At 41.6% G+C, this 115,364-nt stretch overlaps 1 protein-coding gene across 1 annotated transcript; it reads right to left on the bottom strand.

The window, feature by feature from the left end:
• Nucleotides 1-343: 343 nt before the first annotated feature.
• On the bottom strand, nucleotides 344-75,263 carry KDM7A (lysine demethylase 7A). The gene is made up of 20 exons (XM_059074883.2): nucleotides 74,923-75,263; nucleotides 40,609-40,694; nucleotides 35,096-35,213; nucleotides 31,757-31,917; nucleotides 29,770-29,911; nucleotides 29,298-29,484; nucleotides 27,959-28,121; nucleotides 24,419-24,506; nucleotides 23,034-23,140; nucleotides 19,708-19,799; nucleotides 17,115-17,204; nucleotides 10,246-10,455; nucleotides 8,606-8,730; nucleotides 8,238-8,392; nucleotides 6,885-6,982; nucleotides 6,246-6,394; nucleotides 5,888-6,096; nucleotides 4,480-4,565; nucleotides 2,225-2,498; nucleotides 344-1,565 (listed from the first exon to the last, which is right to left on the bottom strand). The coding sequence occupies exons 1-20, from the start codon at nucleotides 75,114-75,116 to the stop codon at nucleotides 1,471-1,473; spliced, it is 2,829 nt and encodes a 942-aa protein (XP_058930866.1). The 5' UTR covers nucleotides 75,117-75,263; the 3' UTR covers nucleotides 344-1,470.
• Nucleotides 75,264-115,364: the final 40,101 nt, after the last annotated feature.

The raw sequence follows: 115,364 nt of genomic DNA, 5'->3' as shown, positions 1-115,364 counted from the left end.
GAGCGGAAAAGGAAAATATAAGCTATTGCAAGCAACTGAAAACTGGCACTTAGTAAAAGTTGTGCACAAAGGAGAGAAATGATTCCTTAAAGCTCAACCAGATACTTAACCTCACTATGCACTGGTTAAGTTAGGACAGATGGAAGAAACTGCAAAAAGCACCCATTTTACTCCAAATCCATATCTTAAATAATTCTTTAGAAGGTTAAGAAATAAAAAACTAAACACACACACACACACACACACACACACACACACATCATCTACTCCAACATGCTTGCTTCTATACAACTTAATATAGTATAGTCTTATTATATTACGGCTTATTATGCAGATTTGAATATTCTAAGTCAAACCATATTTTATATTTTCCAACAAATTAGTTATACAGAATAAAAGCGTCATAAAATATAACCTCTGTGGCAGGTGTTGGTCCTGCCCTCCAACACCAGTAGTATGAAGAAGGCCCTCTGTAGTTACAAATGTATTTGAAAAACTACAAACATGACAGTTTAACCAAACTTATAATACTTTTCCCACAAGTAGGAAAAAGATATTAAAGCTGTACTCTTTGGGACCCAGATATCATCAGCAAAAAAATGAAAATGCAAGAAGCCTACTTTTCTATTTAGAAGAAAACTGCAATGTCAAATGAAATGAGGCATGTGGGGTCTTCTATGTAGTTCTTACACATTGGCTATGAAAGTATTTCCCTGCAAAGAGAAGAGTCTTGGGTCGTTATGAAATGATGGGGAGTGCAGAGGGAAGGTGGGATATAGGTAATCGACCTGGATAACAGTATGCACCTTGGATGTTAGCAAAAGCGAAGCTAATAGCTTATAAAAAACACATGAATTATATAAAATAAAATGATTTTCATATACATCTTAATTTAAAATAATTAATGCATCAAATCCCTGTTTAAGACTTTAACCTGAATAGCAAATTTAAGAGTCCAGACTAGTTACTGCTACCGTGGCTCTTCCCCACATGTAACACACACACTATCAAAAATAATTTAAAAACCTTCACATTCTTAAATCTAAATTAGTGAGATATTTCTCCAGAAATCTTCCAAATAAATAGCTTTAAAAAAGAAAGAATTTAAAAGCTGTTAACTTTAAAAAAAATCTGTTAAATAAATTATTGATAATTCTTTACCCTACCACTGAAAATAAATCAAAACACTACCGACAACAAAATGAAATTCAAGCCCTGACAAGAGACCCTTTCCAGTTCAAGGTCTCCTTTTAAGGTTCTAGCCTCCTTCTTCCTCTCCCCACCAGGTCCGAAACGGTTATTGCTGAGTGGGTGTGGCACAGTGAAAACGCAGCATCAGGTTCATTTCGTCCTTCAGGCAGTGCTCCCTACGGGACATGCAAACTGCTTCCGCGGGGCACGCGCCAGCTCCAGGCCCCCGTACCCCGAGACCGGTCTCCGAAAAGAAGAGTGACCACAGCCGCAGCTCTGTCACACAAAGAAACGTGCGTGGCCATTTCTGTTCAATTTAAGGATCTTCCCAAGACGTTGTTTGGCTGTTGCCATTCCTTTTTTTGGACGCTTACCTATGATATACAGAACACCAACAACAGCATAAATAACAATGAAAACCATAGGTGACAGCACCTGGAAGATTTAAGCAAGGGCGACACGGTAGGCAAAGGCTTTTCGGTGTTTTGAATGGGCAGGGTCACACTTCTGGAATTCCACTGCTCAAAACTCTTCCGCCTCATCATGTGAGAGGTAAGGGCCAAACTCCTTCGTTAAGACTTACGAGACCCTCCCACACTCTGATCCCTGCCGGTCTCTTCAGCACGAGCTCTTCCCCGATCCTGCCTCAAACTGTCCTTCAGCAACGAAACTGATGGCAGTTTCATACATAACCCCGTGCCGTTTCTCCCCTTTGTCCTGTGGGTCACACTGTCTCCTCTGCCTTCGGTGCCCTCTACCCTGTCCCTTCCCCCACCTCAGCATGGCTAGCCCATTATCAGCCTCTCCAGGATCTACCTCCCCCTCCAGGAAGCCCCTCCTGCTCCTCAGGGTTGACTGAGGTATCCTTCTTCTCTGTCCCCATAGTAACCTGCGCACACTGCTATCGCTGCGCCGTCTGTGACGCAGCAGGCTGTGAGCAACGTGAGGGTACAGACGATGTCTATCTAAACTGCTACTGTCACCAACATATACAGTCAGAAATGTACTTAACCTACACACATGCAGCAGTTACCTTTTGTTGCCTGGTTGCTGATAGGTGGCGGATTTGATGCAGGTCTCTTGGTGGGGTGAAGGGGCACGGAAAAGGAAGTTTCACCAACAGGCCTTTCTGGGCTTATACTGCCATTACTTATCTGGCATGCCCCTGACATCAAGCTTGAACTCTGCATATACTTTCCATTCTGAGGGCTTGAGCCACTGCTGTCCGCAGAATTCCTACTTTGTACCTTCTGACTGATTTCTGATGAAACTTCCTTTCTGATGCATTTCTGGCCTCTACTTAGATCCTAAAAAAGAAGGAAGGAAATAAGGTCGAATTTTTAGGGTTCCTTTAAGACAAGTAAGGTATTTAACCTCTCTATGCATTAACAATCCAAGAGAGAGAAGAAATAGATTACTGAACTTGGGTTTTCTTAACGTGTAGTAGCCACAGAAAACCACCCCTCTTGATGGTCATCTCATTCCAAAACCTAGAAGTGCTGAAGGATTCAAGTCTTGAAGATGCCTCGTAATTTAAGTCGAGAAGAAGACATAGACAGATAGATAGACAGATAGACAGACAGATAGCTGGATGACTGGTGGGTCTTGAAATCAAAACAGAGAGGGTCCTGACCAGAATTAAAAAGAGAAGGAAAGATAAACTAGAAAAGAGCATGCTGCAGATGTGATGTCTCACGAAACTAGTTTTAAGTGTGTGAGTGTGTCTGTGTGTGTGTATTAAAGTGAATTTCTGGTTCTGTAACGGTCAAGTAAGTTTTAAAAACAGCACTCAACACAGACTTGCTTTAAAATAGTCTCACAAATACTGTTGAGCATGAAGAAACAGCTGTTCAATTTGGCATACCTTTCTAATACCTCGCTAGATTACAGTCAATAGAAATTCAATCTTCTCTAAGGTGATCTTGCTAATCATCTGTCCCCTACTTCTTTATTTTCAGACAATTATAAAAACAACCATTAGATTTAAATAATAGCTTACTTTTAATACTAAATCCTATAATGCTAATGAGTTATAAATTTTATAACCAGTGAGGCACTATAAAATCATACACTGAATAAGTGAATTCTTAATAGTTCAGGGATTTCTTAGCTGACCTTTGACCCTGGAGCATATCCTTCCATTAAAAGAACTTGTACTTGCCTTGAAAAAATAACTTGGTTCTTTTTCTTACTATAACTGTAATTGGTAAGTATTTAGAAAATATAGATAAGCCTAATGAAGAACATAAAAACTACCCATATTTCTGCTACTCAGAGAATGCCTGGGGTTGGGGAGGCTTGAGGACTCCACTCTGCCACATGAGAATTTTGATTCTTTCTTCGGCTGTCATTTTCCAAGGTCTGCAGCAAAAGGTCATACTGCTTTCCTTGTATGGTGCTACTGGTAAAGTTTTGGTTTTTTTAAAAGGTATTTTGGGTTTGTTTTGTTTGGTATAAGCCTTCATACACCAGGATCCTAAAACATCAAGTGCCTTCTCTTAGAGCAGGGGCTCTTAAAAAAATCTGGAGTCAACGAATGGTCTGGAGTGAGGGTGGGCACAGACCACGAGAAAATGTAAGCACAAGTCATATTTATGATGAACATTTTTCTGGAAAGAGAATCCGTAACTGTCATCTAATTCTCAAAGAAATTTAGTATCTAAAAATATCTGACAGGGGCTTCCCTGGTGGTCCAGTGGGAAAGAACCCGCCTTACAATGCAGGGGACGTGGGTTCGATCCCTGGTCAGGGCACTGAGATCCCACGTGCCACAGGGCAACTAAGCCTGCGTTCCACAACTACAGAGCCCACGCGCCCCGGAGCCTGCACGCCACAACTAGAGAGAGAAAACCCACACGCTACAGCTAGAGAGAAGCTGCGCACCTCAACAAAGATCCTGTGTGCCACAACTAAGACCCGACACCGCCAAAAATAAATAACATTAAAAAAAAAAAATCTGACAAACAACGTCAGAGGCTAAAAGGATCCTCGTGGTACTTTTTTTTCCATGTTTCATTCTAGGCAGACATAACCTAAAGGTGTTGGCAGCCAGGAGTTTTTAACTGTTTTCTTAAATAAACTGTTCTTTTCCAGATCACATTCTATCCATAAGCCTTTCATCAGTCATTATGTCAGAATCCCTAAAAATGGATAGCTGTTCAAATGTGTGTTTAATGGTAATTTTTAAGCTTTCCAGGTCTAGTGGTTGATTACTGGTTGCAGCTTAAAAAAAGAAAGCAAAAACGAGCCAATGACAATCTATTTTAACGTTTCAAACCTTGAATATACCTGACGATTAAATCTGGAAGTTGTATCAAATTGTTTAATCCAGGAAGAACTCCTCAAGTCTTGATCTTCAGTCTTGACATGATACCCTAAAGAGAAGTTTTAATTAAATGATCTTCACACAAACTGGATCATAAAGAACAAAGTTAGCCTGCTACTTAGAACTGAAAGTAAATTTATATTGACATTTTATTTTAAAATGAATATACTAACTCTTTATTCATATACTTTCACCACACTCTTTTCCCTCTCAAAAACAAAACAGTCACCAGCTCTCAATCTAACATGTTAATTCTTTCAATTCTCCCAATGACTGTCTTTCTATGGCAGGATTTTATGCCAGATGCTGGAGGACCTAGATCAAATTCTATGGACATCTGCTGTAGCTGTAAAACCAAGTGCAATAATACTTTCTCTAAAAGTAATGTATTTTCTCATATAGAATAAAGGCATATGTTTGCCTGAATTTGGCAGCATTTCCATAGAAGCTTTCTTTTCAAGGGACAAAGAGATTACAGGGAGACAGAATGGTATAGTGGAAAGACAGACAAACCCAGATTTGAATTTAAGTTCTTCCATTATCAATGCATCTTAAGGCAAGTTACTTAACCTCTTTAAACCTCAGTTTCCTCTTATACAATAAGCAAAGATTTTGAGATCAAATGGTCTAGCCCTGGGTTCAAATTCCAACCTCTGAACAGCTATCTAAGTATGGGCAAGTGAAGTCCACTAAGTCTTTTTTCCTTTACCTGTTAAAGCTACATTACGTACACCCAAAATGTTGTTTCGAGAATTAAGTGAAATCAATGTCAAGCTCCTGGTACTTAGTTAACACAGCTAGGTGGGAATGAACACAATGTCCACAACAGACCTCAGTTGTAATGTGGTACCATCTTCTCCACGATCCTCCTCAGATTTTTAGGGAAATACAATTTTTCACCAAAGGCAGACAGAAGAAAACACTGTGTGGCATCACTGATAATGCCACCGAGTCTTCTCTCTTTCCTAACGCTTCCTTTTCGAGTAGGAGAGAATATCCTCAAGCAGAAACAGTTCAAAACTTACTTCCACAAAAGGAAAAAGAGTTGATTGTTCAAACTTAGCACATCAATTAAGACACCAAAACATTCCCTCCACTCTGACCGACTCATAAGAGGGAAACAATACTGTCTTGTGTCAGCCAGTGAACACGACTCTTAATCCATTAATTTACATTTTGAGTTCTTATACTTGCATCTTACATTTGTCAACATTATGTATTCTTTTGCCAATAGGCTTAACACCATTTCCAACTAAAGATGTGCAGTAAACAATTCTTATTCATAATCCCTAACCTCAACTAGGAATGACAGGGCTATTAAGGTGGGGCTTATATGTTATTTTTCAGAGACTTACGGTTTATGTTTCTTACCACTTTCCACTGGCTTATCACAGCGATACAGCTGCCTAACCTCATGGTTACTGCTGTGGCAGCTGCTGGGATCCTGGAGAGAGTGTCTTTCACCACCGCAGTCTGTGCTTTGTATCTGCCTTTGTAAACACATGGAATAGTGCAACCCTGCCATAGACAGCATGCCCTGAATAGCTTCTTCCTCTGTGCTCGTCGAGGTAGGACACTCCCTAAAGAGCGGATCAGCAAAAAACACAAGAACATTTTTAATTCTAATAAAATTTCTGGTAAAATTTAAAACAAAACAAAACAAAGCAACAAACATTTTCCTATCATTTATATCACAATATAATAAGACTACCATCACCAGCATGCCTACCTTTTAACTGGAATTTCGCTTCTAGATGGCTTCTGGCTCTTTTGAAGGAAGCTCCTCATCACATTAGATTCTTCCTTAAAGTTTGATGTAACTTCTTGTTTCTTTTCATCACCTGAACTTTCAGACTCTTCAGTGGTAAAATTATTTTTCTGAGATAATTAAATGGAGGCAAATCTATATAAGAAATCTGAACAGGTCTGTACAAACTAACCAGAAACACTTTATCCGTCTAGTGAAAGTGAGAATCTTAATTATCATGGAATTATTTCTGTATTTCATACGAAAAAGTGAAAATCTCTCATAACTACAGTAACGTAATTCCTTAGTAAAAAAAACCCACACATAATACAGGTTTTCTTTAAGGCAAAATGAAATATAACCTATGAGAGAAATACGAGAAACATGAGAAGAGCATCTCCCTCCACCCTTTCCAAAATCAGACAAAAGCTATGTCGATCAGATGTAAATAGTCACATGATGGGACGTGTGTGTATAATTACCACTGCAGAGAAGGCCCTGTGCCGCAAAGGTCAGAGAGACAGGCTTTGGGAAAGCTGTCATTCACTTTCCTCCTTGGTAAAGGAAAGTGGGTGTTCATCTTTTTGTCACATAACTTTAAGTTAAGGGTTCCAGGCGTACCAGTGCGGTGCAATCAGGTCCAGAGTCTTCTGAATCAGAAATATCAGAATATTCTGATGATCGATTCCTGAGTTCTGATTTCACACTTGTTAAAAACCCTGAGAAGGAAAATGATGAGAGAAAAACAGTCATTAGAATTTGAATAGAGTGCCAGCCAAAGCCTGTCCGACGTTGTGAGATGTCTCAACCGCACCTGCTCTGTCCTTTTCTCACTGCTTTCATTGTCTTCATTTCATTCTTCCCCCATGGACTATCTCCCTAATTGACCAAGATACAGATTAACGTGTATTCTTAAAACATCTGGAGTATTTGTTGAACATGGTGATATCATCATCCTTATATGGGTGGGCTATTTTATATTTCTGTCCAGAAAAAAACCTCTAACACTAAAATTAGCTGCAAGATGCTTTTCACTTCCCGTTGTGCGATATTTCTCTCAACAGAAAACAAAACAAAAAAAACTCTCCTAAGCCTAAGACACATTCAAGTAGACAGTGACTCCAACAAGCTTGAACGAGGCTCCAGCCCCGCCTCTCTCTCTTGCAGGTAGCACTCCTCAACAACTGTTGGACGAATTCCATTGATTAGCTGCCTCTCCCCAGACACGAGAACAAAGGCAGAGTCAGCAACTACAGCCAAACCAAACTTACCCAGAATTAGCAGGACTGAGGTATCCAACATGGATTAAATAATGTTAATCACATGGAACATTTACTTATCAAGTACTAAAATATTTAACTCCTTTTTAAGATAGAAGGGTATATGGAAGCCCTGAAGAACGTTGAGAAAATGAAGACTTCATTCAAAGAAGAAAGATCTCGAGGAGGAGGAGGTGTTACTATTCATCACACTGATGATAACCAAGTAGAGGCCTTCTTGTCAACAGGCAATCAAATAAAACAACACATGGATTGCTAATAGCTTCAGATCAGCCAGTTATATATGTCTCCTAATTCTGAAAACCATATGTATGTTAGCTAAAATTATCTCAGAAATAGGATTAAACTTGCAACTTTATTATTTTATTATTTGGAGTAGAGGCCCGTAAGATGCATGAGCTTCATGTGACTCTTGTAAAAACTGTCACTAGATGAGGGTGTCACTGGCCGGCGACATCCTTGTCACTAATACCACCTTCCCTGGACGCCACCCCTCACTTGGTGGTCACATCTGGCATTTCCCTGATGGAGAGACGACTCAGAAATGCTTCAGACTTCTCAAAAGAGTATCAGAGACACAGAAATTGTAATCCTACTACTGATTTAAGCACTTTAAAATTAGCAAGTTACTTTACATAGTATTAGCACATTGGTAACGAGCAGACCTTTAAAATGACCATTAAAACAAACATACTGTTAAGTGGTTTCTGCGACGCTTCATTCTCCACTCCCTCTATTCCTGAGCTCTCTTCCACCTTCACTTTTGCCTTTTTTGTCCTTCTCTTATCCTCTTCATTTTCACTGTCTGCTGTATAAAGACTCTGATCTGCAAAGGGTTGTCTCTCATCCCTGTATACAGTGGGAAAAACAACTGAGTCAGAAAACAGTGCAACCATGTAGCCAAATGGTATTAAACCCTCCTTTATTTACAGAGAAAATAGAGAACTAAGACACTTTCCCCATATTTCAGGCAGCTGTGTAATGGTCTGGACCAGGGATTAAATGAACAGAGGGAATCCACTGAAAATTAATCTGTTGGATACTTTGATCTACTTCACATACTTAATTATCCTTCCATTTGTCAGCAGTAATCGGAGATCATTATCTTTCGCTCTCCATTCAGGTACCGTGGAAGATGGCTGGAGATGTTTGTTGAATTTTCCATTCAGTTTAGAGCTCAAAATGTCCTTAAAGTACAAAAACAGAACTTACTTAACCTCCGCCCTCAAATATACCAGCCTGACAAGTAAAGAACTGTATACCACCCACCACCTCCCCACCCAGCCCGGCATGCTGAAGAGTGCTGGGCGGCCTCCGAGGCTAGGGCATTTGCAGTGGTGTGGCACGAAAACTAAATGGTTCCTAAAACCAAAGCATGAATCCGGTTCACCTTTCTGTAGGGCCAGTAACTATAAAGCACATTCTATAACACAGAATCTAAAATCTCTATCAAGTGAATTCAGACATTTCACTCTGCAGAAAGCTGAAAAACTGAAAAGCTGGAGAAGTACTGCCTTCATGTATCTGAATTCTCTTTGCCTTGTTTCTCCTCGCAAAAGCGCTGGCTGCTGGGTCCTTTCCAGTCACCCTATCTTTGACCTCATCTCTAGTGTTCCCACCAGGCACTCCCAGCTATTTACAGGTCATCACCCTGCTATCACCAGGAACAAAGGCTACCGGGTGACATAAAGGCACAACAGTAGCTGGTTTTCAACGCATAAAGAATATTTCCTTTTTGTGGTAGTATTTTTCTTTAATAATAAATAGAACCTTTTATAATAAGCGAAATCTTCTCCTAGATGGCTATGGGTTTAAGGCGGTTTAGAACAACAAAAGCTTAAGACAGTATAAATATAATTATATAAAATTTAAAATATTTAAGGAAGTTTTCATTTCTATATAGCTTCTTTAAATATGTTAATTAAGAGATACTATCTTATTCATTTTAAATTATCCTCTATTTAAGATGTAAAATCATGGATGATATGGATCTCACCACATGTCGTCAGCATGTTTTACAAAGGCCCTACACTGAGCTCATTACTGCCCCCCTGCTTCTCCCCTTTGTCTATGAGGCCATCACTCCTCCGTCTGCAGCCATGGGTTTAACAGACGCCCACACTGCTGCAGCTGGGCCGGGAAGGCCTTCCGTACTTGCTCTTCCCGCTGCGTGCAATACTCGTCCTCAAGTCTGTGCATCCATCTGACTTCTTCTGCTATGTAAGCGGCATTCAAATGCACCCACCTGAGAGGCTCTCTGACCACCTGAGCTAAAGCAGCCAGCCACCCGAGCCCTTTTATTCTCTGGCTCTACTGCTCTCTTTCTTCATAACATTTGTTATCTGAAATTACATTATTTTAATATCTGTCTGTGACTTCGATCCTTCCAACTTGAGCTAGGATGGAAGCTACACCAGGGCAGGGACTTAGGTTATGCTCACTCTGGTATCTTCTGCAGAGCCTAGAAGAGCACGCAGCACTTGGTAAGCACTCAGTAAACATGTCGGCAAACAGATGAGATCTGTTCGTCCTACTTCTACACTGAAGCATGTCCCTGTCACGAGCAGAAGCGCTGCTGACCCCTACAGCACTAAGCAAAGATCAGACAACAAGAACGGCCGGACTGTTCTCTTTCTACAGTCCTTCTGATGGCCTTTCAGAAACAACCAAGGCTCTCGTGTGACCATGGAACGGAAGCTTGCCTCTTCCCAGGGACACATCTCCAGTCTTCTGAGCACCTCCCTTGTGTGGAGCTCCAGGATGTCTAGGTTAGAAGGAGTTCGGACATTGTGATCTCGAAGTTTCCGCATCCTTCGTCGGGAATGGTATGGGGAAGCTGCTTCATTTGAGGATCGTGAAACTGGACATATAGTAGGAATTCCCTGAGATTTAACTGGTTTGCCGTTTTCCTCCTTTAAGAATGAAATTCAGGGTATTTTTATGACAAGGCCACAAACATACCTGACTAAATAATCAGCCATAAAAACATTTCAGAAAACAAAAAACATTCAGTTTAATCATATAAACAAAAAACACCAAATTATAAAACTTGAACGGCTTTGCTGAGATCTTTTCCCCTTCTCTCCCCCACATAATATACTGTGAACATATTTCCTTGATTTTCAATATCATTTTAAAGGCTGTGTCATATTCTACTGTAGAGATAAGGCATAATTTATTGATCTAATATTTAATGGCAATTATTTAGGCTGCTTCGAGTTCTTCCCTATGATGAAATTCTTTCACATACATAATTGCATAAATCAATAAATGCTTTTTAAACCAAAGTCACACATCTCTATGTAGCTTTAAAAATTAAAACTCTAGGGGCTTCCCTGGTGGCGCAGTGGTTGAGAGTCCGCCTGCCTACCGATGCAGGGGACATGGGTTCGTGCCCCGGTCCGGGAAGATCCCACATGCCGCGGAGCGGCTGGACCCGTTGAGCCACAGCTGCTGAGCCTGCGCGTCCGGAGCCTGTGCTCCGCAACGGGAGAGGCCGCAACAGTGAGAGGCCCGCGTACCACAAAAAAAAAAAAGAAAACTCTATAAGCATATCATGAAAAGTACAGTCTATTCGTCCCCCTCTGATTCGCTTTCTCCAGAGGTAACAACTTGCAAGTTTTTAAACATTGTAGTAACATACACAGAATTTTGTACCACATAATATACGTATACCTAATTTATACATAACGTATACGTAATTTTAACGTGTAAAATGCCACAGTTCAGTGGCATTAAGTACATTTCACATTGTTGTCTAACCATCACCACTATCCATCTCCAGAACTTTTTAATCCTCTCAAACTTTTAAATATGAACTCCCCATTCCTCCTCAGCCCCAGCCCCAGGCAACCACCATTCTACTTTCTCTATGAATCTGACTACTCTAGGACTACATGTAAATGGGATCTTACAGTATTTCTCCCTTTGTGACTGGCTTATTTCACTTCACACAGTAACTTCAAGGTTCATCCATGTTGTAGCACGTGTCAGAATTTCCTTCTTTTTTAATGTTCGATAATATTCCATTGTATGTATATACCACATTTTGTTCATCCATTCATCTGTGATGGACATCCGGGTTGCTTCCATGTTTTCGATGCTGTGAATAATGCTTCTATGAACACCTGTGTGCACCCTGCTTTCAATTCTTTGGGGTATATACCCAGCACTTCCAACTCTTGTAGCTGTTTTTGTTGTTGTTGTTTCAGTTATTTGCCTCCAAATGGCTAAAGAACATGTTTAAACTGTTATTTCTTGGTTTTTCAGCTTCAGACATTATTGAATCCCTACTATGCAAGATAAAGTCTTAATCTTTGCACACCTCTCCTAAAGGCACACACACTTTCCCTTCCTTCAGTATTCAGTATTTAAATTGGACTCAGTGAAAATTATTTACAACCCAGTGCCATGTAACATACTATTATTACCGTTACTTTCTTTTACATCCTTTGAGTTTCCCTTGAGTTTACAATTGCCTCATCTCTATCTGTTTTGTTTCCTATGTATTTATCACTAATTGATCCCCAAATTCCCACTAGAAGAATGCAAACATTCCAACACATTAAGTAATTTATCAATGTTTATATTTTTCTTTGGAGACAGACCTCCTAGACAGGAAGGCCAGATAAAGTACAAGATGCCCAGTTAAATGTGAATTTCAGATCAACAACTGATATGGAGCCTTTCACTCTCCTGATCCATCCTGGACTAGCTACACTCTGGGCCTGCACATGACACCAAAGGCCATTCCCGACCTGCGCCCATTCTACCACGTAAAGCTGCAATCCCCACCCCGCCACCTCTGGCTGTCACTCCCTACACCCTTTTCCCCTCCTTTATTTTCTTCAGAGCACTCCTTTATTCCTGAGACATTAAAATATTTACGGCCAGCCTCTTCCTACTAAGCTCCACGGGGGCAGGGCCTTTGTTTTGTTCACTGCTCTATGCCCATTCCTGATGGGACACAGCACATAGTAGGTACTCAGTATTTGTTGGAAGAATGAATTCCAGGGCTCCTTCTTTCTCGGTTTACTCCCTCCCAGCACATCCTCTAAGAGTTTCCTGAGAAAGGGAACATGGAGGTAAATTGTTTGAGACCTTGCCTCTCTGACATCTTTACCATCATATTTGACTTATAGCTTGGCTGAATGCAGACCTGTAGGTTGGCATCCCTCCTATCCCAGAATGTTAAAGCGACTGCTTTACTGCCTTCTAGTCTGTAATGTTATTGTTGAGAAATCTGATAGTATTCTCATTCCCAGTTCTCTGTATAGGACCCATACTTCCTTCTTTGATGCTTTTTAGGATATACTTCATTACATGTATTCTAAAATGTGACCAAATGTGCCTTTTTTCACTCACTGTACCAGGCATTCTGTAGAGTTCTCAATTTGGGAAGGTGTGTCCTTGAATTCTAAAACATTTTCTTTGATTATTCTTCTGATAATCTTGTTTTCTCTGTTATCTCTGTCTGGAACTCACATTATTTTGACAGTGATTGTGTAAAATGACCTAATTTTTCTGTCCTATTTCTTTCTTTTTTTTTTTTTTAAACTTTGGGAGAGATTTTTCCAACTTTATCTTCCAACCATTCTACTAAATTTTGTTTCTATTTTATTTCTAATTTCCAAGAGCTCCTTTTCTTTTTTCTTTGAATGTTCCTTTGTTAAAGCTTCCTGTTCTTTTTTCATGGAGGTACTATTTACTCTTTTCTCTCTTCAGGGTATCAGTTATGTTTGGGTTTTGGGCTAGAGACTTATTTGCTTATTGATTGTTTCCTCTGAATACTTTCTTTTTCCCCTTTTTATCCTTTACTTTTGGTCTTTGTCTTAAAAAATTTTCCTGGCTTTCTATGCATTTTCAAAGGGAAGCATTAAAAAGCTAACTGTTGGGCTTCCCTGGTGGTGCAGTGGTTGAGAGTCCGCCTGCCGATGCAGGGGACACGGGTTTGTACCCCGGTCCGGGAAGTTCCCACATGCCGCGGAGCGGCTGGGCCCGTGAGCCATGGCCGCTGGGCCTGCGCGTCTGGAGCCTGTGCTCCGCAACGGTAGAGGCCACAACAGTGAGAGGCCCGCATAACGCAAAAAAAAATAAAAATAAAAAAAAATAAAAAGCTAACTGTTTTCAAGAAATGATGCTAAGAAAACTAGATAAAAATATGGGGAAAAAAATAATGCCTTAATTTACCTTATGTTATGTATAAAATTTCAAGATTGGCCATTTACCTAAATGTAAAAGCTTCTAGGAAAAAAAGAAAGTATCTTCAAGACCTTGGGTGGGCAAAGATTTCTTAGACAGGACACACAAAAAGGTACTATTTATAAAACAAAAAGGTTTTATAAATTGGATTTCTTCAAAATTAAAAATTTCTGCTCATAAAAAGACACCATGTTTCATACGAACTATATCTCAAGGGAAAAAATGTTAAAAAAAAAAAAAAAAAAAGACACCATGAAGACAATGAAAAGATAAGCCACAGGCTGTGGGTAAATATTTACTATTATATATATGTATATATCTCATATATAATATATATCATCTGTACATACATGAATGAATGCATGCCAAAGGACAAAGAACTTGTGTCCAGGATATATAATAAACTCCTAAAAATCAATAATAAAAACAACATAACTTTTTAAATGGGCAAAAACTTCAGATACTTCATAAGGGAAGATATACAGACAGCCATGCACACAAAAAGGTGTTCAACGTCATCAGTCTTCAGGAAAATGTAAACTAACACCACAGTGAAACAACATTTCATATTCTCTGCAATAGCAAAAATTAAAAAGACTGAAAACACCAAATACTTACTGGCAAGGGTATGGAACAACTACAACTCCTACACATTACTGGTGAGAGTGTAAAATGGTACAACCACTTTGGAAAACTGTCTGGCAGATTCTCATAAAGTTAAAAATTCATTTACCCTATGACTTAACATCTCTACTCCCAGGTATTTATCGAAGAAAAATGAAAACATATATCTACCACAAGACACACAAGGTTGCTTATAACAGTTTTATTCATAATGGCCAAATCTGCATATAACCCAAATATTCATCAACGGAAGAATGGAAAACAAACTGTGGTATATTCATTTAACTGAATACTACTCAGCGATGAAAAAGAACGACTGACACATGCAACATGAATGAATCTCAAAAGCCTTATGTTTAAAGAAGCCAGACACAAAAACACTATATGCTGTATGACTGCCCTTATCTGAAATTGAAAAATAGACAAAATTAATCTATGACCCAGCAGGAGAGGTCAGAACAGTGGTAGCTATGATAGTCAAAGACTGAATAGAAGGGGGCAAGAAATGACCTTCTGGGGTGATGCAGATGATTTTTAGCTCAACTGGAGCAAGGGTTACACAGGTATATACTTTTGTCAAAACTTGAATTGTACTTTCATGATCTGTGCATTTCACTGTATGTAAAAAGGAAAAAGCTAATTGAGAGCTCTGTGTGAGTGGGGCTTTACCAACTGATAGGTTTCACTATAGAAATCTGGGTTGTTCCATTTGAAGGTTTCAAATTGTCAACATCAGTGGGTCTTCTTTTTGGCCTGGGAGGTACAGGCCAGACTGCCAGTGTTTGGGGGAGCCACGTGGAAGAAGAATCATTCACTACGTAGATTGTCACTTAATCCTCTTGTTTTCAGTACAGTACCCATCTCCCTCAGTTGGGTTCAGTGGCCAAAGTCCAGTCTCAAGTTCAACCTCTAAAAACTTAAATCTTTAGTTTTTTGCCTGTGTTAAGGCAGGGATCTGGAGGTCAATTTATTTCTTAAATAGACCTTTAATCAATCCTGCTTTCAACCCCACCTCCACTCTCATATTCAGAGGGTCCTAGTTTCCCTGATTGATGAACTTTTTGAAGGTTTTACTGTACAAATGAGATCTGCTCTGGTCTTCTCCCATTGCCCACACAGGTTGCAGCTCTCTCCGGTCTGCTAAGTCAGTTACCGCTTAAACACTTGCTTTCCAGCTTCCAAAATTTTGTTAGAGTCTTCATCTCTATTATTCTATTTGTCTTCAGGGGATATTGCTTTTTATTCTTTTACTATCCTTTTGGTTCCAAGAGGTGATAGTGGTAAACAGGTATGGTCATGTGCAAAGTTAAATTGGATTCCTCTTATTTACTTTATTAAAATAATGCTAAGTCAAGGGATACGCCAGTTAGAAAGCATGAACTATTTACACTTCCTGCCAGCAGCACAAAAATAAAGAATTTTATCTTTGCCAATTTGATAAATGATCATTTGAAATCATAAATTATGTGGCAAAATGTACTTGAATACTTTTTCACATATTGAGAATATTTTTCATATTTTTATTGGATTGGCCATTTCTATGTCTTCTTTGGTGAAATACCTGTTTATATTTTCTTTGTACATTTTTCTACTGCCATTTTGCTTCCTTCTGTACTCCCTACCCTCCAATTAAAAAAAAAAAAAAAACCCAAAAACAACACAAAGACACTTTGTTGACTATTTTTGTCCAATTATTCTTCCACGTATATTTTACCATTTTCAATTTGTAATACTAATTTGGAATTGACATATTTCAGAAATGACACTCCCATTTATTCAACTATAGTTTTATTTCTCTTAGTAAAGATTTATAGTTTTTTCATACAGACCTACACCTTTCTTATTGAGTTTATTCTTAGTTTTGGTTGTTATTATATATGATATTTATATATTTATCCATTTACATATATATTTAAGATTAAATATGTGACTTTTGATTTTAAAAATCCATTTATATGCAGCTCTTCAAAAATAGAAAATAATTCCCTACCATATCTGAACATATTGTGAATTACATGAAATACTCTATCCAAGGATATTAAACCCACCATTTTAATATTTCTCAGGCGTACACCTCTTTTCATTGCCCAAATACAGCCCTAATATGAGCTGTATCAGTTAGCCGCCATTCCTCCACTTAATTTCCTTTCAGTTCAAGCTGGACACTAACAGAACCATCTTCCTCAAGAATTACTTTAATTAAAACCCCCTTTCTTTAATACCTAGAAAAGCTCCTAATTAATCAATTAAAACACCTAATCTAAGACTTCATGGGCTTTTATCAAAGGGCATTTACCTAAATGAGTTGCTGTAATATTTTCACTCAAGTGGATCTCCTTGCCCCACCCTACTGTGTCATCCCTCTTCTCAATTCAGTTTCACCCAGCTCTTACTCATCTTACCTTTTCTCTTTCTTTCATTTCTTAACATGTATTCATCTCTGCATTGCAGAAATGAATGAGATCTGAAAGTTTTGTTTATGCTGTATTTTTTAATTTTTGGAGTAACCTGAAGAACCTGAAGTAACCTGGTAACTGCTTCCTTATTACTTCACTATGATACGATACTCCAGATTTCTCCGTAGAACTTTGGGAGCCTGAAAACCTGAGACTCCTTCCAAGACACAGTGCATTCTATTTCTTCTAAGAGTGTCAGGGCTTCCCAATGTTTGCAGTGCGGTGCTAGATCCAACCGCTTCTCAAAGCAGATAGTAACCAGGCATTTAGATGATAGTTTCTACTCTTACCTCTATTGCTCGAATTACTTTAGAAAGTTCTTTAATAAGATGTCCAGGTCTAACATTGTCTGGAATTTCAAAGGCATGTTCAGATACAAGCTGTATTTGGATTAACAAAGATAAGACAACCAAAGTTACTTACATTTTAAGATGTAAAAACTAATTTACTAAATCAATTTTCAGGCTCTCTAGATTTTACAGACAAGGCCAAACACCCACAAGTCAGGTCTCAGAGCTCATGTGGTTGGTTTCATATCTTCTAAGGAGATCCTTATTAACTCATAAAATCCTCTTACATCGAGTTAAAAATGGACTTGTCTTACTGTAAATTTTGTTCTATATGGACTCTACACCTCAAAGCCTACTGTAATTTTAACTACTACTGTATATAATTAGTAAAGAAACTAACTAAACTTAATTCATAATACGTAAGGATCTGTAAGGGGGAACACAGGCACTAAAATAATCCTAGTTTCTCATGGGAAATCTAATTTGCAAAGTTTTTTTTCTTTTCACGTCGAAAGAGAAATAGGAAAAAGATCACATCCACCGGAAAGAGGAATTAATTGGTGAGTTACCATATCTATTGAACTGCAAACTGCTGTCATTATTTATTATGTCTATTTCCAAATATTAATCTGTATATGAAAGTTTTGACCTTTTAGGCACACTTAACGTACTAATTGTTACTTTTGCTTTACATCCTCTCCTTGGTTTAGCATAACTGGTTAAAACAAACTAATGACATCAAGATACAGTTGAGTACTGTACCAGTGTTAACTCATAAATCCTTTCAACAACACTATGACAGAGATACTATTAGGACTCTCACTTTACAGTTGAGGGCCTGAAGCACAGGTTAGCGGTTTATTAGCAGCATTGCTGAGGCTTGAATCCAAGCCTCTGACTCCAGAGTTCACGCTCTTAGCCACTATGCTAAGCTACCTCTCATCTTAGAGCAAGGTTTACAGTTAACTGCAAACATCATGCTTTTAAAAGTGCACTTCAAATGCAATGAATTAACAGTATGTATTATTGATGAGTTTTACTGTGCATCAAAATCACCTACAAAGTCTGTTCAAAACAGAGGTTCAGATGCTACCCCAGATCAATTAAATCAGAATCTGTTGGGAAAGAAGCAGGGAGTTTATTTTAAAAAAGCTCTAAAGGCGGGCTTCCCCGGTGGCACAGTGGTTGAGAGTCCACCTGCCAATGCAGGGGACACAGGTTCGTGCCCCGGTCCAGGAGGATCCCACATGCCGTAGAGCGGCTGGGCCCGTGAGCCATGGCCGCTGAGCCTGCGCGTCTGGAGCCTGTGCTCCGCGACAGGAAAAGCCACAACAGTGAGAGGCCCGCGTACACCAACAACAACAACAAAAAAGAAAGCTCTGAAGCCAATTTTGATAAACAGACAAGTTTGAGAACAACTTGTCTACAGCCTTCAGAGGGAAAAGAATTACATGGTTTTTGCAACATACCCTTTGTTTTGTTTTTATCTTTTTATATACTATATACTTCTGTAACCTGTTTATGCCTTAACTTGTCCTTTAGACGATGACATCTTTGACACTGGAAGACATGATTTTTATTTTCCTGAATGCTTCCACAGTGCCCTTACTCTTAATGGATATGCAGCAATGATAATGAAGTGAAAGGGAGCATAAAATTATTGGGAGGGTAACCTATTAATTACTGTCTCCTAATATCTTTTAAGAGGGGGATTTTTATTTCAGGTGGACATTTGAGAAATTAGCATGAGAATGTATTTTCATCAGCTCAACTATTTATCATTTATTAAAACGTTGTGTGTAAAGTTCCAGGAAGGAAATGAAGATGAGAAAGTCCTTGTTTTTCAAGAGCTTATAAACTTAGACAAGAGGACATGGACACACTACTTTATGGACATTACTTTTAAGTCCACTGGCACAAGAGCTACGCTATGGACGCATAAGGAAAGGACATACTGCTTCCAAATGGAGACCTGGGATGACCTCTTAGAGGTGGTGCGATTCAGATGCACGCTAGACCACATTTCAGGGAAAAATGGAAATCTCCTGCTTGAGCCCTGGCCTCTCTTTTCCCTAGTTCTTACAGAAGACTGGCAGAGGGATAACAGCACAGGCCTTGCGGACACAGAGACCGAGCCGCAGGCCTGGCCCCACAGCTGTCTTGGGCAAGTTCTTAAACTCTGAACCTCAGCTTCCCCATGTGTAAAATGGGGTACCAAGAGTATCCCAACCTCATATAGTTGTTTTGAAGAGTAAATGAGCTTATGGATGTAACAACTAAGTACAGTGGTTAGCACACTACGTGAGCTCAAAGTTTATATTATTATTCTATACCTACATGTTCATTTCTTAGTCAATATCCTAGATATACTCACATTTACTTACTTTTTGAGGTCAAAGAAATACCTAGGTACTTCATTCTCATAAATATAAACATAAACCAGCACATTTGTATATACTGTCCAATAAAATGCAGGTTGTACTTAAAGCATGATTTCCATTCCTTCTACTACTCCAAAATAACATAAGGACTCTGTTTTCCTGACCTTGCCATATAAAAATTCACAATTATTTCACCAAAGACAACTACTTACTTCTTTTTTCATCCATAATTTTAAAGCAGTATGCAGCGCTTTCACTCCCTGTACTAGGTAAGTCTGAGGCTGGAAACCATCTTCTCTCAGTTCTGTGTCAATGAAGTTGAGGGGGAAAGGAGTTAGTGCTCTGTGACAAAGGGATTAACTTTAGGTTCTGAGTAACCACCAAATATCAAACAAGTTAATGAAGAAATAATAAACAATCAGTTGAAAAGGTGAGAAAGAAAAAGGAACAGTATTACATTAAATGTAGTTGTACTAAATGCTCCAGTTAAAAGAAAGCTCACAAACATAATGCTGAGTAAAAGGTCACAAAAGAGTATCAGTCGGAATCTACTCACGAGAAGTCTACAAATGGACAGAATTAAACTATTTTAGTTAGTGACACGGTGATAAAACTGAAGAAAAGGATTTCACAAAAGTCAGGATGGTGGTTCTCTCTAGAAGGCAAGGAGGAGGGTGCAACGGGAGAAATAACTGGGCCTCTCTAAGGTAGCAGCAAGGCTGTTTTTGCTTACTTTGGGTAGGGTGACCTGAGTGATAGCTGTGTAATTCGTTGAACTGTACGAGAGGGGATGTGTACGCAGTGTGTAACCTACACAACTGACTATGGGCATGACATACTACATTATTGTAAAGGCAAATACACACCTACACACATACAAATGTCTTTTCTGGGTTTTAAAGCCAAACTGATTATCTAAAACTCAGGCAAAATATATTAGATGTGGTCTAAAATTCAGGTAAGGTGAAACAAAAGCAAAAGATCTCACTTCTGCTCAGCGTTTAATTTACTTACATGAACACAAAACTGGTTCACTGTTTTATTATTACTAACACTAAACACAGTTAAGAGTTTCATATAATCCACACTTATTTAACCCATCATATAAACCTCATTAACAGCCTGAGCTGGAAGATAACAGGCCACAGTAGAAAGTTAAAGGGTCAGGAATAAAAAACCAACATAATATGGGGTAACAAGACCACCATTCCTGCTTCCAGGATGAATCTAAGACAATGGCAATTGGTACAGTGGTCAGCTGGCTCTAGCCTTGGTGGGACTGGACTGACTCACTAACATTGCCAGGTAGCCTGTACTGATACAGCTGACAAAATGAAAACATTTTAAAACCTCTCCTACAAATATCCTTTTACAGTAATCGGGGTTTTTTTTTAGGTTTTTAATGTATAGGTTCATGTTTTCAGTCAGACCTCAATATTTCTGAACTCTCAATGGCTAAAACAAAGGTTAAATTGTTATTTTAAGACTGAACAATTTGCTGCTTGTGGCTGCAAGGGGAACAGCAAGAGTTTGTCTTTTAGATAAATTTTTAATTTGTTCTAAAAAGTCGATTGATGAGCCCCTCTTAGACATTAAGGAAAAAGCATTACCCCAGGCGTGTACGTGTGTCAGTGTGTACACTGACATTGAGGGGGAAAGGAGTTAGTGCTCTGTGACAAAGGGATTAACTTTAGGTTCTGAGTAACCACCAAATATCAAACAAGTTAATGGAGAAATAATAAACAGTTTATGTACAGTGTGTACACACACACTGTGTGTACTGTATGTGTGTGTGTGTGTGTGTGTGTGTATGTGTTAGTGAGAAAAGAAAGATGGAAAAAGTGCTCTGAATTTTCTGAATATTGAATTGCCAATCTCTTATCCGGAGAGTTCAGCAACTGGGTTTTATTTCCAGAAAATAAGGACATTTGTAAGTGTTTTTATAAGTGTTCCTATTTTCCCAGGCTTCTACTTGAATAGGAGACTATGAACTTTACTGTCCAGTATTTTACTGAAAATCATATATATTGCAACTCTATGGGTCTACTGTGACATCCCTGCAGCCAAGAAAAATACCCGGAAACACTACTCCTCCCCCCCATGCTATCCCGCCTCCATCCTGTACAGCTGCACCACTGTCAAGACACCTACCTCTACACAGTGCTACAAGGTGTGAGATGGGGTTCTACTGCTCTTTCCTTCCAAAGAAAGTGAGGTTTCCCCAGCCCCCCATTTTAAGGAAAGAAACCATAAATGATTTTTATCATTTAATTCCGTGTATGCCATCCTGGGAAATAAGTTATTGGTTGTTTTTTTTCCTTTACCTTTTCTTCTTGTGTAACATTTAAATGGGGAAAAAATCCAAATGTTTACACGAGACTTTATTGTTTAATCTGTTTATATCTCTCCTTCTGGGAGTTAATTATAATAGTAGCACTGGGACTTCCCTGCTGGTGCAGGGGTTAAGAATCCGCCTGCCAGTGCAGGGGACACGGGTTCGAGCCCTGGTCTGGGAAGATCCCACGTGCCGCGGAGCAACTAAGCCCGTGTGCCACAACTACTGAGCCTGTGCTCTAGAGCCCACGATCCACAACTACCGAAGCCCCCGCGCCTAGAGCCCGTGCTCCACAACAAGAGAAGCCAGCGCAATGAGAAGCCCGCGCACCGCAACAAAGAGCAGCCCTCACTCGCCGCAACTAGAGAAAGCCCGCGTGCAGCAACAAGACCCAAGGCAGCCAATAAATAAATTAATTAAATAATTTTTTAAAAATAGTAGCACTACTGGCAAAGTGACTAGGAAAGTTAGACAACACAAAAACCAGATGGACTGTATTTTCATGGGCATAAGTGCACGAAAAGCAAAAAACAGATAAAAGTGGAAGTTACAGTGAGTCTCCAACTTGACTGCTCAAAGATTATTAAACCAGTAATAAAACATCAAAATCTGAAATTCCACATAAAAGAGGTACCTTTCAAGTTTAAAGGATATATTTCCCCCCTCCCTTGAAAAGAACCATTTTTTTTCAACTATAGATGCATAGCCTGACACTAGTTGGTTTGTGCTAACAGGTGCCTTATACTGGCCACATAATGGTCATAATGGTAATGGCACAGACACCACCTGATTCACTCAGGACATGAAAATTATTCCCTCGATTTTTAAAAAGCAAATGTTTGGGAACAAATACTAGGTAACAGTCCCTTGGCTTCAACTGCATTTTTGTTCGTGAGGCACTTTGACGTGCCGGATAATGTGTGCAGATGAGTAACGTCCCAGTGAAAGGAACAGTTTTCAGCATTGCCTGTGTGGTTCTGATGCAGCTCTCCATATATCTGATTTTTATGCCTATGGACTAGAGATTTGCTAATTTGCTAAAAAGGTTCTGAACAGAGGAAAATCATGCATTTAAAAAACAAAATAGGGACAAATAGCCACACCACATTTTAAAAAGGACCTCTCTTTCTATGAGTGGCTTTTAGTGAATTTAGAAATACCACGCATCATATGAAACAACAAAATGTACAGATTATTTATTACCTTTTAGGGTCTCCAGCAAGTTTTTGGCTACAAACCAACATATGGCTTCAAAGAAAGGGAATTTGAAAAGATCTGGTGTCTTTAGCCTTTTTTCCATCTCATAACACCTAAATAAATAAGAGTTGAAGAAATTTAATATTAATATTAGCATTTCAAAGTTCAATGGAGACACAACCAACTCAACTAAAACAAGCAGCCCACGGTGTATAAGCCCAATCGAGTAGTGCACATCGCTCAGCACCAACACACATGGGTTAGACTGAGCTGTGATCTTACTCAGGTCCGCCCTTAATAGATCTGACAGGCTACTGAAGAATTTACACTGGTCTTCAAAAAGACCAGATCACTTGGGATCTGCAGCCTACTTTTAACAGAAGGAATTTTACAAGGGTTCCACTATAATAAACAGAACGATGTGTTTAGAAACCAGCTGCCTGCGTTGGACAGCACTGCAACACCCTCTCACGGCATTTTCTTTAGGCTCTACTAAGCATTCAGGCTCAGGACCACACTTGGCAAGGGTCAAGGTGAGAAGACGGAAACCACAGCTCGCCACAGGGTGAGTCTTCCGTGCGAGTCCTCGCAGCAGTCCACACAGCCAGGAGCCGTCTTTCCCCGGGGACAGCTCAGGTATAAAGAAACAAGATTCGTACTTGGCAAGTGTGGGAGCCGCCCTGGCTTAGAGCTTCATACCCCCCATAAGAGCCAGAATCTCTGGTAATAACTCCACAGATGCATGGCTTCCGGGGTTCCCCGCGGTCATGCCAAGTTATAACAGTCACACTCAGGAAAGCCCAAAGACACGGCTTCCTACTGGGTATTTCTAGTTCTGCCAGTATTGATGCGGTTTATCAATCAGGAATCATTTTACCATAAGCAATGTTGTCTTGTAACATTCTTCTCTTATTAGGCTACCAGGGGAAGTTATTACCCAAAGGTCAAATTCTCATGCAGAAGGGGAAATGGGTGTTCATCCTTTACCACAGCAAAATTAAAGCAGGTGTTTTGACAACAATCCTAACTTAGGGTTGCTCTGCCCCAGCACCATATGTCACACCTGAGTCTGACTGGTTTTAGTTCAATTCCCTCACTGTAAAAACAGCCAAAGGAGAGCCTATCCACTTCTACAAAATTTTGAAATTTGGGGAGATGTCTAGTCTCAAATTGAATAAGTTATTCTTTTTGTTTTATATTAGAAAAGCATCAAGATGTTCTCCTGTCAAAATTTTAAGACAATACTTTTGTTAAAAGTTCCTAATAATTTCTCAGGGTCTATCTCCATGAGATCTCAGTTAAGTATGTTGTTGAATTTTTTTTTTTGACATTTAGAACTAAGTCCTATTTAAGAAAGGACAAAAGATTCTTTAAATACTGATGACACAAACCTGAGCTGCATGCCAATGTTAAGGTTGTGCAGAAAGTTCCCCCCAAAAGCCATACAGTCCTGAGAAGTGAGCACAGCATGAATCCACCCTGAAATGGTTAAAAGTATATAAATCAGTGATTTTTCAATATTCAAACCACACAAATGTAATATATACCTGTTTTAAGAAACACAAAATATCAAAATCAGTTTACCTCATACTTCAGTGCTAGAGAAGCTAATGTCTATTACCATCTAGAGGTTCAATGATTCAAATATGTATAAATGCCTATTACATGCCAGCCTCTGTGCTGTGTTTAAGATAAACGGATTGACCGAATTAGACAAAATTACGGTGCAGGATAGGTGAAGGTTTTTGTGGTTGTTGCTGTTTCAGTTTTTCAGCTTAAAAACACAATCTACTTTAGACTAAAGATTTTACTCTGAGACAAGTCAAATCTGGTTAGAGTGAGGCGAGCACGTTTTCATTAAATGAACAATGCGACTGGCTGGGCACTTTGCCTCCCTAGTGTCATCCTGAAACAAGTGTCCTTAGGGACCAAATCAATGGAACTCAACCTGGGATCTTCCTCTAAGAAAGAAAACGTAGATCACCCACATTTCATTAGGCAGGGTTATGGTCCTATGAATATAAATGTTGGCAATCAAAATGATATTTTCCCACAAAGTCAAAATGTTTTCCCATAAAAATGTTTTCAAAGTGAGGCTCATTTCTGAGATGATGCTAAACTTTTGAAAGAAAGGTCCATAGACCGAACATAAAGACATCATATAAACATAAATAAATATACACACATACATTTGAGTGTAAAAATTGACTGTTAAAATAGACAGATCCCATTTTCCTTATGCTTTTCATATTCTGATCCCTCATTGTGCTGTAACACAATATCAAAAAACTCCCCCCAAGACTGGCTTTCAAGTGGTGACCATGTGTGTGCTCAAAGGCACAAAGCCTTGAGCTTGACCCTGAAATCACAAATTTGAAGTCTCTGTTGGCTTCAAATTCTGTAGATCAGTGGTCCTCAATGGAGGCACTACCGCCTGTAGAGTGTTATTTGGACAGTTTGGTGGGCTTTTTTTTGTCACAGTGATCAGGAGGCACTACTGTCATTTCATGAGCAGGAGCCAGGGATGCAACATGCAGGACAGTTCCACACAGTAAGAAACTGTCCTCCATTAGTCAGGACTTTCAAATTTCTGCTGGGCATTCAGATAGGTACAAAATCTGTTATTAACTGTCTGAGCCCAGAAACTATAACTCCATTCATATGAAACAAGGATCTTTTGCATGGTTTTGGCAAAATTTTCCAGGAATACAACTAGGTAGCCTGTAAACAGAAGGAAGTGTATCAGTTGCCAACTACCTTGGGGGGAAAAAAAAAAAAATCACACTCTCTATGGCAGCAGTTCTTCAAATGTGGTCCCCAGACCAGCAGCACCAGCCTCAGTCGGGAACTTGTTAGAAATGCAAATTCTCAGGATCACCCCAGAGCTACTGAATCTGAACCGCTGGGACTAAGGCCCAGCACTCTGTGTTTTAATAAGCCCTCCAGGTGATTCTGATGGTCAATGAAGTTTGAGAACCATTAATCCACACCAAAGCTACAGACTTTGAACCACCAGGTACACACCTGTACTGGTCAGCTGGTCTGTGCATCATCCTGACTTCTAATGCTGCTGTGCCTGAGCAGGGACATTGTGAAATGGTGTTTTATTATAAATTACTTTTAATTTCTTCTTTATCTTCTAATTAGGTCATTACATCAATGGGGGGGCGGGGAATTACTGGTACAGGGGGTTATATTAATGATAAATGTGAATTCAGGATTTTTGAAGTGGGCATAACAAAATATCTGTTATAAAAGGGAGCTTTGGGGGGCTTTAAGGGAGGGGCTTTAAGGGAGGAGCTTAGCCCATTCACAGTGAAAATATTGATATGTATCTAGATTTATAAATTCTGGTAGTTCTAGGCATTTATTCATTCATTTGCTCAACACATACTTCTTATTATATACTCCAGAGGCAAGGTAAGAAAGCAGGGCCTGTAACAGATCCTTGCAAACTGTGTAGCCATTAAGGTCACTCAAATCAGAAGAACACAATGCTCAAAACCACTGACCTGGAGAGTCCATACCCTGCATTTTGTCACATCTCAAAATGACAGACCTGATACCTTTACTTGAGGCTACAGCTAAGGCTGGTACTCAATCCCTTCCTAGGGTCCCTCAAAACAGACTCATTGCCTCCTAACTGCTCCAGGACAGCTGCCCAGATTCTTACAGCAGGCTTGGGCCTTTGACATCAATGTAGAGCTAACCAGTTAAAATTAAAGGGAATTTCATCAAAATTTTATGCAAAGGACATTATCAAGAAAATGAAAAGACAACCCACAGAATGGGAGAAAATATTGCAAATCGTATATCTGATAAGGGTCTAGTGTACAGAATATATAAAGAATGCTTACAACTCAACAATAAAAAGACAACCCAACATAAAAATGGGCAAAGGATTTAAATAGACATTTCTCCAAAGAAGATATACAAATGGCCAATAAGAGAAATGCTCAGCATCATTACTCATTAAGCAAATGCAAATTAAAACCACAATGAGATACAAGTACTTCACACCCACTAGAATGACAAAAATAAAAAAAGATAATTACAGTGTTGGTGAGGATGTAGAGAAATTGGAACACCTGTACATTGCTGGTGGGAATGTAAAATGGTGCAGCCACTAGGAAAACAGTTTGGCAGTTCCTCAAAGTTAAACATCATTAAACCATATGACCCAGCAATTCCACTACTAGGTCTATATAACCAAGGGAAATGAAAACAAACCTCCACACAAAAACTTTCACACAAATGTTCAAAGCAGCACTATTCGTAAGAGCCAAAACGTGGAATCAACCCAAATGTCCATCAACTGATGAAGGGATAAATGAAATGCGGTACATCCATGCAATGGAATATTATTTGGCCATAAAAGGCAATGAAACACTGACAAGTGCTACAACATGGATGAGCCTCGTAAACATGATGCTAACTAAAAGAAGCTAGATACAAAAGGCCACGTATTACATATGAAATGCCCAAAACAGGCAAATCCACAGAGACTGAAAGCACATTAGTGGTTGCTAGGGGCTCAGAGGAGGAGAAATGTGGAGTGACTGCTAATTGGCATGGGGTTTCTTCTTGAAGTGATGAAATGATCTGGAATTAGATAGGGGTAGGGGTGCACAGCCCTGTTAATCTTCTAAAAACCACTGAATTGTACACTTTAAAAGGGTATTATGGTATATGAATTTTTCTGAATAAAAATAAAAGTGAAGGCAAATGACATAAAACACAATACCAAAACAAGTCCTGACTACAAGAGAAGCCCTCTAAGGCACAAAGAAGTGAAAAGTCCAAGATCAGAATCATCTCTTGGGCTATGCAAAACTACTTTCCAAACACATTAAAGTCAGAGATTTCAATCAAAAGCTGACTCCATGTGATGAGTATCCACTATGGGGAGTGGGATGGGATTAAAACCTTACCTGTAGGAACAAATAAGGTATGTCCCTGCTTTACCACACATTTGTAGCATTTATCCACCTTATCTCCAAAGAACACTTCACTCTGGGTCACAGATGAACTCCAAGATTCATAGAGTGCCAAATTGTCATCTGTTGGCTTTATCAAATAAAAAACCTTCTCGCCCTAGGAGGAAGTAATCACACTATTTTTGAAAAAGGAAGTGCCATTCTTAGGATGGCCTATATTGATGTAATTTCCCAATACAATGTTCTAAATTAAATTAGATAACTATCAGATTTTTTAAGGCTCAAAAAGACATATTTCACATACCTGATCAATAGCTATTGCCCTTAATAAGCATCTTCAAAGGAGCTAAGGCTCCCCCTCTCAAATACGACAAGGGGTCAATAAAGTAGTGATGGAGAAATAGTTACAAGAGAGGAGGATAAAGAATCACAAACATCCCACTGATCTCATTTTCAAGGTACAAAAGTAAATACATGTTAATAGGCCCCAGATTACAGCGAGTCATCTCTGCAAACTTTGCCCTTTCTCCTAAGACATATAATAATACAATTATTTTTAAAGATCTGTGAACAAACTTTCTTTAATGAACTAACCCTTTGCTTTCTCATGGAGGAACGGAAGAGGAGCTCAAGGGCACAGCATCTAACACAGTCCAGAGCATTGCTGATGCACAGGCATGTGATATTGACAAAGATTTGGTTCTAGATCAGCACCGTCCAAAAGAACCTTCTGTGACGATGGAAATGTTTTACATCTGTGCTATCCAATACAGTAGTTATAAGCCCTATGTGGCTACTGAGCACTTTGAAATGCGGTTAGTGCAAATGAGGAACTGAATTTTAAATTATATTTAATTATTTAAATGTAGCCCAGTTCTAGATAAAGCAAGGTGAATATAAGCTCCTGAGGAGAATTCGGATTTTTGTGGGCATTCCTGACTTATCCAACTAGCTGTCTTTAGCCTGACCTTAAGGTCAGAAGCAATTACTACTATAATTTTGGTCCTTCTCAGGTATTAGATTCAGGGATTAACTGGTAATTGACTACGGGGAAGAAGAAACAAAGAGACAAAAGGCTAAAAGATTAATTTATAAGACGGGGGCAAAAAAAGGGAATCTATATAAATTAAGAATTCATGGCTCCTCCATTACTTGGGATTAAAACAAGAAAATCATAATGCTTCTTTAAGTATTTAAAATGATAGCTCCCACTGAAAAAGTACAAAAAACTTCCCTCTTTACAAATGTCATTTATAGCAAATGAATATACCCGTGGAAAAATAAGACTGTATGTTTTTGTGATTAAGTGAACAAAGAAATACCCCAAGCTTACCCAGAGGACATGGTACCAAACTGAAGTCCCACCAAAGTCAATGTGGAAATCTGTGTAGCTGTCTTGAACTCCCATTAAGCAGTATTTCTGAACAAATGGCTTGGGAAAGACTGAATCATCAGGCCAATAATTTTCCACCCAGGAAAGTTTTCTGGCTATATCAGGAACCTCCACCAATTCAGACATCCTTTAAAAAAACAAACACACACATACACACACAACCACATCATGCAAATTAAAACTTCTTAAAATTTCATCTCCCATCTCAACCCAAACCAAGAAATTAACTGGAACTCGGAGCTAACAGCAATACTTAAAGTTTGAGGGTTACCAAAGCAAAATTTACAACATAGCTGTATCACTGGACCACTTTAGAAGTCACAATTATGTTTTTTACTAAAAGAAATTCATCATTTAACTACATTTTAGCTAACACTCAGAAGGCTAAACCAAAATGTCCAGAACTACTCACTTTGTATCTGAAAATTCAAGGCTGATCACATTTAACACTTTTGGTCTGTTAGGATTCATGAAGTATTTAACATAATTGTGAAGTGTCATTTTGCTGTCTGCCTGCCTTGCCACATCAATGACATCTATCACTTTGTCACCACCTGCAGAGAAAAATTATAGTCTTATTACTGGGCTTAAGAATTTCATCAATAGACGCCCTAAACAAAAATATTTTAAAGACTATATTTACTTGTATGATAATTAAGCCATCTATAAAAACTATATAGCCTAGACAAAGATTCTTCCTATATCCTTACTCTTTAAGTCCAACTGGAACTTTTGAACAAAGGGATGATTTTTGAAAGAAAGAATAAAGCAATTAAGACAGAGCTGCATAATTAACACTGAGTGTAAAAAGTTATATGTTTACAAAGCTTTCTACACACCAATGATTTCTTGTGCAGCTCACGACAAAAATGCACATTACATTGGTGGGTAACAACTGTGCCGCATTCCTCATGCATAAAATAAGGGGACTGACTTTTCCCTTTCACATCTTTAACACCTAAGGTTCTGAGTCCATCATTTTGAAAAACCAATCGGTCATTGGGGAATTAGTGAACAAATTAACCAGGACAAACAATTTCTGCTTGCCTGGTAGTGTCTTCTCTTCTAATATTCTGCTTCAAGAAAAAAACGAGTGGTTAGGAAGCAAAAACCAGTTCCTATTAGGGCCTGTGAAATGAGTTCTGAGTCGGGATTAATTTACAATTTTCCTATACAATCATGAGGCATTGCTTGCTCAATACTGCATCACCCTAAAAAGCATAATTAGTTTTACAATGTCCTGTAGGATAAGGTGAAATCCAAAATATGGCAATACTCAATCTGAAATAGGAAACAAGTGACATTTTTTTCTTACTTTAATGTAACTTTATATAAGTTAAGAAAGTATTGCTAAATAGACTATTTTATACTTAGGAGGCAAAACAATTCTGTTAACTGAAGCATTCTGCAGTACTAAAAAGTTAGCTATCAAGTAGTATGAACGTTTTTCCTACACTTATATTACACTAGCCATTTACTTTCCAGTGCTATCTATGTAAACAGGTTTAGGTGAAACCTCAGCCTCATCCTCTAATTTATCAAATAATTCAAAACTAGCTGAATGTGAAGTCAGACAATTTAATTGGACTTCCTCAGTGAAACAATTATCAATGTCAACCAATGGATCAATAAAGGGACAAGTTCTCAGATACTTCATGCTCAGGAGATAACATACTCTAAAGAATAGACAGTTTGAGTCAAGACAGATTTGAGATCTAATCCTCAAATAATCTCCATCTATTTTGTTGACAAGGAATGAGACCTACATAGAGTCAACTTTATCTCTAAATACCCTGATGCGAATGAAAAAAGTGACTGAAAATGTCAACAATATTGCAACAGATGAAGGGTCTTCCACCTTGTTTCTTATACCTTTCTGGGCCTCACTATAAAAAATTAGGTCCAGACGTCGTTAAATGGCAGTATCACCAAGTCATTAATATAAAAACAGGTTTGAAAATGAGCTCCTCTTTTTCACAGCCTTTCTCTAGGCAGCAGGAGGTCACTAAAGCAGGATCCAGAAATCTTGTACCTGAATGCTGCTACAGAGGCCTAGAACCAACCCGATTTCCCAAAGCCTTCTTCCTCAGTCTGTAGCTACCCCTTCATAGTAACTGTTCCTAAGCAAGTATCAGGAAATTCGATGACAACAACAACAACAAAAGCAGTAGGATGAGGCTGAGTAAATAAAAATATGCAAAATGTTTTTTTCTGTCTTTCTGAATGTAGGTCTGCTAAGAAAAATAGTTTTCAACATAGGTAATACTGAATTTCACTTTTCCTGACCCAGAAACGGAACTAAGTTAACATCTCTTCATTCAACTTTTAGTATTTTTAGTATAATACCAATTTTACTTTTACCATGTTTTCCCAAGTAATTAAAGGAATCAAGTTCGTACCTACATAACGTTCCACATCCATAACAGAAAAAGTAGGTGGAGGGAGCCTGAGTCCTAGATCATCTAATTTGGGGACCATAATAGGGACTTCAAATCCATGTTTCTCCAGGTATCTTTGTGTCAGCTGGCTGCCATGCATCTTTACAATGATTTCATCGGCACTAAGGAAAGCAAAAGGGTAACATGTCATCTTTGTTGATAAGTTCAGTTAAAAAAGATAATCTGGTGATGGGTTAATTCATGTACTATATTATTATCTACATCAGTGGTTCTCAACCTATCATACCTAATTCTCCTTTTTATAACAAATGTTTTATAAAGCTCCTTTTAGTATTCTAAAGTAAAAGTCATAGATAATTACTTCAATCTACATATAATTGGAAATATCTATATGTATTATATAAAATGCCTTAACTATAACAAGAGAAAAAACAAATTAGTTTCCAGCAAAATACGTATTTCAATATGTAAATGTTCAGGTAAACCACACTAGAAAATATAACAGAATAGGATGCTTACAATCAATTGTAATGAGTGGTTGGATTTAAAAGTAACAAGATCAGAAGCCACTCAACACAAGCTGCATAGAAAACCAGAAGAGCAAAAGGGAGGGGGTACAACAGAATAAAAGCTGGTTAGGATAAGTAAAAACAGACCAGATTTTATCTGGCTATTAAAAGTCCTCACAAATATCTGTCAGGCACTGCAAAGTCTCACCGACACAGAACAATTCACGTTGTCCTGCAAACTGGGGGATGACTCGCATCTGTAGTCCCTACTCCTTGAGACAAGGTCCAAATGCCCCAACTGAGAACTCCTGGTTTCAAAGATCTGCTATCACCGGTATTTAATAAATCTTAACACGCAGCCACCTTAAGCCACTAAAAAGGGTTGCTGAACCTCCAGCTGCCCTCTTTAATGATTAACACGTTCTAGGCGTTACACTTAAGTGTGGTTTGTCCCTTTTCACTATCCCCTATCTAACCACAAATCAAAGATCTCTTTAAATGGGGATATTCTAGATTTTATCTTCCAAATGCTCACAGAATGCAGCTGCTATACATTCAAAGTTAAGTGCAACACTTGCATCATAGGTTAAACACAACAGTTTCCATTTATACAGTCAGATCTTAACAGTCTTGATGTCATCTGTAGCCTTGGTGTCAAGGAGAAGACAGGAGAAACTGGGTCTCTGAATTACTGAGCTCAGATCGTCCCACCTTCTCAATAACAGAAAGTCAGTTTAAGGCCTAAAAAAATCAAGACAGACGTTTCTTGGATAGTGTTGTAAGTGGAGGGCTCAGAGCTCCTTCGCCTGACCCACTGAGCCCTGTACTGCCTTTTATTTTCCCCGTAAGCATCCACAAGTGTTCCTTCTTCCCCAACCTCTGAGAATTTAACAATTCCTTACACTCCAACCTAAGGGAGAATCTGAAATCACTTGTACTCCTCCATCTTAAATGTCTGGTGCTTTACCTCCCCCCGTTGATCAAAAACATGTAGGTACAAGTGCTTAAAAATACAGGCACAAAAAAAAAAAAAAAAAAAAAAAAAAAAAAAAAAAAAAAATACAGGCACATCATTACTTACAAGAGGAAAAAACTGGACACAAACTAAACATACACCACAGTGTGACGGTTAAGTAAATTACGGGATATATATACATACACACAACACACACACACACACACACACAACTGCATGCTACACAGCAGTTAAGGAGGTAAATTTGTGTATACATACAGAAAGATATCTATTAAACATAACAGTAAAAAAAGCAAGTTGGACAACATATGCATAACAACCCTGTTTTATTTTTTAAAATTAGATGTATATATACATCCATACACCTATACACATAATTGTTTTAAAAGTTATCATTTATGTAAAAAGGGGTCTCAAAAGACTTTGTCTTAAAGTGGGGGGGGTCGGGGTAGATAACCCCTTCACTTTATTTTATACACTTCTGTATTAATCACATTAAGTATGTATAATTTAGTTAATTATTGTCACCCTGCCATGGTTTTAAATGATGTGGAGGTTTATGGAGTTACACTAAATAAAACCAAAGACCTTTAGCTAGTGGTGAGTACAGGGTGGACACTTGTGACCGCCTCCGGAACCTGCTCACATCTGTGTTCAACAGTTCGGCCGAGAAGCCATAGGAATCACTGGGCTAGGACTTTTAACACTACACTTTTGGGTTACAAACCTATTTTTAAAAATGAAAGCTAAGACTTCTCTCCCTGAAAAATTCACATTCACATGTCAACATGTCAACTGTTTATACAATTTTAGGAAACTCACAAGCCTCTCTGAAGCCAGCCCATAGAGCCTGGCTGAAAACTCTGGCCCTGGCTCCAAATCAATCAATGAAAATAAACAGGCATTTCTCCAATGATTTTGAAACTGATAAAGGAGAATATTTGAGAATAAGGCCTTTAATATCACAAAAATCACGTGGAAATCACTGTGTTTCATATATATTTTTTCTCTCAGTACGTGAGGGAGCCAACAGTAGCTGCTTATCATTTATGTTTCTGTTTAAGGGAGGGGAACGGCCAGGTATCCTAAAGACTATGACAAAATAGCATGGGTTTTATGGTTACAAGATCTGAAATAATTCCATAATAGGCTGCAGGTGATACTGTGATTGAAATTTAAATTGTGCTTCCCCTTTCTAACAAGCCTGGATATGATCTCGTGTAAAAAGCCTATTAAGCATTATCACTTTAAATAGATGTCAGGCAGCGAGTAGGAAATGATCTAAATTAGCATGGTTAAATGCTGTATAATGCTTCTGACATTTGTTCTTTGAGCCACAGATAACTCAAATACTTTCCATTATCTTTAAAAAAAATATAAAAAAGCCTAGTCCTGTTGCCACCAGAGGCTACGCAATGGTTGTGGGGACTTCCGGCAGACACAGGGTGGAGGCAGATAGGAAAATAACATAAGAAAAAAGTAGAGTATGAAAACAGGTGTAGGCAAGGTGAAGGAGAAAGAGAAGCAGCAGCTGCACAACATAAGGAACGAAGCGCGGGAGTAGGCGCCTTAGATCAGTGTCTTTCCAACTTTTTGGACTGAGACCTACAGTTAAATACATTTTTACCCAGTAATCCAGTACACATGCACATAACACATCCATGAAACTATTTTTATTTACTCCTATTACTTGCAATGTACCAGTATTTTCTATCCTGTTTTATCTTCAAAAAGCAAAAAGCTGATTAAGAATAATAATGGCTTGCAACCTGAAGTTTGAAAACGCTGCTTTAGATAATGTCACCTTATTGGGTAACAGTCTTAAATGTTCTTTGGTCATAACAGGTCTCCTACCTTGGGAAGACTCGAGAACGTAATTCCTTCACAAAAGCTCTGGTTCCAGCCTGCACTGCTTTGGAACCATCATCAATTTCTGTGTAGTCGTGCCTGTGCCAGTTCCTCCTCTTTTTCACTGGATTTTTAGAAGATTAAAAAAAGAAAGCATTTTTGTAACTGGTGGTACCATGTACTTTCTATAATCGTTATAGTCTATAGAATCAGAAACAACAATTGTCAAGTACAATAATACTCACATTTTTTAATGCATTTCTAAGGCTGAAGAAGTAAAATTTAATGCTGCAATTATAGGCAATTAACTGTGGGTTTTTATTTCAAAAATGATTTTAAAATTAAATCAACAAATTCAAATTAGCAGATTGAGCCTTTTATAATATCCACATTTACACATATAAAATCTCACAATTATTTAAAATCATGATTTTCACTAGAACATTAGGTCACAATACGGTTTTTATGGATCATCCAAATCATTCCCTCAGGACAGGGCCTTTGATCCCACGTCGGAAATCTATTTTAACAGCACAGTTCCCTTTCTCTTTTATGTCAAGATTTATTCCCCAAATAAGCATGGGTTACACTGACACAAAGAATAGCAGGTCACTGCATCATAATGAAAGGAGGACAAGTAAGATGACAGAATAAATAACTTGTGGTCAGTTCTAACGCTCAGATCCCGTGATTCTACAGCTCTGGGAGGCTACAATCTTTTTTTTAAAAAAAAAATTATTATTTATTTATTTATTTTTGGCTGCATTGGGTCTTCGTTGCTGTGTGTGGGCTTTCTCTAGCTGCAGCGAGCGGGGGCCACCCTTCGTTGCGGTGCGCAGGCTTCTCATTGCGGTGGTTTCTCCTGTTGCAGAGCACAGGCTCTAGGCGCGCAGCCTTCAGTAGTTGGGGCTTGCGGGCTCTAGAGCGCAGGCTCAGTAGTTATGGCGCACAGGCCTAGTTGCCCCGCGGCATATGGGATCCTCCAGGACCAGGGCTCGAATCCCCTGCACTGGCAGGCGGATTCTTAACCACTGTGCCACCAGGGAAGCCCCGGAGGCTACAATCTTGAATAAGCACAACAACCAAAATCAGGACACTTGGCTTTGACTCCTAGTTTAGTCATAACTTGCTCTGCAACCTCGGGCAAATCTGTTTAACATGTCTGGGTCCAGTTTCCTCAATGTGGAAATCAAGGGAATGAGTACAGTTTTTCAGACTGTGTTGAGGAACCCTTAATAAAAGGGAAGATGGAGAAGAGGCTGAGGTAGGACCTCTGGACCTCATTCCTCTTTCCCCCAGAGAGGCACCACCTACATGTCTTTTGTGTGGTATCAATGTAAGATTTCAGTTTTACTTTTTTCTTTCTTTTAAGTTTGAAAATCACTTTTAAGCCTAAAACCTCCATGATTCTGGGGAATGTACTGATGTCTATAACTTACTTAGAATGAATCAAAAAATAAGGTGGATGGACAGTGGGATAGTTACACAGACAGATATGAGATAAAGCAAGTAATGTAAAATGTTAATAGTGGAATCTACATGGTGGGTTTAGAGGTATTCACTGTAAAACTCTTTCAACTTTTCCTGTATGTTTGAACATTTTCATAATAAAACCTTGGGGGAAGGACACAACTCTATGAGTCTAAGTTATTTCAAATCCTTCACCTTACAAAGATCATAATAATAAAATAATGCTGGATCCTCAAATGGATAAGAAGTCACACCAAATAATCAATAGGGGTGGAAATCAGGCTTATTCATATCTAAGAGTCTAAAACACGATTCTCAAGTGATTTATGGCAGTCAGACCCCCAAGATGGAAGAGAGTAAATCCCATTTTTTAAAAATGTCACGGAAAAACTGACAATCATTAAGCAACCTTCCTAGAAAATACCATTAAGGTGTCCTTTGTGTGTTACTATTTTTTTTTTCTCACTTAAAATCACTTCTAAAATTCAAGGGTATTTCATTCCAGGCTTTTTTTTCCTACAAATATATAGATACATAACCCCATTTTATTTTCAACTGGGATCATAATGTTTATCCTGCTTACCTTTCTTATCATGGGCATTTTCTCTGTATTAAATATTCAAAAACAATTTAAAGGCAGCCTAGAATTTTAAGGTGTAGATGAATCTTTAAATAAAGATGAAATTAATATTAATATTTATATACATAAATGTTTCTTGCTATATTTTGCAAACCTGCCTCCAGAAAAGTAGTAAGTAACTCACATTCTTACCAATATATATGAGCAGCCTATGTGAAAAGCACCAGGTCAACAGTGGGAGGGAGGGAGGGAGAAAGAGAAAAAGGGAGAAAGAACAGACTGCCCGTTTGAAAATAAACAATGATGTTACACTGTTTTAATTTTCATTTTGGCAGAACAGATTAGAATTCAAACAGATTTGGGATTGGACAGCTATGGGTTCAAACTCCAGCTCTGCCAAATAGTTACATTAAAGACCTAGTAAGACAATCTTTCTCACATCAAGGTGTTACAAATATCAAAGGAGATAACATAGGTCTAGTCTTTCCTAGCCTAGTGCCTGGGGCAACCAATAAGCTGCCAATTACTTTTCTTTTCTTTTAAATGTGCTGACTTCAAGGATGTTAACAGAAGGCTACACTGTCCTGTTGGGCCAACATCCTTAACACATAAAATCAGCTGCTGCAAGAGCTGACTGAATTTCTTAAAGGAAGGAGGCCAGTGAAAGAATATTTTAATAGTGGTCGTGGGGAACGGAGAGAGAATTTTGAGTTTAGATTGCATGTGCCTGAGGAGCACTGAGAATATGTGCTTAAGTATCAGGCTTGTTGTTTTGACACTGGACCTCGAACAGAGTTCTTAATTCCCATTAAGAGGGTAAAGTCTAAATTCACCATATTTATGGATATTATACTGTCTCAATGGTATCTGTAGTAAGGATTCCTGGGGAGCTCTCAAAGAAACAGGAAATCATTGGTGGCAAGCAAAAGAGGCTTAAGACCAAAAGGTATGACCCAAATTAGGGGTGAGGGTGAGGGGTAAGGGGCAGTGGAGCCTTAAATCAAGATAAAACAGATTCCTGGATCTTGGGCATTTTCCTAAAGGGTACTTAAGAGTTGGACTTTTGCCCAGAAGACAGCCAATGCCTGATCTTATGTTATTCAAGGATGAGAAGCATATTTAGGGGCAAGTAACAGTCAAGCTTCTCTCTGAAGTATTGTTATTCAAAGTGCAGGTCATGATCCATTATTGATTGTGAAATCAATTTAGTGAGCATGACAAGCTTTTAAAAAAATTAAATCATATAGGAAAAAAGAAAATACAGTGCATTAACATTTAGTAGTGTTTTCTTTTTTTGAAGTTTTTTTTTTTTTTTTTTTTTAACGCGGACCACTTTTAAAGTTCTTATTGAATTTGTTACAGTATTGCTTCTGTTTTATGCTTTGGTTTTTTGGTTGTGAGGCATGTGGGATCTTAGCTCCCTGATCAGGGATCGAACCCACACCCCCTGCATTGGAAGGTGAAGCCTTAACCACTGGACCGCCAGGGTAGTCCCTGCAACAGTGTTTTAAACACTACATTATTCTGATTCATAATAACCCCTTTAACATTTCATGGAAATTAAATTCAAATTATTTCATTTTGGAGTTATTTACTTAAATTCTAAATTGAAACTTACATTTTAGTTCTGTTTCCCTTCTTGACATAACAACCCAGTATTATTTATTTCCTCAAAGAATTATACTTGGTCAATAATTACTTCAAGTTATATACTACATACTTCAGTGCTACACAAAATAAGAACCTTTAAAAACATTTATATTAACACATTAGTCAATTACACGTGTAACAATTCTACCAATTTGCTAACCTCAAATTTTATACCACGTAACAAAAAGGATAATCTGTATTTTACAAAAAAATATTTTAATACATTCATATAGCTTAAATTGTTAACTCTCTTAAAAAGAAACTGATAAATTATTAATATTTCTAACAAAACAGATAACCAGTCAGTTGCTCCTAAGTCTCTTTTGAAAAAATCACTTGCCCATAAACTCGGAACAAAATTTCTATTTTAAAAAAATATTAGGAAAAAGGCTGCATTCAAAATAAAGAGGTTGTATAGGCTACCTACATCTGACCCAAGTGTGTATCAAGGTATGTTCGGGAAAAGTTCAGTTCTAAAATGACTAAGTCTACAGTTTTTCTCTTTAATTTTATGAACACAAAAAAGCTAGCATGCAGTCTAAGTTTTTAAGAAAAGAAATAGTTACAATCCAAAGGCTTTAAAATCTCTACTCTCATATTTGTACAACAATTAATATTCCCATCTATTCCTCTAAAGCATCTGTAAAAGGCTAACCATAATATCGTTTTGTACGTGTTGCTGGTGTACTCCAGAGGATGCGTGAGCTTCCCTGCCCATGCCCTCACCCCTCAAGAACAAGAGTGCAGGCAAAGACTTGGTCTGGCCTTTGCCTTCCGTGGGACGGGGACTGTGGGGAAGTTGCTTCCATCACAGAGGATAGCTGGGCAGGACTCTAGGCCATACTCAACAGCATGACCTAATTCGGACAACAGAAGTAGTACTTTAGCATATCAGTGCCCTAATTTTCTCCTAAAAGTATAATGCATGTGTGTGCATTAAAGTCTTATCCTATACTGCTCACTGTCGCAAATAGTACTGGAAGATTTTTTCTTCTTCTTCCAGTTTTATTGAGATATAATTGACATACAGCCCTGAATAAGTTTAAGTTAGACAGCATAATGATCTGACTGACATACTTCATGAAATGATGACCACAGTAAGTTTAGGGAACATCCATCATCTAATGTAGATACAAAATAAGTGAAATAGGAAAAAACATTTTTCCCTGTGATGAGAACTCTTAGGAGCCACTTTCTTAACTACTTTCACAAAGAACATACAACAGTGTTAATCATATTTACCATGTTGTACATCCTTAGTACTTATTTATCTTATAACCGGAAGTTTGTACCTTTTGACCATCTTCATCAAATCCTCTCCCCCATCCCTGCTTCTGGTAACGATAAATCTGACCTCTTTTTCTATGAGTCTGTTTATTTGTCTTTGAAACATAAATGACCAACAACACTGTGTTAGTTTCTAGTACACAACATACTGATTCAATATTTCTATACACTTCAGAATGATCACTACGATAAGTCTAGTTACCATTCTTTTTTTTTAATTTATAGAGATAAAAACAGCCAGAATCAGAAAAATTTTACTTTATCGCAAATTGAAAGCTTTGAAAATATGTATTTGAGTTTGGGGGCTTTGCACTGGCAATTAAGAAGGATAGTATTTTTTTCACTTAATGTTTTGACTTGTGAAATAAGTTATTTAATAATTCAAACAAAAACTGTATTCTCAATATCTTCAGGAAAATCTTCCTTATAGTTCTTGGTGGGTATAATATAACTACTCAGAGTATCATTAAAGTATTGTCATGTACATATTAAGTTCTAAACTTCAGTTTTTATTTAAGCTTCTAGTACTTACTCAAGGAGGAACCATGTAGAACTGCACAGTTGGGACAGTGATATAGGTCAATGTCAACAGCATGATGTTCTTCTACTCCAACACAGCTAAGATAAAGAAAAATAAAGCCAATGTGTAAATAAGGTGAAGATTTTCACTTAACTGTAACAGATTGGTTAGAATTTAGCTGAGAAATGTACAACCTCACCAATAAACTTTGTGAAGTACAGAAACACATGCAAGAATAAATTTAATTCTCTTCCTTACATACTTGCTGAATAATTGTGGGGTTGAAAACGTGGGAAGTGATTCACTACTAGCAGCAGTAGAGACAGCAGAAGTAACATAATTATAAACCATAACACCCTCAAACCATTATGTAAATACTACCTGTTATGGACTAAATGTTTGTGTCCCTCCAAAATTCACATGCTGAAGTTGTATACTCCTGTGTGACTGTATTTTTAGATAGGGCCTCTAAGAAGGAATTAATTAAGGTTAAATGAGGTCATAAGGATTGGGGCCTTAATCCAATAGGATTCGTGTCCCTATAAGAAGAGACACCACAGAGCTCACATACCCTCTCTCTCTCCTCTCTTCTCTCTCCTCTCCTTCTCTCCTCCCTGAGTAGACTAAAACACCACTTAACTTTAAAATATGGCTGTCATCAGCAGAGATGATTAGTAAATTTGGGTAACATCACTGACATGGTGAGAGCACTGAGTCTTAACAGTTCTGCTTTAGGTCTCATATCCCTAATTAACCAGTTAAATTAGTTTGAGGCACTGTATCAGAATACTCCATATACAGCAGTAGCACTTAAATAAAAATAAGGTTTAAGGGAACCACCTAAGAACCGATAAAACTACACAGTGACATCTTGAAAACAGGAGTAGTTCATCAAAGAAAGACCACAGCAGCTTTGCTCACATCCCAAATAACTTATTAGGGTAAAAATTTATACATGTTTGTACTCCCAAAAAGTTTCAGAACAAAAACACAACCACAACTAGTACTTGAAAAAGAACCAAAGCAGACCTAACACAGAATTTTGGGTCATCAGTTGACAGGTGTAACAGTGGAAGAGAAAATTAGTGAAATGGATGACAGTCATATTATTCAGAATGTAGCAGAGAGAATAAGATGTAAGAACCATGAAGGATAAAATGAAAAAGTGTATAACATACATTTAACCACAGCCTCAGAAGGTAAAGAGAGAATGGGGTAGAAGCAATATTATGAGCTAACAGTTAAAAATTTGCAGAAATAATGAAAGACACTGATCTCCAGATTTAAGAAACCCAACGTATCCCAAGCAGGATGAATAAAAAGTCTACATCTAATCACATCATAGTAAAACTGCAGAAAAACAAAGTCAGAAAATTTCAAAGCCATAAGAAGAAAAAAGCACAAACTATTTACAAGGATGAGAAACTCCTCAAAGCAATAATGGAAACTGGAACACATTAGAATATCTTACATGTGCTTAAAGAAAATATCTGCTAACCTAAAATATTAACCAAACGTTCAATATTCAGTTAAAATGTGTTTCAAGAAGGAGGGGGGATGAGTATTTGTACAACCAAAAACTGAGAGTTCACATCCAGCCAACCCACAGTAAAGAAAATGCCAACAGATGTACTTCTTGCAGAAGGAAGATGATCACAGAGAGGTCTGGGATGCAAGAAAAAACGGAAAAGCTAAGAAAGTAGAGTAACAAATATATGGGTAAATGTATATGAACACTGACTACATAAAACAAATAATGTCATGTGAGGTTTAAATATATATACAAAGAGCTAAAACACATGACAATAGCAGCATTTGAGTCAGGAGAAGACAGATGGAGTTACAGGGCCCCAAGGCAGTTATACTAGAAGGAAAGAGAAGGTAATGATTACTGTTAGATTTCAATAATATTGAGTTGAGGACTCCTATTATAATTTCTTGGGAGACAACTAAAAGAACAGAAACAGAGAGCATAGCTCCCAAACTAGTTGGGGGCAGAGGGTGATTAAAAAGAGGAGGGGAAGAAAAAGAGAAAAAGAAACAAAAAGACCAAAATTAGGTATAAATTCAAATATATCAGTAATTATATTGTATGCAAATGGACTAAATGCTCAAGTTAAAAGACAGATTATATGGCTGGACTTAAACAATACAATTTGCTGGTTATAAGAGACATAAAACAAGGATACAGAAAGACTGAAAGTAATGGGATGGGCAAATAAATACCACAAAAATAGTGATCAAAAGAAAGTACAGCTATATTAAGCAACACAGAATCTAAAGCAAAAAATATTAGATAAACATGTTCACTTTATAATGATAAAAATTTCAATACACCAGGAGGACAGAACAGTAGTGGAAATTTTGACAATTCTCTCAGTATCTGATAGAATAAACAGGCAAAACAAAAATCTATGAAATATACAAGATTTGAACTGCAGGATTAAAAAAACATGGCCTAATGAACATTTATAGAATCCTACACCCAACATACATAGAACACACATTTCTTCTCAAGCACACACGGACCATTCATAACAAGTGATCATACACTGGGCAACAATCAAATTTGAAGGTCTGAAATTAGAAATTCTCTGGCCACAGTTCAAGATAGAAAGCAATGACAAAAAGTTAACTAGAAAATCTTCATGTGTTTAGAAATTAAGAAATAATATTCTAAATAACCCGAGTCAAAAGATAAATCATAATAAAGGCTAAAATTAATGAACTAATAAACATCTACTTCAAAAAGTTACAGAAAGAATAGCAAAATAAACCTTAAAAATACAGACAGAAGGAAAACTAAAAGAACAGAACTGATGACATGGAAAACAAACATACAACAGTACTGAAGCCAAAAATTGATTCCTTGAAAAGACTTGTAAACCTCTAGCAAGCTCAAGAAAAATGAGATAAAACATAAACAATGGTAGGAATGAAAAGAGGGACAAAACTATAGATTTTATACATGTTAAATGCAAAACAGGGTATTATGAACAATTTTATGCTAAAAGATTAGAAAATATAGGTAAGACAGGCAAACCTGGGTCACAAAGAAAAAAAATAATTGAATAGTCCTAAAATTGTTACTTATATTAAAAATTATCCCCCCCTCCAAAAAAAAAAAAAAAAAATCCCAGGCCCAGATAGCCTCACAAGCAAGTTCTAGCAAATATTAAAGGAATAAATAATTCCAATATTATATAAAATTTGCACCAGCAAGTAGGAAAACAAGACTTACTTCCTAACTCATTTTATGATAGCATGACCTTGATACTAAAACTTGGAAAGGATGATACAAGAAAGGAAAATAATAAGTCACTCTCATTTCTGAGCAAAGATGCAAATAGCAAGTTTGGTCTATCTCAGGAATGCAAGGTGGTTTTAACACTAAAAAATTTAATCTGCGAAATTTGCCACATTAACAGATTAAAAGAAGAAACCATATGACCATTTAAAAAGAAGAAGGACAAGTATTTGATAAAATTCAACATTTACTTATGATTAAAAAGCAAACAAAACCCCTTAGAAAATTAAGACTACAAGGATACTTCCAAAATCTGGTAAAGGGTACTTATAAAACTCCTATGCAAATAACATGAGAGCAGTCTCTTTGAGACAAGAACAAGACAAGAATGTCTGATGCTACCACTGCTAATGAAACTTATCCTAGTGTAGTAAAATAAGAAAAAGAATTAAAAGGTATAGAGATTGGAAAAGAAAAAACAAAGCTGCTACTGCAAATGCTGTGGTTACACATGTAGAAAATGAAAAAGAATCTGTGGATAAATTACAAACATCAATAAAAAGAAAGGTTGCTAGATACTATACCAGCACATAAAAAGTAATCATATATCCATATACCAACATTATAAAGCTAATAAATGAAATAAAACACCATGTACAACTGCAGAAAGAATGTCAAGTATGCTGGAATTTAACAAAAACTATGCAAAGACCCCTTTAAGGAGAATTATAATACATTATTAAGAGACTTTAAAGAAGGCCTAAATAAATGGAGATATACATCATGATCATGGATTTGAAGTGTAATATGTAAAGATATTAATTCTCCTCAAATTGATTTATAGATTCAATTTAATCCCAGTCAAAATCTGTAGAACTTGACAGGCTGATTGTAAAACTGATATGGAAACATAAAGAGCCAAGGATACGTAAGGCATTCTTGGTGGGGGTGGGGATAAAAGAAAAAAAGCAAACTCTCTACCAGGTATCATGACATATTTTAAAGTTGTAGGAATGAAGGTAATACAAAACTGATGCAAGACCCCCAAACAGACCCATGCATATGTGGACACTTATGCAGCAAGGACAGACTTTTCTGTAGGAGGTCCTGAGACACCATTTATATATCTGTATGGGGAAAAAATGAAATTAGACACCTATCTCACAATATAAAAATTTATTCCAAAATAGATTAGAAACACTCATGAAAACACACGTGAAAGGAAAACTACAAAGGTTGTATAACATAAAATCAAAATATCTTTATGACTTTATGGTAGGAAGTGTTGTCTTAATCAAAATATAAAATGTACTATCCATAAGGGGAAAAACTGGTAACTTTAATTATACTAAAATATAGTTCATTAAACTATAAAGAATGAAAGGATAAGCCAGAGTGGGAGAAGACGTTACAATAGAGATAACCACCAAAGGAATTATACCCACAGTATAATAAACTCCTACAAATCAATAGGAAAGGGGAGAGGAAGGGAGGGGAGGGGAGGGGAGAGGAGGAGAGGAGACAAGAGGAGAGGAGAGGAGAGGAGAGGGAAAGGAAAGAAGGAAAGAGAGAAGAAAGAAGGAAAGAAGAACCTAGTAAAAAAAAATGAACAAAAGATGTAACTAGGCACACAATAAAAGGAAATACAAGTGACTGATATACACATGAAAATATATGTAACCTCATAAATAACTGGAGGAATGCAAACTAAAACCACAATATGCTCACCATATTGGCTAAAACTAAAAAGTCTACTGATACCAAATGTTGAAGATGATGTGGAGCAATGGAAACTCATATACCACTGGCTGGAGTAAATTTGGTACAGCCATTGTGGAAAACAATTTTGTAAAAGAACTGAAGAATCCTATATTCTATGACCAAGCAATTCCTCTTTTAGGTACATGTACCTTAGAGAAACTCATGCACGTGTGCACAAGGACACTATACAGGAAAGGTTACAGAATCATTATTTCTAATAGTCCATCAACAGTAAAATGCATAAACTACAGTATATTCTCACAGTGGAATTCTGCATAATAAAAATGAAAGAACTATAGACCCATGCAATGACTGAATTATATGAATGTCAATATTATGTTAAAAAAAAGACAAGAATATATACAATGTATTCTATTTATTCATAAAGTTTAAAGCCAGGCAAAGCTGAAGTACAGTGTTTAGGGATTAAACTATAAAGAAAAGCAGAGATAGATCATAACAGTAGGATAGTAGATTCCTCTAGGGAGCTGTGATCTGGAAAGGATTGAGGGGAGGTGTCTGGATCCTGGGTGGTTGTTATCACAAGGGTATATGTTTTATAATCATTCATTAAGTTATACATTTATGTTTTAGACTCTTTTCTGTGTTCTTTCACAATTAAAATACTTTAAGGATAAAATTCTATCTATAATCATATTAAAAGATTAAGCAAACAAAAACTTTGAATTAATCTAACAACTACAGCAAAATATCGAAAACAATGTATCTTAAAGATCTGTGGATACCCCAAAATAAGCCTGTTCTCATTTGAGGACTCCAGTACAATCGCTTCCATAATGTCTTTGGGAGTCTGAGTAGAGTTTGATGCCATCAAGACAAAAAAAAAAAAAAAAAAGGTCAAAAGTAACATGATATTTCCATTTAAATATTCAATCCGTGTAACTGAATGAAGTACTTGCAATTTACTTCCATAGAACAGAAATTGGTTTTTTTTTTTTTTACTTTTTAAAACATCTTTATTTGAGTATAACTGTTTTACAATAGTGTGTCAGTTTCTCCTCTACAACAAAGTGAATCAGTTATACATATACATATGTTCCCATCTCTCTTCCCTCTTGTGTCACCCTCCCTCCCACCCTCCCTATCCCACCCCTCTAGGTGGTCACAAAGCACAGAGGTGATCTCCCTGTGCTATGCGGCAGCTTCCCACTAGCTATCTAATTTACTTTTGGTAGTGTGTATATGTCCCTGCCACTCTCTCACATCGTCACAGCTTACCCTTCCCCCTTCCCATATCCTCAAGAAATTGGTTTTATCTGTCCAATTTAGATATACTTCATTTATTTCCACAGAAAGCAAAGGTGAATATGCTAATTGTTTTAAAAGTCTTTTTAACTGAAAAACTATCAATTTCCAATCCAATAAAATAAACCTTATGCAAAACTTTTTACTTATTTATGTACAACCTACTGGGTCCATGGTTTTTTATAAGACACCCAAAAGGGTTTCTGTAACCCAAAGAAAAGGTTAAGAATCACTGGATAGTGTATTCACACTTCCCAATTTCAAAACTTACTTACAAAGCTACAGTAAACAAGACAGTATGGTACTGACATACAGATCAATGGAACAGAATTGAGAGTCCAGAAATACACCCTTACCATTTAGGATCAACTGATTTTCAACAAGGGTGCCAAGATCATCCAATAGGGAATAGTCTTTTCAACAAATGGCACTGAGACAAATACATGCAAAAGAATGCAGTTGGACCCCCACCACACACCACATATAAAAATTAACTCAGGGCTTCCCTGGTGGCACAGTGGTTGAGAGTCCGCCTGCTGATGCAGGGGACACGGGTTTGTGCCCTGGTCCGGGAAGATCCCACATGCTGCGGAGCGGCTAGGCCCGTGAGCCATGGCCACTGAGCCTGCGCATCCAGAGCCTCTGCTCCGCAACGGAAGAGGCCACAACAGTGAGAGGCCCGCGTACTGCAAAATTAAATAAATAAATAAATAACTCAAATGGATCATATATGTAAATGTAAGACCTAAAATTATAAAACTCCTCAAATAGAGCATAGGAGTAAATCTTCATGGCCTTGAATCAGAAAATGGTTTCTTAGATCCAGCACCAAAAGCATGAGGGACAAAAGAAAAATAGATGAATTGGATGTCACACTACAATCTGAAGGCTTCTGTTCTCTCAGCTTAGTTTAGTGCTAGATAATCAGCCGAGTCTGGAAAGTGGTAGAGCAGTGTGAGGAAAGGAAATATAAAATAGCTGATCTGAGGAATGAAGACCAAGAAACAATAACACTGCTAGGTAGCACTGAGACTCCACCTGAGGTCTGTGATAATGAATTCCAAGTGAAATCATCTCTGCACAGCTGTGTGAATGCTTTCGTTTTCTCAGCAATGTTCAACCATGTGGCGCAGGCCCAGAGGAGGAGCTTGGGTCCATCAAGAGTTGGGGTTTTGCAGGCAAAAACTAGAAAGGGAGTTGAGGATATTTACCAGGGAGATAATATAATGATGAACCATGAAAGCGAAACTGGACAAAAGGGGCATGAAGACAGAAAAAATTGTTGGATATATCCTGGAAAACCTAAACCAGCATACATCATAAAGTAACATATGAATACCTAAGATACATATATAAGGGTGATTCCCATAAAGCTCAGGGAAGAAAGAGAAGACAGGGACATTCCAATTAATTAAGGACACTTCAGCAAAACTTGGCTAATGATCCTCCAAGATCCATGGCTCCTCCTCTCTCCAGCTTCTGCTCTTCACTTCCACACTCACCCTCTATACTCTCTTTTACTAAAATGTCAGTGATATCTTCAGGTTTTGACCATTTCTAATCAACTAGCAAAACATTTATAGCTTACATTTATCAAAAAATTTCAGAACTTAATGGTAAATTAATAAAAAACAGAACATCTGATAAATCAGTAAATCTGAAAAACAATCCTTTAAATTAATGACATAAAATATACTTTTAAAAATCAAATTAAACATAAAAATTAAATGCCCCTAGACCAAGCAGGTTATTTCAGATCTTTGGACAGCACTAAAAGGAACTACTACATACATTTCAGTTTCTCTCTCAAAGGGAGGGATAACTTCTCCCATCCCTCAGCCCCCGTTAAAAGAATTCTAGAGTCACTGTAGCTTTAACGGATATGTTAAGAGCAAATGCCGTAGGACACATAAAATGCAGAACTCTGAAAGCAAACTTTCTAAGAATAACTTTCAAATCCCCTTTAGTCTCTCACTCCATTTAGTTCTCTTATAAAACTTTCCTTCATATACAAATAGCTCCATTTTTTCCTAATGGCAAAATGTTCAATGTTTATTAGACCATTGGGAGTGTGTCTGTGTATGTGGGGGGTGGTTCCTATAGGGGTGACAATCTGACCTTTTCTGAATAGCTTCCATCTATAGAAGAACAGCCTCATTGCCATTTGGTGCGTGGGACAGTGACAACTTTAGCACTTTCTAATGTCTTAATCTTCTGAAATTGTTGCTTAGCTGGCAGTTTTTTGTTTTTTTTTTTTTTGACACTTAACGAGAACAGAATTGAATTAATGACTAACCAGAATTCCCTGGGATCTGCCAAACATTCTCTTTTTTTCCTCTTGGATAATGCTCCCATTTATATTCCCTCCTCTTGGTGTTAGAAGAGTAGGTGGTCAAATTCTTTAAGATCTTCCTGCCAGTGGACTTCATTAGATATTCCTCTTGCTTCAAATGTTCTCCCCATTCCTCACCAAGGAACCTTACACTACCTAGGCTTCAAAGCTCAACACAAATTCCTCCTCCTTGGTGAAACATCACTGGATCACCCCATAGAAAGTCCTGCAACATTTTATTCACACACATTTCCACTCATTGATGTCTAATATTGAGCTATTTTACACACCCTATTTCCTGAGTTGAGCTCAAGACTTCTCTCAGGACCACTTAGAGTGCCCTCTCAACATGATGATCCCAGTAAATTTCTGTTGATTATTAACTGCTGAAAACTTATTTTAAAATTGATCCATTGTGGTAAAGTTATACACAGCTTAAAAAAAAAAAAGTCTGTTCTGCTTGAATTTTTAAAGAATTTGGTATAGGAACTAAAGGCAACACAGGTGGTAAAAAAGGGAAAGATCTTTCAATGTATGAATTAGTAGATTTCTCATCTTTCCTCAGACAGTAGTAGGATGTAGCAATGAAATTCATTCATTTAAAATTTTGCTTCAGTGCAAGTTTTCGCCTGTGTTTCAAAAGTTCATCTTTCTACCCAAAGGTGATTTTTATGACTTCTTCATAGAGGACTGAGTCATCCATTGTGCAACCCTCAAAGCCTCACACTAATACCATCAAAGAGGATGCGGAGTGGGCTTTGAGATAAATTAACACCAGGAATATAGAGGGTGGTTTATAAGCTGGCTCTTCATACTTCCTTTCATATCATAACTCTGGAGTCAGCTGAGGCCTTGAGACAACTATAAGCCAGGCAAGGACTGCCCAGTCTACTTTCACGTCACCAGAAAAACAGGTGTCAACTGGCTTCAGTGGGATGCATAGATTTTGGAATTGGAAAGACTTGGTTTGGGGACTTCCCTGGTGGTGCAGTGGTTAGGAATCCGCCTGCCAATGCAGGGGACACGGGGTTGGAGCCCTGGTCCGGGAAGATCCCACATGCCACGGAGCAACTAAGCCCGTGCACAACTACTGAGCCTGTGCTCTAGAGCCTGCAAACCACAACTACTGAGCCCACGTGCCACAACTACTGAAGCCTGCGTGCCTGGAGCCTGTGCTCCGCAACAAGAGAAGCCACCGCAATACGAAGCCCACGCACCGCAACGAAGAGTAGCCCCCGCTCGCTGCAACTAGAGAAAGCCCGCGTGCAGCAACGAAGACCTAATGCAGCCAAAAATAAGTAAGTAAAGTAAATAAATTTTTTTTGTAAAAAAGAAAGACTTGGTTTGATTTCTAGATCCAGTAGTTTTGACTTTGAGCAACTTCCTTAATTCCTCTGAGCAGGAGTTCTCCTAGGATTAAATAGGACAATGTATGTAAATATATAAAGCATATGGCTTATCATATAATAAGAAATAGTACAGTAAATATTATTAAGTAATGAATAGTAACCATTAATATTATTATGCTTCTATTAGGTACCAATCATAGCTTATACAGCTCTGGGCTTATTACCTATGAGGTTGGAGCCCACGCAGGAAATTTGGCTTTATGACTAAGCTTAATATTTTTTTCTTCGGTGATGTCTCTTCAGAGCACACATTAGACACTCAAAGGGCCATTCTTTAAGGGAAAAAGAAGAGAATTCGTCTTCAATTTTTAATTCCTTTTTGACGGTTGAGTTCTCTGGAGTCAGTCTACCTATGTTAAAATCCTGGGCTACTACCTATATGTGCCTTTGGGTAACTTTCTCTGTTTCTGGTCTCATCTGAAAGGATGGGAGTATCTCCCTCAAAGTTAAGAAAATTAATTAATACATATTAAGTGTTCAGAATTGAAACTGTACAACAATTGTTTTGGTGGTCCAAAAATCTTACTTTGCTAACCGGTATTAGCTTAATAGGTTGATATTCCTGCTAAAAGTACTAGGATGCCAACAGGCATTTCCACTTTTAATTTGCATTTTACGCAGTGTTTTAACCCTAAGATACTTTATTATCAATTATCAGCTAAAGCAAAAATTTATAATTTGCACATATGAAATATTTTCACTGAAAATCAACCTGGTAGTTTTTTATTAAACTCTGTGGTTCAGAAAAACCCAACTTCTGTTATTCTCTTGCTGACATGTAAAACTCTTTTCAAAAAGTTAAGTGCTTTTCTTTACAAGTTGAGTATGGCAGAAGATTTTATTTTTTGACACATTAAAGCTATTTACTGGCATATAATATGCTTAACTATATTTACTAAGGATTTTGAATGAAGTGCATACTCTGAACCAAATTCCTTTGGTTCATAATAATCTCAGAAAATTAGATAGTTTTTCTACCTCTAATAGGCAGCTCATGCTTCCAACTGTCCTAGGGCTTCCTGAATTATTTCCAAACAGCTGACTCAGAACATCTATGTTAATAAGGGAGGGAGGACGACAATATAAAAAGGAAATGAACAAAGAACATGAAAGGAAAATAAGAGGGACTGAAGAACTAAGAGGTGAGCTCACTGATACAAAATGCACCCCTTAAAAAGCTGAAAATCCTGTTGACATGCTTCTAATAAAATCTGTTCCAAGATGAATGTGTGAAACATATACATCAAATATAATCTGCATGCTGAACATTATACTACTTGCCTCTAGAGCACAGAAAACATGCTTGCTCTTGTCACTGTCTATCTGACACCGGAGTACACAGGGTAGGCAACGTAAATGGTAAATGGATTAAAGTATCTTTACAAATAAGCATAAACAAACTATTATCTCAGGAAGGTAATAATTTCTACTAGGATGCTCTAAAGAAAGAAAAGCTGCTTTAAATTTCTGAAATATCCAAAAAGCTAAGTAGATTTGCTTTTCACCACCTTGTGGTCGATCCACTAGCTCTTCAATCTCTCAAACTAATACTCTCTCACTCCTCTTTAGGAATCTACTTTCTGCCTGTCCGGCTATGCCTGAGGTATGCCAACAGTGACTAAGGAACGCTATAGTGCAAATGGTGCCCAGCGCATCTGCTGTTTCATGAAGACAGACTACACTTCTACTTATAACCAGTGAAACAGCAAATAAATGCCATCCCAAAATGAATATTATGTGAGAATTTAATAAGTACTTTGTATATCATCTTAGGGGAGAAAAAACTTGCCATGATGATAGAAGATAAACAGTAGCCATTACATAAACGTTTGCTTGGAAATGTTAAGTTAATAAAGAAAGGAATTAAAAACTGTGCCATCATTATGTACATTACTGCCTTCATTTTTGGGGGGGCTATGTTGGGTCTTCATTGCTGCGCGCGAGCTTTCTCTAGTTGTGGTGAGCGGGGGCTACTCTTCGTTGTGGTGCGCGTCCTTTCCATTGTGGTGGCTTCTCTTGTTGTGGAGCACGGGCTCTAGGCGCATGGGCTCAGTAGCTGTGGCGCACGGTCTTAGTTGCTCCGCGGCATGTGGGATCTTCCCGGACAAGGGATCGAACCCGTGTCCCCTGTATTGTCAGGCAGATTCTTAACCACTGCACCACCAGGGAAGTCCCCGCTCACAGAATATTTACTGACGGAAAGCAGAAATTCCAAGCACATTAGGGAGGCATTAGTTTGTGCTACTATCCTGGCTAATACCCTATCATACTCAAAATTAAATATGAATTTTGCAAATATAAAGGGGTAGTAAATGGATGTGAAGAGGAAAAAATAAATAATGAGTGACTTTTTCTTTCGAGATCTTAGTTTGAAATATCCATATTTTTTGTCAAAAAGGATGCATTATTCCTGAATGTTCGAGTTTAGCTGCAGGCATATAATCCCATTGTGCAAAAAAGATCTCTGTTCATTACAGATTTATATATTATGCCCATTTATTCTGTTCTCCTTTCTTGTAGCTTCTAAGTGTCCTTATGTTAACTTGATTTTCCAAGTAGAGTATCTACTAAAAGAATACATAGATTAAATAGATAAGTAGAAATAGATTTTTTAAAGATAAACCAATAGCCATCATGTATTTTCATTTCAATCCAGCTGACAGTTTTAATTCCCATTGTGAGCATGGCAAGGAAAGCTATATTTTCCAAGGTCTAATGACACCTACAGTAGATTTAATACATGCACGGCTAAGAGATCACACCCTGGGATAAAAGACAACAGCAAGTCATAAACTTTTATATTGAGGACTTTGTAGTGATGAGTCAACTACAAAGGACAGGAGTCAACTCAAGCCGATCTAGTTCCCTAATAACCTTTCTCCTCTTGTAAACAGCCTTCAGTGCCCAAATCTAAGGGGAGAGACTATATTCTGAGTGAAGCCAAGAGAAAGGATTCATCTTAGAGAACTTTCTGTTGGGACAGAAACTAAGGTTTCTAAGGGGGACTACTTAACACCCTTAGCAGGCTTCTTCATTCTCAATGAAGGATGAGTAAAACGTAGACGTTTGGATCATGGAAAACCTGACATAATCCTTAACAAACATCCCTACATGAAGATTTCAAAGAACTTCAACAAAATTACAAATCAGAAGTACCCATCAAAAGCAATATGTGTAGTGCTGAGTTGTCCAGAAAAGGTCAACAGCAAACACTGGACCACCCTATTTCAACACATACAGTAAGGGCAAAGTGTTAAGTGTGTAATACGTAGGGGTTTTTACCTATTAGATCCATTCAGAAGATAACTTATCATTATAGGTTCCTCAAGGTTCACTTTGTAATTCTTCTTTATTTCCACTAGAGGTCAGATGATAAATGATTGGCAAATACAGGCAGTCCTTGCTTTGCATGGTAGTGTGGGAGCATAAAAATAATTATGCAAGTTGAAACTACGCAAAGCTATCTTCGTAATCAATGGGAAAGTTACAGTTGTCCCCTGAGCTTCAAAAATGTTTGTTAAAACATCTAAAACTCTCTTACTGTTGGTTATAATGTACGGAGAAATGAAAAACTACTAAAACATTTACTTAGTACACTGTAATTTAAAACATTATGCTCTTAAGGTTGCCTTCACTAAGTGCTCCTGGCTGCATATCAAGAATCTCTCAAACAGTGGCAAGTGTCAACATTCCTACCATCAGTTACTCATTTCATTATTTCATTTATGCTCAATTTAAATTTCACTTCCAGAAACATCACCTTTTGTTCTTTGCTGGACTTTCATCTTTATGACCACTTCCCTCTTGTGATTACCCAGCTTTGTAGTATGTCACGCTTATCACTGGGAAACAAGGAAGCAGTACAACAACACCCTTTCCTGTCTGTGTGTGAGCTGAAGAACAGATGTCCAACTGTTGTGGACACACTGACTTGCTGACCTGCATACTGAAGAGCTAACAGCAAAATCTATACTTTATTTGCATAGTTACTATATCATGATGACCAAAATTTGAATCGTGTCATGGGGGACTAGTATTTAACTAAACCATGGTGATAGAGCGATATAATGAGAAATATATATTTGGTCTTCATCCCTGGCTCCTGGCGCAAGAGCACCTAAAACCCTGGTAAGTTCCTGAGTGACAGAGGAATGTCTTTTGTTATTCATAACAAACCCCTTTCAACCACACCAGAGTTTATGCTAATATGGTGGCTCTGGGCGGGTCCCTGGATAGCTTCAGGATGGCTGAGTTTACCAGAGCAGCCAACCAGGAGGATCAGAGAGTGAGAACTTTCAGCCCCACCCCACAACCTCCAAGGAGGGGAGAGAAGCTGGGAACTAAGTTAGTCACCAATGGTCAATGATTTAATCAATCGTGCCTACACACTGGAGCCTCCATAAAAAACCCTACCCAAAGGGGTTCGGAGTGCTTTGGGGTTGGTGAGTGCATTCACGTGCCAGAAGAGTGGTGTATCCCAAACTCCTAAGGGACAGAAGCATGTGGGACCCTTTAGGACCTCACCCTATGTACCTCTTCATCTGGCTATTCATTTATAACCTTTATAATATCCTTCCTAATAAACTGGTAATAGCAAGTAAAGTCTTCCCTGGGTTCTGTGAGCCATTAGAGCAAATTATCAAACCTAAAGAAGGGGTCATGGAAACCCCCAATTTGCAGCCAAGTCAGACAGAAATTTATGTAACCCAGGAATCCACTATTTGCAATTGGTGTCTGAAGTAGGGGGGGCAGATTTGTTGGACTGAGCCCTTAACCTATGGGGTCTACACTAACTCCAGGTTATTACTGTCAGAGTTGAATTAAACTGTAGGATACCCAGTTGTTGTCTGTAGAGAACTGGAGAACTGCTGGGTGTAAACCCACACATTTGGTATCAGAAGTGTTATAAGTAGAGAAACAGTTTTCCTTTGTACGGTGACCAAAATCTGTGCAAATCAGAAAGGACAAAGTGCGGACTGCCTACACAGCATTCTCTAAAAGAGCATTTCTTAAACTATCCCACAGGAGTTAAGGGTACACACACAAAGATTCCATAGTCAAATAAGCCTGGGAGATGCTGGGCTAAGATCAAATCACTTTATTTACCAGCAAGACTTCTTGGAGAATTCAACAAATTGATGTGCACTTTGCATTTACCAGATGGGGATCTAGATGGGGGGGCTATTACTTCCCACCTTAGGAATGTGTTACAGAAGTTAATTTTCAGACTCACCAGCTGTGAAGAATTTACTATAAATTTAATGTTTTATAATTATAATTGTTACAATTTAAATTCACAAACTTTTTTTTAATTTACAATTTTACAATTGGTACAAAGTACCAGCACATTAAGTGTTTTGTGAAAACACTCCCTTAACAACAAAGGATACCAAATTAGTGACAGCATTATCAAGCATTTACAGCACACGTTATCGGAAAGCACCTGAGCAAAAATAGTCAATAATCGATAACACACTAAAACTTTTTATAACTATCGTTTTAAACTTAAGAGAAACTTATCAAGATATTTGTGTCAGATTTCCCTTATCACAATATAATTAACAAATATTTATAGGGCACTTTCTAGGCTCAAGCCTAAAGACTGTGTACCCTTACTTTAAAGAGCTGACAATTTTGTCAAAATACACAATCTCCATAAGAAGCAAGATACACTGTATCTCTATGCCAGCCACCTGATTCTCTTCTGGGCAAAATTACCTGTGAGCCAGGACTACACTTCCCCACAGAGCTTCTATCCTAAGGTAAGAATTCAAAGCTACTATCTAGCACCATGAGCTCTCTGACTTCAAAAATTATAACCTTGCCTGTCAAAACTATTTAAACAATATTTGCCAAGTCCCTTTTGCATAGCTTGACTCCATTCCTGGCTAGGCCCATCCTACTGTCACCTATGTATCGGAATGACAGAATGGGCAATTTAAGAAGACCTCTTATCAGATTCCCCATCAAAATCTTCAAGTTTTTCTCTAGTTAAGAAAACACAGAAAATTAGAAGCAGCAGTGGGGACTGGTTAAAGTAGATAAGAGACAGCAGGAAAAAGATATAGCAGGGAAGAAGATGAAACACTATCAATGAATTGCTCCCACTGGCCTGGAGCAATTTAGTGCACAGATGAGATGGTCCAACACATGCCAACAGCTCACGGGGCATTAGAGAATAACTAAGGTCCATGATGTTTAGACATTAAATGATACAGTATTCTATCAAGAAGAGCATAATATATTGTTAAAATCCTTCCAAAAATAGTTGACACATAAAGAATTTTATCTTCTGGGCTTCCCTGGTGGCGCAGTGGTTGAGAATCTGCCTGCCACGCAGGGGACACGGGTTTGAGCCCTGGTTTGGGAAGATCCCACATGCCACAGAGCAACTGGGCCCGTGAGCCACAACTACTGAGCCTGCGCGTCTGGAGCCTGTGCTCTGCAACAAGAGAGGCCCGTGCACCGTGATGAAGAGTGGCCCCCGCTCACCACAACTAGAGAAAGCCCTCGCAAAGAAACGAAGACCCAACACAGCCAAAAATAAAATTAATTAATTTTTTTTAAAAAATAATTTTATCTTCTGAGTAACTTTTCTAGGATACTCAGCCTCATTTCACAAGTAGAATCTTTCAGTTACAGGAAAATCTTAAGTAGACCATAACATTCCCCAAAGATGGCAATGCTGTTGCTAGTCTTTTATATGCTAATTAATCTGTAAAATGTTAACACTTCATTGCAGTTGTTCCCAGGCTAAAAGGTTACTTACTTCTATGAAATGCTTCTAGCATTTTAAAAAGTAGGGATTCAAAACGAATAAAGGAAGGGAGAAATCAATTAAAACAGCTTCAAATTAAAACCCTATCACACATAAACTCCAAGTCAAGGCATCTTTTCAAGGTTGTACCAGAAAACTATTCAATGAAGTAAGCAAGCAGCTTTCATATTCTACTTTGATAGTCATGGTCCCAAAGCATCTGCACACAGACATTAAGTAAATGAAAACACACTTATTATATAGGCATTAATACATGAACATGACTATCATGTAAAAAATCTATCTGCTATTTAATAAGTGGAATCCAAACTCTACTTTCAAATCCAATTGTCTTATGATCACTCACTTACGGCCACTCTTCACATTAACAATTTTCTACCCATTTAGGTTGGAGCGTTCCAGAAGCAGACCCTGACCATATTGGGAGGTGGTCTCTGGAAGTACTGGTAGGGGAGCGGAAGAGGGGAACAGGGAAGGAGAGGAAGCCAGAGCGGGCACCTTCACAAGCACTTGCCCCTTTGGGGACATCCGGAAGACTACGCAGAGGGGGCCTCAGGGTGGTCCAGCAGCGGAAGAGGAAGCCAGGTATTTATCCACCGTCTCCTAATCGACAAAGCTTGAGGGCTGTCCAGAGGCATTAACTCCTCAGAACTTCCAGCCTGCTTCAAGTACAAGCTGCTGAGCACCTGTAGCCAGAAAAAGCCCTCAGGTCAAGTCTCAAGTGCTTTCAACAAGAAGTATTCCAGAGATGGAGACACAGACAGAGCCAGAGATAGAGATGGAAACACAGAAAGCCAGGGGAGAGGGATGGGGCTTCTGCAGAGCCTGCTACCTGTGCAGCATTTTAGTCTAGCCAAACTAACATGCTGACATCGGGACACGTGCTGACTCTCTGTACACATACGCTCAGCTTAACACTCACTGTGTTCTTCACCCTTCTGTCCATTACTCCTCCATCCTCTCTGGGATGAATAATGAACAAGTATATACATAAAATACAGACGATAAATAAAGGTGTTAGAGGTAAATAGGTATAGACTAAGTAAATAATATCACTAATTAATAAGTAATATTTAGTACTTAATTCCTGAACAAAGACTAAGGACAAAATAGTCCAGCTTGATGAGGAAATCCACAACTGATTTGTATACGTGGGAAACCATCACTGGAACTCAGCAGTTCTCTAGAGGGAGAAATAATCATTCCTACCAACTTACTATATATATTAGTTCCAGAGACAGACATAAAAGTGATGGGTTTTAAAGACAAATTTTGTCCCACCTCTGAGAGCAGCCTCAACTCTGGGTCCACCTTCCATGAATCCCCGTGAGACTGGATCACTGTGCACAGACTGGACCAGGGGAGCAGATGGAAAGATGGCAATCGTCTTTTAGACAAAAGGGATTAAAATATTTTAGCTATTTTAAGTTCCACAGAGAAAGCAGCGCTTCAGGAACTTTTTTTTTTTTTTTTTTTAGGAACTATTTTTAAATGAAGAAAGAAATCATGGTGATGACCAGGGAATTTCCAGAGAAATTTTTTTTTGCTAAAGAGGAAAGTGTTACGCTAAATTACACTTATGTACCTGCGGTGAGGGGTGGGGGGAGGGTTAGAGGGAGGGTAAACTGAGAAATGGGGTGGGTCTTAGAACGAGGAAGGAAAACAAATGAAGCTAGGATAGGTAGAATAGATTAGGTCATGAAGAGACAGCTAGAAGGCAACGTAAAGCATGGGCGGTGAAAGCAGGGAAAAGGCATATTAGCAGGTGGAGGTGCAGGCCGTAATATCAGTTTCTTCTTCGTTTAGTATGCCATAATATTGTACATGGGTAAAATACGCACTTGACACTACCTGCCTTCCTTCCTCAAGAGATGAACTTGATGCTGTAAAATGAACCCAAATGCCTTCTATGGCTCAACCATTCACTCATTCAAAGCACTATCAGACACTGGAAATACAGCGATGATAAAATCAACAAATCAAGTGTCTGTACTCTTGAAGCTTACATTTTACTGGTGGGAGACAGACACAAAGGAGGCTAGTACAGCCCAAGGGAGCAGCGGCAAGAGATGATGCCGGACAGAGAGTGTGGGGACCATCCGCAGGGTTTTTCAGGCCACAGGAAGGCTTCTGCTCTGAGCGGGATCCTTTCGAGGGTTTCAAGCAGAAGAGTCACAGGGTCTGACGTTTTAAAAGCACTACTCTGTTTTCTGTGCCGGCAGAAGGAGGGGATTAGTTAGGGGGCTACCGCAATAAGCTCAGTTTATATGGGGAAGGAATGTGAACGTGAGGAGAAGTGGTGAGATTCTGAAGGGAAGCCAATGAAGGATTTTGCTGAAAATGTAATGCAGATTATGAGAGAAGAAGCAAAGGTGACTCCAAAGATTCTGGCCCGAAGGAGTGGCCATTGACTAAGGTGGAGAGGACTATGGGGTGAGTAGAGCTGACAGGGAAGGGAGCTCTGGAGTCTGACCTCAGATACACTGGAGGATAGGATGCCTACTATTCATCCAGGTAGACATATTAAGTTGGCAACTACATATTTACGACTACAGCTGAGGGAAGAGGTCTACAGAGGAGATAAAAATTGAGGGATCATCCATATGCAGATGACAGCTGAAGGGGTGGAACCACATAAACGCTAGAAAAAGAGGACTATTGAGGAATGAACACTGTGGCACCCCAGTGACAAAAGGTCAGGGAGAGGAGAAGGAGCTGCAGTGAGGAGTGAGGGGAAGAAGGAAGAGTCAAGCAGGAGGAAGATCAGTACAGGGGTTTCCTAGAGGCCAACAAAGGTGAAACTCATTGGTAACTTTGATAAGAACTGTTACAGTGGAGCAGTAAAGATGAAAGGCCCATTGGACTGGGCTCAGAGAGAATGGGAACTCAATTAGGTAAAGAGAGAAGGGAAGAAAAACAGCTGGAGGCATTAAATATGGACAATTCTTCTGATGAATTTTGCTATAAAGGGAGAAAAGAAATGAGGTTGCAGCTGAAGGAGGAATATAAGGTCAAGGACTTTTTTTTTTAAATGAAGTTATATATTATTTGCACACTAATGAGAAAAACAATGATATTGTGAGAGAGAGGGTAATGCTGAAGTCATGTCCTTGAATAGGGGAAAGGAGATGGGATCTAATACATCTAATACACCTAAGGATAATTTCCAATGACTTAGCAGTTTCCTTTTCTTCCTAAAATTACATTTCCAGAAATTTCCTAATTCTGAAAATAGATCTCTCCATACTAAAGCAAACTTTGGCTCACATACAAATGACTGAATGCAAGATGTGTAGCACTGACACTTCAAAAACAATGACTAGAATAAAAAATGTCTAAAGGGAAAAAAATGTCATTTATTTGAAGACTATATGCTATTTTGACAAAATAGATATGCTACTTTTCATCATTTAAGGATCCCTTCTTTCTGTGGGTGTGTACAAACCTTCTAGTTACTTTTTACTGATCTGGTTCAAGGTCTACCAGAGTGTAGAGTTATGCATACCTGGAGGAATAGACTTCAAGCAGGCTTGAAGATTGTTAGAAAGATGGCACACAAGAGAAGAAGCTGATCCACAAGTCATCCAATCTTGCCATAAATACTGAGGAATATGCTGAGGTTGTGAGCAGTTACTCACACAGTTACTGCCTCGCCTTGCTGGGCAGGCAAGGTCGCCATTAAAATAGGGAGGAAAGGGGCTTCCCTGGTGGCGCAGTGGTTGAGAGTCCGCCTGCCGATGCAGGGGACGCGGGTTCGTGCCCCGGTCCGGGAGGATCCCACATGCCGCGGAGCGGCTGGGCCGGTGAGCCATGGCCGCTGAGCCTGTGCGTCCGGAGCCTGAGGAACCCAGAGGACCCCAGCACCGTCAACACCGTGAGAAAGGTTGAACCTGATGGGATTCAGTTCCCAGATGGCATCATCATTGGCAACAGGGCACCTGTATGAGAAATGGAGGCCGGGGAAGCTTGTCCTGCCAATGGGACAAATTCTGCGGGGCCCCCTGCTTTACAGAGCCGTTCTCATTTGGTTAAGATCTTCAACTCTTTACTTTCAGTAAAGAAACCTGTATCCTTTCCCTGTCTCTGTATTACCCTTTTATCAATCACCATCACCCTTCTGAAAATCTTACACATAAATATTTTAGATGATGAATACTCTTTATCTCAATAAATATAACTTTTCTCACAAATATTAAAATATGTAGTGAGCAGTGCAAACATATGATTTAACAGAGACCACTGTTTAGGACAAAATTAAATTTAAAAAACCAAAATCCATTTAAAGTTGTTTTAAAGAAAAATATTAAATAAATATTACAAGTGCTACACAAATACGGCAGAAACCATGACGGTGGTCAATAAAAGCTTGAAATGTGACAGTGGTAATGAAACCAAAAATCACTGATGTGAAGAAAGAAGAAAAGTCACGCATATCTTAAAATCACTTGATCTTAAAGTCCTAAGAAAGCTTGTACCACAGTCTTCCTCTCTCCTGTCCAAAGAAACAAAAGAACCTTTCAAAGCACTGGAACTGGTGAATGAATCATGCAGCAGCCCTGGGGCCAGGATAAGACTAAAAACAAACCACCCAGCAACTGGCAGGAGGTAAGTGGGTAGATTCCCTGGGTAACACTCCTGAAGGGACAGGCAGCCCCAACGAGGTGATTCTGAGGGGAAGAGAGAGGTGTGTGAAAGACTTTGGAGCTTTCAGAGGATAATCATTTCCAACAAGGGGTTCAAGAAATGAGAAAACAAGTTCAGATCAGGGATTCTGATCTCTCCTCCCACAAAGGGAGAAGCAAGAATAGGAAAATAAGGCAAGCAGAGCCCAGTGCTGACTACTTGGCATTTGGATGGTTGGAAAAGCAGGCGTGAGGAGAGAAGCCTTTGAATCGAATAGAAGGGACTCTGCTCTCCCAGTAACCATGGCATCTAAGGAAATGTTGATCCTCTGATATGCAGAAAATAAGGACAGGCCAGCAAAAAAAGGAAAGTGACTTCAAGAACCAGACACACAGAAAGCCAGCCTTAAAATAGGAAGAATGTAAGAGAGGAATATGAGTCAGACCTGTGAAAAGTTAAATTAAGTAAAAAGACTAGAATTCCTCTAATCTGCAGACAGCTTATATCCCAAGGTTCCTTCATAAAGTAGTAAAGTCAAAAAAGACTGATCACATGTCTACAGTGTGGCGTGCGTGACAGGTGAGGCATTGTAGGAGGAGGTCACAGAGAAGAGGAAAGCCCCGGGAACCCACAAACCCAGGCTCTGGGAGAGAATGCTCCCCTGTGGTCGGTCACCACAGAAAGCTTCCGAAGTCATTGATGGGAACTGGCCAGAAAGCCTCGGCCTTGAGGGTACCTTTGCCCCATACTTCGTCACTTAATGGCTCAGTCAGGATGCTTTCCAAACTGCTTCATTGTTCAGACTTTTGTTCATGTGTTTTGTTTTGTTTTAATAATCTGTGGGGTTCCTGGGCAGTGTGAATATCTCCAGGACTTCCAGACAGATCCCAGGACCATTTTCCTTTCTTTTCTATATTTATTAATATTATTAAAGTATGCATAGGACACTGTATAAATCAAAAGGACCACAGTGGACTACATTCCAATTTCTTTGTCAAATAGGACCACTCACCTGAACAACAGCTTTTGTGCATTAAAAAACACCAAATTACCTACAATGGTATAGCTTCCTCCAGCTTTTGCAATTTCATAATTTATTGCATGCTATCAGACTGTTACGATTACTAACTGATAAATAGAAGTCAATATTATCTTTGAATTTCTGTGTTTTGTGCTCAAGTAAAACAATGCCAGTTTACAAAGGAAGAGTTCAGCACTTCTCCACAAAGCATTCTGAAAGTTTTATTTCCCCCTCCCCATAACAAAATACAAATTGGATGTGTCACTGTATTTCCTCTAACAATGATTTTTTGATGTATTAGAATTACCAGATGAATGCAACTTACATACTGGTAAAGAAGTATCTTACGTTTGCATAGTTAGTACATTTAAGTTCATCAAACTTATATTTCAGTACCAGTGTTCCTTATGCTTCCTGTCTTTGATCAACAGTCCCTTTAGAAAATAAACTGTAAATAGGACTACAGCTAAAGACAATTTCAAAATGTATAATGTAGGAATTTACCTTATGAATATGTAAATGCTCATCAAGAATAAAGATAAACACACAAATATATATACATTGCAGCACTGTTAAGTAAATACAAGAAAGAGAGAGAGGGAGAGAGAGAAAGAGAGAGAGAGAAGAGAAACCAGCTGAAGAATTCCTCAACAGAGAACCAGGTAAATTATGGTAAATCCACAGAATGGAGAGCAAGGTACAAAACCATGTATACCGTATATGAACCCTTCCATATGGATGGAAATTCAAAATTGTTAATGGTGTTTACCACTGGGGAGAGAGGACTGTAGGAAGGAGACAAGAGACTTTCACTTTTCACTTCTTTATCCTTCTACATTGCTTGAATTTCTCACCAGATTTTTGGGGGTTTGTTTTTGTTTTTTAATTACAAGTTATGTGGTCAAAGGAGACATGGACCTTTTATAAAATTCATCATTTTACTTCAAATTGCTTAAAGCTAATAAATATTATACACTGAATTTTTCCTTTAATAACCAATAGAGGATGCTAATGAGCCAATGAATTTCAAAACTAGTGATGAAGGGGAAGAATCAAGCACTTTTTTTTGTTTTTAGGGAATTCTCCCATCTTATTATCATTATTTTTTAAATTTATTTATCTTATTTTTGGCTGTGTTGGGTCCTTGTTGCTGTGCACGGGCTTTCTCTAGTTGCGGCAACCTTTCTCTTCGTCGTGGTGCGCGGGCTTCTCATTGTGGTGGCTTCTCTTGTTGCAGAGCACGGGCTCCAGGCACGCAGGCTTCAGCAGTTGTGGCATGCGGGCTCAGTAGTTGTGGCTCGCAGGCTCTAGAGCACAGGCTCAGTAGTTGTGGCACACTGGTTTAGTTGTTCTGTGGCATGTGAGATCTTCCCGGACCAGGGCTCAAACCCATGTCTCCTGCATTGGTGAGCAGATTCTTAATCACTGTGCCACCAGGGAAGCCCGAATCAAGCATTTAAATCTACCTCTCCGATACAAACGGTAACCAAAGGAGTAGATGAAGTAAAGTTTTCTCTTTATAGAAGTATTCCAGCTAACAAATGAAGAAGAAATTTTATAATTAAAATATCATTTTGCAACTGCTAATGAATGAATGAATGGATACTGGCATTGATCAATGGCAGCAAACATGACAAAAAGAGAAACAACCAGACATTTCATGCCTCCTGATAGAAGACTATACCACCCACTTACAAAATATTCTTGGTGGGAAATACCTGAATCTGATCACGCTTGTCTAGCTCCAACTACCAATTTACAGGAAAGAGAGGAACATTTTGAAAGATACTGCAAGGATGTAATAAGCAAAATCCAGAAAGTGGAAAACTTTAGAGGATAAACAACCACTTTCTGCAACAAATAAATTGCAAAGGAAAAAAGAGAAACATGAGGAAAATCTACAGATCAGGGGTTTCCAACAGCAGCGCTATTGACATTTAAGATCAGATAATTCTCTCTTGTAGGAGCTGCTCTGTGCAGGATGTTTAGCAGCATCCCTGCCCTCTACCTATGACAAGCCAGGAACAACCCCACTCCATCCCCCTGTCAAAATAAAAAATGTCTCTAGACATTGCCAAGTGTCCCCTGGGAGGCAAAATCCCATCCAGTTGAGAACCACTGCTACAGATTAAGAGACACATCAACTAATCATAATATGTGGACCTTATCTGGACCTTGATTCAAACTACAATACTAAAATTTACTGTATTTACCATTTACTATACCAAAATAGTAAAAAATATTATGACATTTATGATACAACTGAAAATTTGAACACTGATGATATTACACAATTTTCAATTATTTTTAGTTGTTTTAAAGGTATTGTAGTTTTTCTTAAAAGAGGCCTTATCTTAATAGATATACATGCTGAAATAGTCACAGATATAATGACACCACAGAAAGCTTTCAAAGTCATTGATGGGGATGTCATTATATATATTAGTTCACTTCAGAATAACACCAAGTGCAAGGGAAATGGGGGCAGGGTTAGATGAAACAAGATTGGTCATGAATGAATTGATAATCACTAAGGTGGAGTGATGGTTATTTGGAAGCCTATTATACTATCCTATTTATTTCTGTTTATGTTTGAAATTTTCTCCAAAAAACCCACAAAAATTGAAATTAAAGTCAAAACCATCATGGTGGCTAGCAACATTCAGATGAATGACAAACCAACCCAGTAAGTGAATCTTCTTTTTTTTTAACATCTTTATTGGAGTATAACTGCTTTACAATGGTGTGCTAGCTTCTGCTTTATAGCAAAGTGAATCAGCTATACATATACGTATACATATACATATACGTATGGTCACAAAGCACCAAGCTGATCTCCCTGTGCTATGCGGCTTCTTCCCACTAGCTAGCTATTTTACATTTAGTAGTGTATATATGTCCATGCCAGTAAGTGAATCCTAATGTTCAACTAGTTTCCATTAACCATCCCACGTATGCTTGCTCAAACACATGCAGAGGCTCTCAGAATATATAAACAGATGATTCTAAAAAAAAAAAAAAAAAAAAAGAAAGAAAGAAAGAAGGAAGGAAAATGGCCCTCAGCCCCATGAAAAACTGTTCAAACTCATTTGTAATTAGAGATATGCAGATCAAAACATGGATAACATTTGTCACCTATCAGATTGGCAAAGATTAAAAACATGACAACACATCCTGATGACAAAAATGTGGAGAAAGCCACACTTTCCTACACTGCTGGTGGTAATGAAAGCTAGTCCAACCATTCTGGAGGGAAATCTGGTAATCCTGACAAAACAATGCACTTAATCTTCTGACCAAGTAATCCCACTTCTAGCAATCTAACCTGAAGATATACCTCCATTAATATGAAAATACATATGTACAAGGTTATTCATTACAGCATTGTTTGTAACTATAAAATATGATAAACAACCTAAATGCCCATACACAAGAAAATGGATGAATAAAACAGGGTACATGCACACAAAGGAGTACCGTACAGCTGTTATAAAAAGAATAAAGAAGAGCTCTATGAACTGACATGGAGTGATTTCCAGTATACACCGTCAAGTTAAAAAAAGCAAAGTGAAGAGTATTTATCGTATGCTACACAGTGTAAAAAAATTAGATATAAGAAAATACACAAGGATCGGCACCTTTGTGGGGAAAAAAAAAAAAACAAACTCCACACAGAAAGGATAAACCAGAAACTAAAGAGAATGATTACTCGTGGGGATCAGGGAGATGGGGGACCGGGAGGGGTAGGAGGAGTGAAGAGGGCAAGACACTTCTGAGTATACCTTTTCCTGTAACTTCTGGCTTCTTAGAACCACAGTAATGTTCCACATACCCAAAATATAAACCAACAGTTAAAACCAACCAGGACAGAGGAGGAATCCAAAATGCAACATAAACAGTAACAAATAAACCTGAACTATATTACAAATAAATAACACACTAAAGTAGAAGAAAAGAAGTAAGTTAACTTTAGAAAACCATTTTCTGCCTACATACTATAAGGCTAAAGACAAAAACAAAACAAAACAAAAACCTACACACAAACACTGTAATCTACTTAGCAAACTGGGTTTCTCAGAAGGGTATGGGTTAGCAATTTGAGAACTACTTTATGTACTTTATCTATACACTAGGATTGAACAAATAAATATATTGTAGATAATGAGAGCTGCGTTTCTATTAGTCAACAAAGTCATAAGTAAGGAAAGGGGGAAGTTTAAAATGAACCCTGTGGTGTTAGGTTAGAATCAAAGCTATCACTATAAAGTTTTACGGTTTTAATAGACATAAACACAAATACAGGTTTGTGTGCATGTGCGTGATTACAGTATTTCCTAGCTCTGTCCACTGAGAACGTCTAGAAGTAATGAGCCTACGGAGTGCCAGACCTTGGTTTCTTTCTTTTTTTTTTTTAACATCTTTATTGGAGTATAATTGCTTTACAATGGTGTGTTCGTTTCTGCTTCATAACAAAGTGAATCAGTTATACATAAACATATGTTCCCGTATCTCTTCCCTCTTGCGTCTCTCTCCTTCCCACCCTCCCTATCCCAACCCCTCTAGGTGGTCACAAACCACCGAGATGATCTCCCTGTGCTATGCAGCTGCTTCCCACCAGACTTTGGTTTCTAACAACCATTCTCCAATAAAAGGAACCAGGGGGCTTCCCTGGTGGCGCAGTGATTGAGAATCCCCCTGCCAATACAGGGGACACGGGTTTGTGCCCTGGTCGGGGAAGATCCCACGTGCTGCAGAGCGGCTGGGCCCGTGAGCCATGGCCACTTGAGCCTGCGCATCCGGAGCCTGTGCTCCGCAACAGGAGAGGCCACAACAGTGAGAGGCCTGCATACCACAAAAAAAAAAAAAAAAAAAAAAGGAACCAGGGCTCACACAAATACATACAAAAATCATATGTTGGACTTCCCTGGTGGTGTAGTAGTTAAGAATCCGCCTGCCAATGCAGGAGACACGGGTTCAAGCCCTGGTCTGGGAAGATCCCACATGCCATGGAGCAACTAAGCCCGTGCGCCACAACTACTGAGCCAGTGCTCTAGAGCCCGTGAGCCACAACTACTGAAGCCCACCTGCCTAGAGCCCGTGCTCCACAACAAGAGAAGCCACCACAAAGAAGCCCACGCACTGAAACGAAGAGTAGCCCGGCTCGCCTCAACTGGAGAAGGCCTATGCACAGCAACAAAGATCCAACACAGCCAAATATAAATAAATTAATTAATTTTAAAAAAAATCATGTTACCATTTATTCACACCATAATTAATGGAAAAACTATAATATTAATATTAATGGATAAATAAGTAGGCAATCAGTACAGTAATAAAATGTAACTTCCAAAAAGAATTAGACACTCGGTAGCACTGACCAAATGTTCAAAAACTGCAAATTATTGTGGGGTTTCAACTGCTCAAACCAACCAAAGCTTGCTTTATAATCAAATTCCTTTACTTACTCCTGTTCTGTTATTCTTGAGCCCCACCATGTCAGATCATCAAATATAAAGGCATTCATCCCCTTTAGGTGATCAGTAAACTCAATTTCATACCTAAGAATGTGGGATATGACAGCATACCAAGCAGAAATCTGCCCCAAACTGATGGTTTAAAAATTTTTAAAGCTTGATGAGAGAACTATGTTAGTGCCACTAAGCATTCTGAGATAAGACTCCATTTCACAACATATTTTAGTTCAAATAGCAAGATTGAGTATATATATATATATATATAGAATACTATTATAAGTGAAACATATGAAGAAAATACTCATATATTCTCCTATGATAAACTGTCACATCAAAAAAAGATGTTGAGAAACTCAATAAATGGGCTTTTTGTCTCTTACAGGGAGATACATGTTCACCTATTAGGTTTATAATACTAAAAGACTTGATCATTAAGCAGAAACATAGATAAAACAAATTTTAAAAATAATTCCCATCCTTAACATTAAAAAAAATCAAAATACGCTCCAATAAGAAATCCATTATAATAAGGATGAAACAGAGTTAATTATAAAACTTTTCAAATAATGATTTCATACTCTGTTCCCAAGGCAGTTATGATCATTTTAAACATATTTATGCCACAGAAAATAATTTTAATAAAGGAAAAAAAGGAAGATGTTTACAGATGTATTTCTCTGGAGCTCTGGCACATCTGTTTTACCTGCATCACACCCCTCCCCCACCCCCACCCCCACCCCACGATAGAGACAGAGATCAGGTCTGGCTCTATGACCTTCTAGCTCTGCAACCCTGGGAAAGTTACCTACCTCTCAACCCTCAGATTTCTCATCTGTAAAATGGAGATGATAACAACACTTACCCGGCAAGGTTACAGTGAGAGTTAGATGAGTTAATTAATACAGCTAACGCAGTTAGAACAGTGCCTAGAACTTGGTAAAGCATTCAATAAGTGTTCGGCTGAGTTCCTGGGACTCTAAGAGTGAGTAGCTGAGAAACTCCTATCCAATAGCATTATTCTAGGTAAAATGCTTCTATCCCCATAAACCAGGCTCTTCGTTCATTCAAAGTTAAGGAATGAAAATTAATATAGGACATTTGTAAATTGCCAAAACCACTCAAACTTTTAAAGTCATCCCTCACCTGGATTATCACAATAGCTTTCTTACTCACCTGCCTATCACCTTTACCTCCCCCTCCAGTATTTTCTCCATGTAGCAGCCAGAGTGAACCTTTTAAAGGTTAAGTCAGATCATTTATTCCTCCACTCAAAATATTTGACTATTTGCTCTGAGTGAAATCCAAAATTTTCTAGTGTTCAAATGGCTCTTTCGCAATGCCTTCCATAATCACACCGTATGAAAGTAGCCTTATACCACCCCCAGTCCTCTCCTCCTAACTCAATTTTTCTTCACAGCACTTAGCATTCTTTTGTCATGTATATTTACTCATCTGTCCCACCTCCCCACCATCCCCACCTCCACAGAATGTAAGTTACAGGATAGCAAGGACTTTGCTTTGTTCATTGCTATATTCCTAGCACCAAGAACAGCGCCAGGCATACTGCAAACTGGGCCAAAGCCAACATCATACTCGATAAAACACAAGAGGCAGTCCCTTGTGTCCGGAAAAAGAAATGAAATAAAATTACAAAATACTATGTGTCAGCTACTAAAGTGGCAAATTTTTAATTTTTTAAACTTTTTATTTTAATGTTTGAAGTGTAATAAAGTTTTAAAAAAATCTTCAGTGTCCGTACAGCTCAGTGAACTTTTCTATCTGTATACACTCATGTAACAACAACCCAAGACCAAGATATAGAACATTTCCTGCACCTCAGAAGCTCCCTTGAGCCTACTCTCAGTAAATACCCCCAGAGAGGTGAGTATCAATACTAGTCTGACTTCTACCCAATTGTGCCTGTACTTGAACTTCATATAAGTAGAATCAAACACTATATGCTTTCATGTCGGTCTTGTTTTGTTCAACCTTATATCCGTGGGATTCACCCACGTTGTTGTATACATCAGTAGTGCATTCCTTCTTTATAGCTAAGTAGCATTCCATTTTATGTTTATACCACAATTTATATAATCAACTACTGATGACAGTTAAGTTGCTCCAGTTTGGGGATAATATGAATAGTGCTGCCATGAATGGGCTTCTGGGTTCACGGGTATGTCTTTTGGTTCTGCAGAATGGCAACATTTTTGTTTGTTTGGGGGTTTCGGGGGGGGCGGAGATAATGGTTAATAATACCTTCGTGAGAATCCACGGAAACTCAAGTAGGCAGTAGGTGAGAGTATAAACTGAAATAACCTTTCTGAAAGACATTCTGGCAATAGGCACAAGAAGCCTAAAATTATGTATGCCCTGTGACTAACAATTCTACTTCAAGGAAATTTCTTACTGAGTATTTACATGGACCAGATCTTCTTCTAAGTGTTTTACATGTATTAACTCATTTGATTTATTCTAAGGAAACGATTAGAGATGTTCAACAATGGTTTATTCAGAAGGATGTCAATCAACCATCCATCATTAGGAAACAGAAGAAAAACTAGTAAACAAAATAAAAAACTAACAAGAGGAGAATGATTTTGAAATGTATTGTACTTCCATGAAATTAAATTCTATGCAGCCACTGAAAATGTTTCTCAAAGAACATTAAAGATATAGGAGAAAGTATATATTAATGAACGATAGGTAACAGTAGAATGCATAAAATAAATTCCTAGTTTTGTTTTATTTTTAAAAATACATACATATACCTTAAATGTTAAAATACTGGTAATCACTGGAAGACATGGGTAATTTCATATTCTTATTTTTTTTTTTAATTTCATATTCTTGATTCTCTTCTGTACCTACCAATTTTTCTACAATATGTTACTTTTGCCAATCAAAATGAATATATGACTAACAAGACTAATAAATAAAGGTGTTTATATTATAATGGGGAGACAAAAGACATTATAGTACAACTGAATTAGGGCAATGATGCCATTTTGCATAGGATGATATAAAAGCTCTATGGAAAGACATCTATCCTAGAGATTAGTAGGGGGTAGGGCACTGTCAAGAAAGACCTCCATTGTCTTACTTCCACCAAGGACTCAGAAAGGAAAAACTCCATCTCTAGGTTGGAAGGAACCTGCCCAGGAAAATCCTGTTAATTCCTCAGCTTGCTGCCCCTAGGGTATCAATTATATGTTGTACCCTGGGCACATGTTCTTTTCCCCTCTCACTTACTGAAAAGGCTTAGGCAGACTGAGGGACTGGAATTCCTGAACACCAAGGATGCAGTCAAAGTTAAAAAGCCTTAAACCTGGAGGAAGCTAGTTCCATCTGCCCTCATGCCTGGCTAAAAAGCATCAAGGGAGAATCTTCTTTCCCACTCAGGATCAATTAGGGCAAAAACTTTTCGGATTTCCAGATGTCAGAAACTCCAGGCAGAGGTTAACCCAAGTTTATACCAAAATCTACTGACTCCTTGAGTTTAAAGAATTCTTCTACTCGAAAAAAATAAAAGCACCAAGAAGTTATCCAGGAAAGACAATTCTCTGTATCCACCCTCCTACCCTCTCTTTCTCTTCTGCAGATGGACCATCCCTGGAAACCAAAGGAAAGCTGAGCATGGGGGTTAAAGTTGTACTTTGGTACTTTAGGGGCCAATTCTCACATAAGCAAATGACAGTTGTTTAATAATTAATACCTAAGGAACATTTTGCTGTGTTCAACAAAGCATTCATTCTGTGGTACAATAAACAAAGTAAATATTGATTACATATTGATATGGACCCCAAATTACCAATGTTTCATTAAGAATTAAACTTGCTAATAAGTATGGCAGGACATTATCACGAAATTTTCTAACTTTTGACATCTAAATCACATTAATTTATCAAGGATTGCTGGTCAAAAAAGCCCTGGGTTCAAAAAGCACTTTTCGGGCTTCCCTGGTGGTGCAGTGGTTGAGAATCCGCCTGCCGATGCAGGAGACACGGGTTCGTGCCCTGGTCTGGGAAGATCCCACATGCCGCGGAGCAACTAAGCCCGTGAGCCATGGCCGCTGGGCCTGCGCGTCCGGAGCCTGTGCTCCGCAGCGGGAGAGGCCACAACAGTGAGAGGCCCGCATACCGCAAAAAAAAAAAAAAAAAAAAAAAAAAAGCACTTTTCAAAGTCACTTCCACAGATATAAAGTCACACAAATCTATGTGACAAAGGAGACCATACTTGTTTTGGCCCTGTTCTCCCTCCTTCACACACACCCTCTTTATTCGCCCTTCAACTTCTCCTATTTACGAATTTGTATTTAAATGTATTAACAAAATTCTCCATAAACTACCTGCAGCTTTTCATGGTTATAGTGTTACTTAAATTAAGATAAATAAAATTGTAGTCAAAAATTTATTAACCTATCAAATCTCTACATTGTACCATAGGACAAATTTCTTATGCAGCTAAAACAGTTCTTTGAAAAAAAATAAGAATTTACATAATCACCAGGGATTTGGGTTTTATTCTATATGTAACCTAGATTTTTGGATAATCTCTATTCTGGTTGCCTATGATGGGAAAAGAGGATGTAGAAATAGAATTGGCAAGACCTGGTATCTTCATATTTCAGTTTTACATACAATCAAGATATAGGCGAAACATCGGTTTCAAGTAATAAAAAAAGAACTTTAGATTATTTATTCTTAATTACAAAGCGGCACATTTTCAATAACACTCCCAGCATATACCAGACTATTAAAAGATTATCTACTGTACAAAATAAGGATGCTGTCCTTCTTTTACAGTGACAATTTGTTGTGTTTTTTTCCCCCTCTGCTGTTGTGCTGTCAGAACTGTGCAACCTGAAAACTGATTAAAACTAGCTGTAGTTGAAAATTAAATAAAACCAACTGTACCTAACACTAAACACTGACAAGAACGCTGTAATTTAACTGGTTTTCTCTCCCAGGTCCAGTAGAGGGAGACTAAGACATCTGGCCTGGTCGTGTAGCTTTTCTGCAAAATTGGGGAGGGGGGGAGCGGAGGCTGTATTTAAATGTCCTGCTGTCAATCAAAGGACACTTCCTACAATCACAGTCACCATATCTGCTCTTACCCGCGAGCGTACTCTAGCCCAGATACGACACGAAACGGTGTTCGGGAAACCTGCATCACCTAAAAGTGACCGCAGGCTTTGCCACAAGACCCAAATAAGGACTTTGGGAGCCCAACCTCAACTAGTTTCTTTGTTTAAATGCCTGCGAATCCCTCCCACGCCGGAGTCAAGAGGCTGTGGCGCCGCCCTTTATTAGCCTCACACTTTGATTACAAAACACACGAGTCGGCGGCTCGGCGGCGGAGGCGGCCCAAGCTCTCACAAACGTCAAACCCGAAACACAGGCGGCGGCCGAGGCAGAGGGCGACACTCGCCGCCCCCGCCACCCAACCCGAAATCCCCACCGTCAGGCGAAAGTTCGCCCGCACCAGGCCCCCGGGCGCTGGCCCCGGGCCGCCCGGGTGTCGCCGGCCCCTCGGGCGACGAGAAATTTCACTCTTTGTAAAGTTTGGGCTGCGGCGCGGGGGCGACGCGGGGGGTTGGGGACGAGAGGCTGTCCCTTCGGGCCCCGCTGCCCACTCCATCCGCTCCACCCCCGCCGGGACGGGTTGCGCCGGGGTGGCGGGTGGAGGCCACGACCCGAGCCGCCCCGCCGCCTCGCCCGGGACCCCCGGCCCGAACTTCCGACTGGCATCTTTCAAGTCCCCGAGACTGCCTCATCTGTTGCTCTGTTTTCTCCGCTGAGCCCCGCCGGGCTGGCGCTACCGACGCCCCCGTCTCAGCGCCCCGCGGCCGAGGAAGTTTGATAAAGACCGGGGAAGGGGGCGCGACCGCGACCCGCGCGCGGAGGCGGGGGGAAGGAGGACAATTTCTGGAGACACCGGGCCGGGGCCAGCCGGTCGCCGCCCGGAAGGAAGGCGCAGCGGCCGGCCGTGCACGGCGGCCGGCCGGGCGGCGACTCCGGGCCGGGAGCCCCGGGCGGGCGGGGCGGCGGCGGGCTGCGGGTGCGGCGAGGGGCGGCGGGCCGGGCCGGCGCTCCGCCCGCCGCCTCCGCCGGCGCCTGCCCCGGCCGCGTCCCTTCGCCCCGGTCTCCCCCTGCCAACTTCTCGGCTGGTCCCCTTTGTTCCCGTTTGTTGTGGCGACTCTTCTCCCGGCCGGGCGATCCCACCAGCCCCCGTAGCGCGCCCGGCGCCCGGCGAGCCCGGGGCCCCGCGCGCCCCGCTGCCCGGGCCGGGGGCTTGGCGCCGGGGGCGCTCGGCGCGGCGGCCGGGCGGAGGGCGGCGCGGGCGGCCGGAGCGGCGAAGGTGGCGGTTGGCCGGTGGCCGGCGGCGGCGGCGGGGCTAGAAGGGGCTTATTTACCTGCCGTGGAACCAGTCCTTGCAGATATCGCACTCGATCATGAAGCGGTTCACGTCGTACGGCTGCCGGCACACACAGTACACCGGCGGGGGCGGCGGGGGCGCCGAGGCCCGGCCCGGAGCCGCTACCGACACGGCTGCCGCGGCGGCTCCAGTTGCTGCTCCCGCGGCCACCGCCGCCGCCGCTCCGGCCATCTTTAAAAAACACACACACGCTCGCTCGCTGCTCCGCTCGCCGACTGGAGCGAGCGCAGCCGCCAGCCAGCGCCGCCTCCTGCAGCAGCCGGAGCAGCAGCCGCGGCGGCGGCGGCGGCGGCGGTGGTGCCTCAGTGCGCGCGCGCGAGGCCACAGCCGGGCGCTGGGTGGGGAGGAGGGGGCCGCGGGCGGCGGCGCGCGCACGACGCGCGCGCGACGCGCGAGGTCCCGACCCGGCTCCTTCCGGCGCTCCGCGCGGGGCCGTGCGTCTCGCGCACGTCGTCCTGCCGCCGGCGCGCGCGCCGCGCTCCTCTCGCGTCAGCCAGGCGGAGGGACAGGCTGAAGGGCACGCGGGGCGGGGGAGGCGGAGAGAGGCAGAGGCTCCCTGAGGACACGCGCGGTGGCGCGGGGAGCGCGGCCCCGGGAGGAGGACAGCGGGCGCGTGCGAACAGCCGGCTCCGGCGTTTCTGAGTGAACGCAGAGGCCGGGGAAGTTCCTGCGCAGTGAAAAGCGGCGCACGCTGCGTCTGTGCTCTGGCTCTGCGAACCGAGGAAATTAGAGCCCCGCCAGGGCCACCTCCCGACCCGGGGAGAATCTTAAATCAATTAGCAGCCGCCCAGCGACCTCCGTGGGTCCGAGCCTAGGATTAACAGCACAGCGAGCAGGTTATGCCCTGCTGTGGGGCAGGAGTGTGCTGGGGAGTCATTCAAACTTCCAAAACGTCCCACCCGAATTCCCACCGACCGGCCAGGAAATTAGTGTTGATGGAACCACTGGTGGGTGAAGGAGGTTGTTCCCAAGAGGAATTCATTTAATGGCTGTGAGCCGAGAGGGACCAGCCTTGAAATGTGGGTGGAGGAAGGACCGGAGAGGAACCCGGCATGTTTATAAAGAACACGACTTAGATGCGAACCAGTTTGGAAGATAAGGATAAAATTCTAAATGACAGTGACACCTCGGAAAGGGACTACGACAAAAACCAGATAATACGGTACTTGGCACATAATAAGGCCACTAATAAAATATATTTGAATGAAAGATGAGATTGATAATAAAAACAGGTAACATATCGAATAAAAATAGATTGCCTTGTTATAATTACGCGAATTGGAAGGGATGTTAAGAATTATGGAATTACAGAACATTGTAAATCAACTGTACTTCAATAAAATTATATATATACATGCATATATATAGGAATTATGGAATCATATTTGTAGCTAAATTTCACAAGCATTTCTATTGTTGGTAAAATCCCTATAGCTCCCTTCTCATTCAGCCCCAGGCAGAGAACCACTGATCTAGTCTAGCCTTTTTTTTTTTCCTTTTTAAATTTATTTTTGGCCTCGTTGGGTCTTCGTTGCTGTGCGTGGGCTTTCTCTAGTTGCGTCGAGCGGGGGCTACTCTTTCGTTGCGGTAAGCGGGCTTCTCACTGCGGTGGCTTTTCTTTGTTGCGGAGCATGGGCTCTAGGCGTGCGGGCTTCGGTAGTTGTGGAGCATGGGCTCAGTAGTTGTGGCTCGCAGGCTCTAGAGCCCTGGCTCAGTAGTTGTGGCGCACGGGCTTAGTTGCTCCGCGGCATGTAGGATCTTCACGGACCAGGGCTCGAACCCGTGTCCACTGCACTGGCAGGTGGATTCTTAACCACTGCTCCACCAGGGAAGCCCATACCATGCTCCTTTCTGTAAGTAAAATTTAATTTCCTATTACTTGTGTGCTCCTCAGGTCTTCAGTCAGTGCCTACACTTTTTTTTTTCCCTAGAGGATATTTACTTTTCTTCTTACAGATTCAGAAACAGAAGAAGCTTGTTTCCGAAACGCTATCCATACTTGAAGAAAAAACAGAATCATTAGAAAAAAAATGTTAACAGAAGAAAGGAAATGGTAGAGTATTTAGCTGTAGATCTGGACATTTCTTTGGTGAAGAAAGTTATAGACTTTTGGCCTATGCAATGCAATTTGGGGATCCTGAAAGAAATTACCCACCCCAAGTGGTTTTCTTTATCGGTCTGCCAGGGTGCATAAAATTCCCACTTTTACAGTCATTCCTTCAAGGTGGGGTGGAGGGTCCTGAGTAAATATACCAAGTGTGAGAGGTATCCAGCTGATGGTGATTTGTGTGGAACACTAACACTCACACTAAGAAATATTCTGGGGGTGTGATGAATTGGGAGATTGGGATTGACATGTATACACTGATGTGTATAAAATGGATGACTAGGGCTTCCCTGGTGGCGCAGTGGTTGAGAGTCTGCCTGCCGATGCAGGGGACACGGGTTCGTGCCCCGGTCCGGGAAGATCCCACGTGCCGCGGAGCGGCTGGGCCCGTGAGCCGTGGCTACTGAGCCTGCGCATCCGGAGCCTGTGCTCCGCAACGGGAGAGGCCACAACAGTGAGAGGCCCGCGTACCGGGGGAAAATTAAAAAAGGATGACTAATAAGAACCTGCTGTATAAAAAAATAAATAAAATTAAATTTAAAAACTTTAAAAAAAGAAATATTCTGGGGACTGAAGGGTTTCCATAGTCAAGTTAAGTTTGGACAAGGCTACATACTGTGACTTCTGCAGTTAAAAGAACAAAAAAAGAAAAGAAAATCTGGAGCCTGTGTAATTTTGACTCTGCATCTCCCAAAATCATTTGACCTCTTAGAAGTTTTTTCTCATAATAATAATAATTATTATTATTATTATTTTTTTTTTTTTTTTGCGGTATGCGGGCCTCTCACTGTTGTGGCCTCTCCCGTTGCGGAGCACAGGCTCCGGACGCACAGGCTCAGCGGCCATGGCTCACGGGCTTAGTTGCTCCGCGGCATGTGGGATCTTCCCGGACCAGGGCACGAACCCATGTCTCCTGCATCGGCAGGCGGATTCTCAACCACTGCGCCACCAGGGAAGCCCCATAATAATTATTAATGTCCCACAGAACAAACGTGTTCTGGGAACGCTACCTTGAACCACTGACATGTCTTAAATGATAGTGGTTTGCTCTTGTGTAGCACTTTATGCTACTTGATCCTCACAATAGCCTGTTCATCAGATTAACTAGAGTAAACAGGGAACAGCCTGCTTAAAGTTGTAGGAGAAGATAGAAAATTTGATTTTACAGAGCTGAAGGGAAGAAGAAATGTCTGGTTAGAAAACATCACCCGGACTTCTCTGGTGGTGCAGTGGGTAAGAATCCACCTGCCAATGCAGGGGACACGGGTTCGAGCCCTGGTCCGGGAAGATCCCACATGCCGCGGAGCAGCTAAGCGTGTGTGCCGCAACTACTGAGCCTGTGCTCTAGAACCCACGTACCACGACTACTGAGCCTGCGCTCCACAACTACTGAAGCCCACGCACCTAGAGCCCGTGCTCCGCAACAAGAGAAGCCACCGCCATGAGAAGCCTGTGCACGGCAACGACGAGTAGCCCCCTGCTCTCCGCAACTAGAGAAAAAAACCCGTGCGCAGTAACGAAGACCCAATGCAGCCAAAAATAAAATAAAGTAAAAAAAAATTTTTTTAAGGAAAAAGGGAGGGGAACAGGAGAGAGTAGGAACACTGTTTTAGATAAAAGTCTTAAGAAAATAACCAAATATAAACAGATAGGTAGATAGATGATGGATGATAGATAAAGGACATATTACTCAGCCATAAGAAAGAATGAAATAATGCCATTGCAGCAACATGGATGGACCTAGAGTTTATTATACTAAGTGAAGTAAGCCAGACAGAGAAAGACAAATATCATATGATATCGCTTTATATGTGGAATCTAAAAAAAAAAAGATACAGATGAACTTACTTACAAAACAAATAGACCAAAGGCATAGACAACAAACTTATGGTTATCAAAGGAGAAGGGATAAATTAGGAGGTTGGGATTAATATATACACACTAATGTATATAAAATAGATAACCAACAAGGACCTAGTGTATAGATCAGGGAACTACCCTCAGTATTTTGTAATAACCTATAAGGGAAAAGAATCTGAGAAACAATATATATATACATATATCTGAATCACTTTGCTGTACACAACATTGTAAACCAACTATAGTTCAATAAAAAGAAAAGAAAATAACTAAATATAATTTATGAACTTTGATCCTGATTCAAAAAAAATCTAGAGGGCTTCCCTGGTGGCGCAGTGGTTGAGAGTCCGCCTGCCTATGCAGGGGACACGGGTTCGTGCCCTGGTCTGGGAAGATCCCACATGCCGCAGAGCGGCTGGGCCCGTGAACCACGACTGCTGAGGCTGCGTGTCCGGAGCCTGTGCTCTGCAACGGGAGAGGCCACAACAGTGAGAGGCCCGCGTATCGAAAAAAAAAAAAAAATCTAGAAAATACAGTTTGGGGGATAATTGGGGACATCTTAATATAACCTGGGTATTAGATGACATTAAGTATACATTAATTTTCTTTGCTGTGTTACGGTATTGTGGTTTTGTAAAAGAATCCTTATTTTTAGGAGACACATGCTAAGGCTTGAAAGGTAAAGCATTATGATGTCAGCATTTGCTTCGAAAGGCTCAGCAAAAAAAAAAAAAAAGAGGAAAAGAAAGATGGAGATGAACGAAGCAAATACAATAATATTAACAATTGCTGAATCTAGGTAATGACGTGTATATGAGTGTTCGTGGTACTAGCCTTTCAGCTTTTCTGTATTTTTGTAATTTTCCATAAGTTTAATAAAAGTCTAACCTTTCCTGAGTCTGTTCTGAAGTTAAATAAATGATATTTTTGTAGTGGATAATACCTTCTAGAGTTACACCTGTCTTTCATAAATTAAAGTGCTATGGGACTATTATTTTGTTTAAGCTTCACAACCCAAAGTGTTATGAAATAAGAGGTAGAATTTGACCCTTCTGAAGAGGAATAGGGAGGGGCACTTTTTACAGAGAAAGTTTCCTAAATGCTCCTAATGCTGTGTCCCCACCACTCCACCCCTGTCTAATGAGAGATGATGTTACTCACAGGCATGTGCCCCACGTGTTGATAAGCACTCTGTTACACTAGTCTCCATACAAAAACCTCCAGCCGTGGGACCTCCCCGGTGGCGCAGTGGATAAGACTCTGCATTCTCAATGCAGGGGGCCGGGGTTCGATCCCTGGTCGTGGAACCAGATCCCACATGCATGCCACAACTGAGTTTGCATGCCACAACTAAGGAGCCCGTGAACCACAAATAAAGAGCCTACCTTCCGCAACTAAAACCCGGTGCAAACAAATAAATAAATAATTTTTTTTAAAAAAAGAAAAGCTCCACCTGTGCCCCATTCTAACCATGAGGAAAAACATCAGGCAAATTCCAATAGCAAAGCATTCTACAAAATACCTGAGCGGTACTCCCCAAAACTGTCAAGGTCATGAAAAACAAGAAAAGCCTGAGAAACTGTCACAGCCAAGAGGAGCCTAAGGAAACTTGACAATTAAATGTAATGTAGTGTGCTAGATGGGATCCTGGAAAAGAAAAAGCACATTAGGTTAAAACTAAGGAAATATGAATAAACCATGAGCTTTAGTTAATTATGATGCATCAATATCAGTTTGTTAATTGCAGCAAATGTATTGGACAAGTGGAAGATGTTAATAATGGGGGAAACTTGGTACCTGCGTATGGGAATTCTATATTATCGTCTCAATTTTTCTGTAAAATTAAAACTGTTCTTTCAGGGGCCTAGAGTTTAGAGCTATCCCATAATCACAAATGCTTTGGATTTGTTATTATTTTGGTCTATGAAAAAGCTCTTGTGTACATTACCTACAAAATCTTCATGTTTCAATTACCAACCCATTTACTAAGAAATAGTTACAGAGGACACTAGATCATGGTTTCCCATTCTGAGTTCGTTGGTACTTCGATGCAGTTGGAGAAGATGTGCCTAGTGGGGTGAGCAAAGTGTTATTAATAATGATTCAGTCTGGAAATTTATGCATGTCTGGGTCTCTGTGAATTGCGTACCTGTTATTAGCCCGAGAGGTTGGCAAAATTTTAAAGTATTTATTCATCCATTCATTTATTATTGAATGTCTACTCCATACATCTGGGAGTTGCTAAGAACACAAGAATAAAAGACACATCCCCTATCCTCAGTGGGCTCTTACCATAAAAGAGATAAACAAGTAAATATAAAATTCTAACATAATATGCTAAGAGTTTTGATGGAGAAAAACACAAAGAGCTGTGGCAGCACATAGGACGGACATCTAATCTGGACTGGGGTTGATCAGGGAATGTTTAGTCCAAAAGGACAGACAAATATTGAAAGAAATTCTATGTCCTTCACCATCCTTATTTATGAAATAGTAAAAATTTTACTTTCCAAGCAGTATAAAGAAGTTTCACTCCCACCTCAAGTAGAAGTGGGAGGGGTGTGTGTGTGTGTGTGTGTGTGTGTGTATATATATATATATATATATATATATATATACATGTTTTTGGTTTTTCAGGTTATAAGAAGCAAACCAAACAATCAAGGTAGTACTTACTAGTAATGAGGCTGGGGTGTGTATCTTTAAAGGGGACTGAATGAGAGGCAGTGGCCAAAATTTCTTGTATAACAGCAACAGCAAACATTTATTAAGCATTCAAGGCGGTGTGTTTAGCAATACTATAAGTACAAAGAAAAATTTAATAAATAGAAAAATCTGATAAATAGAGAATTATGGACACATTCTTCTTTTTATTTTTGGCCATGCCACACGGCTTGCAGGGTCTTAGTTCCCCAACCAGGGATTGAACCCGCACCCTCTGCAGTGAAAGCACCAAATCCTAACCACTGGACCACCAGGGAATTCCCCAGGGGACAACTTCTTAATAAATTTTGTTTGCATTCTTATTTCAGGGGTGATTCCTCCTTGTTTCGATTGATACAATTAGCAGTCACTCCTAATGATCAATAAACAAATATTTGTAAAATGCAAAGAATCTCTTTCAAATTGAACCCAAATGACAAGTAATTCTTTTGTAACCTGAAAATTGCAGCACGAATATATATGTAGTAAGTTTGGATATTGTTCATTGTCTTTGAATTCTTCATATATGACTTATAAATCTTTTGCCTATGGTTAACTAATTTACAACCTATTAAGTCTGTAGATTTAATTAAATTGTGAGTCCTGCCTCTTAATTTTATTGCCTCACATATTTATTCTTTTATAGGTTGTAATTAAGAAATTAACATTAAAACCAAAATGGGTTTTAAGTTTTAGTTTTGTTTTCTAATTGCACACAAGCTACAAAATACTACTAAATAACTTTCTTCATAGTATGAGAGATAGGGTTTAGAATTCCCAGCTATCTTTTCCTTAAGTACTTAAAAATAGGAATTAATGTATAGTCAGCCTGAATATTCAGGGCCAGTCATGGGAAAGAAGCTTATATTCTCTTATGTTTGAGGAAAAAATAGCTTTAAAGATGATTTTTAACAAAAATACTAAAAAGAAATACCTTAGAAAAGGATTACCTGCAGAAACAAAAGTAAGTTTGGTTAATAAGATTTTACTGAGGTCTGTTTCATATAAGGCAGTATACTGGATGCCATGAAGAAAATGAAAGAAATGTATAAATGGTTCCTGTTTTAAGAAACTTATAATTTACAAGAGTAAAAAAATAGTGAGCAAAGAGTTAATCATGTGGTACACAGGCAGCCCTGAAAATCCAAGATTTTCAAAGGACCTGGTGAAAAGAACATTCAGTCAAGAACAAACACAGAATTTGAGCACAGATTTGTATAAAAGCTGCGAGGAAGACCAAAGCCTAGGAGGAGCTGGGCCTTGCCAAAATAAATTCAGGACAACTAAAAGGACTCTTTAATCTATATTTAGAGTGAGAAAAAGAACAAGGAAGGTGTAGGCATGATGGTAGAGGCGGATGGCGTAATATTGACAGATGATAAAGCAAAATTCTCAACATCTATTTAATTTTCATCTCTTATCAGAAGATGCCTTTGGAGCTAGAAAATAGACTGCCAAAAAAAAAAAAAGGTATATGAAACTATGTATGGATTTGACCCACTTATTTGTAGCAGCATGGGAAGATTAGAAAGGTTCTCTATTTGAAACTAGATTTAGCTTATTGAGTGGGCCAAAGAGAAGTATCAAAGTACAGGAGAGGCGGAGGCAGGTGGTTCTAGAGACACAGATCCAGGTGCAGATGCACGAAGATCAGTTTATCCACCGGAAATGGGAAAACCAGATGACAATGCAAAGAAAGCTGTTGGTGGTAGGACCAGAGAGACAAGGTAGCAGAGAATGGAATCTAGAGCTAGTATTTATATACATTTAAAACAATCTTAATGAGAGTAGTATTTTGATCCTTGGACTTTTCTAATGTGGAAAATAAGACAATTGCTAAGGCTATGCTGCTAGCAAGAGGAGCAGGTGAGATTTGACCCCGGGTCCATATGACTTCACAGTCTCTTTCCTCTGTATGCTGAAGATGGCCCAATAATATGGAATCTGAAGGATAATAAACTTAAAGATCAAAGGGACCCACTGGCATCAAGGAAGTCTGTGAGCAGCTATGAGGGCTCCTGTCTTGGGACTGGAGTTTAGGAGTTGGGTGACCTTCTCTGGGCAAAGAGACTTGACAGGAAGAAAGTTAGGTACTAGGCCTATGTGATCTTGGATATATCAAAAGCATGACCTGTCACAGGGACTAGGACAGAGGCCCGGAATTAGAAATACAATTCAAGGAAGGATGACTTGTTGCTGAGCTGCTTGAGTACTTCCTGCTAAGATTCATGCAACCAGGAGAATGGTAAAGGGAAATCCCAGGATTGTAACTGAGCAGAAGGCCAGGAGAGCAATCTGTCAGATGAGAAAGGAGGACAGGAGGACAGGAAGACAAGAGGAGGGTTTCCAGGGACTAAAAAATAATGAAACTGACAGATTGCTTGAAATGACCTTTTTAACATTAGAGAAAGAAACTGATGACAGACATAGTGGCTCATTGGGGCCAGTTAAAATTAATGAATAAGCACTTAGAAAATAAGCAAATGAAAAAATAAGTTTATTTATTTATTTATTTATTTTTAATGTATTTTTTTGGCTGCTCTACGCAGCTTGTAGGATACTAGTTCCCCGACCAGCAATTGCACCCAGGACCTCGGTAGTGAAAGCCCGGAATCCCAACCACTGGACCACAGGGGAATTACCAAGTTGATTTTAACTTTAGGACAAACTAAAGTTGTAAGAGAAAGGAAACAATCAGAGTACCCTATGGGGTTCTATAGTGAATCCTATTTAAACTCTGATTATTGATTTTTTAAAATTGTAATATAACTGTACTTAGAAGATGGAAAGAATAGAAGAGGGGGGAGGATGGATTGAAAGAGTGAAATCCTCAATAACAATAACAGGAAGTTAACAGGTAATGCCCAAAATTGATAAATAGCCATATAAGTATTTTATTTAGAAATATGGAGTTAAATAACAGAAAAGTGGTTAAAAGGGTTCAAAGTAGTTGCCAGTAGAGAATGGGCCTGGGTGGCATGGAGACGGGGAGCAAAAGTGTAGCAATGATGGCAGAGGACTGCTTTTTTCACTGTAAGTCATTTCGTACTATTTGATTTATCACTTCTATCCTTGTTATTATTATGAAAAAAATTGCTAACTTTTTAAAAGCAGGTGGGATTTGATTGACTGAAAAAGGGAAAGGGGAACCTCACCCAAACTAATTGTGGATCTTCCCAAGAAAGCTTCAGAGAAGCTTCAAGCTCCAGTCAATATATTTAAAGACAAGGAGTGAGCCATGGGACAATCATCAGGATAACTCATTAAAGAACTTTTGAACCACCTGAAACAGGTGTACCCTCCCCTCTCCTCCTCAGGAACAGAGTTGCTGGCAGCAGCAGCTTGGCCGTAGGCCAATAGTTGTCAGACTACTGGGCTTGTTTTCAGACTCCTTAAAACCCAAATTGCTGAGCCTCACGCCCAGAGTTTCAGTAAGTCTAGGGTGGGGCAGAGAATTTGCATTTCTAACAAGTTCCCAGGTGATGCTTAGGCCGCTGCTGGTCTGGGACCACACTGAGAACCCCGGATCAAGCTAGAACTGCTCTCGAAAGAAAGTGGGCAGCATGCCTAAGGAGGGCTCCTATAATAAGGGTACTGAGGGCTGGGAGAGAAATGCAACAGAGCTTAGGTAACTCCAGGCCTCCACAACAGACGCCAGGAAAAAGAAGGAAGAGAAGAAGGAGTGAAAGATAAGGATAGAAATACACTGAGCTGCTCTTTGCCCAGAATAAAGCCCTCCTTCCTTTGATAATTGAGAAGTCTCCCAACCTGCGGGCCTGATACAGACCTGACCTGAATGCCTGTAAGCACTCCCTGGCCCACCTACCTAAAACTCACAGCAAGGGCTCCCATTCAAGGAAGAACCATGTGGATAAATTGCAGAAAAAGCCCAAACTAGCTCATACTAATAAAGAGAAATGTGTATGATAAATGTGAAGGGACAAAAAGGCATGTGAGGAAAATCAACGGCATAAAACAGAAGGACTAATGTGGAAAACAAACACACAAAGAAACAACAACTCGCCCTAGAGGAAGCATAATTCAGGAACACAAGAGAAATACACCTTTTTCTTAATTCTGATGAGTAGCCTCAGAGAAAGTTGAGAGCAAATTTCAAGAAAAAAGAGCAAGCTCCTATGAAAATGGAGCCTTCATAGCTCCTTCAGAATTCCTCACAGAGTTTGAGGAACCTAAAAATTATGATTACTAGAGTAAAAGAAAAAAAGTGAAGGAGTGAAATAATGAATGAACAAAGCTAAAGGCCAAATTAGTGATCTGGAAGATAAACCTAAGGACATCCCCCAGAACATGATGCAAAAAAGACAAGCAAATAGGAGATGTGTGAGGGAAATTGAGACATAGAAGATGAAGAAAGTCCAATATTTATCAAATAGAAGTTCTGCAAGAAAAAAAAAAAACAGAGGGGGGAAAAATATCAAAGAAACAATAAGGAGAAAATCCCATAAGCTTAGGAATGAAATGAATTATTTCAGATTAAAAGGGCCCACTGAATGCCAAAGCAAAGCAGTTGTAATGAGACCGACAGGGAGGTGCCCCTTGGTGAAAATCCAGATTAAAATTTATGTATGTATGTATTTATATTCAAAGTTTCTAGAAAGAGAAAGCATGTTACCTGCCAAGGAATAAGAATCAGTCTGACTTCAGACTTATCAACATGGCTAGACGCTTGAATGTCTAAGTGGACCCAGCTTCATAATTTGCAGGGCTCAGAGAAAATGAAAATGTGGCATTCCATAAAAAATTATTAAGAATTTCAAGATGGTGACAGCAGAGACTTAAATCAAACGAGGGCCCTTTTAAGCACAGGGCCTCATTAATCTGTGCTTCCTTTATTTCAGGCCATTCTCGGCTTCCAATGCTTGTTGTATTTCATGCCACTCTCTTTCTTGGGGTGGACAGGTCTCATGCCAGTGAAGGCAGCCCTGTTTCCAGGTTCTGAGAAGCAAAGACTTTGAACCTAAAATCCTATACTCAGCCAAACTGTCCATTAAGTAGAAGTGCAAACAGATGTTTTTGGACTTGTAAGAATTTAGAAAATTTGACACTTACCCTATGTGAGAAAAGTATCTGAGTAGTTTTCAAAAACAAACAAACAAACAAAAAACAAAAACAAAAACCCCAGAGCTTCCAGAAAAACAAATCAAGGACTCCAAGAAATACAGTGGCTTGAAATACCAGAAACAGTGTTAGATGAGAATGACCTAGAAGTAAAGGCAGTTTAAAAAATAGGGGATACATTAGGCATTGATGCATAAATGATTTTTCTTTAAGCTTCAAAGATTTAATCACATTGGATTACATTCCTTCCCTACAGAGCCAATCATTGTTGGTTCAGTGATGAATAATATTTAAATAATTATAATATTGTAATGGCTTTTAAAATGATTTTTATTTTTAGAATCAATCTATAGTCAAAACAGAAAACTTTACCTATGGTCACAGAATGTAAATATTTCAAATCTTGATAATGTAAAAAAAAGAGTCTAATAAAGAAATGAGAGGCAGATGAGAAAAGAAAGGAAATGAAAGTGTTTAAATTTCTTCATCTATCAGCAGAGAGTCAGTAGGATCTGCCTGAATTTGATAAACCCAGAAATAAAGGTTTTAGTATTTTATGTGAAGTTGTAAGATATCCCACAGAAGAACTAAAGAACTGAAATAACATATCTAATAAAAACTGGTTAGAGAAAGTAGGCAGCATTATAAATGTGTTAAATTCTTCATTTGCACAGCAAGGGATTACTTTCTACGTTGATAAATCAAGAAAGAAAGTCATAAACAAATTATTTGGGGTTCTATAATAATCACCATGAAACGTAAAACAGAAAATCTTGACAATGGGGGCTTCTAAGGAGTGAGTCTGAGGGATCCGTTTGGGGAAGGGAATGTGATGTTTATTTTCCATCTCATACTTTTATTTTATACTTTTCTGGATCGTTCTAATTTTGTTATGTGCATGCATTGTTTCTATAATTACAAGTCAGTTAAGCAAAAAAAGAGAAGGAAATGAGAGAAAGAGAGAGGGATCAGTAGGCGCCCTTATGGCTTGAACTTATCTTTCTTTCCTGGTTACTAGACCGGTAGATCACGGGAACTCATTACCACCACGTCCCAGACCCTCTTCTAGGAGCCAGGGGTGCAGCAGTGAACTTTAAAATTAAAACAAAACAAGTAACTGTCCTCATGGAACTTGCATCCTAGTGTAGGAAGCTGACACCCTAGGTGATAAGGTCTAAATAAACTTCAGTTAAGGAAAGGTCAAGGGGATAACTGGGTGGTAGTTTTAGATTGAGGGAAGGCCTCATGAGAAAGTGACTAAATGACTAAGACGTGAAAGTGATGAGGGACTGGTCATCTGGCTACCTGGGGCAAGCATTCCAGACAGAAGAGCTAGTACAAAGGTCCTGGGGCAGGACTACACCCTGTAAGTTCCAGGAAGAGCAAGGAGACCAGAGTGGCTGGAGTGGAGAAAGCAAAAGAGAGTGTTGTGGGGGGGAGAATATGAGAGAGGAAAAGGGATAGGAGCTAATACACGGTCAAAATTTCCTTCTAACTATATGGGGCATTTATGATTCTATAAACTACATTATCAAGCATAGTCTTGACAGGCAAGATTAAAAATTAAATAATATAAACTTCCTATCACTTCAACTAGGCATTGATGAGAACCAAATCATCTGTGTACAAATTTATATGCCTGATGAGTGAAAGAATTGTCCAGACTAGCTTCTGGCTCCATACATTTAAAAACCTAGTTTCTCCTCCTTTATTCACATTTCATATCAAATTACTAATTCTAACCCTGCATCTTCCTGACATGAAACATGGTGAATCAACAAAGAGAGCAGTGGGAGTGTACCTGGTTCACAGTCGTGTGATGAAGCTGGTTCATTGTGGCTCACAGGAGTACACTGGTAGGTTTTCAGGAATTTGGTGAGTCAGTTGTTAAACAGAGACATTATTAAACATTAAATAATATAAACTTCCAATTAAATAAATAATACTAAAAACAAAGATAATAAATACTTAAAACTCATCATTTTCCAATTATCTCACTACATTTTACCATTACTATGCTCTTAAGGTTGTTTACATCTATTGAATCCGTATGATGCAAATACTACCTCATGGTGTATACTCTTCCCAACTCCACTTACAGTGATGTCACATTGACAGCTTGAAATGGGCCACAGTGGGAGTATTTACACCATAGAAATCGGCAAACTTTACAAATCCAGTTGCTGAACATTTACTAGTACACCACCACCTGGTAGCCATTCCTACCCCAGAACAGCTAGCGAGATCTGACTACAACCTACGTGTCTATGTTCCACAAAAACAAAAAAATGAAACCCCAACTCAAATTTCCCTTAGCTGTGGCCACTCTCCCATCACTCAACGGGAGAAGTGCGATGGAGAAGAAGTCGGAGTGGAAAGAGGCAGTGGTTTCAACCAACTGCAGTTAAAATATCTTTTGCAAATTTTTAAGAAACAAGATTATGTGAACACTTTGCCAGGGCACCTCCTCAGGCATTGGAGGAAGCTCCAAAAAGTTAAGGGCCCTGAAATGTAAGCTCCATTAGCTTCATGGTAAATCTGCCTCTGCTCCAGAACTTTCTAGACGTTTCTACTGCCAACAATGGCTCCCGCCCAGGGCCAAATTCAGGGCTGGAGGCAAGTGGGGTGTGGGGACATCCAGAGCCCTGGCACCAGACACATTCTCCATGCTCTTTTCTAGGGCTGCCCAGTGGCTCTCGTGCACATACTCTGGAAGGACTTTGCATTTCCCCTCCACTCTTTCTATCTGAAAGCAACTGCCCTTGTGGCATGTATTTCTTTCTTTTCTTTTTTTTTTAATTTTTTTTTTGCGGTACGCGGGCCTCTCACCGTTGTGGCCTCTCCCGTTGCGGAGCACAGGCTCCGGACAAGCAGGCTCAGCGGCCATGGCTCACGGGCCCAGCTGCTCCGCGGCACGTGGGACCCTCCCGGACCGGGGCACAAACCCGCGTCCCCTGCATCGGCAGGCGGACTCTCAACCACTGCGCCACCAGGGAAGCCCGCATGTATTTCTTATTCTTAGTTGTCACATCTGTATTAATTTGCTACGACTGCTGCAACAAAACGCCATAGACTGGGAACTGTAAACAGTGGAAATCATTTTCTCATGGTTCTGGAGGCTAAAAGTCCAAGATCAAGGTGTTGGCAGGATTGTTTTCTTCTGTGGCCTCTTTCCTTGGCTTGAAGATAAACAACCTCTTGCCTCTACACATCGCTGTCCCAGCTCTCACGCTGCTGGCGCCCCTCCGTGCGTCCAAAATGTCCTCTTCTTATCAGGACACCAGTAAGACTGGATTAGGGCAGACTCCAAAACCTGATTTGAACTGAATCGTCTCTTTAAAGATTTTATCTTTAAATGCAGTCACATTCTGAGGTACTGGGGGTTAGGACTTCAACAACTGAATCGGAGAGGAAACACAATTCATCCCATAATACTATCCTCCCTGGAGACACTAAGTCTCAGAGTCTTACCCTAACATTAATAATAAAAAGACTGCTAAAGGACCTGACTTATCAAGAAGGAAAATACAGCAGTAAGCATTTCAAAATCTATCACACTGTTACAGAATTATTCAATAGAGATCCATAGAGAATAGGGGTCAGAACTAGGGCCAGTGTTTGGAAGCTACAGGGAAGCAGGTTTCAGTCTTGTGTGAAAGTACTGTGCGGAAGTGGTACTGCCTGGTACCCAAAGAGCTCTCCATCACCTGATGCACTCAAATAGAACTCAGTTGTCAGAGAGAGGTGGCCAAGCAGAAGCTGGAAAACTAGTCAGAGGGTATTCACACACCAGATAAGGTTTTGAATTAGATGACCTTCAAAACTCCACTAACCCCATGTTCCCCAATGTTTCTCACAGCCAAGATGGCGAACGCACCCCTAGATTTAGCAAATCTCTTATTTAAAAAAATGTAGAATAGGTTATAATTCAAAACATACTTCATAACTTAGAATTATGGCTAAGTAATTTTAAGTCATTTTCCTTTAACATTTTATCTGGGAAAGATCTGAAATGATTGAAAAGCAAAAACAGAAACGAAAATTTCCCAAGCTCCAAGATTTGAAATTCAAGAAAAAGATTCCAGATCTCAGCACGAAATGATCCAAAATAGGCAATATAATTTTCTCATCTCTTGGAAAAATACTGAGTCAGATTGCTCACCCACATCTTACAAAAATAACAGAAGTCCAATGATTCAAGCAAGATACACGCTGCCATTGTCTGAAGGAAACATTTGAGTCATTCAGGAAAATGAGAAGCAAAGTCCTGTCAGTGACAAAAGTTTAAATTCCATGTCCCAAGGAAAATTTTGGAGTGAGGAATTCTTTCCAGCTTCAAACATGCCTTTTCCTCGTACCCTGGGATACCCGAGGGCCAGAAATCGCCCTCTGCCATGAGATCAACACAGAGCACTTGTTGAACAGGCAGAGCGCGGCCAGGAGTCCCGTGCGCAGCGATTAAGACGCGATAAACAGTCCCCAGGGAGAAGGTTAAACACCCTGGATGAAGGGTTGCAAAAGTCGTGCTAGAGGCCCTCACGACCCACAGGGCAGATGGAGGCCACACCTCGTCCACCCTCTGAACTCCCTTCCTCTGCCAGACTTCCTCTGTCCTTTTCTGGACTCAGGAGCCGCAGCCTAGCCCTCCACCCATGACTGTAAAACCCCTGCCCTCCCTCCAGTGCCTTATCCCCCTTCCTTGCTTGTACATCCTTCCTCTCCTGTCCCCCATTAACCCTTTTCTCTCCCTTCCTGCAAGCCCGGGTTTCCTTCTGCACTGCCTAGCAGAGGGTCTGATGGCAGTAACTGTCCAAGACGTGTCTGACCTGGAGAAAATGACAACAAAGCCAGAGGAATTCTAAACAAGCTGTCACTCCTCTAGGAACCGATCTAGCCATCCCCTTCTTCCATGAGAACTCGGGTGCCTCTCTTTCCTCATTATCCATCGTTATCCAATCCCTGGTATTCTGTTTGCATCATGAGGACTTCACTGACATGCCTCCTTCACCCCCAGTCAAAGGAATAAAAAAGAGTCTTTACCAGGCCCTATGAATTCTTTCTTTAAAAATGTTTCTCTCGGGCTTCCCTGGTGGCGCGGTGGTTGAGAGTCCGCCTGCCGATGCAGGGGACGCGGGTTCGTGCCCCGGTCCGGGAAGATCCCACATGCCGCGGAGCGGCTGGGCCCGTGAGCCACAACTGCTGAGCCTGCGCGTCCGGAGCCCATGCTCCGCAACGGGAGAGGCCGCAACAGTGAGAGGCCTGTGTACAGAAAAAAAAAAAAAAAAAAAAAGTTTCTCTCACCGACCCTCTCTCTCCCATCCCCTCCTTCCTTCCTACCACACACCTGGATTCTGGCAGTCCCCAGCCCGGGAATTTCTCCAAAGCTTTAGCCTCTCACTCCTCCAGTTCAGCTTAAGGTATCTTCCTAAACTACCTCACTGATCCACACTGGCCTGTTCATGAAACTTCAGTGGATCCCCATCATCCCCTAAATGAATGAATGAATGAATATATATATTCATATATGTATACGTATATGAATATATATGTCAAGATATATATATATATATATTGACAAAGCCAAAAATCTGTAAGGTAGGCTGGCAGGCTGGAGACCCAGGAAAGAGTTGACGTTGCAGCTCAAGCCTGAAGGCAGTCTGCTGGCAGAATTCCCTCTTCCTTGGGAGAGACTGGTCTTTTTCTTAAGGCCGTCAACTGATTGTGTCAGGTCTACCACCCACATAATGGAGAGCAATCTGCTTTCTCAAAGTCTACCCATTTAAACATTAATCCCATCCAGAAAATACTGCCTTAATACTGTCAGCTTGTGCTGCTATTTCAAATATCAGAGACTGGGTGGCTTAAACAACAGACATTTACAACTCACAGTTCCGGAGGCTGGGAAGTCCAAGATCAAGGTTCTTGCCAATTCAGTTTCTGGTGAAAGCCTACTTTCTGGTTTGCAGATGGATGCCTTATTGCTGTAGCCTCATATGGCGGAGAGAGAGAAATCCCCTCTCTCACATCTCTTCTTATAAGGGCACTAATCCCATCAGGAGGGCTCCACTTTCATGATGTAATCGCCTCCCAAAGGCACCACCTCCATATACCATCGCGTTGGGGATTAGGGCTTCAGCACGTGGATTTGGAGGGACACAAACATTCAGCCCATTGCAGATGCCTTCATAGAAACATCTAGAAATATCTGGGTGTTGTGGCCTAGCCACGTTGACACATGAAATTAACCATCATTAACCATCTCCAAACTCTGAGGTTGGCTTCCTCAACTCAAGACACCACTGAGCTCTATTTGGGTCCTCCTCCCTTTACTGCAAATAGAAACTCTCCAGGCGGTGATCTGGGGGAATTTCATGCTGTTCCTCATTTGTTTCTATTCTTTCAGGTATTATTGTCTTGCACTGCCTGTTGTACCATGGCTGAAAAATATTGCTTCATATATTTTGCCTGGTTTTGACATTGTTTTAGGTGAGAAGGTAAATCTGATCTATGTTGCTCCATTATGGCTAGAAGCAGAAGTCTATCTCTGCATCATGCTATGAAGAGGGCTTTGTTCATCTACGTGATCAATAATAGTATAAAGTAGCATTTTTGTTTTCTGATATTAAAGTGAGTCTGTTTATCACAGAAAACTTTGTCACTACAGAAAAATACAAAGAAAAAAACTATTTCACACATAATCTCCTCCATTTTGCTGTATAATCCTCCTCTCTTTATGAATACATTTATGAATATTACTCTTATCATTAGCTCAGTAAACACTTTTTTAAAAAATTAAATTTATTTATTTATTTTTGGCTGCATTGGGTCTTCGTTGCTGCACACGGGCTTTCTCTAGTTGTGGCGAGTGGGGGCTACTCTTCCTTGCGGTGCGCGGGCTTCTCGTTGCGGCGGCTTCTCTTGTTGCGGAGCACGGGCTCTAGGCGCGCGGGCTTCAGTAGTTGTGGTGCGTGTAGGCTCAGTAGTTGTGGCACTCGGGCTCAGTAGTTGTGGCTCGCAGGCTCTAGAGCGCAGGCTCAGGAGTTGTGGTGCACGGGCTTAGTTGCTCTGAGGCACGTGGGATCTTCCTGGACCAGGGATTGAACTCGTGTCCCCTGCATTGGCAGGAGGATTCTTAATCACTGCGCCACAAGGGAAGTCCCTTGGTAAACACTTTTGAATGAAACCAGTGAAAGGGCCAGGGACCATGCACAAATTCTCAGAGAATCCCCTTTACTCCTCAGGGGGGAAGCAAATCGCTGCAAGCAGGTAGATAGAGCTGCTGAACGAGGAGGTCCCTTCTTGGGGAGATTAAAGAGTTTGGAGGAAAGGAATTTGAATATAGAGCCCAAACCTGATCAGCTTTTGAGGTGTGAGTTGCCCTAAGTTGGCAGGCCCAAAGCCTCTCTTTCCAGAACAAAAATACTTTCCCTCCAGGAGAGGAAAGTAGAGAGGGTGTCTTGTGGCGTGCCAGGGAGTCTAGTCTGAAGCGTTGGATGCCGGATAAAAGGAGGGCAGAATAGATCCGAGAGGGCACAGGTGGCTGAGGCGACACCCTCTACACCCCACTGGAGAAAGGGTCACCCCGAGTTTCCTGACTTCTCAGATACAATGCTCTCATCCCCTCCTCCTCCTGCCCTGCTCACACCAGGTGGACCACGAATATTGGTTGGAATCGTGAAAGAAATATATGATTAAGATACCAGAAAGTCTCTGAGAAGCCAAGTCTTTTTCTGGAAAGCTCTGTCTCTCCGTAATGGCTTCACCTTAGCATTTCGTTAGTGCTGCCCGCACTGGATCTGAGGTGTCCTGCACTCACTCCACAGGGACAGGGGGTCTAATTATTTGGTTCACAAACGCTGACGTTTTTATCACCCTTCGCTTTTCAATTGTCTGACCCTCAACCATTGTTTAGGGGACCAGGCCTGAGACCTTTGACTCCTGCCATTGACCTCTGACCTCTCAATTGCCTTAGGTGGCTCTCTGCCTGGGAGCAACGGGGGAGGCTGGTGGGGGGAGGGAGAAGTTCAAGTGTCTACCAAGCATAAGTAGAAGAAACTCTGGATGAGAATCCAACAGAAAGCACTGAAATAGATAGCAACAGAGGACAGGGAGAGCGTCAGAAAACCAGATCCTTTTCTGCGCATTAAACACCAGTGACCCTGAGGCTGGAGACAGCCAAGCTGTCTCAGCTCAGATAAGCTCATTGCACCCAGAAAGCCATCTTCCGTGGTAACCATTGACAGGGCTTAAGCAAGAGCCCCCCCCTTTCCCCTCTTTCTCATCTCAGTGCCGGAAGGCAGGCAGGACGGACGTTATGGGAGCTGAGAGCACAGGCTCAGAGTGTTACACACCAGAGTCTGCACCTCCGCCCCCCCAACCAACACAGGTGAGACCTTGGGCGAGACTCCCACATACATGGTGGGGCTGAGTTTAAGAGCACCTGCCTCATGAGGCTGTTGTGAAGAGTCAGTGAGGTAGGAGTAGAAAGCGTTTAGAATGTCCCTGGGACACAGCAAATCCCAGTAAATCTGAACTGTTATTCTTTTATTTTCCAGAATTTCTCTTTGCATGTTCCTTTAATTATTTGGTTTTATTTAAAGAAATTATGAGGGTAGAGTTGTACATTGTTACAAAAAGTTGAAGACATGATGAAACAAACGTTTCTGCTAAGAAAAAAAAAAAGGGAACAAGGACACTTGGGGAAAGAGAAATATAGTTAATGGGAAAGACACACAAATGCCCTCTTAAAGACTGAAAAAACGTTGATATTTGGGAACATTAAAATGTACTCTGTACAACTTGTTCACAGAATGCTTTATATAATAACTATAAGAGCATGGCTTTTACCTAAGCATGAACTGTAAACTTATCAGTTGACTCTATCGTTGTATGTTTTGAATTCTTTTTGTGAACGAAACTCCAAGATGTCGAAGGGAACTGACTTGTCAGTTTTTGCCTATTGAATGAGAATCAGACAAAATCTAAGCACTGGGGGATGGGGTAGGGGTCATCCTCACAGTGAAACAAAGAAAGTCATTATGTCCTCTGCACACCGTGTCCTCCACTGTGTCAAAAAAGATACAGAAAGCCCTGGTTTCCAGAAAAGGAGCTCAAAATAAAATGAACCCAGATTCACAGAGAACATCTTTTTTTCCCTGCCCAGTGCTCTAATCAGTCTTGTTTTGTGTGCTGCTACTAACATCAATTTCTGCTTTTTCTTTGTTTCCTTTTTATCACCTTTGAGGATTTTGGAAGAATATCGTTTCATCCAAACTAAAATGAATTGCCTTATCTTGCCCATGCTAGATTATTTCTGGAACAAATATATGTAATTTGTTTGTTCACTCAATAAATATTAAGCCGCCCCCCCCTCACCGCAGTGTGCCAGGTACTGCGGTCATGGGTGTAAATACAGACATGGCCCCTGACCCTGAGGAGCTCACAGGCTGGGGAGGAGAGAGACTTGTCCAGAAGTGAGTGCAGTGCAGGGTTACAGAAGCAGTGTCAGGTGCTCAGAGGGGGCCCTGGGGGACAGTGCCCGTCCAAAGGGAGAGGAGGCTAAGTCTGCCCGTGGGTGGAGGGTTAGGAAAGCTTTGCGGGGGGTGCATCTGAGGACTTCTTTTCAGGTACACTTTCCAAATGGACTTCCTCTTTCATATTCTGCAGGGCTTGGGGCGTCTCTGGAGTCATCGGGGGCCACTACTTGCAAAGGCCTCATGGAAGCACAGTGGGAATATTTTTAGTCTCAAAATTAGCTGACATCATCAGTGTTACTCGTGAAGAGCTGACTGACAGAGAGCTCAGCCTAGCCTATGTGTCCTCACGCAGTCACTGTCTGTTCAATGCCTACTGTGTGCCCAGAGGTTAGTTTTCCTGATGGCCTTCACAGAGCTCCCCCAGTTCAACCCAGAAGTCATTCTTATGAAGAACAATGATCCTCATATCTAGAAGTCCTTTGGGCACCTCACATTTAACTTTAAAGAGCTTCTCTGCTTTTTATAAATGCTCATAGCACCTTATCAGGGGACCCCTTCCAAGTGTCCCTGCAGAGTGTCAGTGTTGTTTTTCTTCCAGACGTTCTTTTCTTTTTATCTTTTCTTGGAGATGGTATCTTCCTGAGTGGCTTTTATGGGGATAACAAAAGGTCACGGCTCAGAGATGAGTATCTTCTCAGAAGTAATACCTTAAGTCTTAGTATAAGGAAGGGTGTGAAAGGAACAGGAGTCTGGGTGCAAGGGGGGCGAGCGGTAAAGTCTTGTGGGGGAGCAAGCTACAAACCTTGGGCTGCCAGGGTCTCAGGAGCAAGGCACCAGCGCAGAGAGGGCGTGGAAAGGCTGCCAGACCCTGTCACTGCCCCAGCTGCTTCCCCCTCTGTGTGAACACCAGGTCCGAAAGATAGAGCCCTCCTCTAACTTCTAGAAGCATTTATCCTCTGGACTACCTTCCCCAGATTTAGGGATAAATAGATGTAGGTGACCTTGAACAAGGAGGGCAATTCCTGGAAAGGGACTCGACTCAAGAGCCAGCAGCCACCTGCTCCCAGCAGCACCCGCAGAACCCACTACTGAGGGGTGTGATTACATAATTAAGTGACTGATCGTTACCCCTACTTCTCACGTTGTGTCTACACTGGATGATAAACGTGTTGTAGGAAAGACTTGCCCTTCCAACTTTAAGTGTCCCTTAATCACCACGCCACGCCTCTTGAAGGCCTCCCCAGACAGGATTACCAAATGGGCCTGCAGTGACCATAGTCAATCCTTCGTGCTACAGGGATGCCGGCCACAACAAACGGGCACGCGGAGGACTGCATCCTGGTCTGGGATTCCTCGTCTTCCGATCAGGAAGCTGAGGGTCAAGAGTGCCTCTCAGAAACTCAACCTCCTGTTGACTCAGAGCGCGACACTGGGCTCCAGCCTCAGCATCACCTTGGAACTCGACAGCAAAGCAAATTCTCAGCACAGCCCAGACTTATGCATCCGAAACTCCAGGGATGGGACTGGTGACGAGGGTCCTAACAAGCCCTACTGTGACTCAGGTCCACTCTTCGGGAACATGGCTTTAGTTATGCAGCCTACAAGGGCCCACACCTGGCTGGGGAGGACAAGGGCAAGCACAGGCAGGACAGAGTATCAAGGGCAGGGTGTCCATCCAAGGACTCACTCTGGCCCAGGAAACAGGGGGAAGGAGCCAGGCAGGCCTGATGCCACCTGAGATGAGGTGTGACAAAGGGGGTTGAGCATCTCTGTGGGCGCCCCGCCTCCTGCTGTGTTCTAAAGGTCTCCAGGCTGGGCTGTCAGTTTCCTTATTGCAGTTGAAGGGAGGTGCCCTGGGTGCTACTTCCTTGGCTGAGAAAAAACAAACTTCTGCCCAAGCCACTCCCCTCCGTGGGAAGCAGAAGTGACACAGAGCCATAGACCGGAGGAAGGGGGCTGACTGGGGTCCTCCGGAGACACCCAGACTTTCTGGTTTACTTTGATAGCATAACCCCCGCCATCCGAGGAAAACAGAAGTGGCTCCCTCAGGAAGCTGGTTCCATTTCTGTAACTGCTCACGAAGCAAGAATTTCCTGAAACCTGTACGTGTTCCGGACTCGGAAGACAGAGCTCTGTCTGATAGGTTCATGGAGCCCAGTTAAGAGAGAGCGGAGTCCCTCACCTGAACAAGCAGCCAATGGACCGGCCTGTATCAGGGGGAGGAAGACACAGGAAGACTGAGGAGCCAGGCTGGAAGGAAGGAAAGGCCCTGAGGCCAGGAGGGGAGGAAAGGAGGGGAGAGAGTTGGGGGCATGAAAGTGCAGGACCAGAAGCCGGGAGGCTGGGAGGCCAGGGAGGAAACAAGCCCCGCTAAAGCAGAGAATCCTGCAAGACGAGCTGGGCAAGGGGTCAAGCCCACCTGGGAGCCCCCTCCATAGGGCTGCCAGATAAAATACAGGATGTTTGGTTCCATTAGAATTGCAGGTAAACAAAGAATAATTTTTAGTATAAGTATGTCCCAAATATTGCAAGACTTTTTTGTTCTAAAATATTATCTGTCGTTTATATATTTTATAGTTTCTCATTTGCTCCTCAGGAGTATCTTATGAGTTAGTTCTAGTATCACCATCATTCCCATTTTACAGACAAGAAAACTGAGTCACGGAGTTGCCCTCGGCCACACAACTAGCGAGTCTGTTTCCACAGTCTGTGCTCTTAACTTCTAGGCTACGTGGCAGAGTTTGGAGTCCCTCTGACCTCGATTCAAAGTCTGGCTCTGTCACCTACTAGGTGATGACCTAGTAACAGTGACCTCTGGCAAGTCACTGAACCTTGCTGAGCCTCAGTTTCCTCAAACAGTTCCTGCCTCACAGGATTTTGTGCGAATTAAGTGAGGTAATTGAACAAAAGGGAAGTGCTCAATAAATGGTATTTGGATGAGGAGGAGGAGGAGGAGGAGGAGGAGGAGGAGGAGGAGGAGGGAGAGGAGGATGGTGGTGATGCTGAGCCTTGAAAACCCAGAAAGGGGAGTCACTTATGATGCTACAGAAAATGAGGAACCACGGGCAGGCTCTGGGGTGGTAGCAGAACCTGCCATTTCTTCGGCCGTCTCATGCCGCCTCTTCCCTAGGACCTGGTCTGCTCAGTTCCCTAACTTGTCTCCCTGTCCCAACCTATAGGCACTGAGCTGCCCCATCCGTCGTGTGTCAGAGGCTTCCTGGCCGGAGCTCCCAGGAGCCTCGGAGCCCAGAGTCCCTTGTTGCTGGTGGCAGGGCTTCGCTGCCTGCACTTCTAGCTCACGTTCCTGACTGGAAGCAGTGCGGGCTTTCCCCCTTATCTGTCAGCCCCTCAGTTCTCTGTCCAGATGTTCCTCCACCCCAGTTCTTGCTGCCATCAGGGGGAAAAATCCAACAGACGGAGCATTTTGCGCCCATCACCAACCACATATGACAAGCGGTTTCCCCTCTCTGTTGTGGAACGCAGCCTAATTCAGGCTGCCAGTACGCATGCTCTGAACTCCTTTAATCTGCATATCTTCTGAGTAAGATCCAGAGAGAAAATATCTGGTGATTGGGTTCAGTTTTAATCATCTCCTGCCTTCTCGGGACAAGTCAGGTCTCGGGGTTTCGCTCTGGGCCCCTCAGCTTCCCGCTGAAGCCGCCCCCCTCCTCCAAGTCTCCTTAGCAATGGCGCATCCCTGACCGACCAACCTCACATTCTCACACCTGGGCTGGGCGTCTGAGGTGCTGGGGACTCAGCCCTCAGCAGAGAGTGCCTTCTGCTAGGACTGTGACTGTTTACATGTTTATGCCTTATGATTTCTTTTCTTTTCTTTTTTTTTTTTTTTTACCATCAGTGCTTCATGTAGGCATCAATCCTAGAAAACAAACTTTAAAAATGTCAGTTCTGTCATTGGAACGCTCTGCCTCCCAGGACTGAAAGAGCCACCAGCAGCCCTGCCCTTCTATAGCCCTGACTGGCTCTCATTCTGATCTGTGTGACTCTTTTGTTCCAGGCTGTGTTTTAAGCAGTGTGGATTACAGCAGAGAAAAAGAGAGAAAAGATTCCGTCCTTCATGGTTCAAGTAATATTTTGGACCCAGATTCTAACCATGTGGTCACTCCCAGTCTCTAACTCACTTTCTTGTCTTGACTTTCAGGACCAGTGGCCGCTGCCTCCAGACGCTGGAGCCCCCACCAGCCTCTGGTTCTGGACGCTCCTACCTGCCAACTGTGACGGGCCTCTCCAGATCTCGGCTGTTCCCGTGTCCCTCACCCACGTGGCCCTTGTAAGTCTCTGGCTTTTCTCAGACCCTCCCAGCCCTAGTGCTGACTCCTACCCTGAAGACCCTCAGCCGCCCACCCTGCAACACTGACAGCACCGGGATCTGGCCATCTGGGCCTCAGAAACTGTCCCCGGCCCCACGCCAAGCTGCACTATAGACTGGCCCTCGGTTCCCTAGGAAACCGCAGGCTGAAGTGGCTGCTACGTCAACGGAGGGTTTGACCGTGTGGTTGACACCTGGGCAGAAGCCTTGCCAGTTGCTTTCTTACCTGGCGCTGGCCCTTTCTAAACTCTGGAGCCCAACCCTATCTGAGTCACCTGGGCCTTGCAAACCTGTTCCTTTTGGAGGCATCTACGACTTGGAAACCCAGTCCTGCTGGATCACAGGCACCTTGGATATCTGATGAGTGCCCGGCCTTAATTAAATCTTTTGGCCTCTGAAATATTTTGTCTTGTTCCTGGTGTTCCTCCTGGATGTCCTAGGCCTGTGAGAGCTGCACTCCAAGAACCGGCCACCCTGTCCCTAGAAACCGAGTCTCCGAGTCGGCAGAGTCTTGGTTACTTTCCTAGATCAGCAAAACCCCACAGCCGAGTCCTGCCTTCACTTGCCCCTCCACTCACTCATCCACTTATCCAGGCAACAAGTGTTTACACAGCATGTGTTTTGGAGCCACATGATGTGCTAGTTGCCCAACAAGCAATGGCAAGACATGCTTCCTGGACTAGAGGAGCTCACAGCCCAGTGGAAGGTGTCAAAGCACATCTAATCCGTTTCAGCGACGTGACCGGTGTCACCGTGGGATGGAGCAAGTTCCAGGTACCAGGGGAGCACCTGGGAAGGGCATCTAGCTCATGTCCAGGGGGGCAGGGACTGTCTTCCTCAGCAAGTGGCCCAGAGTCTAAGCTGAAGCCTGAACAGTGGCAAGAGCTGGTGAAAAGGTTCAAGTGGGGAGGGCAGATCTCACGTGTGAAAACCCGCAGGGAGAGCAACTCAGAATGGGAAATTGCAAACATCGACAGGACCGGGGCAGCTGGAGAGGGAGGCAGGACCTGACCATAAGGGAACTGGCTGGTACCGTGAAGGTGATGGGGAGCCGCTGAGGGAGTTTAAGTGGTACCCACCCCACCCGCTCTACCCTTGAGGACCAACAGTTACACTCTGGGAAGCTCGCCCTGCCCTCTGACGGAGAATGAATGAGAGCGAAGGCAAGGTGGTGGGCAGGAAGAGGTGACTGTGGAAGGATTCCAAGCGTGTGATGATAACAGCCGGCACCAACTGAATAGCAAAAGCAGTGCTGACTTAAGGTGGCCACGGGCCACTGTGTGAGGGAGCTGTGTCTCCAGGAGCCATCCTGGCCAAAGACAGAGGTCTGAGAGGCGGCGTGCCGGGTCACTGAAGCCACGCGCACTGCCGAGCGAGAAGAGCCGAAGGCTGACGAGGGAGCCTGAAGACGTAGGAATTTACGTAGTCTTGGAACTTCCCCGGCGGTCCCGTGGTTAAGACTCCGCACTTCCACTGCAGGAGGTGTGGGTTCAATCCCTGGTCAGGGAACTAAGATCTCACATGCCGCCTAGTCAAAAATAAATTTTAAAAATAAATACAATGATGAAGAAAGAAAAAAAATTATTTAAAAAAGAAATGTGCATAGTCTCAAAGTGTCTTCCATACATGACACTTTTATTAACTATGACAAAAAAGTGACTTTACAGTGGAGAAACCTGCCAGCCGCCACCTTCACCCAATGATCGAAACGAACATCACCACTAACGTGGCAAATAGACACCATGGGCCTCGCAACACGATGCACTGAGAAGGAAACACATCACTTCAGTTACATTCCAGCCCGAAATGCATAATCTGAGTCTAATCATGAGGGATCAACAGACAAACCCTTATCGCAGGACATTCTACAAAATCACTGGCCTGTGCTCTTCAAAAATGTCAAGGTTATGAAAGACGAAGAGAGGCTAAGGAACTGTTCTGGATTAAAGGAGAGTAACAAACACAATAACTAAGGAATTCAGCGTACGAGCCTAGATTAGATCCTGTAGCAGGAAATATACAGGTTTTTTTTTTTCTTTTGCTATACTTGCTTTGTGATAATTAGCAAAATTTGAAATAAAGTTTACAGTCAATCTAGACATTAGTACTATATCGGTTTTTGTAACTTTGATCTGACTCATATCACTGTACTGTGTAAGAGAAAGCCCTTTTAAGGAAATATCAATAGATGTATTTAGAGCTAAAGGAGAATTATGTCTACAGCTTACTCTCTATGGTTCAGGAAAAAGGTATAATAGAAAGACAGATAGATAACAGATAGATAGATACAGAGAGGCAGAGAGAGACAGAAAGAAAGATAATAGATGGTAAGCAGATAGATAATGATAAAGCAAATGTGATAAAATGTTAACTGTGAACATTTGGGGAATCTGGGCACAGGTACACTGGAATTCTTTGTGGCATTGTTTTCAACTTTTCTGTAAGTCTGAAATTATTTTGAGGTGTGTATTAAATGCTAGACATTTATTAAGTAGAGTTGAAACTGACTTGTGAGTTGTTCCTCCAAAACTTTCAACTCCTATCTCTACCCCTTCCCTTCCTTTGCAATGTAACTAAGCCTTCAAATAGCATTTTAAAAAATTGTGGTAAAGGGCTTCCCTGGTGGCGCAGTGGTTGAGAATCCGCCTGCCGATGCAGGAGACACGGGTTCGTGCCCTGGTCCGGGAAGATCCCACATGCCGCGGAGCAACTAAGCCCGTGAGCCATGGGCTCTGAGCCTGTGCGTCCGGAGCCTGTGCTCCGCAACGGGAGAGGCCACAACAGTGAGAGGCCCGCATACCGCAAAAAAAAAAAAAAAAAAAAAAAAAAAAAAAAAAAAAAAAAAAAAAAAATTGTGGTAAAAAAATGTATAACATTAAACTTACTATCTTAACCATTTTTAAAGTGCACAGTTCAGCAGTGTTAAGTATTTTTACATTGTTATGCAACAGCTTTCTGAAGGTTTGAAATAAACGTTTAAAAAAATTTAAAAAAAGAAAGAAAAGAAAAAGACAGAAGAGGAGCCCTGGGAGGAGACAGAAAGAATAGGCACAGAGGAAGGAAGAAAATAGGAGACAGTGATGTGTTCACAGCCCGGGGAGGAGAGTGTCAGGTTTCTGAGCAGGAGTTTGTGGGGAGACAAACAAGACAAACAAACCACAACCCCGTGAGTTTGCTCTGGAAAAGATCTCCACTCTCCTTCCACAGGCGCTGACGGCGGGGAGGGAAGCCTAGAATATTCTTTGAAACCATTGACCCTATGAAAGAAAAGTTGGCTTCAGAACGTCTGCCAGTGTTTCACGTGGCTGAAGGTGGAGACCCCAGGGTACAAGGGTGTCTTGAGGGTAAGTATAGGGGGGCTCACCCCCCAGGCACCCACCCTCACTCTCGCCGGAAAGGGAACACTGAGTCAAAAGGGAACAGAAATTGCCCAGCATAGAGTTCTTTTCACGGGCCTTTGGTGACCTCAGAGACAGAACTTTGGGATGGGCTTCGCGCCTACAAGAAGCTAACATATAAGGAGGAGATTCCAGGTAGGAAGCAAGGAGGCTCCAGCCACAAAGCAGGAGAGAGCGGCCAGGAAGAGAGGGTGCTGGGAAGAGATTCCACGGTGCCAGTGGCCGGTGGGTCCCAGGTACGTGGGGCGGATGCTCCGTGTTCTCTGCTTTCTCTTCTATGGTGTAATTCCCCGGAAGCATCTGTAGACTTGAATTAATGTCTCTTTCACCCAGTGGAACTGAGTGAGTGATGTCCTTGGATGTGAAGAAAATGGGCGTGTTCGTATCTAGGGATAATGCAAGTCAGAGAGAACTCGGGCGGCCCGCAGGAGCAGGGCTGAGATAGCCACAGGAAGGGGGACGGGAACAGTTAGAGAGAAAATTGCAAGAGTTTAAAAACATACAGGTACCATATCCCCCCTGAGGTGGGGCGATCCTCAGAAACACTAGGGCTCACACTTAAATGTGTTACTTATACCTACGTGCTGAACTTTCTTTGTTAAAGTAAAGAGTGACTGGGACTTCCCTGGCGGTCCAGTGGTTAGGACTCTGTGCTCTCACTGCTGTGGCCCCGGGTTCAACCCCTGGTTAGGGGACTAAGATCTCACAAGCTGCGTGGTGCGGCAAAAAAAAAAAAAAAAAGTAAAGGGTGACCTCAGGGAGCCAAAAGAAGCAGCGATACTCAGGCCACAGAAGAATTGAAACTTGTTATTGGGGCTGTCCATGACCTTGGCAGGAACGGATTCCGTGGAGAGATGTGGCACAAACCCGCTCACAGGGAAACAGGAGAGCGTAGGTGGGGAGGAAGGAGAGGCCGCCGGTGTAGACGGCTTGTTCGAGGTTCTTGGCTATGAAAGGAGGAAAGACATGGGTAGCAGGAGTCGTCTGCCCAGAGGTGGAAAGGCTTTTGGTTTGTTTTAAGGTGGGAACGACTTCAGACTATTTAATTGATGGTGAGGGGGCAAAACCAGTGAAGAGAAAGTGATGGAAGACTTAGGGGAGAAAGCAAACAACAGCAGTGAGATTTGGTTGGTTCTAGGGTGCTGCATGTTGGAAAGAACCCCAAACCCTGTGAGATAGGGGCTTGGCCCAGACACTGCTCAGGGGAATGTTCCAAAGTCCAAATGCCATCATTTTTCCTTTGAGCTTTGGGAACTGATTGGCAGAATCATTAAGACCAGGCCTTGCTACTCTACCATAACCCCCTAAGTGGTGGGGACCCTGTGGTGAATGGGTGACACTGAAGTAGACTAACATTTCCTCACAGCCTACTAAGCATTACATACTTGAATACATTTAATTCTCCCAGCAGCCCTAGGAGGAGGCACGATTATCGCCGTTTTACAGATGAGCAGATGGAAGCTCAGAGAGGTTGAGAACAAGCAGCAAATGGCAGAGGAGGGAAACAAGCCTGGATCTCATTCTGAAGTCCATTTTCTCTTCACTCTAGCCCTTAGGAAACATACTCAACCTGAGTCAAGAAAATTATGTCTGATTACCTACAGAATCATAAAAGTATGACCAAGCTTTTCTCCTGAGGCCTCCCTGAATTTTCAAAATTATGGAAATGCATCCATCTCCCAAACCACAGAAACCCGAGCCTACATTATCTGTCCAGTTTGCCCCTCTTGAAACCCAGAAACTTTGCACCATTGCTCCTAAGTCTCTCCCTGGGCCATGGAGCATTAGAGCTGCTGAGATCCATGGAAACGTAACACAGCAGATAAGAGAGGAGTTCACCTGGCTTGGGCTCCTCTCCTGCCTCAGCTCTGGTTGCTCCCGTTCACCTCCGAGGCACCTCCAAGAAACCCCAGGACTTCATGGAACAGTTTAACCATAGCTACTGGTCATAAGGTCTAACTTTTTTTTTTTATGAAGATACTGAAGTTCAAAGAAGTAAACTGATCTGCCTAGGGTCACCCATAGAGTTAAGTGAATTATAAATCCCAATAAGCTGTTTATATCACAGCTTCTATATCCAGCTTTCTCTGATTGAGACTTCTAGCTGCCTACCCAACAGCAATGTTCCTTCTCCTCCTTGGGATAACAGAACCCCAACTATTCTGAGTAGCACCATACCCTGCTTAAAGAACTAATTTTCCCAATCTTCCTCCAACTTGGTTTGGCCATTAAGTTCTGTCCAATGAGTTGTAAGCAAAAGTATAGTATGGTTCTTCCAGGAAGTCTCTTTGTCCTGCTGCTTGGAAGTCAGATGTGATGGCTGGAGCTCCAGCTGTCAATGTGGACCATGAGGATGAGGCACATTGTCTAGGGAGGGCAGACAGTGCTGGAAAGAGCCTAGGTCCCTGAAGACAGTGAAGCTGACAAAATGCAACTGGACTATGTATATGAGAAGCCACCTAATATATTTTGGTTAAGTCACTGTTGTTGTGCTGAATCTAAACTAATTGATACAAATCAGGAAGAGTTTCAACAGTTTTCCCTAAGCCCTAAGGACAATTCCCAACTGTATGGCCCAGATGCATATCTGGGGCCTGAGAAGGTATAACCAGCAGCCCTCTACTCACTCTCAAAGCCTCTGTGTTCTCTGTTTCCTGAGGCAGGAGGCCAGCCTAGCTGCATGACTAGTCTTTGGAGGACCAGGTCCTCTGAGCCACCAATACAGGCTCATCAAGAATTTGTAAGTCTATGTCTGGGCTCTATTTCCAGAACTCCCAAAGCCCAACCACTTCCTGAGCCTTCAAGCTGCTGTTTTCCCTTAACCTCAGAAAACCTCTGAAGTTGTGTGATTATGAAACCCAAACAGGGGTCAACGAAAATCACAAGAAGTCAGGAAAAGAGACTAATTAACCTTGTCCATAGAAACTCAGTAAAAGTACACTTAGTAGCCATGAGTGAGGCAAAATAAATCTGTAACTATAAAGAGGTTAGAGTTCAACAGTGATAGAAATAGCTAGAATGGGATTCTCAAGACTTCAGTAAAGTTTTCCATTAAAGCAACAAATCCAACCTTGTTAGAAGAGAACAGAATGTAGGAAATTTCCACCTACTTCCCACTGACGAGAAGCATCTTAAGAAATGCGGCCCTGTCTGAGCTTAGCAGGTCCCTTAGTTGTGCACGCACTGCACCATCACTGGAGTTCTGGCCCCACTGCTGGGGGTGAAGTGGGGAGTTTTTACCTGTTAGGAAACTTGATCTCTGGGACAGTGTGGTTCTCGTGCATGTTCTTTGGGCTTCACCGTCTTTCTTCAACTCTTCCCCTCAGAGTTATTCTGTCCACAAGACCTCACCTTCCCAATTTCTACTGGGGAGTTCCTGATACTGCATCATTTCACAGCTCCAGCCTCTCACCCAGGCTCGGGGCTCATTTCAAGGCACCCTCACCCTCAGTATCTCACTGACAACCTGCCTGGATCAGAAATGGCTCTCCTTCCCAATTTCTTCTCTGAATGTACAACCACCAGGCTTGATTTCACATTCAGAATTATTCTCAGCCTCCTGTCCTTCCCCCCCCACCAACATTCAGTCAGGCAGCAAGTCCTGTGGTTCCTCTGGAGACACCCTAAATGTCTTCACTCCTCCTCCCACTCCCCGGCCCCGGGCTGGGGTGCCTTCCCCCGCACTGCTCCACATGGCACGTCTGCATTTCCACACCTTTAGCACCTTCCTTCCTCTACTCTGTGCCACATGAGGTGCTCGGGCGTCACTGCCACTGCTGATGTTTCATCCCTTGCGCCTCTGCAGTTAAGACAGGCTCACGGGGGTCAAAGGTCTTCCTCTCCTCCTGGGGGCAGACAGAAGGGCCCACGAAGGCCACAGCAGCCTGGTGACCTGGGAGCGAGTGGGGAGACAGGCTCGGGTTCTCCGGCACCGAACGGCTGAGTTGCCTTCTCCATAGACTTGGCCTAAGTGCCATGGCTCAACCTCCTTCCCACAGCAGAGCCTTTGCTTTTACAAAATGCCAGGGCCAGTGGTCATTCCAAAGCGTTCCGTTTTCGTTTTTGACAGTTTTCATTGTTGCAAAGTTTTTTGTTATTTTGACCCAAAATTGCTTTTACTCTACTTTTGCCTGCTGGCTCTTGTCCTGCCCCTGGGCTGTCTCTGCTTTGCTCTGGAGTTACACAAATCAACCTGATCCCTCTTTCACACTAGGGCTTTTCACACTCGAAGACATTTCTCCTGTGCTTTTCTCCTACCTGAATGCTTTCAGCTCCTGCAGCTACTTCCTAAATGACTTGGTTTCCAGGTCTTTCATCATCTCCCCAATTCATTCATTTATCCAATAAATAATTATCGTGCACCTACTTTGTGCCGGATCTTGTTGGGTGATGGGATATAATGTTGAAAAGGACAGACTTGATCTATTTTCATGAAGCTTATTTCAATCTAGGGAATGCTTGAGTTTATTCTTGTTCCTCTTAAAATGTGATACCCGTACTGAAGGTAATAAATACTCTGTCCCTAGGACCAGTAACATGTACAATGGGCCTGCTATGTCCCCTGTTACCTTCCTGCGACTTGAATTTCATACTCAAAGGAAGTAGACAAGCACTGGACCTGGCGTCCAATTCCCTCTCTGTCACTTAAGGATATAAGCCTCTTTGAAACTTTGATTTTCTATCCATAAAACAGGGGTTAAAAAATACCTTGGCTATCTCCCTGCATCATTCTGAGGACAACATGCACATACACCCAGTTTTCAGTAGACTGGGGTAGAGATTAGATTGCTTTTAGAGCACGACTCCAAATCACAATAATTCTGAGGCTCCAGGTGAATGCAGGCCCTCAGCCCCACCCCTGCAGAGTCTCCCCTGGTTCTTTCAGGGGGTCCTCAAAAGGGTCCCCCAATTAGTCCCTGTCATTAGCATGTCCTTCTTCTGCCCTGGCTTCTCTGGTTGAGGTCCATGACACCCAAACCACCAGTAGAGCCTTGGGGCCACCAAAGGATGAGAGTGATGGCTATTTTTCATCACAATTTTATTCCGTTTAATATATTTATTCCACCAGTTTAATGGCACAGGGCCCAAGGGGAGCCTACCAGGCTCCGGGACGGGATGGAGGGGTGCTGCCACGCCCCAGAGCCGCACACCCTGACGACCCGGCCGTGCTGATTCTATCCATAGGTGGAGCAAAGGCACCTTCCACTCATCCACCCCGCATCTCCTGCAAGCACCTTTCAGCAAATACCCTCAGCCCCTCAAAGAGCCCAATTAATGAAAACACCCATTTCCACAGGAGTGAGTTTAGGAATCTCCAGTCTTGTGCAGCCCCTGGATGCAGAGCTGGCTCAGCTTGAAGGATGGCTCAAAGCAGAACTGTGAACCTCTGCACTCAGATGACACGAATGGGGGCTTGCCAGCTTCCCTTAGGACAACGAGGTGCACCTGTTCATGTGGGTGGCCTTCATGAAACAAAAAGAGCCTCTGCCCCAAAGCTGGATTGAAACATCCACCTCAGAAAACAGGAAAACTGCTAACCTCCTCCCTCCCAGCACCTGGGCTGTCCTGTGGCCGAAGCCACCTGGCCACACTGGAGCAGGAGGCCCGAGGGCACCACCTGGGAAAAAAGCGAAGGGCAGGGAGCCTGGAAAGTAATGCTGACGGCGATGTGGCAGAGATAGTACAGCATGCGGGGAACACAGATGTTCAGAGAAAATCAGGCAAATGGAAAAACAAAGCTGTTATCAACTCCAGAGGAAGACAAGGGTTGTAGGAGAAGGGGGTGTGGTCCTGCAGCACTGCCTGGCTCAGTGGCTAACAGCATTTGTCTGGTCCTAATAATGTGAACACGAATCATCTCATCAATGTTGTGATATAGGGACACGGTGGGGGCAGGTGGCTCCTCAGCTACCACGGTTAGAAGCCAACAGGTCGGGGGCTTCCCTGGTGGCGCAGTGGTTCAGAATCCACCTGCCAAACGCAGGGGACACGGGTTCGAGCCCTGGTCCGGGAAGATCCCACATGCTGTGGAGCAACTAAGCCCGTGGGCCACAACTAGTGAGCCTGTGCTCTACAGCCCTCGAGCCACAACTACCGAGCCCCCGTGCCACAACTACTGAAGTCTGCATGCCTAGAGCCCATGCTCCGCAACAAGAGAAGCCACAACGATGAGAAGCCCGTGCACCGCAACAGAGTAGCCCCCGCTCGCCGCAACTAGAGAAAGCCCGCGTGCAGCAACGAAGACCCAACACAGCCAAAAGTAAAAAACAAACAAATAATTTAAAAAAGACATCAACAGGTCATGTCCAAAACTGAAAAATCAAGGAATAGTAATAGAAGCATATTATTTAGAACAACAGAGGTAAACACCAGGATAAAGGCTATAGAGAGTGGCTGCCTCTGGAGAGAGCCGGGGGCAAAGGATGAGAACGACGGCTATTTTCCATCACAGTTTTAATATATCTATTCCATTTCACTTTTTAAACTATGTCCACGCGTCATTCTTGTTGGAGAAAGAGAGAGAGGAGACCATTTTATGTAAAACAGATCCTCTTAGCTTCTACAAAGCAAGGTTTCAAAAATCTCAGAGCTCTGTTGCAGCCGAGCAGCCACTGGATATGCGGCCGCATGTATTACTTACCAGGCCGTGCAACAAAGTACTACAAACTGAGCAGCTTAACCAACAGACATTTATTGTCTCATGGCTCTGGAGGCCAGAAGGCTGAGGTCAAGGTGTTGGCAGGGTTAGTTCCCTCTGAAGCTGTGAGGGAGAATCTGCGCCAGGCCTCTCTCCTAGCTCTGATAATTTGCTGGCAATCTTCGGCCTTCCTTGGCTTGTAGACACATCACCCATCTCTGCCTTCACATTCACAAGGCGTGTGTTCACATGTTCACTCCCTCTGTGTGTATTTTTGTCCAAATCTCCCCTTTTCATAAGGTTTTGTTTTTTGTTTTTTGGGGGTTTTCTGTGGCCACGCCACGTGCCTTCTGGGATCTTAGTTCTCCAACCAGGGGTTGAACCTGGGCCCTCGGCAGTGACAGTGTGGAGTCCTAACCACTGGACTGCCAGAGAATTCCCACCTGATTCTTTTTTTTTTTTTTTTTAACATCTTTATTGGAGGATAATTGCTTTACAATGGTGTGTTAGTTTCTGCTGTATAACAAAGTGAATCAGCTATATGTATACATCCATCCCCATATCTCTTCCCTCTTGCGTCTCCCTCCCGCCCTCCTTATCCCACCCCTCTAGGTCCCACCTCATTCTAATTTAGCGAATTACACCTGCTATGAACCTATTTCCAAACAGGTCATGCTCTGAGGTAGTGGAGGCTAGGACCTCAACATATACAGGTGGGGGGCACAAGTCAACCCATGACACTGTGTTAAAACTGGGGTGTGTCATTGCTATGCTTTGACACAAATTGGCCACTGTCAACGGACATCTTAGTGTGGAAGCCTTCCTGTGATGCCTCCATACTTGCCACCTGCTGCTCCCAATTCAACTCAGCAAAGGTCCAACCCTCTTCATCGCTCCCTGAACACACACCTCGAAAAGGCACTCTTGGGACTTCTCTGGTGGTCCAGTGGGTAAGACTGTGTACTCCTAATGCAGGGGGCCTGGGTTCAATCCCTGCTCAGGGAATTAGATCGCACATGCCACAACTAAAAGATCCTGAGTGCTGCAACTAAGACCCGGTGCAGCCAAAATTAAATAGATTTTTTTTTTTTTTTTTTTTTGCGGTATGCGGGCCTCTCACTGCTGTGGCCTCTCCCGTTGCGGAGCACAGGCTCCGGACGCGCAGGCCTAGCGGCCATGGCTCACGGGCTTAGTTGCTCCGCGGCATGTGGGATCTTCCCGGACCAGGGCACGAACCCGTGTCCCCTGCATCGGCAGGCGGATTCTCAACCACTGCGCCACCAGGGAAGCCCAAATAGATATTTTTAAAAAATAAAATAAAGGGCACTCTTGCTTCCTGCCAACACAATACCAGTCACTGTGCTGTCCCACTGTGTCATTTGTCCCAGTTTCCCTCACCCACCCCTGCTCAGCCACCAGATCCTTACCTGTTCTCCCCTTCCCTCTGATTCGCCAGCTCCTTTTCCCCTCACCTGGACTCAGACCAGGATGTCCCCGATTCCCCACAACAAGAATGCGTAAACTGAATCCTCAGCACAAAAGAACAAAACACTTCCATCCCCATGTGTCTGAATTGCACAGCCATGAGCAGGAGGCCTTACTGGCCACTTACTAGTTAAGTGACCACTTACTAGTTGGGTAACACTGGGTGACTTAAGTTCCCTACAGCTGCATCCCTACCGGTAAAGTGGGAACATTAATAGTAACCTACTTCCTAGGGTAGATGATATAAAGCATGCAAAGCCCATCTGTGATTATTTTTACAATTACCACGTGTTACTCCTTTATACCTTCTTCCTATCATGTTAAGAGCAAAGACTGGCAGTGCTCGACCTCCCACCAGCCTCTGATTAAAGAGAGGCCCTCGTTGAAGCCCTGCTGTGTGCCTCAGTTAGCAGTGCTTCTGCAGCTCCTGCCACCTCCCCATCCTGTCCTGCTAACATCCCAGGGACAGCTCAGCCTGACTGCCGTCCGCCTGGGTCGCCCAGGGCACACTTGTCTGTAGGACAGCCCTCAACACACTCACCTCGGGTAACTGAGGGGCCTTCGGGACACTCCCCAGCCCAAAAGCAGCACTTCTAAAACACTACTTAAAAAGCAAATGATTGGGCTTCCCTGGTGGCGCAGTGGTTGCGAGTCCGCCTGCCGATGCAGGGGACGCGGGTTCGTGCCCCGGTCCGGGAGGATCCCACGTGCTGCGGGGCGGCTGGGCTTATGGGCCATGGCCGCTGGGCCTGCGTGTCCGGGGCCTGTGCTCCGCAGCGGGAGAGGCCACAGCGGTGAGAGGCCCGCGTACAGAAAAAAAAAAAAAAAAAAGCAAATGATTCAGGGCTTCTCTGGTGGTGCAGTGGTTAAGAATCCGCCTGCCGACGCAAGGGACACGGGTTCAAGCCCTGGTCCAGGAAGATCCCACATGCCGTGGAGCAACTAAGCCCATGTGCCACAACCACTGAGCCTGCTCTCTAGAGCCCACGTGCTACAACTACTGAAGCCCGCGTGCCTAGAGCCTGTGCTCCGCAACAAGAGAAGCCACTGCAATGAAAAGGCTGCGCACAGCAACAAAGATCCAACGCAGCCAAAAATAAATAAATAGATAAATATTTTTAAAAAGTAAATAATGTTGACTCACTCTGTGAAATTTTAAGACAAAGTCAAGTTACATTATCCATGTCATTTGACTCCCTCAGGCCTCAAAGCACCCAGCTGAGTGCTGGACAGCGTGTTTGTGAGAACCTTCTCCAGTTGGGAAGGAAGGACAGATCAAGTCTGGGAGCAAATCTCTGTGGGAAGACATGCTGTGTAGTTTGTCTTGGAGCACCCTAGTCAGGAATTCCACTCCCAGTACCATTTGGAGATGGCTCTCACTAGAAAACAGCAAAACCCTAAACATTCCTAAAAGAATTCATCAAGGTCTGCTGCCTGTGATTCCTGTAGAACTTGTCCCAGCAAAGAACTTTTAAGTTTCTTATTTGTAATAACAACAGTGATGAGAAGAATAGCTCACCTTTCATCCTGGGCTGACTGTGGTCCAGCCACTGTTGTGTTTTGTGTAGTTTGATTCATTTGATTCGCTCAATTAACTTTTACTGAGGAGGTCCTCAGGAAGAGGGCTCCCTCCTGTAGCTGCCTGACCCTAAGCCTCCAAGTTCTCTGTATAAAGTGAGGATAATACCCATCTAATAGCGCTGTGAGGATTAAATGAAGCCATGTAGGTAGAGAGCACTTTAGCCCAAGATTTTCCATCGTAATTTCATAGATACAGAGAACTGAATGCTACATTTGAAAATGTGTACTGTATTCATTTTAAAATAACAGGAAACGGAAAATTCTGAGATCCATTCTAGAGTATTTCAACGGGCCCTTCAATACGTCTGTCCCGGTGGAGGTGAACTTGGAGGGCTGTTTGATCTCTGGATCCCAGTAGCCAGTCTCTGCTAAGCCTGGCGTCACCCCACATCAAAGGAGACAATGCGAAGTCAGAGCAGCCGAAATGCGGCCCACACTTCAAAGGGAGTTCCTCTTCCGGAAGTTGTTAGAGCCTTTCAAGGAGGGTAAACAGCAATACAGCTCAGGGGACTCACAGCGAGCTACAGCTACATCCGACCGGATTCCTCGCCGGGACGCGGCCCTTTCCGGGGCCCAACCGGTACACCGGAGAAAGGAGACGCCGCTCGGTGTAGAAGATGTCGGTCCCGTGCCTTCCTAACTTCCCTGCACATTAACGAGCGGCCAGGAAGCCCCATCACAGGGCGGACCATGACGGCGGTGCCCCATCTTCCTTCCTGCCCGCTGCCAAGTGCACACCGACAGCTCTGATGCCTGGGCTTCCGTCCTTTGGCTTACATATTGGAGGGCTCCGTGTTTAAAAACCACAAGCAGAAGTAAAATACTCCTCTTTGGGCCGGGGGTGAGTGGGAGGGTGGGACTGAGGCATGGGGATGCTGGTGAAGGAGAAGCCTAAAACGATCTGCCTTCTCCTGAGCAGGTGCCCTGGGTCCAGCATTTGAAGCCCCCCTCCCGGGCCCCCTATGCCGGCGGTAGATGCGCGCAGGTCATCACACCCATCCCCACCTGTCTGTGGCCCCGTTTTTAGCGAGAGGCAGGCTGAGGCCTCCTGGGGAGCTTCCCGGCGCTCCCTTTTACAGCTAGGGGGGCGGCCGAGTGGCGCTGGACCCTCCTGTGAGCCCCGGGGTACTCGGGTAGACTCGCTCGGCGCGAGTACTCCCCCGGCCCTCCGCAAGACCCCGAAGCATCCCCCTTAACCCCCGGGCGCGTTCACATACTCTTCACACCCGGTTCACTCACTCCCCCGCCTGCTGGCACCTTCCAGACGCCTGAGAAACCTTCCGTCCCGCACGCTCGCATCCCCCAGGCCCCCCGCACGGCCCCTCAACCCCAGCGCGCTCACACCCTTCTCGCCCCCTGCGCACAGCCCCGACCTCCGCGCGCTCGCGTCCCCGGACCCCCGCACGGTCCCACCTCCTACCCAGGCGCGCCTCCCGAGGGCGCACCCCCGACCCCCTCGGACCCCCAGCCGAGCCGGCGCCGGGAGGGGGCCGGATGCGCAGACGTGCCGCACGTGCGCCGCGCGGTGATTGGCAGCGCCGGCCCCGCCCGCGCCCCCCCCCCCCGCCCCGCCCGCCTCAACCCCGAGCTCTCCGCCCGGCTTGCGTAGCGGAGTGCAGAGGCCGGGGCCTGCCGGGGCGGGCAGACCGGGCTGCGGGGTTCGCCGCCCGGGGAGGCCGGGGAACAATGTGGCCTGATGGGAAGTGTGTGTGGCGGGGAGGGGGGAGCCTCTAGAAAGCGCCCCTAACTGCACCCCTGTTCTCTAG

Source organism: Kogia breviceps, chromosome 9 (assembly GCF_026419965.1).
Source record: "Kogia breviceps isolate mKogBre1 chromosome 9, mKogBre1 haplotype 1, whole genome shotgun sequence".
NCBI classification, from domain to species: Eukaryota; Metazoa; Chordata; class Mammalia; order Artiodactyla; family Physeteridae; genus Kogia; species Kogia breviceps.
This window is presented reverse-complemented; position numbering and strand designations above follow the sequence as displayed.

What these genes read in the sequence shown, in the direction of transcription:
- KDM7A (XM_059074883.2), bottom strand. Translation starts at nt 75,116, where the DNA reads ATGGCCGGAGCGGCGGCGGCGGTGGCCGCGGGAGCAGCAACTGGAGCC. An exon ending in TTTGGTACCATGTCCTCTGG is followed by an intron (nt 28,122 to 29,297) that starts GTAAGCTTGGGG and finishes ACTTCCTCCTAG; the next exon opens with GGCGAGAAGGTTTTTTATTT. An exon ending in AATTATGGATGAAAAAAGAA is followed by an intron (nt 17,205 to 19,707) that starts GTAAGTAGTTGT and finishes ATCCAAATACAG; the next exon opens with CTTGTATCTGAACATGCCTT.